We start from the raw sequence: 138,347 nt of genomic DNA, 5'->3' as shown, positions 1-138,347 counted from the left end.
CTTTTAGATGTATAGTCCCACCCCGGTTCCTCATTTAAGCTTAAGGGCTGTGTGCACATGTGACAGCATGCTTTCTCTTCTCTTTTTCTTCTATCTGCATAGCTTGAAGTGATTTTTCAAAGGTTAACTAAGCCCTCTATTCTAAGCAAACTTGATCTTTGCATTATTATAGAGAGCAGAAAAACACAGCATTGTTGCTCCATCTTCATATTGTTCAACTTGTATGAGGCCAGGAAAGAGTGTGCCTTTGTCAAGTTGCGTGTTCTAGCTATTCCAGCTAAAAGAGCTATGCCACAAGTGCATCTCACTGAGGACAAACAGCTGGAAAGCAATATTATTTTAAAGATAGTAGAGGTGATTTCTCCACCTCCACCACCACCAGTGTTAGTTGTGAGGGGTTGGAAAAGGGCATCAAAAGCTAGAGGAGTTTAACGAGAAATAGAGTGCAAGAGGGAGAGACGCCATCCTTCTTCAGGATTTCAACAAAGGTAAGGATCATCAAGTGGAGGCTAATGGACCCAATCTGGCCCGAGTGCTGTTTTGTATCCCAGCCTACCCATTACCATCCACAGAGGCAAAGAAAGGGTATGGATAAGCAGCATCTATGGCAATGACAGCACATCATATTGAGTGTGTGGTGTAGGCCTTCAAATGCCACCCCCATTGTCATGTTAATCTGATTCTCAAGCAAAGCTACTTGCTCACCAAGGTCTTTAGGCATATCTAAATGGCAGACTTAGGCACCCCTCTTCCCTTTTAAAGTGGTGAGCCTTTCATGAAGACTGTCTAATCTGCAGCCTTGTGATACATGCCAAAGCCATGTAGACATCTCCTCCAAGAGGTGGACAAAAAGGCAACAGAATTTTGGAAGCAGCTGTGGGTGGGGCACCATGTTGCCCTGCCCTGCATGTTTCTGCTGTTGCAGCGTCTGCTGTTAAAGGAGCAATGTTGAAGCAGAATAATGCCACGCAATTTCAGTCCCATTTTACAGGTGATAATTTTTGACACAGTGCAATTACTCTAGGATTAGTCAAACAAGGTCTCGGCGTGAAAACACAAAAGAGTGCAGAAACTTCCCAAGATAAATGTTTTGTACCAGTTTTGAGATATTCTCTGTAGCTGGAATCCTGCACCCTCTGGAGCTTGTCCTTGAATATTAATAACAACAACAACAACTGCACTTATATACCGCTCTTCTAGACAGATTAGTGCCCCACCCAGAGCAGTGAAGAAGTTAGTATTATTATTATCCCCACAATACAACACAACTGGGGAGCTGGGGCTGAGAGGAGTGGCTTACCCAAGGCCACCTACTAAGCTCATGGCAGTAGTGGGATTCAAACCAGTAGAGTGCTGATTCACAGCCGAACCACTTAACCACTGTGCTACAGCAGTTCTCAGGATTAAACAAAAGTTTATAATCTTTATGGAATTTTCAGACTATGTGGAAATAAACCCTCTCCTTCCCTGTATGAACTGAATTGCCTATGGAGATCTCAATGATCCCCACAATCTTTGATATACAGTCGTGGCTAGCAAGGCAAGTTTGCATAATCCTACCCTAAACCCTATGCAGAAGTTTTCTGCAATGTGCCCATAGCGAATATAAAAGAAAACTCATAAGGGAGCTGATGTCCCTGCTCTTGCATCTACTCACTGCAAAGAATTCAGGAAGAGAAGCAAAAGACAGCAGGAGGAAGCTTATGGCTGTGCCTGACTGCAGGTTTGGGGTGTGGAAAGGGAGAAATGTATGGGATTGGTAAAGCATAATCACCCCCATTAAACTGTTTGCCTTTCCTCTTCCTTCAGCTGTGTGTCCTCCACTTCCGGCATGAGACCGTACAAAGGGTTGTTTGATACCAATCTCTTCTCCTCTTCCTTCATCTTGTTGTACTCCTTTTTCTTGTACCTCCTGCAGCCATAGACAGCCAGGCCAATCAGAATGGCCAAGCAAGTTGTGGCACCGACAGTGACCCCAGCGGCTTCTCCGTCTGATAGGCTTCCACTAGCCATCTTCATATTGTACATATCAGTAGGGCTGCCTGGCTTCCACAACTTACTCTGGGAATCTTTGACCCAGGTCTGATCACTATTGCCATTCACAACTAGGACAGTGTCAATAGCAGTAAGACTTACAGTAGGTTTGCGAGTGAAGGGTGGGAGTCTGGCCTGGGGTAATGGTCCTTCTGTGAAGAGGCCTGCTTTGACACAGTATTCCACTTGGCATCCGTCACTGATCACAGCCAGATGCTGACTAAATCCAGCTGGGCATCTTTTGGGGTATGGGTCATTATCTGTTCCATTGTGGGACCCCACCAAGGGGTTTCCTACCTGGCAGCTGAAGAACCCTCCAAAGGGCACAGAATACCTCTGTCCTCTTTCATCTCTGCTGACACAGAGTTTGAGCTGGTCGAAGAGCTTCAGCTGGAAGAAAGTGGAAGGACAGGACTGGGCATTAGTCATGGGGTTGGTGATCTTGGCACTAAAGAGCCCCCCAAAGAGGTATCCTGTTTTTTCAGGGACCTGGCTTCTTGCTGCACACCAGTATGCACTAAATTGCACTTTGGAGACTGTGAAAATATCCTTGCAAACCATCTTGCAAAATATCTTCCATACAAGGCAGTCCTGGTGGCAGTCCAAGTGGCTGTACCCTTCTACACGTTGCTGGGAGCTCAGTCTTACTGGTGCATAACCCACAGGGCAAGAGAATGCTCCAGTGAGGGGGTTCCTCTGTTCCAGGCTTTGGCAGAGCACAGCAGCATCAGGGCCCTCTAGCTGGGCACACTCCTGATAGGCACCTCCAAAAGTGAAATTGTTTGCTGTCCCTTCACAGGTTCCATCATCAGTGTTGGCGTGGAAGTTGAAGTTTGGTGAGGCTGCATTGGTGCAGCCAGGGTAAGTATTGAAAGTGTAATAGCGAAAGATAGCAGACTTCACAATCCAGGACAATCTTTTCACTAAGGGGGTGGGTAATTCTGGCAGATGGTTTGGAGTGATGAAAAATTGCAAAGGCAAACCTGAACGGTCAATTGCTACCAACTGGTTGGTGATGCTCTCTTGCCAAGCTTTCAGGGTAATCCCAGGATAAAAGGGCAATCCCCCAATGCTCTCCACCCTGGAGTTGGTGCGGTTGCTTTGGTACTGCTTGATTAAAAAATCATCTGTGCCAGCTGCAATACTGCTGTTGAAATTGACAACGTCGCGAAAAGAGACCCCAGCTGCAGCTGTGATAGAACTTCGCATGGACCAGCTGTCTTTCAGAAAGGTGGATTTGATTTGGTCCTCCTGGACAAGGCTGGCACCAGCATCCACACTGGTAATAACATGTGTACCATAGTTCAACACCAAGATTTCTGCTAAGTAGTCAGCCATTCGAGTCTGGTTTTTCTCCACATGGTTAGCAATGGTAATAACCTGTTGGCGGAAGCCTTCATCTAACATTGCTGCAGGGTCAAATTTTACAGTGTAGATCAAATTTCTGACCTGAACCCTGGTAGTTACAGCCTGGTCTCTCACTTGGTGAGTCTTCATCCTGCGGAAGTCACTGGAGAACTTGCCATTGATGTAGGACGATGACAGCTCTGAATTGATGGAAACAGAGGTGGCACTCTGGTAGTCCAGCCAAGATTCTATGATCTCTGAGTTAAATTCCAGATAACTTTGTTTACGGGCGATGGTGAAGACCTCATTGGGAATTACATAAGCCCCATCTTCTGTAGTTCTGCACAAAGAATAATTTAGGTTGATCACTCTCCCTGCGTCAAGATTTCTCAAGTTATCCCAGCCACCTCCAGGAAGAACTTCCAGAGTAGGGAGTTTTAGAGTTTGCTTACATTCCTGGAAACCAACAGCAAAAGGACTCCTTATCATTGGCTCCTGGGCCCAGATTGCCCAAACCATGAGAGTCAAGAACAGAAGGATCCCCATGAAATCACTCATGGCTAGAACAGTGTTGAGGACAAATAATCAGCTGAGTGGTGTGAACATGCTTCATCTGCTAGTAACTCATTACGTACTTCCTCATTTTTATGCTAAATCTGGAAATTGAAATGGACAATGAATGTATTGCTTTCACTTCCTGCTTCTCCTGAATAGAGAGACTTTGAGGCTGACTTTTATATGGGCAATTCATTTTTGCCAGAAAGCACATGAAATTATGGGATATTTGTAATAATCTATTTCTTTACATGTTGAGAACAGAAGCAAGCAATGCTACATGCATAAGAACATATATCCCAAAGCAACAGCAGTATTGCTAAAACCCACAAACCCAAACCTTTTTATGGTTCCACATCGTGTGCTCATTCTGGGCCAACCAATTTCAACTCTTCCTAAACCATGCAAAAAATTTATTACAAAAAAAAAAGTGTATCCCACCTCTCGACCATATGCTCAGACCCTACACAACTGTTTCTCTGATGGAAGGGATTTTCATCAGCACGGTGGACCTTTCATACTTTCTCCCTTCCAGTGAAGCTCCAAATACTCCCCAGAATGCTGCTCCTGGGGACAGGAAACCCCCAGAAACACCATGAGGACTAGCGCGTTGAAGGTCTGCAGTAGAAGAGGAGAATCAACAAAAAATTGCTACCCTTTCCATTTATTTAAAACCTTGGAATGCATCTCAGCTTCCAACACGGCTAACAAATGTAATTAAAGCAATATACCCACCCAAACCCATTTAAAACTCCTTACTTAGTGAAGACATTTCTATCACAATATAAACAGTAACCCTGGATGAAATATAACCAAATAGATCAGGAGCAGGAGGAAAACAAACAAATCCAAAAAATACCCACCCAACAGATCAAAGTAGACGCCCACAGATGAAACAAATCAACCCAAGGCCTGTATGAAGAAGAATGGTTTGACCTATTGTTTCAAACTTAATTGGGTAGGCAATGGGTGGATAACTGTAAAGAAGGAAATCTACAATCTAGGTACCACTAAAGAAAAGGCCCTGTTTCTAGAGGACATCCTCTGAAGGTGGGGATGCATGAGGAAAGACCAGGGTTGCAAACTGTCAAGTAGGGCCTGGCAATCTCCTGGAATTACAACTGATCTCCGTACTACAGAGTTCAGTTACCCTGAATAAAATGGCTGCTTTGCAGGGTACAATCTATAGCACTATATGCCCTGCTGAGGCTCCTCCTTTCCCTAAGCCCTGCCCTCAAATCTCCAGAAACTTCCCAACACAGAACTGAGAAATCTAATTCTCCTGTAGAAAACTGCTTCTTTGGAGGGTGGTATTATACCCTGCTGAGGTCCTTTTCCTCCCCAAACCATGTTCTCCCCAGACTCCATCTCCAGGAATATCCCAACCTAGAATTAGGAACCCTAGGAAGGAGCCTAGTGGGAAATTAGCAGGAAGGTTTATGTAGGAGTTAGCAACCCCAGACCAGATAGGGCTTTAAGGGCAATCGTCAGCACTTTGAATTGGGCCCAGAAGTGAATATATAAGTTCCTTTAGAGTTGGGGAAGTATAGTCACACTAACAATCTTGCAGCACTGCTCTATACTAGCTGAAGCTTCCAAACAGTATTTGAAGGTGTTCCTATGTAAGTCACAATGAAGTAATCCAGTCTGGATGTGACTGGAGTATGGGTGGTGTTGTGTACTGGACTGAGTTGGCCGAGCAAGGCCTCTAAGGTATTTACTGTATTGATTGTAATGCACTATACTGTGTTGAGCTTAAGGTTCAGTCAAGGCTCCCAATGCCTGCATTCTCATTGGTCCATAATCCCTGCAATATCACTGGTTACTTTCTCAAGGCAGCAGCCAATTGGTCCTCTATAATAAAGACCAATCAGTGGCCTGCCTACTTCATACATTGTATATAGTTTATGCAAATAATGGTATTGTAAAGTATGTGTTCTCATTGGCTATCAGTTATTCTTGGGGTGGAGCTGCTGTATATATATTGAGGGCTTCTGTTCAGTCTGTGTTCTGTGTTCCTGCTGAATAAAGAGCTGTTTATCTACATGGTATCTGGACCCACTATTTAACAGGTGGTATGACGAATCCCCCCCCTTCACTCCCCCACTCTGAGGCAAATTTCCCCACCAAAATCCAAGTTTGCCTGCTTTGGCTGGGCAGCACCAAGTAGCATGTCCCTATTTGTGCTTTTAAAGTTCTTTTGTGTCCCACCCTGATAAGCAGTTATAATTTTGGCTTTTTAGCCCAGTTCAGAAACTTGATGGGGGCAAAGCAGGAGCTCTCTTCCTTTGTGTGGGAAATGGCATTGGAGATTGTATAACTGTTGGAAATGGCACTGGAGATTGTTCAAAATAAGCAAACAACTTTATTGCACAGGCAGAGATGCAATAAGAACTGTCAGGGAATTAATCTTATTCACCTAAGAAGATATAACCCTTCTTAACTTGGCTTGAATGGGAGTCTTCACTTACAACCCAATCACTCTTTTCCAACCTCTAACTCCTTAGTTCTATCATAGCTGTGTAAACAGGTTTCATCTTGTGCTGGATTTTATATTTAGAATTCTTTTAAAAAATTTCCCAAACCAATGATGTTACAGTTAGGACAAAAGATTTTTTTCTCCTCTCTCCAGAGGAGAACCTGTCTGACCTTCCCTGTCAGATTCTCATACAGTCTCTTAAAATCCTGTCAGCAATCAACTCTCATCCTGAAAGCTGGTTCTGACTGATCAATCAGAAAGGAAGGAAACAACCTCTCGACCAAGCTTGTATTCTAGACAATTGTTAACTCTTTCTCTTCCAGCTCTCTGAGTGCTGCACTTAGGGAAAACTTCTTTAAAGTCCATTCCATCACAGATGGTAATAAAATGCCTTGTAAATCTAGAAATATACGCTAACATGGGAATTAGCATCTGGCATCTTCCCATGTCTTGCCATTCATAAAACATGGAGTGGATAGCTTCATCTAGACATGGAACTGCCAATTACCTAATGTGGACCCTTCATGGACAAACATGGCACTCACAAGCACTGGATCCATGCCTCGTACCAGCAAATTGGTGATCTGTGACCTGTGTTGGGAGGGCGAGGAGGGACACTGGGAGGCATTCGCTTTTTAATCCTTGAATTATACACTTTAGTTGCAGCACAAATCCTCCCCAGTCTCCGCTCGTTCATGGAGAAGCTTCATTCTGATTTGGCTGATGGAGACACTAAGGCACAAGAGGCAGTCTTGTGCTCAACTGGAAAACGAGCATTGCTCAAAGCTCTAGATTCTTGGTTTGCAGCCCTACCCTTCTTCCTTTTGTATGTGCAGCGGCAGCAAAATCTGTGACCATCTGAATAAGCAGAAAATAGTCCTGAGCTGGAAGTAAATAAGAGAAAACCCTAATAAAATTTGGCCCACCAACCACAAAGGCACAACAGCAGCTGCAGCTCCTTTTACAATTGTAGCTTCTTTATTAGGACATGACCTGGTCATAGCCCTGAAGCATAAATGGCCATGTGCAGGCGCAAAGCAACTCACCACAGTGTTGGAGTCAAACAAGCAGAGACATCAAGGTGAGCCAGTGAGGCCTTGACTTTGCGTGTCAACAAGGATGATCATGGTAAGTCCAATTAGTGGTTGCTTTTGCACTTATATTCTGGACGTGTCTGCTGCTCCCCAGAAAATGACTCCACTTCTTGTATCTCCCCTTGTCAAACAATTACTCAACTCACCACTGTTCAAGGCTCCGGCCTGGCAGTCTTCAGGGCTTCTTTACACATTAGTCACAATCCAGCAGTATTTCAGGGGTCTTGTATGCTTGAATTTTGTATTGGATTGTGGCTATTACATAGGCATGCAATGTCTCCATGTAATATATTAATGCAAGAAGCAGAAGTTTTTCAACTACACATATCAGAGTGAAATCTGCTTCAAGGAGTTGGAATGGACATAGCTCTCTGCTGAACATGTGCATGGTGGAAAGCAAGATTTGGTTCCAAGTGATGTTGGAATCAGCCTCAAGTCCTTCTTTGAACCTTGCTCCAATCAAAGTCACTAAAAGTTCAATCCTAAGAACACTTTCCTGGGAGTAAGTGACCCGTTGAATAGACCCAAGTAGGATCCTAGATAGACCTGCTTAAGATTGCTTTCTAACATGCAATTTTAAGCAGCATTACACCCTTCTAAATCCATGGAGGTCAATGGGTTTAGAAGGATTGGGGTTCTATTGTAAATCTATCTGTGCTTTGAAATCCAGCTCTTAGTACAGCAGTAGGCAACTCCAGCACATGTGCCAAACTTCAGCATAGCAGATCATTTTGCTCCACGTGCAAGGATCGTTCTCTGGCTGTGCAAGTCACTGAGGTGCTGGCAATGCTACTGGGTCCCACCAGAGTTTCAGAAGGGAGTAGGCATGGTTCATGCCCATTATTGCCCTCCTGGGTCCATGCAGTTGCCAGCCAGATCCAAGGCAAGCCCCTGAAGTGCTGGCAGCATTGCTGGGGTTCACCTTGCTCCAACTATATCTGACTAAGTACAAACCTGCCCTTTGTCTACTGGCATACAAGCATCTTCTCAGGGAGACATGGCATCTTTTTGGCACTCAGGTCAAAAAGATTGCCTAGTCCAGTTTTAGAACAACCTCGGCAGCTTTCCCACATTCCATTCATCTAGCACCACTTTACCAGGCAGGGGGGGGGGCATCCATGAAGTATGTCGCAGGCAGTAGGTGGGGTAGCAAAGTCTTAAAACAAAATGCAAATTGTGACCAGGCTCTGTGTGTGTTGAAAGAATTTTTAAAATGTGACAAACATTATAAACCTTCTTAAGGCTTCAATTCTACTTCCCAATTTCACATGACCTCCACCAACTCTATGAGGCTGTGTACAAAGGTGGAATTGAGCGTATTGTCAGCAGAAATGAAATTGCACATGTTCTAATCCTGTATGGAAGTTGCCAGTTAAGGCTAGGATTGTAATAAGAATGGCTGAACTTCAGCTCAGTTGTGAGTGGTTGCAGGCTCTGGCCTAACCTAAAATGTCCTTGCTAAGCTGATCAACAACACCTGCAAGTGATTTGACCTTGAAGGCTGTCTCAGAGAGTCTCTGTCTGACCTCCCTAGAAGTTCTCACAGCAGTAATGCTAATTAGCAGCTTCACCCAGATTGGCTCCCAAGTTGCCGGGTGATGCTCTGAATTTTAGGATAAGATGATTTCTCAATACACTCAACATCCCTTTACTATTCTTTTCATCCAACATGCCCCTATGCCATATTGACTAGACATTCCGGGGTGAGGGGGGGACAGCATTCTACTGGATGGGTGAGATGAACAACTAATGTATGCCAACCAGAGATGCTTAAAGGTAGTAAGCTCTTAAGTTTTAGATAGCTGCCTAGTAACAGTGAGGTTTATTTGTTTTCTGTCTGTTGCCTGTGTCTGAGTGCTTTATGCTTTGCAACACTCCTTAAATCTAATAATATATATTTTAATTAAGCTGAGTCTGGAATTCATGACTTGAACATGGGTACACCCCGGAACAAACCCAGAGATTGGAAAGCTGAGGCCTTGGGAAGGGAGAGCTTTCAGTCTCAGACTAAAAAGATGTGTCCTGCCTGCCGACTGCTGGTGTATGTTTTCAGTCCCCAGAGTAGAAGGATTCGGGCGGCTATCAGAGCAGGTCCCGTGAGTCTGAGCTATCTCCTACTAGAAATGTGCATACATTGGAAAAGTGAGGGTGGGAGATGAAAGATCTGAATGGAAAGTGAGGCATGGGTGGTCTCATATGTCATCATTTTAGCCTGAATTCATATGCAATCTTTGTTTGATTATAGTTGCATATTTCATTGGACAATAAAGGGTTTGTGCAAACTTCATAATCATTGTTACCATTTCAAGTCTTAAATAAAAAACATTTTTTGTCACTCTGTGACATTTCTTCTTTTCCGAATCTGACTTCTTCTTTTCAGAAGAGATTCAACTGAGAAAGAGACTAAAGGGGAAATTTGTGTATGAGTAATCCTCACAGGTGAGAATTAAAGACTTTATAAACACAGACAAAAATACACCAGGCAAATAGCAAAAGTCCAGTCTAGTTGAAGGGCTGGGAACTTGTTGAAGAGTGGACCCTTGCCCTCAAAATTTACACAGAACTAAACTGCACATTCTTCTATCATAATTGGGACTGCAAGATATAATTGTGATCAAGCTATGTAGTAATGTGTATAAGCAGCCACTGGAATAAATTCTGTTTTACAATTTTTAATTTTTCTTCCTACGTTAGTGCAGACAGAGCAGAAGCTTGAGACTAAAGTGGGTTGTGACATTCTCATAATTGAGTCATGAGACCACAAGGGAGGAGGATGAACCCAATGAACTGGGGAAGGAAGTGTGATGTTGAACCTTGGTTTGTCTCTGCATACTGTGTGATGTGGCCATGAAATGCTGCCTGTTGATGAGGAGTGGGATATATTTATAAATACAAAACATGAACAAATATCTGAATCTGTTCGTTATTAACTGGCATGAAATTCCTGCGATTTATGTCAGGGACCAGAAAACTTGTGTGGGGTTACTTTGGAAGTGGTTCCCAAAAAGCAGAGTAAATTTAGAAGTGGGTTTTACTTTAAAAAAAAGTTTCAGAACCACTGCAATACAGTCCTTCTAGATATTGCAGAATGTCACTGTTATGGATTACATATGATCAAGCTGTTCAAGACTAAAGCATTCCCTGTGTTCATAATATAACAAGCAATCAAGACCAAGTTACCAGTTAAATGAACTGCTGTATCTAATATCAGTGGCATTGATCCAGGGGAAGTTGCACTGAAGATGATATTGTGCATGAATGATGTGCGGTTAAGAGCAGCAGGACTTTAATCTGGAGAGCCGGGTTTGATTCCCCACTCCTCCACTTGAAGCCAGCTGGGTGACCTTGGGCTAGTCACGGCTCTGTGGAGCTCTCTCAGCCCTACTCACCTCACAGGGTGATTGTTGCGGGGATAATAATGACATACTTTGTAAACTGCTCTGAGTGAGTGTTAAGTTGTCCTGAAGGGTGGAATATATATCGAAGATGATGAAGATGATATACTGTGGGTTGAATTATATATTAAATGTAATTTTGTGATTCTTTTCCTCAATAGATTTTCTTAACTAAATGAAGAATATGGACCCGCAGTTTTAAAGATGGGGATGCAGCAAGAGAGCAAGTATTAAACCCTCTCCCTTCACTATTTTCTCATGGAAAAGAGCCACCTTCAAATTACTTTTATCTGGTAAAATGTTTTGCTTTTGCTTTTTTGGCAGTACCCTGGGACCTTTTGGGGGGATCTCCCAAGTCCTGAGGAGGGAAATTGGTGCAAATTATTGCAATAATATCAATTAGTATTGGCACCTTTTTAACAACAAAAAGAACTGCCCACATGTTTTCCACAATTGGGGGCAAAAAAATGCTTTGAAAAGGTTATTTTTAGTAGAAAACAAGAAAGAGAGCCTCCAAAACTTGCAGGAGGCCATCTCCCCTCCCACACACACCCCACTTCTTCTTTTCCTTCCCTGAAAGCCTCCATAACCTCTCCCATTTTCCTGCTTCCTTCTTTCTGTTTTCTTCAAAGCAAGCTTGCTTTTCAGTTCTAGCTGTTGCAAGGTTCTCTTTTTCCATTTCTCCACACAGTATTATTATGCGCAAAAGTTTGCGCCTCTGTGGTTTGTTCTCCCTTTTCTGACCAACTACAATAAAAAAATTTAAAATAAAGATCCTGGAGTCCTCTTTTGGAATTGAAGCAAAACAGATGGTTTAATTAAGCCAGTGGATGAGCCTTTTTCTTACACAAAAGTAGACGGTCTCCTTGTGTGCAAAAGCTCATCAAAATTACAATAGAAGCGCAGAGCAATTAATACTTTCAGATAATCATAACAATATTACAATATTCTAATATTTGTTATCTTATTGGCTCGTAAGGTATCTAGGGTCAGTTCTGATTTGAAGATGCAATTCTGGGTTGGCCCCTCTACTTGGGGGAATTCCAAATCTTGCAACCCCCTTATCTTGTCCTCAATTTGGAAGGACACCTGCTAACCTCTCACCTACTTTCTTCTGGGCATAATACTTTCAATGGCTCCAATGAGTCTCAGAGCCTTGCTACAAGTGACATTTTACACATGAAGGATAAAGGATAATTTTCGCAAGTCTTTCTGGGAACTGAAGTTCCTCTCCCCCACCCCTTTTCCTTTCGTTCCTTCCCCTCGCTGCCTGAAGAGACAGAGAAAGCCTGCGGCAACAGCAACTTTTGCAAATCGTTTCTCCAGTCACAAGCCTGCTCTCAATGATCTTTGTGGCAGGCAGCTGCAACTTTCTCAGTTTTCTCCGGAGCATTCCCCCCCCCCCCCAGCAAGATGATTTGTAAAAGCTGATGTTGCCGTAGGCTCTCTCTGTCTCTTCAGGCAGCGAGGGGAAGGAACAGAAGGAAAAGGGGTGGGGGAGAGGAACTTGTTCCCAGAAAGACTTGCGAAAATTATCCTTTATCCTTCACGTGTAAAATGTCACTTGTAGCAAGGCTCTCAATCTGGCAGCCTTGGTACCCTCTGATAACTGAAGTCTGTGGGTAGGAAGGGATGTTTTTCCCATCTGTGCCCTTTCCCCCAGTTTCTTCTCAGCCTTAAAGAAATAAGGCCACAGGTGGCCAAAACCAGCTTGCTGCATCAAATCAGTTTTCTACAAAAGGCTCTCTGGCACTGATTCCTATTGGAATCTTATAGAATAATATAACATATGCCTAATATTTCATAAGTGCAGCTCTACAAGCAGTATATTATTAGTCCTCAGTTCTTGCAGAGTTTCAGCATACTTCTCTTGGTCTTCTTGTTTCAAGTGTCATATTCTTACAGGTTGCATTACAAATACTACATTGGCTCCTGAGTGTAGAAAAAAGTGCAAGGCATATAAGTGATATATAAAAGTAGTATATAAAATCCCTTTCTTCAAATCTATATCCATCAGTATCATGCCTACTCTCTATTCATCTTTTGGCCCCATTCCTTGCACAAGGAAACTTACATGGTTAGTGCTATTCAGTTGGTTCACAAATGATCTGGAATTGAGGGTTAAGCAATAAGTGGCCAAGTGTACCAAATTGTCATGATGCAAACCAAATTGGGGAAAGTACCAGAAGAATCTCTCTAAACTGGGTGAGTGGGCAATAAATTTATTGTAAAGTATTATAAAATTATAAAAGTATGCATAATGTGAACAGAATGGATAGAGGGAACTTTATTCCCCTTTCCCTTAATACTGGAGCTTGGAAGCATGTGGTGATGTTGATGAGCAATAGATTCATATAGACATACAGTATCTGAAAGGATTACTTTGATCTTACTTCCAAAGCTGGTGAGGTGGCTTATCTCTGCTGTTTATTGGCTCATTGCCCAAAGAAATATTATTTCTCACTTCTGCTTGTTGGTGCTAGGATGTCATGGACTCCTACTGAAGTCAGAGGTAAAAATTCCCTGGTGATATACGCTGAATATGCAATGCTTTTTTTTTAAAGTGTTGGTACTAAGATTTCATTGATTTCCACCTATTCTCTCCTCAGGACTTGGGAGAGCCCCACCCCCTCCAAAGGTGCTGGTACTCAGTACCAGGGAGTACTGCCACAAAAAAAGCTCTGTGGATATATGTTACTCTTAGTATTAATTTGGCAGCTCACTACTCAAATTGCAAACAGTTTTGATGTTTTGTGCATATTTGTGCAAACATAAACATATTTATCATTAAGAAGATGGCATTGAAAGAACTATTTTCAGAATAAAAGGATATATTTGAAAGTGTTGTTCTTAAATAACAAATTACAGATAGGAATAGCCATTTTAGCCTGCTGTGGACTAAACAACAAAGAATTTTGTGGTAATTGAAAGATTAAGAGATTTATTTAATATGGCACAAACTTTCATGAGCTAGAGTATCCCACTATGCCAAGACACAAGTATGTTACATCGCATTGAAGAGCATGGATGAAAACAAGATCCTGTCAAAACAATCCAGTCAGCTCTTATTATAGTTTTTATTTTTAATTTGTGCTCTACAATGTAATTCAGCACACGTATTTCGTGGCATTCTGGGTCTCCTGACATCTTGTAATGATCTCACCCTCATTTCTTTCTCTTGTTTGTATCTCTCTGTACAATCAAGTGAAAGCATCTACAGTGCTTTTGAATGTCTCTCCATCTATTATTATGTTAAAGAAGGAAATGCAGTTTCAAATGCACTCTCATCAAACTTGCAAATTAATTGATAGTTAAGTAGAAAGGTGGATTTACAATCACATTCCAGCCTTCCTGAGTTTTTTGTGATAAATGTAAAGCAATACTTGAAGTGTATTTTTGCATTCAGTCAAAAGGTTGCAAACAAGTTAATGTACTTTAATTTGTATTGTGTGATGCAAATAAGCTCCTTGGGAGTTGTCTCAGAATTCAGTTCTCTCATTCACATTGTTTAGCATTTTTTTCTTTGGTTGTTGTGGATTTTCTGGGCTGTATTGCCGTGGTCTTGGCATTGTAGTTCCTGACGTTTCGCCAGCAGCTGTGACTGGCATCTTCAGAGGTGTAGCACCGAAAGACAGGGATCTCTCAGTGTCAAACTGAGAGCCAAGCTACAAGTGACGCCTTACACAGGTTGGACACTTGTCAGCTTCCCTCAAGTTTTGATGGGAAATGTAGGCGTCCTGGTTTTACAGCTTGGCTCTCCATTACAGCTGCATGTATAAAACAATTAAAATAAAATCTATAGATACATGAACAGGAAAGAGGGTCAGTAAGAATTAGAGAATGAATGCCAGACAAAACATAAACATCTTCATCTGCTGGCAGGTGGAAGACAATGGTAGAAAGGGACAGACAAATCTCCCTGGAGAGGGAATTCCATAATTTTGGTGCCGTGAACAAGATCAACCTTTTTTGGGTAGCCACCCATCTAGTCTCAGGTGGTGGGGGCAAGCAAAGCAGGGCCTCTGCTGATTAACATAGTGGTTGGGTAGGTTTATGTTCAACCATTAAATGAGATAATCAGTAGTATTGGAATTGGGCGTCATCAACAAAACCATAAAGACAAACATGTGAACAGAAGTCTTTTCATTTACCCAGACCAGAACAGAGCAACCACTGAAGTATCTGCAGTAAATGTATATGTAGAAGAAATAAATCCAGCACAGAGAAGGATGGAATGTTGCAGTCTTCTCAACTTCCTGGTGGGGACTGGAGTTCTCCTGCTCTTACAACTTATCTTCAAACTACAAAAATCAGTTTCCCTGGAGGAAATGGCAGCTTCAAAGGGTGGGCTCTGCTGAGAGCCCTCCCATTCCCAGACTCTACTCTCCCCAGGCTCTGCCCTCAAATTTCCAGGAACTTCCCAAGCTGGAGCTGGCAACTGCAGGGATCAGTGATGCTGGTTTGGATACATATCACGATTCCTTATTCTAGAAGCTGATTCAAATGTTCTTGGAGCCACATGGCACCCCTGAACATGACAAGGGACTTTGACAACACACTGCTTCAGCAACATGATCTAGCTCCCTTGTTAGTTCTTCTCAAAGTTTGGAAACAGGTTCTGTGGTTGTACTGTTTCAAATAAAGCCTTATGTTTTTCATATTGGATGTATTAACAAAAATGAAAGCAATACAGGGGAAAAATAAAATCACTTCCCCTCTCCCCCCATATTGTTGTGGTCTGAACAGGTTACATTCTTCCTCTTTGAGTTTGTATTCCTCCCCCTCCAATATTCTGACACAGACCCAGCTGTTACATGGCAAAATATTTCCCGCAGCTACAGGAAACAGGTGCTCCAGTCATGAGAAGAGGCAGTTAATGGCTGAAAATGTTGTGTTTAAAAAAAGAGGTTGGGTGCAGTGTGTGGGCCCCTCCTGCTGGACCATTAAAAAAGGAATTGGACTAGAGGAAATGGCTACAAACCAATTGTGCTGTCCTGTCACAGACTTCCACATATTGTCCCTCTATCAGTCAGGCGCTTGTACTGTTTGCCTCCCTCCCCTTTCTTCTCAATATGCTGACAAGAGGTCCCCCCCATCCCATGCTAGGAGATTTCTGCCTAGAAGTTTTTCTGATGAAAATGGCAAATTCTGTTGATTTGGTAATATAGATGATATTGCTAAATCAGGAGTTAGTATGATGCAAGGGATACCATGTTTGGCTTAGGGCCAAGCTACACATGACGAATGACACTTGAACAGCAAGTGTATTTCTCCCTGTTCACTTGCCCTCCACTCAATCCACTTGCCGTTCAAGTGTCATTCGTCACTTGTAGCTTGGCCCTTAGATATGAGACCCTAGTTGAAATCAGTGCTCAGCTATGGATTGTGTGTGAATGTTATGTGTCATCAAGTCACTTCTGACTTATGGCTACCTTATGAATGAATGCCCTCCAAAACATCCTATCATTGATAGCCTTGCTTGAGTCTTGCAATCTGGAGTCTGTGGCTTCCATTATTGAGTCAAAGCAATCCCATGCTGGGGGTTCCTCTTTTCCTACTGCCTCCCATGTTTCCTAGTATTATTGTCTTTTCCAGTGAGTCTTGCCTTCTCATGATGGGACCAAAGAACGATAGCCTGCTGCCTTCACTTTGCCAGCCAGTTTCCCATCATTGTGTGCACCTGCTGACACTTGCCTTCTTCAGGTCCATTGGTGTGTGTGTGTGTTCTGTTCTTCAGGGGAAACTTGTTGGATTAATAAGTTTTGGACTAGGAGAGGAGGACTAATGATTGGTAACGAATTTGCAGTTTATATTTAAATATGAATAAAGCCTCATTTCCCCAACCTCCCCCAAAAGAACTGAGTATTTGTGTGTGCATGTGTGCATGCAGCAATTCACAGTCACCTTGATGCCTTTCTCTAAGCATTCTTTGGGGTTCATAATTGCTGAACCCTGTTGTGTGTGTGCTCAAACTTGGTGGGTCAGTGATTTGGAGGGAGGACTGTGTTCTGTGTGATTTTGGTGCCATTAAGAGCAAAAACAGCCACCTCAGAGCCTCTTTTCCCCAACTTCCCCTTGAAAAGAAGAGCATGCTTGCACGCATGAGCAGCCAACATGCACCTTCAGAGATGCAAAAAAGGCCAAAACTCATGATAATGAAAAACCAAAATGGATTAAATATAAACTGGCACTGGCCCACCTGGAACAAACCAACAATGGAATGGAATTAGTTCAGAAGCCCTGGATCCAAAACTGAAATGGACATTTCCTTAGTGCACAGCTCTACCTAACAGTAGACTCTTGTCCAGTGTACAGGTTGCACTTAAAACAATCAGATGTCTTTTAATGCTGTCCATAGCTTTTCATGATCCACATAGTCAAAGACTTTGCTGTAATCTATAAAACAAACTAATTTTCGTCTTACATTCTCTGGTATACTCTAGTAACCACCATACATTTACAATATGATATCTAGTGCCTCTTCCTTTTCTGAATCCAGCTTGCACATCTGGCATTCAGGGCTGGCGCCACCGTTGCGGCGGTGAGGTGGGGGCTGCAGGCACTACAAGGCCAGAGGGGCGCTGGAGGGGGTGCTGGGGGCGGATCGTGCGCAGTGCCACCGCCAGCCAGCCTCACACTGCTACCAGCCAGCCCCACGCCACCACCACTGCCGCCAAACGCCCCCGGGCAGGCGCAGCAGCAGCAGGCCAGGGACGGCGGGAGGCGGGCGGACCATGGGCAGCCTCCTCACACCGCCCAGCCACCTGCTGGCCAATGCCCCCGGCAGCACTGTGTGATGATGTCATCACGCGATGATGTCATCGCACAGTCCAGGCACGCGTGCACGCGTGCAAGGATGGCCTCAGACACCGGTAACCCTGGCGCCAGGGCTGCTGGCATTTCTTTTTTCATATATGGTAAGAGTCTTTGTTGTAGAATTTTGAGCATCACTGCTTGCATGGGGAATTAATGTGATGGTCTGATATTTGCTGCAATCTTTGGCATCTCCTTTTCCAGAATAGGAATGTAGATTGAATGCTTCCCATCTGTGGGCCAGTGTTTTGTTTTCAGTATTGGTTGGCATATTTTTGTTAACCTTTTGATGGATTCAGTTTCTGTAGCTTGAAATAGTTCTATTAATATCCCATCAAATCTCTATTCCTCAGCTTCAGTCTATCCATTGTATTTGGGAGGGGGCAGAGGTGTTCCCATTTAACTGTGATTCAGATCCATAAACATTCAGCAAACAGGCTGGGACATCTAAACTATTCAACTGACTTGCAAAAGATTTAAATGCCTTTCTATTATACTACCACTTTGTAAAGTAGAAGGCTGTAGGAACAACAAGTACTCTGACTGTGCATTCATTCCAACAGAAACTAATCATAGTCCCTAACTGCTAATACCCAGTCTTTGTCTGAGGACATTTGCCTGGACAAACCCAAAATGTATAAAAATTGCTTCAATGGCCTCATGATTCATACAGGCTGGGTCTGAGTGCTTAGTCAAATTCTTGTTCTGAATCAGTAATCTGATTTAGAATAAGGTTTTGTTCCTGTTTATCTTCAACAGAGACTTCTAAATAATTGTTTAGATTTTGTTCTGGTTGACCTGTTTTTTTTTCATTAAGGGTTAAACCTGGGTTATTTCCTTGACTATGGCTGGCATCCAAAGATGCCAAGTATGAGCTGACAGTTCTTCTGTGGGTTCATTTCTTTGCTACTTCCTCCCTAGCTACATGTCCCCACACTGCACTGCATTCCATTTCATATGGTATCCCACACTTCTGGGGCACTTTGGGGAGTGTGATAGGCCATTGTAGGCAGAATGAGCTAGAAAAGCCACAGTGCCTGTGTTTTGAAGCTTTAAAAAAAACCAGCAGAACATGCTTTAAAATGTAAAGTTTGCTTTAAAATGTAAGTTTATAATAAGGACCCAACATCCTTCAACAAATAGTTGAGGCAAAGATTAATATGTATCAGTCATTTAGAAAAATAAGATTTGGAAATGTCTTGTTAGCTTTTCGTTTATACAGAGGATGAGAAGTATACATTATGGTTTAATTTATATCTCATCTCCTTCATAAGAATCCGTGTGTAGAAGTAACTGAAGAATTGGTGATTAAGGATATTGTATTGGATATATACTAATTTTCCTGCTAACAGACGGGGCATGTGAAATTTCTGCTGATTCCCCCATACATTGCAGACTCCTGATTTGCCCTTCATGTTGTTCCTGAGGGGCCCCAGACTCCCAGGAGCGGCACTTTGTGGAGATCAGTGGTACAGGAAGCAGGAAAGGTCTGTTCCACTGACAGAAGTGGCTTCTGTTCGTGGATCAAGCTCATGGGTGGAATGAGAAATATGCATATTCATTGATGGCAAAATCTAAGTGTTTTGATAATTAAAGTGTTATATACTCCAGAAAAGGGGTTAGTTCAGAGAAAAATCCCACATAAAGTGGTGCAAACAAGCCAAGCAGATTCCAAGTGTAACTGCAGTTGAACTCAAGAGTCAACTTGGAAGAAAAAAGAGTTAACTTGCTTCTGCACAGGGGCAATTCCCCATTTTGCTCTTATTGCCACTGTGAACATGCACTTGCAGTGGCAGTGGAGCCTCTGCACAGAGGTTGGGCAAATCCACACGTACCGGCATAGTGCTAAACAGGCGGTGTGAGAGTATCTTTCTGGCACGTTTTATGACGTCATCGCACCACCAGAGCGGCATCATGGTGCGATGATGTCAGAAAACGCGCCAGAAAGACGCTCTCAGCCATTTTCTCTGTTCTCCCTCTGTGCCCACCATGCCCCTCATAGGTTGTATGTTAAACCACAACAAAAACTCCATCAGCAGTGAGGTGATGGTGGCAGCAGGCACAGGGTGCGGGGGGAATGGTACAAAATGTTAGTAGGGAAATGCACAAATCTTCACCTATCCATCCATACTTCCCCCACACCTACTTTCATCCTGTCATCTTCCCAGACAATCATAGCAGGTTTGAGAAAGGCCTGCAGCAGAGCTATGGAAAACCCAGAAGGCAGCAGATACACGCTTTCAAACAGTTGAGTTACTCTCTGCAACAGCGCCATCTTCTGTCTTCTGTGTTTCTGAAAAAAAAAACCAAGTTGCCAGAGGACCAAGAAAGCAGGAAGTTCCAAGAATAATGATTTAAATGGAACAGCTACAAACTGTCCAACTGTATCTAGTTGGTACTGCTCACAATGCTTTGGTCTGTGTATGAGTTACTGCCATATCTGATCAATCAGTTAGGTCATCATTAGGGGTGTGCAAAATGAAACAAACGAACCAGAACAATGAACCAAAACTGTAAGGAGCCTCCCCCACCAAAAAGTGTTTGTGTTTCATTTTGGTTCTTACCTGTGCAGTGGCAGCACAGGCAGGCAGGCTCTGCAGCTCTGGGCTGGCAGCATCTTGTTTTCCTTAACAGCAGTCAATCAGATCCTAAGGGGAGAAACTGATCACTTAGCATTATACCAGTTCACTTTGTTAGTGGAAGGGGAATATGTATGGTGCAACAGCATTGTTTCCCTACCAATTGTGTCCTAGGAGTATGACCCCTCCCCGCCTATCAGCTTCAGAATATAGAGAAAGAAGAACCAATAAAGGCAGTGACATAGTCTCTCTCCCTGTTCCTGTGCTTATCTCATTGACTGATGGCTTAGAGCCCATGTGCTGGAGCCTCTTCACTTTCGGGTATGTCCATATTCATCCCCAACTCCTCCTCTCTGTTTTTATTTTCTTTCTGAAAACAGGGGAGGGGGTATTAAGTAAGGGGAAGCTCAGGAGGAGGGGAAAGAATCCCTCCCCCCACTATCTTTCCCCCAGAAGCTAAAATGACAAAACTAAGGCTATCGTATGTGGTCACATCATGAGAAGACAAAATTCTCTGGAAAAGTCAATAACGCTAGGAAAATTGGAAGGCAATAGGAAAAGAGGAAGGCCTAAAATGAGATCGTTTGACTCAATAAAATAAGCCACGTCCTCCAGTTTGCAGGATCTGAGCAAGTCTGTTAATGATAGGACGTCTTGGAGGTCTTTCCTTCATAGGGTCTAACGCTTAAGCTACTCTCCCACACACTCCAGCTCACCACAGGAGTTGGAGCCATCAGAGGTCTTTCTGTCAGTATCAGGCACATAACACACACACATCCTTCCCCCAGTTCAAATCTAGTGGCCTGGCCTCATCACCACCACATGATCATCATGGGATTGGGAGGAGGCCACTCTCTACTGCCGTTGTCTGGTCCACCAAATCTCCCAGGGAGCCAGAGCCTGACTCCTGACCCAACTGGCCAAGCAGATGGGGCCTCAGCACTCCAATGCCGGGGAGGGGTGGGGGGTTCTGTCCTGTTCCCAATCCTCTTAAGTTCTGTGGAGTGGAGAAATCAGATACTGTGCCATGTAAGAAGGGTAATGGTGGTGTGGCTTAGGCCATGCTACTCTTCCATCTGGTTAACTTTTGTACTTGGAGGAGTAACACTGCATGATCTGTGGGCATGAAGGGAAGAAATTGTATACTGTATACTTTTATACTGCCTGCCAAGAAGGATGGCTTTGCTGATGGATGTCATGATTCAGGAAGTAAAATAACAGCAAACAAAGTCACCACATGAATGTCTTGTGTTGTGTGTGTCTGTGTTTGGACCTTTGGACTAACATCTTTTGTTGCCCTGCAGGCCTGACACTGACAGAAAGACTTCTGATGGCTCCAACTCCTGTGGCGAGCTGGAGTGTGTGAGAGAGTGGTGTAAGCTTTAGACCTGGGTACTTTAGAGATGTGTGTCTGTCTTGCCTGCAGGAGTGGGCACGAGAGCCCTTTTTCATTGCTTCGTCCTGTGAAGTAGTACTTAGGAGGACTTGGTTTGAAACAAACTGCTCTTCTACATATTACTGTACCAACAGTGTTCAGCCCAGTCAGTAGACAGTTCAGTAGACAGCACTATCACATACATATCAGACAGGCAACACTGCAGCTGAGATGTAGCTAGACTTAGCAACCTTAGGTTGCAGGTGTACAGAGCCATTCCAGCACATCGTGAAGAACAACACTCACAGCAAACATAATGAGTGGCAGGCCACTTAAGAGGGCCCTGGAGTGCCCCAGTTGCTGAAGGGTACTAAGTAAGGAAGGGGTACAGAGAGGCAGGGGGGTGTCTGGTTTTCCCTCCATCTGTGCAGAGGCTGGTAGTGGAGCAGCCTGCAAGCACCCCCTGTGGGTTGCCAAGGAACAGTGAGTGGCCCCAGAATGGCCTTGCCACCACTGCCTGGTGCAACTGAGGCTGCTACTGCTGCTGTGCCTCCTGCACAGGTTCCATGGAGAGCGGGTGCAGCTGGGCATGGACCTGCTGCTTCCCCTGAATCTCTGGAATCTGTTGTGACTTTGTAGCAGCCAGAGGATCAGGGGGAGCACTCACTTGGTGTGATGTTTGATGCTGACATGGAGGAAGTCAAGCTGGAGGTCACCCCAGAGACACACAGGCTTCTGGAGGGGATGGAGGAGTGTATTCTTGCTGACGCACCTTTTCACATTCCTGTGAGGTCCTAAGGTGGGGAGGAATGGACCCTTTGGGCATGTGGAAGGAGTGCAGCTGTTCCTTGAGGACATAGACTTCAACTCCTCCCTCTCAGCAACCCCTCCTGGCCCTGCCAGTTTTGCTATGTCTTCCTGACCACCTCACAGGAGGCAGCTCAACAGGCACCTGCCAACATGAGTGAGCAAGGGGGCCAACACCACCTCTGCACTATGAAACTACTTCCAGTAAACAGACCCTTGCTATACCCAGTGCCAGCTCTCCAGAGTGAGGGTCATCTCTCCACTTCTGGCCTGAGGAGCCATTTGAAGCACCACCACCAAATGGTGCCTCTTCAGGGAGAGAGACATGATGCTGGTCAGGTGACTGCCCAGACACCAGCCACAGGAGGCAGATGCTCCAATTGGGATGAGAGGGGAATGCTCTTACCTGATCGACATGAATGGGCTATAGAAAAAATGAACAAAATGGACCTATGTAGCTGGTGTGAGGACAGACTGGGGAAACACACTCCAGCTCCCCCCAAAGGAGGTTAGTTTCAGTTATTTCTGTTACAGTTAATTGCACTAACCTTCTTGCACATATTCCACCTTGGTTCAAACATGTTGCACACCAGTTCATTAACTAAACCTGCACTGCCTGTCAAAGGCATCCTGTTCTACATGTTTTCTTTTATTAACATTTATTTCCCTCCTCACTGAAGATCAAATAAAGATCAGTTCCCCTGGACAAAGTGTCTGCTTTGAAAGGTGGAGACTCTGGTATTATACCCCACTGAGGTCCCTCCCCTACTCGAGGAATTTCCCAGGCAAGAGCTGATCTAGGGTAGTCTTGTTAGTTGCAGCCAAAATGGCAGAGTCTTGTAGCATCTAAAAGACTAATTAATTTAGGAGATTAGAGAGGGGTCAGATGGGAGGATTAAACTGCCTGTCTCTTCTTTACATGGACCTTGCACACCTGAAACTTACCTTTGAAAGATATTGGGAGATTGGTGATTTCTCAGCTAGTTTCACCCTAACTGAAACTCATTTAGCTTCATTTGAAATTGCTCAGATATTTTTCCAAAGCAGAAACCCTCTAGTTCAGGGGTCCCCAACATGGTGCCCACGGGCACAGCTGTGCCTGCCAACAGCTTTTCTGGTGCCCACCAAGTGTTTTTAGAAAATGTGTGGGGCTTCTGATTGGTCATTGGAGTATTGATTGGCTGTGCAGATTTTTAAACACATTGCTTTGGCAGAAACTGCTTCCATAGCACAAGGATCTTCACTGTGTGACTGAAGATAAGCTGTAGCAGCCATTTTGTGGCTGGCTTCATCTCCTCCAGCAGCCATTTTGTGGCAGCCATATTGTTGCTGCACCCACCACAGAGTCAGAATTCGAAATGTGCCTGCAGGCACAAAAAGGTTGGGGACCCCTGCTCTAGTTTTTCTCAAGTTTTGCTTTTGATGAAATCTGGCAATTACATTACTTTTTAGGTACATTTTAACCACCTAGAATTTTGCAGCTTTCATATTACAATCCTCCTCAGTTACTCCAGGCTAAACTCATTGCTTTGACCAGAGTACTTCTGCATAGGATTGCACTGTCAGTGTGCATGTGCATGCATGCATGTGCTACCACCAAAGATTCCTCCATGGCTGTCTCCTCTCTCTATTAGTGCCCCACCGCGGTTTCCTAAGATAAGACATGTCAACCACAGGTACCTAATGGTGGGATGCTTTCATTTCCAGCTGCTGGGGATGGCAATGAAGAGGCAGGTCAGGGACTTTCTTTTGCTCTCAGTTACCTGCTTCCTCACTACTTTTGCCACCTCTTCCTGTTTCATCTGTTGGGGAATGTTTAGTTTGGAGAAGAGGAGGTTGAGGGGGGACATGATTGCTCTCTTTAAATATTTGAAAGGCTGTCATTTGGAGGAGGGCAAGGAGCTGTTCCAGTTGGCAGCAGAGGGTAGGACCCGAAGCAATGGGCTTAAATTACATGCACAAAGGTACCAGCTGGATATTAGGAAAAACTTTTTCATGGTCAGAGTAGTTCAAAAGTGGAATCAGCTGCCTAGGGAGGTGGTGAGCTCCCCCTCACTGGCAGTTTTCAAGAAGAGGCTGGATGAATACTTGTCAGAGATGCTTTAGGCTGATCCTGCACTGGGCAGGGGGTTGGACTAGATGGTCTGTATGGACCCTTCCAACTCTATGATTCTATGGATCACCCTATTGCTACAACTTCATATTACAGGTGGACCAGGTTATATCCCTTTAGATGGCAAGTTGGCACTCACATGGTTGACTCATTCTCTCTACCAACCCCATCCAACCCCCAACCCATTTAGGCATAGAAAACAAGCTTGTCAAGGAGGAGAGCATAGAACACTTCTTCCTGATATCTAGTTTCTATCTGGAGGGAACTTTTTGTATGGGAGCAGGTTCAGTCATGTGTGTAGGACCCAGTCACAACATCAGTGAAGACTAGCCCCATTCCTGTGCTTCTGGACACAGATCAGGTGGAGTGTATAGAACAGAAAGGTCTGGTAGTTAAACAGACCACAGCAAAGATCTGATGTGGAATGAGGACTGTGCCAGTGCAGGTCTCCTCACAGAGTAATGACTGTGGGAGAGAAAAAATAGGTTGTCTGAATCTGTCCTTGATCTCACGAGGAAATGCTGCAGAAGACATATTAACAGGCATAGCCTCAGAGTGATGGATAATGTTTCCTTTAAAAATTATAACATTACTCAACTGTTCAGACAAATTTTAATTTCTCACTGCCTTTGAACTCATTCCAGGGTTCTGTTAGTTACATTCTGTTCTTCGTAATTCTTCTTTACAAGCTTTAGGAGAATTAGAGTTGTAAAAGACATTGTGTGCCACTGTGTTCTGTACTTTTGAAAATGAGCTGATCTTGAGGGCTAAGATTAAAACCAAAGGTTTATCAAAGCCATAGAACCAGTTGTTAAAGATGACCATGCAGGTGCACTGGAAGGAAAAATTGTGGCATCTTCAGTGACATAACTCCTCCAGAGTAAGGGTTTTATGTCTTTCAGCATAAAAATATTGTTAGCTTTGTGCTCATGAACTTTTCTACTTTTTCCTTGAAAATCTGTCATGAATATAACTTGCATTACATTCTCTTCCTCCTAATTCTAAACTCATTTCCCCCCTAAACAATCACAATGCTGCATCTCAACACCCCTTGCCTAACACCAATATGTTGGCTAACTCTGATCCTATGCATGTTTTCTCAGAAGTCAGTCTCATCTAGGTTTCCTGGGTCTTAGCATTACACAGGGAGGAAGCTGTCTTCTCTGCTCACGATCAGTTTACATGGATGTTGTCTTCTCATCTGCAGACTTCAGAATGACTTACATTTAGTTTCCAGGTGATCTCTTGTACATGTAGCTACCTTATAGTCTCTGACCTGCTTAAGCAATAGAGATGCATCACAAGCCTTCATATGAGGGACGCCAGCTCCAAGTTGAGAAATTCCTGGAGATTTTGGAGCTGGAGCCTGGAAAGGGTAGGGTTTGGGGAGGGGCCTCTGCAAGTTATAATGCCATAGAGTCCACCTTCCAAAGTAGCCATTTTCTCCAGGGGAAAGGATCTCCACAGCCTGGAGATCAGTTGTATTTTTGGGAGATCTCCAGCTACCACCTGGAGGTTGGCAACCTCACTTCATGCCATTCTCTGCTCCATCTTAAGCATACTATGTGGAAGTAACTGCTACTGAGATCACTTTACTGTAGTTCAAGCAATGTATTTGTACGTTATTCTGTTGATGAAGAGAAAAGAATGAGAGAACACAGAGAGAGTTTATTTTATACACACACACACACACACACACACACATACACCTTTGTAAAGTACTTTTACAAACCAGAGCAAGAAATCTACACTAAAGAAGTTCAAATTAATACTGCTAATATTTCCCAGAGGTTTCATGTAGATATTGAAAAGCATGGAAGACAAGATGGAACCTGTACTGTCTAGTTTGGCTCGTAGATGAAGGCCCAGACAAGGCTGAGGAATGGCCCTGACAGTGACATGCTGATTGGCAGATACATGAGCCACCTCTGCCCATGGTCTCTATTCTCATGTTTTCTTATGTGGAAGAGCTTTCTCTGTTGGGAAAGCAGGCCCATTGCTGTAAGTGGGGGATATGAGGTCAATGCCCCCTCAGAAATATTCCCTGCTCTGCTCTAAAATTCCAGCCCTTTTAATTGCATCACATTGCATTGTGCATTGTGCCAGCAATGTTTGACCAGGTAGTCTGGGAAGGAAGGGTAAAAGATGCTCCGGAATTGGTCAGTTAACCTCTTATTGATCAAACTGTGATTCTTCTCAGCTCTGGTCCTCTCACTTTTTCTCCCTGAGCCCTTTGCTTCTTTCCTGTTTGTTTCCTCTTCTATTCTCTGCACTGAAAATTAAGAGCATTAGGTAGCAAACAGGAGTGATATTTATCATCTGTTTGTAGTGCCTCAGGAGTTGGTGAAGCATTGGGTCACAGGCAAGAGCAGATAAATTAATGCTCAGTTTTGCTCAGCCTGCTATCTGATTTTAATCATCAGTTGCAAGTCACATTATTATAACTTGCCTGTGGGAAAGAATGCATGGCTCTGAGCATGTGCCAAATGACTTTTATTCATCTGTAAATAAACAGTCAGTCTCCAGTCTTTGCACCCAATCTGGAATTAGGAATAAAGAAGCATAATGCTCAGAAACTGTTAAAATGCCAGAAAATGTCATTACAGAAAAAGAAGTACTAGATCAAATGGCTGAGGTGGAATAATATTCAAGTAGTCATGCTGTCTCTTCAAAGTTCTTCTTCAGAAAGCTTAAGTCCCATTATAATGATTTTAAGAGTGTGTGTATCTTTAAATGCTTGCTGTGGTACAGATGAAGAATGGGGGGTGAAAGAGTGGGATGAGTGAGTGAGATAATTGGTTGATGACAGAATGTGGGCAGAGTGAACTGCAGTTTTTAGTTGCTGAGTGGAGAGAAAAGATTCAGTCTGGGCAAAGCAGGCAACCTGTGTGGAAGTCTGAGGGGGTTCTCATTCTAGTTCATTTAGGCAACCTGTGTCAAAGCCTGAACTGTGTGTGTCTTGTGAGCAGGGCCGGCGTGCCCATGGAGGCCAGGTAGGTGGTGGCCTCGGGCATGAGGGCACTGGAGGAGTGCCGGAGGACGTGTCAGGGGCAGAGGCACGCGCAGTGAAGCTGGCACGACTGGGCTTCAGCTACTGCTGCAGCCAGCCAGCCCCGTGCTGCCACCGCTGCCGCCACACACCCCAGCCGGGCGCAGCCTCTGTGCACCGCCCCAGCAGCAGCTCGCGGCTTCTGCGCCTAGCTGGGGCGTGTGGCAGCGGCGGTGGCATGGGGCTGGCTTGCGCGCTCCTCTGCTCCCACACGCCCTGGCCGGGCGCAGAAGCCACGAGCCGCTGCTGGGGCGGCACACAGAGCAGCCTCCGTGCACTGCCCCAGCAGCGGCTCGGGGCTTCTGCGCCTAGCTGGGGCGTGTGGCAGAGGCAGCGGCATGGGGCTGGCTGGCTGCAGCTACTGCTGCAGCCAGCCATGCCAGCTCTGCTGCATGCTCCTCTGCCCCCACACGCCTCAGCCGGGCACAGAAGCTGCGAGCAGCTGTTGGGGCGGTGTGCGGAGCACGGAGAAGCTTCCGCGCGCCGCCCCATCCATCTTGTGCTGCGTGATGACGTCATCATGCAGTCAGAGGTGTGCGCGCGCACAGCGCGTGTGCTCGTGGCTGCAGGCGCCAGAAACTCTGGCGCCGGCCCTGTCTGTGAGAGAACATTCTGTCTAAAGCAGGCAAACTGTGTGTGTGCCTAGAGTGAAAATCTATGTGTGAGGAATTGATATCTGAAGCAGGCAAACTGTGTGTGAGCCTGAGAGGGAAAGTTTGTGTATATCTGTGTGACTGAATCTATGAAGAGAAACTCAGTCAAACTGTGTGACTGAGTCTATGAAGAACTGTTAACTATCTTTGAAACCATCAAGCTTAATTAACAGTATGAAACTGATACGCTTCTTAACAAAATAAAAGTTTATTGGTTTGTTTCATCCCAGAGTATCTGTTATTCCCATATCCCATTCCTATCCTCAGGGCCACATAGACCCACAAAGGAACCTGACACTTGGGCACATTATTAAAGGGGAAATTTAAATCAACTATTTTGGAATATAATTCCTGGTGTCAGCAATCTACTCAGAGGGTGTAAGAGAAGGGTTAAAGGCAAAATCTAACTACGTGACAGAAAGGAGGTTGTAACACCCATGTTAGAAACATCTGGTTTGAAGAAAATCCAGAAGAGCAGCTACTGGTGCAGGGCTTTTAGTATAAATCAACCTGGTTCTGAGTAGTGATCATCTAAAGCAAGTAGACAATGGCCGTTTCCACAGTGCCAAATATACCACAAATTTTGCAGAATGAATTTCTTACCTGAGATCTGCTTCGTCGCACCTCATCACGCTCCCAGAAGTTCACACTGCTCATCAGAAATCACGTGACTGTGGGCAGTACGTGTTTGTATCACAGTTGGCGTCAGGGCTGTACCGCCCACTTTCTCCACCTTTTTTTTAGCGCCATATCACAAATTCAAATATAGGAACATTCTGAGCCTCGTCAATCATCCCAGCCCATTCAAGCCCCTTCACAGCCTTCCACCTTATTTCACCTGTTGGGGGAAGGGAGGGGCATGGAGGGGCAAAGCAAAGCACTGCAGCAGGAGGCTCGGCCAGCGCCAGAATGCCTGCACAGCCCCCGCCGCTCACTTGCTCACTTGCTGCTTTGGAGCCTTTTCAAAGGGCCACAAAGAAAGCATTGGGCAGCGGAGGAGGAGGCATTGTGAAAGGCAGGCCCTGCCCGATGACATGGCAGGGTGGAGAGGGACCTTCCCAAGTGTTTATCGCTCCCGGGAGCAGCAGCCTGGCCAGCGAGCTGTTTTGGAGCTTTTTCAAAGGGCCGCAAAGAAAGCATTGGGTGGCAGAGGAGGAGGTGTTGTGAAAGGCAAGAGAGGGGAGAGCTGGGAAGGGCAGAGTTAAGTGGACTCTTTCAAGGCTTCAATCATCATTTTCACTACTAGCTCCTCTTCCTTATCTGAGACAACGCAATTGCACAAATCACTTCCCTTTCTAAAAAAAAAAAATATTGGTTGGCTGTTGGTTCAAAGCAACATTGCAATAGCACAATTTTCATTTTAAAAAGGGGGGAGACATCACTGGGAGCTTGCAAGGGTTCTGGACAAGAAAAAGGGGATGGGCTAAGTGGGAAGTCTCTGAAGAAGTGTTTCAAATAGTTGCTAATCGTCTCCTGTTATTCCCACGGACAGCTGAAAAAGCATAATGAAGCGGAATAAACTGAACTCCACGACTGCAGGATACTACAGGTATTCATGGGGTTTCGTGGAAGAATAGCGAAATAATGTACGAGTTTTGCGCTACAATAAGGCTGTGTGGTAACAGCCAGTGTTTACTGTGGTGCTATCTGTTCTAACTCAGATTCTTTGTTGTATTATTTGTTTGCACAGCCAATGGTATAGCAGATGGATACTCTTCATTTTTGTCTCTCTCATTACCTCTTGCTTTGTGGCTTAGCATATCGGTTAGTTTATAAAATTTGCTTCCCTCATCAGCCAGTAGCTTTACTTTTCCCATTGCCCTTCACTTTACTTTTCTATTTTCTCAGCTATTTTGCAAAGAATTTACATTAAAAGGTGAAAGATATTTCCATAAAGAAACTAACAGCTGCATGATATAGGCTTTGTACCCCAGTTTTGGTGTGAAATTATTTAGCAAGACAGATAACTACAAATTTAACTTAGAAAGAAGTCTTTAAAAAAACAGTGCAAACCTCAGAGAGACAGCATCAGTCCCACAGAATTTTAAGAATGATCCAAATTACACAGGAATATTTATTCTACATGGTTAGGACAGGGTGTGAATTTGTGCGTTAATAAGGACTCCCAACTGAATTTGGGGGGGGGGGAAGGAATACAATTTTTTTATTATGTGATAATACAGTAGCTAAGAAGAATGTTTGCTATGTTGTGATTAAATTAAGCATCTGTTAGTAGAAGGCCCTCTGGTATCTGGAAGTAAGAGACTAAACAATTTGTTGATAAACTGGCCAGAAGTGTATTCTTGATGATACCTCAATATAAACATCTGGAAGACTCAGAAGCAGCTTACTGAAAGTAACTATCAGAACAGAAACTGCTGCCTGAGACAACGTACAAAGATAGTCAGGAGTAAGGTGAACAGGAAGGCACTGCTATTTATTTATTTGATTTGATTTCTATTCCGCTCTCCCCACATGCAAGATCAGAGTGGATCGCAACATTTTAAAACGTACAATAAATTTTGTTTAAGCTTACATGTGAATAAGCTTGTTTAGGACAACATGTGGTCAGAGACAACTACAGGAAGATGGCTGACGCGGCTTTTTAACTTGCTTATTGCAAGCAACAGAAATGGTTTTTCTTTTAAAATGTATCATCTGGTCAATGGGAGCTCAGAGCAATGCGGTAGGAAAGGGAGACAGACAGAGACCATCCTAACAAAGCAAGCTTGATGCCACACTCTTCAGTGCAGCAGGAGCAGAGCTAAGGAGCAGCCATGGGTGTCTGCTTACTCCTGGCCACCCTGAGACCAGATGTACTCCCTACATCTGAAGAGAAAAACAGATACGTTGTTGGTACCACTGATTTCTGTGAGTGAGGAAATATTTGGTTTGCATGCTTGTTACTTTAGTTGCTACGGTGTTTAATAAACCAGTTTGATTTACAGTTGTATGTGTGGTTTGTCTTGCATTTGCTAGAATCTTTAGGGCAAGAGGACCTATTCAGCAACAGTGTAACTAATAGCATGCTGGAGCTGTTGGGTGCTAGACTGAGCTTCCTGTCTTTTCTGCCAGTGCTGCAGGTGCTGGCTCAAACACGGTGCTACCTTGTGGTCCTTTGGGTGAATGTCAGATTGCCAGATGCCTCTACCCTGCTCCCCTTCTTTTCAATGCACAGTGTATTTCAAACATTAACATTTATATGTACTTACTGCTTATCATCGCTCCTAATCTTGTTTCTTTGTAACTCTTAATGCTTTTGATTCACTACCAGACTGTATGACTTGCTAATCCTTCCTGTAAAGTTTTGGGAAGGATATTAGTTAATTAGGAGGAATTGGGCCTTGGGGATTTTCTCATCATTAACATGTGCTAACTATTCTGAGCAATAATGTGTTTTAAATTACAGTTCTAATAAGTAGGAAGCTTCTGTGTGGGGGACTGTTCAGGTGCTCAGCATAAGGATTCACTTGTCTGCTGTCTTCAGGGATCACACGGATGCATCTGCTGAATCCTGGGCCGATTCCAGACGACTAACCTTAAATCGCTCCATGCCGCCCTCTTCCGGATCGCGACGGGGAAAATGCGAAATATCGCGTTTCCTCGCGCGAGTTTTGCGCGACGACGCGCAAAACTCGCGCGAGGAAACGCGATATTTCGCATTTTCCCCGTCGCGATCCGGAAGAGGGCGGCATGGAGCGATTTAAGGTTAGTCGTCTGGAATCGGCCCTGCTCATTCAAACAGCAAATTCAGGGTAAACTGCACCAGCCCAAATGGACAATCCAAAGGGGTGTCCACTGCATGCAAACCACATGCTCTTCAGGCCCAAACCTTCCACTTTATCATGGGTGATGGGCTGAAAATACAGCAAAGGGAAGTCAGTGCAAAAGAGCAAACCCCTAAACATAAGTAGCCCAATAGGTTTAAAATTATACAAAGTATTACAAAAGTTCCCAAAGGTTTGTCAAGCATCTCAGTATATTTCACGATCCAGATCAGTGGAGATGGGTTTACTTCATGCTGAGCCATTAAGTATAATATTCCTTACAGTTCTTCTCTTTGACAAGTAAACGACTGCTTCTCCCCTCCGATGTGCTAAACAAGGCATGTAAAGCCACCATCTGCCTAAGCCTTTTGTGGTAATTCTTCCTGGACTGTGTGCTCAAAGGGATCATGAAAGTGGGCGTGTGCGGTACTAGAACTCTCTCCTCCACTTAGATGACTATTTAGGAGAGCACTGACAAGCACTGGAAAGTGAGTAGAGGTGCCAGCCTCCTGTTGGAGGTGGGGAATCCCCCGCCGCCAGCTATGCCTGCCCCCCACTGTTCACTGGGCCAGCAGGGGGAAAAGGTGTGGGAAGGCTAGCTGAAGCATGCATAGAAATGGTGTGCACACATTTTGAGGGGCTTCCAATAATATTGGTGGAGCCGACTCTTTAGGTATTGGCCCCAAACATAGCAAAATTACTATATTTTGAGGGTCTGTTACTTCTGGTTTGAACCAGAAGTGATGTCATCAGAAACCCAACAGAGCACACACACACAAAAGAAGAGAAGTGCCTCTCCCGACAGGAGACTCCTGATCCCCAGTTTCTAGGTAAGGGAACCTGGCCACCCTGAAAGTAACACACTCACAAATTATATATGTGATATATAACTTCAGGCATACAAAAATGGTCAAGCTTCCTCCTCAGCTTGACCTTATCTGTCCTGACAGGAAACATACATGATGTCCCATTTTATGAGGCCATTTGCCACATTCACAAACAAAGGTAAGCATATTTCAGACCAAGGACTTCACAGAGCTTAAATTTACTTAACTTTATGTTGGTCTGTGGTCACAATCTTTGTTGTTCCCATAGTAAACGTGTAACATATGAAGGGCAGACAAATATCCCTAAGCACTCAGTGTTAAGCACACAAGAACATACCAGAGACCTGCATTGGGGCAGAGAATGTGCCTGAGCATCTACCCAAAGGATTACAAATCTGCCCTTTACATTTTATATGTTCACAGTTGGTAAAACTGGTGAAGCTGTGGCAAACACAATTGTTGTACAAAATATGAAGAAGCTCAGAGGGGTCTTCCAGAATGTGTAGGGGGATCATAATGGTACCCAAAGCTGTATGAAATGCCAAGATAACCACTTGGGACATATATATTAAAGTCTTAAGCTACTTCCACATTGCATTCCCTGTGAAACTGCAGCATTCCCCAATCCCCCACCCAAGAGTTTTGCACAGAATAAATTTTAGCAAAGTCTTCCCCCCCAGCCCTTGCTTTCCTGAGAACCACACACCTGTATCATTAAGCAGAGGGTGTTCTCCTTTAATCGCTGCAGTCTGGTGCACAGAGCTGGGATGGAATCCCATTGAATATGATGGGACTTTGGGTCAAGATCAGGCTGGACAAAGCTTTTCTGGCTGGTTGTTGCACTTCCACAGTTTGCCTATCAGGTGTTTTCACTATCTCCCTCTCCTTCCTGTGTGTGCTCTTCAGCAGAAACAACAGTCTGGGTTTGATGGGAAATTGCTGATGTGAAATAGAAGGTGAGGAAAACTGAATGATTTTTCTCCTCTCCTAAGAGACTCTCTTGTATTGTTTTTTTTTCCTTTGTCAGATGCCTTAATTTGCTTCTTTGGAAAACCTCTGCCTTCAGCACTGAGCAAAGACTATTCCCAGCTTCCAGCGGTTGCAGCCATTAAAACAGAATGAATGGCCTAAGACTGCAGAATGCAGCTATGATTTATCATCATTACCACTGCCTGTTATCTTTATATCAGGTCTGGGAAAGAAGGGAGAATAGTTGAGGAAGGTGCATGAATGCACTACCAACTCTGTGAGGAAGTTAGAAGGGGAACTGAATTCCCAACAGCATTGATCCCACAGCAACTAACCCATGTAGAAAAGTCTATCTATAGACTTGTATCTTATATACCAATAGCCCAGTGGCCCCAATCTGCAGACACTTAAACCCATGGATTGGGGCCACTTGAGAACAAAACAGTTTCAGCAACCTTAGGGGATCTCCCAGAATTGTAGAAAAACCTGAAACCTGAGGGGGAGGGAATGGGAGGTTTAAATCTCCCCAAAAACACTTACACAATGAGCAGATCTTCACTAGGCAACTAGAGTAACAGAGGCCCGGGTGTAGCAGCAGTGAGCTGCCCAAGCACCACCAAGGTGAAAAAGAGAAAAGCCTCTACACCAAGCCTGCAAGATGGTAGGCAAAGAGTGGCTGGCTAATGGTGAGGGGGAGTGGAAAGGAAGCCCAGTGGGGATCCCTTCAACCCCTTCTGCAATACTCATTCCCCCTGCAATATATTCTAATTCTCAACATGGCTAAATCGGGGGGGGGGTACTTAAATCCAGATACTGGAGCCATGAATGACAAGACAGATCTTTCCAAACCTGAAAAACACCCCAGATTTACAGAAAAATCTGAAATCTAAAACACATATGGGGTGTGTGTGTGTAAACCCACCCAAATGATAAAAGGAGCACCTGTAGCTTTAAGAAAGCGATGCCCTTTAGGGCTGTTTCTAGGCTATCTCAACAGTATTGTCAAGCCTTGGTTTCTATCAGGAAAGGGCAGGGGGAGGGTGCTGGGTCCTTTCCAGGGCTGTCTTGGCCTCTGAGGAAGGACCCAGTAGGGCCAGGCCAGGCAGCACCCCCTGGGCTATTTTCTACCACATGACTTGCAAAACTCTCACAGAACTGACAGCTTGCTACTGTTCAACAACTGTCACCCCACGAAAGCTACTATGTTATAGTGTTTACAGTTTTGGATTAGCAAACTTAAGTGCAAATCCTGGAAGCTCTCTTGGTGACTTTGGGTCAGTTACACATTCTGAGCCAATCTACCTCACAGATTTGTTACAAGGAAAAAATGAAGGAGAATGATGTTAGCTGCTTTGGGTCCTCATTGTGGAGAAAGGTAGGTATAAGTGAAGTAAATAGATAATAAATAAAACTGACTTGGGGGGGGAGGTAAATTAGCAACAGCAACAACAATATTCAATTTATATACTGCTCTTCAGAACAACATAATGTCCACTTAGAGCAATTTACAAAGTGTGTTATTATTATCCTCAAAACAATCATTCTGTGAGGTGGGTGGGGCTGAGAGAGATGTGACAGACCCAAGGTCACCTAGCTGGCTTCAACCGGAGGAGGGGGGGAATCAAACCCTGCTTTCCAGATTAGAGTCCTGCCACTCTTAACCACTACACCAAACTGGTGTAGTAAAAGGTAGGGGGTGGAAAGGAACAAAGGAGGCAGGAATAAGTAAGGATATGGGGTTCCCAGGATGAGGGAAAGAGGAAAGGGATACAAGGGAAAGTGAGGTGTCCCCACTCAAGTCCCTGCTGGTTCCTTATCATGTGACTGGGCCATAGTTTTCTTGGGTAGAGGCTAGTGGGATGGGGGTATGGGAAGCTGAAGATGGGGATAGATTAAAGTAGGATGTCTGGTGGGAGAGAAGGAAGCAGAAAAAGGGGAGAGGCTATGGGGACTTTCCAAGTAGGGAAATAGTGGGGGAGGGGAAAATAAGATACTTCCTGCAAGTTATTACAGTTCCCTCACTCATAAGCTAGTAGCATAATAGCAAAATGGAACTTCCATATTCAGAAGCAGTTATCTCTGAGAACTGGCTGTGTAGGGCAAACAGGAGGTGATCAATACCTTTAAGCCATGCTGGGGAAGTCCCAGAGGCTGGCCATTGCTGAAAATGGTGTTTTTGAAGACCTTGGATTCATCAGCAAAGCAAATAATGTGCTTTTTATATTCTATCCTTTCTGGAAGCAACATAAGAACTGATGCAGCTTCATACGTGTGGATATGGAACAATATGCATCAGGCATGTTTCTTGAAGCAGAATACTTCGTTAAATGTAAGCTAGTACTGTGTGATTTTTAACTACTTAAAGCTACTGGAAGAGTATTAACAGGAAGGATGCAAGGTTGCTTTTCAGTTTGGTCCAACTGAGTAATTTAAGAACCTTTTACTTTAGCTGTTTAACGTGGACAGGGGTCTAAGGGGTTAGGTGCGGAAGCCACAGCAGTGCAAATAAGCGTTCGAATTTTGCTCGTTGGAACCTTTCATAGCCTAGTTCGTTCCCTGTACTCCGAGGAAACGGCCGCCGCCGCGATTGCTAAGCAAGCGAGCACGTTGCAGTGCCTACTATTGCTTGCTTGCGCCTTGCTTGCAGAGGGCACGCCCAAAAAATACATTCCACAGCTGTCTTTAGCTTATAGATGAAAGATCGAGACCGCAAATTTTTGGCACAAAGGTGGGGAAGCAGGAGCAACAAGCGATTTCATGCAGCAACTCTACCATCACAGCTCACCTGTAAAAAAACCCCTAAAACTAAAACTAAAGAAACTTCCAGAACTACAGTCTCCTTGTTCTACTGTTGAAACAGTGTAATTAGATCAGCATCAATATAATAAAATTTATCCTCCCTAAAATGTTTATGATTAAAAAGTTCCATAGTGACTCTGGTGGGACTCGAACCCACAACCTTTGAATTTCTTTTAACTTTTACTAGAAGTCCAATGCGCTATCCATTGCGCCACAGAGCCATAACCTTTAAGATTTTCTTACTACTTTTAAAATGACAGTTACCATTAATTTCTAGCTAACAACAAACGGTATTTCAAAAATTCATTGGTAAACAAAAAGAATATTTGCCATTTGGGTTGAAACTGCAGTAATATACGGAGTGAAGAAGAAAACAGGTTAAATTTACAGTTCACCCATGAAGTCTGAAAGGAAGAAATTAAAACATATCTACCAGAAGTGGGGTTCGAACCCACGCAGACATATGTCTATTGGATCTTAAGTCCAACGCCTTAACCACTCGGCCATTCTGGTGACTAAGAAAAAAGAGTGTACTCACTTTCATGAAGTTAATCCCTTGTTTTTAACCGTTCGGAATCTCATACATTAAAACTGACTAGACTGAGCGCGATCGGCTTATCTCAAGCCCAAATAACAGCACCATCTGTTCTAGCCACTAGTATCAGCTCCGCTGTGCTACAGTTTGCTTTAGTACGTTGCATTTATTAGTCCAGAACAGCTACCATATTCCGACTGTGTGCTAAAACTCCTCAAGGGGGATTAGAATGCCCCGGGTACCAACATGCAATGTATGCACGGAATCGCTGAGGAAATTGCACGAGTACGGAAGAGGGAATGGATTCACGGTCTTGGAGACGCTGTTTTTTTTTCTGCCTCCCTTATCTTATCCTTTTCTGTTGAGACATGCATTCGCATTCCTCCAGAGGAGAGTTAGAAAAGCCGCTGTTTCGATTTGAAGCACCGATCAACGCGATTTCCCAGAGTAGAGTCCTTCCTCTCGCGGTCTCTCCAGGCCACGAGATTGGGAAGGGGAAGCGAGAAGGACCGCAGCCTTCTTCTGCAAGCCTTCTTGCCGGTTGAGAACGAGAGAAAATCAACTCAAAAGAAAGGAAAGGCGCCTCCCCGCATAGGGTATGGAAACCCCCGACCCCACTTCTCTTTAGGCCGCAGATTGCCACCTCCCCTTTTATACACGATTCGTATTTACTCTTACAGGTACTTTGCGAGCTCCGGGTTAGGTGTTTTTTTTTCAAGTTCCTTTATTGACGTTCTTTAAAAGTTCATAATACAGAGATTGCAATAGATAATTCCATTTGTTCTCTTCTGGCTTACTGCACAGGGAGGTATCTGAGGTCCAGCCTTTCCTATTATTCAGTCCCCTTGATGAGATGCTTTTCTTTGACTCTCCTTCAAGGTATGGTGTTGAACAAGAGATTCCGAGGCAAAAGGATTCTCTGAATCTCTTGAATTGCAACAGGCGATCCATCCCACCCACTCACCTGGCAGGATTGTAAAAAGGACCAAGGACAACACTGAGAGGTGTAAGCTGCCTGCTTAAAGTTCGCGTGATAGACTTACTTAGACTTGCTGCGGTTGCTGCACTTTATTACCGATACAGGACAACAAAAATGAGCAATGCTTATCTTCAGCCCAGTTTCGTCATGTCTTTTATCTCCAGGCAACACTTTGGCAAAGATGTAACAAGTGGACTCTGTTATCAGTCTCGGTAAATATGTTTCAATTGGACAAATCCCGTGATTCGTTTGCTTTCTTGCATGCGTTCCCGCAAGATATCAGTGTAATAGGCTTGGATTTCTTGATTTTATAGGTTGTCGGTTCAAACCCACTAGCAATTTAGAATGGAACATGCCCAGGAACTCTTCCTTTAACCCTTTCAAACAGGAGTCTGGTGGCACTGTAAAGACTTAAGAACAGATGGTTGTTGTGGGTTTTCCGGGCTGTATTGCCGTGGTCTTGGCATTGTAGTTCCTGACATTTCGCCAGCAGCTGTGGCTGGCATCTTCAGAGGTGTAGCCAGAAGATGCCAGCCACAGCTGCTGGCGAAACGTCAGGAACTACAATGCCAAGACCACAGCAATACAGCCCGGAAAACCCATAACAACCATCGTTCTCCGGCCATGAAAGCCTTCGACAACACTTAAGAACAGAGTTCAGCATAAGTTTTTGTGAACCCACTTCATCAGATACCATGAGAGTTATGGCTCGGTTCATTGACACACAATACCTTTGCTTAACATTTTGTGAGCAATAAGAAAGATTGAGAAAGCACTGAGGTCCTGCTTTCTGCCTCTAACAGTTTTGTACCTACAATATATGACACTGCAGCTTGCTGCAATCACCTAGACATTTCAAAGCCTTATTGGAACCAGATCTGTGATTTCTGCTTTTACTGTCCGTGGCAAGGGTGGGCTGACTTCAATCTTCCATGGTCCACCTTAAGAAAAATTCCTTGTGGTCCTCCACTATTAAATCTACAAAGTATGTTTGCATAGTTAAGATCTCTGAAGACACAAGTAAGCTATTTTGAGTCATATGAATATGCACTTTTCTTTAAAACATAAGCGTCTTGCTGGATCAGCCCACAATCTCCTTTGTCACATCATTCTTTGCAAAAATTGCCGTCATAGTTGAAAACAGGTCAGGGTTCCACCAGTAGACCCCCCCTGTCTACTTTCTAGCCCTAATCCGGTGGGATTCGAGAGTTGCAATCGCTGTAGTCCTGCAACAGCGAGTTTTCAACTTCACAGGTCCAAGCTCTGTCTGGCCTGAATGACAGAAGAAATTCAGCCTGTCAGAAGAAAATATCTCTTAGATGGTTTTTGACAGAGTGGGTTTTTAAAAAAGTGAGGTATAGATAGGCGACTTTTGTTAAATTCCATATATATAAGCCCCCAATATGAAAGTATTCAACATCATAGATGCATAGCTTATCTGAATGTCATGCTGCTCTCAAATGTGACCATAAGATGGCAGTACTGCCAAAGATTGGAGCAGGGTTGAGGCCACAAGCTACCCAGCAAAGGATGTTTCATTCAGTTCCCCAAGTTGTAAATGGTTACCAAAATATTAACCAGCCACTTTGTAGGCAAGGCCAATCAACCTGCGTTTGCATTTCTTTTGAACTTGTATTTATGAATATATAGGAGAATATTTGATGGTAAGAGATCAGCAAAGTTTTAAAGGAATCATAACGCCATTTTAAATAGAGTAAAAAAACCGTAAACAAATAAATGGTTAAGTCCATTGATTTCAATAGACTTAGAAGAGTCTAAGGCTGCTTAGGATGCCCGTTGTTAGTGGCATTCTTTCAGGATAACAAATCATGGAGTTCAGGTTTTAGTCTGCTTGCAAGGAACTCAATCTGGCACAGATAGGGCTAACTCATTTTATCTTCTTAAGTATTCAGTGAGGTAGTTAAAATGGAGAAATGATGACTTACCTAAGCTTTTAGGCTTGAAAATGGGCTTTTTGGCTGGTCATCCTGACTATACTTTGTATTTTTAGCACCCTGGATGAAATTATAACAATACTATAATACAATAATTATGCATAGGTGCAGATTTGTGCACCTAATTTTCTTCACTAGGAAAGTACCAGAAGTACCACTTCAGAACTTGAAGTGAAAAATTCAAGTTGAGGCTAAAAACACAAAACTTCATTAAATAATGGACATAAACAGGGCTTTTTTCTGGGAAAAGAGGAGGTGGAACTCAGTGGGTTGCTAGTACAGGGGGCAACTCCTGGCAGGAGGTGGTGCCCCTGGTGCCACTTGTGCATGTGCAAAGTGCACACACACTTCTGGGACCAGACAATGATGTCACTTTGGGTCAGCTGAAACAAGGGGAGGAGTTTTTTAAAGTTTAAATCGCCCTCAGCGAAAATGGTCACATGACTGGTGGCGATCTAAACTCCTCTCTGTCTGGAGATCAGAGGGTGGGGCCACCAGCCATGTGACCATTTTCAAGAGGTGCCAGAATCCTGTTCTACCGCGTTCTGGCTGAAAAAAAGCCCTGGACATAAATAAAAATAAACTTGCCATCCTTTAATACTATCCCCACCCTGACCTAATTCTCACCAAGGTGGTAAACCTCTAGGCTGTACCATTTCACACAGCAGGTAGGAGCTGAAGTGCCTGAATATTCCATTAAAAACAACCCCTCCATCTACAAAGTAGTCTGTGAGGGCTGTGTGCTAGGCTACCATCACTTTTCCTGCCATTGTTTTCTATGTAGATTTTTTTGGTATGCCTTCTCCTCAACTAGAACTCTTCTGCTAGCATCATCCCCACCCACCCTCCACAAACATCTGGGTAGAGCCGGTTTTGCTCCTTCATACTCCTCCCATTGGCTTGCTGCCATGTTTGCCGGGAAGATGTTGTTGAATGCTGCTGCTATTTCTTACAGTTCAGATGTCACCCATATTTGACACTAAATGGTTTCAGAGTACTGTGAGGAGTGTGACCTGACTCATTCCATAATAATGTTAATGAAATATCCCTTTAAATGTGATTGTCAAAGCTTCAGGGTGTGGATTTTTACACCTGGAGCACCTGTATATACAAAACTTAATGCCATCCTATTTTAAAGGCTGCCTCATCTGTTTTAACCCAGACAATGGAGTCTTTTTCTTCATTGCAGAGGAGTTATTTGTGTTAGTCCGTAGTAGTAAAATCAAAAAGAGTCTAGTAGCACCTTTAAGACTAACCAACTTTATTGTAGCATTAGCTTTCGAGAATCACAGTTCTCTTTGTCAGATGCATGGAGGGCAAGAAGAAACTGGTCAGATATATAGGTGGAGAGGGGAGGGAGGAGTAGATGCCAACAGTAGCTTCTGATACGGAGATCAGTTTGTTTCTGTTAAGGAAGTCAGTTACTTCTGATAATGAAGTCACCAGCACAGGTACCAGGCCCTGCAACAGACCCACATGCCAGCTCTGCCCTCATATCTACCCAGGAACTACAATTACAGGACCCAATGACGTCAACTCTGGCTCTTACAACTGCTCATCCTGCAATGTGATATATGCCGTCATGTGCCAACAATGTCCACCTGCTCTGCACATTGGACAAACCAGCCAACCTCTGCGCAAAAGAATGGACACAAATCTGACATTAAAAATGGCAACATCCAGAAACCAGTGGGAGAACACTTCAATCTACCAGGACATTCCATCAAGGACTTAAAGGTCACTGTAGTTCAACAGAAACCTTTCAAAAACAAAATCCAGCAGGAAGCTGCTGAATTGGAATTCATATGTAAATTTGACTCAGTCAAGCTGGGATTGAATAGAGACTATGAATGGTGGTCTCATTATCAGAAGTAACTGACTTCCGTAACAGAAGCAAACTGATCTCCATATCAGAAGCTACTGTTTGCATCTACTCCGCCCTCCCCTCTCCACCTATATATCTGACCAGTTTCTTCTTGCCCTCCATGCATCTGATGAAGAGAACTGTGATTCTTGGAAGCTTATGCTACAATAAAGTTGGTTAGTCTTAAAGGTGCTACTGGACTCTTTTTCTTCTTCATTGTACTCTGTAGTTCGTCTCTGAAAGCATTTATAATCCGTCAACTACTAGGCAAGATAACTTGAAATATATGTATTTTTGCCAGGATTTGCAATGGGGAGAATATAGCAACGTGCTACTATTGTACCTGTAGTTTTTTAGGTTAATTATACTCTTTTAGAGCTAGCACATTACAAAAACAAGTCTGTCCTTATTTTCTGCCTCAGTTGCTTGTATTTTGCCAACTTTCAACTGTGTTATGGTTACGTAATATTTTTTCTTTCGAGCACAGCAGTTAAGTGTTATATTTAGCACCAGTGGCTCTCTCCCTACCCTAGTGATGTCAGTACACAAGTTTTGACTGACTCAAGTTCAATGCTACTACTTGATCAGGCACAGCTAAATATTTGAACATGTAAATTAAATCATCACAGAGAAGTAATCCAACAGACCGATACTTTTGAGTTTGTGAAACAGTAGGCATGTGTCTGAGTTAAGGAGGCATTTGAGCAGCGGTTGCCTAGGAAGCTTAGGGCACTGCAAAAGGAAATTTTGATATGAACAGCTTGTCTTATCCTGCAGCAGTAGGGCAGGACAGCCAGCCCTTGCCAAAATCTTTTAAATACACAACGGTCAGAAATAGAGGTCAACTTCTGTCACTACTGGCTCACCTACTCAGGGCATTATTTCAAGACCAACAGTGGCAGCCACTTTTAAGTTTTTTATCACTTCATGCAATTAGTACTGTACAAGCAGGAACTCGCAACGACTTGATGGGGGGCATCTAACTGCCCTCCCCCACTATTTCTTCTTTCCGTTGCCTTTCCCTGCCTCCTCTTTTCCTTCCCACCCACCAGCCAATCTAGCTTTATCTCCCGCCTCTTCCTGTCTTCAGTTTTCCCTTCTACCCTCCTCCTGGCAGCCTCTACTCAGGAAAACTATGGCCCAGTTTTGTGGTGCTGTGAAAAACCCTTTGCACTGTGAAAAAAACTAACTTTGCACAATTTGGGCAGACCTCACCTTGGGCACCACCTCCCCTGCCTTGCACAGGGTGGGCCAGGCTCAGCCTTTCTGTCACAGGGCTGGCCCCAGTCCAAGTGTATGGGCACACTGGCCCACCAGGAGGTGTCCTGGTGCTCTTAATGGCCAATCTGCCTCTGCCTGTGTGTTTAGACAAAGCATGTGTATCTGTCCCAAGGTCACCCAGTGCATTTCCACAGCAGAATGGTATTCAAGGTCCTAGTCTGAAACTAATGCTGACACCACACTAGTTTCTGTGGGGTTACTGCTGTTTAACAGTAGGAAGCAGATAGGTAAGTCATGGGCAAGTAAGTGGCCCAGTGGTTGTTGCTAGACCAGGCCCCACGAGTCCTCCCTCAAAGGACAAAACCACCCTTGAAATGGCCCTGCTCCCACCTATGCCTTTTACTGACAGAAACAGCCTGGAATGCTGGAAAAACTGTTGTGGTTGCTTACTAACAGCACTGAGGGCATCCATTTGTTAAGCGATAGGTGCTCCTTTTATCACTTTGTGGAGTATTTAACCCTCCAATGTTTTTGTTTCTTCAGATTTTTCTGCAAACCTGGGAAGGTTTTCAGGTTTGTAGAAAAATCCATCTTATCTGTTTATGGCTCCAATCTCCAGATTTAAGTATCCTCCAATTTGGCCAGCTTGATAATTAGATATATATTGGTGATGATAAATGGGGACATGCAAGAAACTTGTGGGGAGTGAACATCCCACCTCCTGCATTTCCTCCCTCCACTTTTTTTTCACCTTCACTGCTCTGCAGGGATCTGCACCAAGCCAGGCACAGCTCCCAGCCAGACACGTGTAGACACCACCTCCTGTTTGAGATTTTTTAAAAACCTCCAGCTTGTTTTTTTTTGAAGGTTTCAGATTTTTCTGCAAACTTATGCCAGTCTCCCACATCTGGAGAAAAATCTCCCTTCTGTCAGTGTGATCCCAATCCATGGATTTAAGTTTCCGCAGATGAGGCTAAACTTATTAGAATATACAAGAGCAGAACCCACAAAGACTGAAGGGGGCATCTCATTTCCTCCTCCCTCACCATGTCCTCTTTCCCTTCACTGCCCCCCATAGCCTCTTCCCCTTTCTCACCTTCCCACCCACCCGTTGTCTGCTTCCATCTTTACCTTTCCTCTTTTTCTCCCCCAGGAGCCTCCCTCCTCCTGGCAGCTTCCATATGCTCTCTCAACATCCTTCTCTACTTCAAACCCACTAGACAACTTACTTTTATCTGCCCCCATCTTCATCTCTATTATTTACTTAATGTATATAGTGCCTTTTCCACAACGAGGACCTAAAGCAGCTTACATCACCCCCTTGCCTCCATATTATCCTCACAACAACCCTAATGTAGGCTAGGCTGATAATGTGTGACTGGTTTAGTCACCCAGTGAACTTCTGCAGGAAAACTGTGATTCAAACTTGGGTTCCCTCCCATCCAAGAAAATTCCTAGTCATGTAATAGTCCACAGCACAGAAGTGATGATTCTACAGCTTCAGCCTTTGGTAAGTTGAAAGGAATGTGCTTCTGACATATAGCTTGATGGTTTTCAGTAGTAGGTAATAGTCCTTGGGGAAGGGCAAACAAGTGTAGTCCCACTGAGTGTAAGACTATATGAAAAATTTGGGTCAAAGCAGCAGCACTGGTAAAGCAGCAACCCAGCTGCCCTGTATTCAACATACATGTGATTGCCAGTTTGAAACTCAAGAGTAACCTTCCCATCAATGAATAGCAATGCAGCTACACAAGAATTCAGCTTTAGTTAACTATAAGAACAAAGTGGAACATCATTTAGCCCTAAAAATTGTTCAGGTTGAGCTCTGCCAATCCTGGATCTAAGGAAAGATGCTCAGCTTGCTTGATGAGCCATTAGGCACTAGAAGGGTCTAGATGGCAAACACCTGGTGCAAATAAATGCTCCAAGGTTTTTCTTCCAAGGCATGTTCAAGTTAAATATAGTACTTTACCCTGGTCTAGAGTTCCCAGTCTGAAAGCTAGTAACTGCAAGTATTTTTCCCAGCAGTGGCAGCTACTGACACACACCAATGGAACTGAAAGAACTTTGGATGAAATTGCCAGCTGGAACCAAGAATGAGGATATCCCATCCTTCCTCTCCTGCCCCCCCCCCCAGTGCATTCCTTTGGTAAGTCATATGGATTTCAGAAAAAGCCTTGGCAAACTCCCAAGGACAGCCTGCTTCAAGCCTCCCCAAAGCTACACAAAGTATCCGTGTATCCACAAAGGCTGGCAACCTTACATAACATCTATCTGTTAGAAGTTGAACCAGCAAAGTCAAAGACATTGCAAGAGAGAGAGATCAAAGGTGCAAGTTGTATGGAGTGCACAGTCTTCTACATGCCATCCAGCAGGAAGACAAATATACTAAGCCCTCTCAAGCCTGAGAGTTGAGCCGGGGACACACACACACACACACAGAGAGACCCCAACCTGGATATTTTCAGGTTTCATTATTTAATTTAGTTTTCTTGGAAAAAAGACAATAAGGCAAAAAAACCCCAAAAATAGAATTGCAGGGATTCTCTCTCTCTCAAAGCCTGCCATTAACCCATCCAAGGGAGTATCAGCCTCCTTCAGCTTCAAAGAACAGGCTTTAAACAGGGACCAAGCAGAAAATAATGCAGAGACTCCATCCAAAGGCCCTTCATTCCCAATCAGCAGCACTGCCCTTTGCTGATGAGAAGGCAGGGCTCATGGTCTTATTTCTCCCGGTCGGTAAGATGTCCCCATTTCACCAGGAAGCAGCCCTGGGCAGAACCATTGTCTCCTCTTACCTCTTCAGTGGCTAAAGTTCAAAAGTCAATGAACAGAAAGAAAATAAACACAGAAGGAAGGCACCTCATTGCTGATCCTTAGCCAAGGCCAGGGGCTGCCTTACAGTCCACACTCCCTTCTAAGTGTGAGCCTGGCTTGGGCAGCCTCTGGGCCCTTATCCATCTCTATACAGTGGCAGCACCCTTTCAGCCTTAGGATCCAGCTCCAGCAGATGTGACCAGAACTGTCCAAGACCTGCTGGGAGTTCCCACAATGTTCTTATTTTTTTAATGGTAGAGGGACACCTGGTTTATGCCTGCACAACCTTATGACTGATGCTACCAAGCTTCAGCTCCTGCATCAGATGGTATTTTTTTAAAAAAAGAGACAAGTCAAATAATTCTCCACTGCCACTTTCTTCAGAACGTCTCTTGGTCTTGGGGCAGTAGAGGGAGACCAAGTAGGGCACATATTACAAAATGGGGTCTGCAGGATGGAAGAGGAACAGGGAAAAAAATCAAAACAAAAATTAGATCTCTCTCTTTCTCTACATATATATAATATACATATAAACAGGTGTGCATTAAGCTAGAGGTTGCCAGGGGGTGTACGCTGAGGAAATCTTTAATCGTAGTGTCCCACCACAGTGCGCATGGGGAAGATACCAGGGCTTCGTGTAGTGTGGGTTCCAGAAGGGAGAAAAATTAAGGTTAGTTTCCTGCCCATGTGTGAATGTCTGAGTGAGCCCCCCAAAAGGGTTCCACTGGGACAAGAGCTAGCCTCTTATCCCATCTCCATTCTAGGACACCACTAGTTGCATTGCTCCCAGAGTGGACTGAAAGATGATAGCTCCTGGAGAGACATCCAATGCTTCAGAAGCCTCACTTGTGACACCTTGCCTAAAGACAGGCTACCTAATGGGTGGATGGATGAACCAGAACAACCTTTATGGCAGAACTACAGGATGTTCTTTCATTTCCTCCAAAATCCCCTTGGATCATACATTCATGGTCTTGACTACATGCTACTGAACTGTCTCTATCTGAAAGTAGAAAAGGGGGCCAAACTGTATACAGCACCATGTTTTTCCCCTCTTCCTCCCCAAAAGTGCAGGGTCGGGAGCTCAGCAATGGGGAAACTGAGGATGCAGTCCTCTACTCAGATATGTCCCTAGCCATCCAGGGATCCAGACACCAACTTCAATCAGCTAAGGCAACCCAGCCAATCACCACTGCTGGATTCTGCTTTGGGTGATTGATTCAAAACAAGTGATTGGTTAAGACAGACAGATTTGGTGAGGAAAGCACTAGGCAGGAAGTCACATGATCCCTTCCATCTTTCTTCCACTACCCATTTTTCCTCTTCTTCTTAATAGTCCAGCTGCTTCCAGCTCAGAAGATATCAGGGCACATGCTCCAGTCCTGTTTCTCTTTGCTCTCCCAGTAGCCTCCCCTGTATACGTGGGCCACCTCCTTGGTGTCTGGATCTTTCTTCCGCTCAAACCACAGTGCCTTATAAGGGTCGTAAAGAGTTCCTGCAAATAAAAGGACAGTAGAGAAGAAGAGTGCAAATGAGAAATTTAATTTTCATGAACAAGACTAGTATCTCTCCTTACCAATGTAGTACCAAGTGTTCTCCTTGGACAGGAGCTATAACTATATACAATGTGCTTTGCTTGCTAAAGGTCCCAGATTCAAACCCTCTTGTTCAGTTTCATGCAGCATGAGCACAGGGGGAGACCTTGGTTGGACTAGCTGGACTAATTATTTGACACCATGACACTTTTGCATGCTCATCGTTCACTTCAGGCGTGATTAGCAGAATTACTCTTACCATCCTCTGTGGCCTTCATGGCCTCAGCTTCACGTCTTTTGCGAGAGATGCGCTGCTTCTCCTCAAGGCGTTGCTTCTCTGCATTGGCCTCATCCCAGCGCCCATTCTCCATGAGACGTTGGTCAGGTCGAAGCCTGCTGTCCGTGGGAGCAGTACCATTTTCTTGAGCATTGAGCGTCAAAGCCAGCTCTGAGAAATAGTACATATTCTCAGCATTCTTCCTGAATTAAGAAAAAGAGGAGAAAGGAGTCAGGCAGCAGCAAGGCTCTGACATGCAGCCAAGTCCAAACTCTAGAACAGGAAGTTGGCATAGCTTTGCTCTTATGGCAGTAACTAGTAACAAAACACATTGTGAGGAAAAATGTAACGGGCTCTAGAAAAGGGAGGGTGGGTAGGCAGGCAGGCAGGCAGGCATTGTCTCCTCCTCCGTGACTGATCCCAGCCGAGTAAAGGCGGGGGGCAGACATTGCCACCTGCTCTGTGCCTGATTCCAGTGGGTTGAAGGGGGAGTGGGCATTGTCACCTGTTCCACTCCTGATCCCAGCTGGGTGAAAGCTAGGGGCGGGCATTGCCCCCTGCTCCGCGCCTGATCCCAGCTGGCTGAAGGCTGTGGGTGGGTATTGCCACCTGCTCTGCTCCTGATCCTAGCTGGGTGAAGAGGGGAGCGGGCATTGCCTCTTGATCCCAGCTTTATGAAGGCGGAGGGCGGGCACTGCCACCTGCTCCGCTCTTGATCCCGGCTGGGTGAAGAGGGGAGTGGGCATTGCCTCCTGCTCCGCGCCTGATCCCAGCTGACTGAAGACTGTGAGTGGGCATTGCCACCTGCTCTGCTCCTGATCCCAGCTTGGTGAAGGCGGGGGTGGGCATTGCTACCTGCTCAGCTCCTGATCCCAGCCGGGTGAAGGTGGGGGTGGGAATTGCCACCTGCTCCACTCCTGATCCCAGCTGGCTGAAGGCTGCAGGTGGGCACTGCCACCTGCTCAGCTCCTGATCCCAAGCTGGATGAAGGTGGGGAGCGGCAGGCATTGCTGCCTGCTTTGCGCCTGATCTTGTCCTGGGTTTCCCCCCACTGCGCACTTTTGGAGGGACAGGCTGCCTCTTCTGGGCTTCCCTCTGCAGCAGCGTCCTCAGGAGGCGCACGAGGGTAAGAAGTGAATTGTCTGGAACACAGTCAGCCTTTTATATAGTAGGGAGTGGGGGGTGGGGAGATGAGATCCTGCAAAACTCTAGTCCTACTGGTCTTGGTGTATGAACTACTCACAGTTGAGCATATTCTGCGACACCATGTGAGCAAAGAAACCCACATCCTGAGAATCTCAGTTGCCATTTAAAAATAAAGCAATTTTGTGGCGCTTGAGGCTGTCCAAGTGTTTTTCCAGAGGAAAAAGTAGCATCAGCAACCCCCTTGGGGGAGCCACGCTACCTTCCTTACTCACGGGAGTGGGTTCCTCTTCCACAGCATGACCCTGCTGTCTTCTGCTTCATGTACTCTCTGCCGGCTGTCGCTACCATTCTCCATGCTAGTTGTTGTCACCCTGAAACAGTCCATCTTCTCATCCCAAGTGCCTAGCAACACAAAGTGCACTTTCCCCAAGGAATCTAGTACCTCTCCAGTCACCTGGTACAGGAGATAGTTGAGTGGTCATTGAGAACAATCCTCATGATACTTTTCAGCAAGACTATTGACAAATCCTAGAAAGACTGTTTCAGCTTTCTCCAGGCTAATTCAAAAGCTGAAGAGCAACCCCCTCCATTCAAGTATGGCTCTGTCAACAGATCTGCTTTTCAGAGTGCCAAATCATGCAAGCAGTGTCCCAGCAACTGCAACACATTCAAAGAACACTCTACATAGGCACTGGTCCTATTGGGAAGGTCACTGCTGTGCATGTGGTCCCTTCAGCTTATGTTTGAGACACCTCTTGCCACCAAGCAGTGACCAGCCCTTTTCCCTTTCTGTCATACAAAACCCTTCACAACCAATGGAACAATCAGAGTACATGGCCTCTTACCTTTCTGGCCACATCTCTGGAGAAGTAGCTATAAGGAACAAACTTGAGAATACACTTTTCACTGGTCTTGTGATTCAGAATCTCAATCTCGCCAGACTGGAGGAAAAAGTTGTGAGGGGCAAAGTTAAGCAAGTGCTCTACCATTTATGCAACATGTTCAATATTGTGTTGTGTAGTTGCTGAACAGCTCACTAAGCAAATCAATAGCAGGTCCTGACTCCCAGCTCTGCTAAACATACATATAGTTCCTATGTGCCATATAACAGAGCTTTTCTATTTTTGACTCACCTGATCTATCCATAATTTGCCCACAATGATGTTGTGTACTGTGGTGGTGACCTTTTTCCATGTATAGTGATTGCCAGTTGCATGGAAGATACAGTGGATGGTACCTAGAAATAGGAAGGCAGTTCTCAGAACAGCTCTATACTGATAAAAAGGGCCCTTAGTAGGTTCTGGTGTAAAGTACCTAAATCCATTGAGACTTAGTATTGGAAGACTTGTGTTCAAATCCAAGCTCAGCTAATGGATTAACTGATCCACCCATTATTTTACTTCTAGAGAAGTGCCCATTTGATGCTTCTGAGAACTCTAAAGATTACACACATTCCAGAAAAGGGTACTAAAAGGATGAATGCACTGTATACACCAAGGATGCCTTATGCATACAGGACAAGTGTTCATTGATGGACAGAAAGTAGAATAGGGAGACCACTATCTTCCCAGAGGCTAGATACTGACCAGGACCCCCAGAATCCAGTCCAAGATGGAGATCACTAGTTGAACTCAGCTTGCTGAACTGCCGCATTAGTCTACCAGTCTGAAAAAGGAATCCAGAGGCAAAGACTCACCAAGCGGCATGATAGAGAGGTATTTGCCACGGAACTTGCTGGTAATTTTGATTTCCTGACGAAGGGTCCAGCCATGCTTGGATTCAGCATGATGGGCAGCAGCTGGAGGGTGGTGGCTCACCTAGAAGACATGACAGAAAGGAAGTTGAAGATTAGATATCTCAAAGAGGCCTTAAGCACACTCAGTTTGGAAGCAAGTTCCACCCAAATAATGGAACTTAAATCTAGCTCAAATTGAAATGTCAAAAGAACTACCCTGGAATCAAGAGTTGCTGCTTAGGGTCAAAAGAAGAATGCACTCTGTTCCTTACCTGCTCACAGAGGGAACGGTAGCCATTCTCCTCCAGCCGGTCTAGCTCAAAGGTCTCTCCTAAGAGGGGGTTGAATGGCTTGCTGGTGCGGAAGACTGTGGTTGAGTAAGATGATACAGTAAAGGCAGCCACATAACAGAGTTGCTCCAGGGAGCTCTCACACTTGGCTGCCCGGTCCAACAGTTCATGATATTCCAGGTCCTCTGTGAGGCGCTGCAGCATGGATAAGGGCTCATTGAAGTTAACCTGGGGGCAGAAACAGCAAGTTACAGCCAGAAGATCTTTCCAGAACTGCTCATGTTGACATGGTGTTAGACACATAAAACATGCTACGAGTTTGTATCAACTATCATGCCACAGAGCTTACTGCAGCCTGGATATGCTTGACCTTCCTTGTCTTAGGATAAAAGGGAGGCTGCCTTCCTAGACTTGAACTTGCTACCAAAGTTATAATGAGGAGACTCACTGGCATGGGGATCTTGGAGAGTTCCTTGCCAATGCAGTTCTTCATGATGCTCCACAAGTTGAGGCTATAATTTGGTTTGTAGGGGATTCGGGTTCTCTTCTCCTTCTTGGTGTCCTCCAGCTGGTGTTTATACTTGAAAAGAAATAAAAGACCAGTCCAGCCACGTGGGGAGGTTGCAGCTAATCACCAAATCTTGCAGTCTCTGAGCTTCTACTTTACTCTGCCCAAAATTCAACTGTTCTGCTATTCTTTATTACCCTCATCTATAAGGCCTTTTGGTGTGCAGAATCATAAATAAGATTTACACAGACCCATGAACAAAAAATATGGGTTAAAGCTAGTCCTATGGGATACGTCATATCTGTTCTTCTGATCAACCTGAAAAATCACTTTCTGTGGAAAGTGAATAAAAATGTTTAAGTATATCCATGACTGTGTGTCTCCATTCTGCCTCTTAAAAGGAGAGATGATACCCCCCCCCTTTTCAGTAAACCCTGTTTTAACATACTCCTCTGGGCATGTTGTGAGTCTTGCAGACAAGACATCATGAGAAGGAGTAAAAATTGCCCACTTTCATTAAGAAGCACTCATAATTCTTTCCCCCCAAACCCACTTGTATTGCCCTCTACATCCCATCCTGCATGCAGACATTCCCTGCTTTAACAGGCAAAAGAGCTGTACTTCATGCCACTAAGCCATTGATGTCACCCCAGAAGCTTCAAAAGACACAAAGGCAACAATTATCTTTTCTCTAGGGTATCCCAATATCACCTAATGAAAAAGCTGGTGTTTCCTTCCTGCCCCTCAAATCAAAGACGGGAATACCTGCTCGTCGAGACTGATGTCACTGCTAGCACCACTGATGTTGCTGCCAGTTCGTCTAAAGGAATTAGAGAGACAGCAAAGACATTCTGGAGAGGGGAAATTGGATTCTCCAACTGAGATATCTGTACTAACCAAAGAAATGGCTCAGGAAACAATGCTACCGCTCCCACCACCCATCTAAGGCCTGGCTGGCAACAAGTTTTGCATGAGGGCCACATAAAACAGTCAGGAGGGTTTGCCTTATCTCCCCACCTACTTTTCTCATTCTCTGTGTTTTCACCTGCCACAAATATGTGAGACCATTGCCAGTAGTCTCCTCACATATTCTGTCTCCTCTTGATAGCCTGTAAGTTCTAAGTATTCATATGTTCATAGCTCCTGTTCTTGATGGGGAAGGAGTGTGTGGAGAGAGAATTCCCTTCCCCACTCCTCACTGCAGAACTAGGAGTGATGGCATAGAAACAAGTGTGTGATAAGCAAAAGAAAGACAAGATGAGAAGGCAAGAAGGGCTGTAGCTCAGTGAGCAAGCACATACAGAAAGTTCCAGATTAAATGTGCAGCACCTATGGATTCAGTGCTAGGGCATGGAGCCAGCTAGAGGCAGACATACTTATGGGACATATACTATGCTCAATAGGCAAAAGGGGATCAAGAAACTCTATGTCCACCAAGCAAAGACTCAGCCAACTTCATGGGAGGGAAGGACAAGTCTCTTGTCTATAGCCCTAGTACTGGAAAAGACTTTTGTCTGAGATTCTAGAGGGGAACTGACAGCCAGAAACCATACTTTACTAGATGGACCAATGGACTAACTCCATGGAAGGTAGTTTCTCTCATCTTTTCCTCCCTGCTGGAGGCCAGAACTGCTTCCTTCCCAGTTGACAGATGCGCACACTTGGGAAGGAAGGGTACAATAGGCAACCTGTTCAGTTATGTGAGATTTTGACTGAAGCTTAACCATTTAGCAGCCTCTAGACTATGGCATATGAAAGATGAATCACAGTGCCAAAGCTCAGGGCTGAAGAGTTTTCAGGGAACCTGGGGAATCACTCACTTGTGTCCCATGTTTTCAGGCATTGTGATGTTCTCAGGAGCATCAAAGAACTCATTGTCATCATCTTCATCACTCAGATCCCCTTTAGATGGGAAACATCGATCTACAAGAGAAACAGGGTGGTATTTTCTTCCTTGGTTTTGATTATTTAGGACCCTCTGGGATTAAAAAATAGTAACAACATTTGATTTATATACCGCCCTTCAGCGGTATATAAATCAACGCTCACTCAAAGCAGTTTACAAAGTGTGTTATTATTACCCTCATGACAATCACCCTGTGAGGAGGGTGTGGCTGAGAAAGCTGTGACTAACCCAAGGCCACCCAGCTGGCTTCAAGTAGCGAGTGGCAAATCAAACCTTGTTCTCCAGATTAGAGTCCTGCTGCTCTTAACCACTACACCAAACTGGCTCTCAGCAGGGATCCCTCAGCAGAAGTTTTTTGTGGGGAAGATGTACGAAAAACCTTGGGAAAGAATTCTCCCAAAGAGGTGACCATCCTGATGGAGCATGGCTCAAGGAAGAGATGAAGTCCAAAGCCCTAGGCTCCCACCTTTATTGGAATCCATGCTGCCAGACGCGTTGGATGGTAGAACTGTGGCTCCACGGAAGGCTCTTTCTAGGTGGTTGTGCTGCTTGGCCAGCTGCTCCAAGGTCTCTTCCAAACGGATGCGCTGATCACGTTCATACTGAAGAGATTTCTGCCACTTTTTGCTGTGTGTCTGAGCCAGCATCAGGAAGTCCCGGCAAGCCTATGAGGAGCACCAAGAGACACCATTCACCACCCAAATCCAGGTAAAGCTCCACCAGCGTACCTTTTGTTGTTCCTGCTCTTTAGGTCTTTGTGGTCTCCAGATTCAACAGTGCCCTCTTGTAGCCTAAAGTGAACTGTTGGGAAATATGAGAGATGTGCCGTTATCTCCCTCACAATCCAGTGATCATTCAGCACCAGCCTCATCCTCAGAGAAAGCACCACTGTGTACACTCATTGAATAGAGATGATCACAGATGCAGGGTCAATGGGCATTAATTTTATTACTAATCCAAGTTAAAAGATTTCATAAACCAGCAGGCCAAACGTTGCAAGTACAAGCAGATCTATTTTTGCAAGTCTCACTGTGTGCCTCCCTACCATGGTTATTTTGGCACTTAAAATAGGGTGGGGAGGAGTTCTAAGTGGCATTTTAAAAACACTTTAAAATGGTGACAGCAAACCTGTGGCCACAAATTGTTTGCCATTACATTTAGTTTTGCACTAAAGTTCAGTGTCAACTATAAACTAGTTTCAACAGCTAGTTTTAACTGCATTTTTGCAGACATCACTTTTAACAGGATGGCTAGGGAAATGTGTGTAGTATTACTTCCTCTGCAGCTTGGAGGTCCTGGAAGGACAACCCAACAACCCCTTCCTTTAATAAAACAGGTAGCTGGGACATCTGACAGTCTGAAAGATGCACTATATAGCTGGCAATGACATTGCAACACAGCTTGGATATCAGTTTTTTCAAGAGAAAGATTACTTCTCCAGATGAAGCTAGTCTTCATTTCCACCTTTTTAACTTTCCCTTTGAAATCACCCTGAGACTTCCTGTATATCTGAACAGGTGAATAGGTACCTCTGAATAGGCCCTTGCTAACTAGGAAATTTCTGAACTACAGCTTCCATTCCATTCCTTGAGGAATTCAGTGTAACTTCAATCCTTCTGTAGTGTTATGATGTCATTATGATGTCATACTATATTCAAAGAACAGGCTTCCTTCAGTATGGGAGGGGTTTGGCTTAGGAGTCCAGTTCAGCGGTGTCATTTACTGCTGTTCTCCAGCTGATTCAAGATTGATGGTATCCTCGAGGCTGGGCAAAACAGGCCTTTGCTCTTTCAGAGTGACCTAGGTAACTCCTAGACTCTTTGTAATTCTAGGTATGGTACTTTGGTATGTTACTTAACATCAGTGCAGAATCAGGATGTTAAGAGTGCTATTCTACCCGTGTGTGTGTGTGTGTGTGTGATTCAAATGCACCTGAGCATTTTGAATAAATCTCTTAACAATCGCTTGTTTGTCCCTGGGCTGTACACCCTCTGCCCAAAACATAAAGCTTCCTCAGACACTTTAAAGATATAGTGCTTGACTGCAAAGCAGGCAATAAATAAGAATTTTAAGGAAGATGTACACAAATCTCAGTAATGTGCCCAGGAACCCCTGTCCACCTGTGAGTAAAGAAGGCATGATGAGCTCAGGGATGAAATCTGGTCAACCTGATCTCAACTGTGTTCAGATCTTCCCAGAACAGTTTTGGTAATGACAAGTGTGTGGGTTATCAAGAATGTTCTGAATCATGACACTGCCTTTAGGACACTAGTGACTACATAGTTAAGCTCAAGGACTAGGAGCAGAGCTACCTGATAAGAAGCCACATTCTACTGAATCAGACCACTGATCCATCAAGGTCAGCTACTGTCTACTCAGACTGGCAGTGGTTCTCCAGGGTCTTTCACATTACCTAGTGCCTGAGCCTTTTTAAATCAGATGCCATGGATTGGACCTGGATCCTTCTGAATGCCAAGCAGATGCTCTCCCACCAAACTACGGCCCCTCCTCAATCCTACATGTATACTCATAAGTTACTTAGTTTTACTGAATTCAGCAGGATTGTCTCCGTATAAATATGCACTTGATTGTGACTTAAGCACAACCTCCCTCAGACCTCTTCTAGGATTCTGATGGCTTATAGATGTCTTGAGCTCTGAGCAAGATGTACTCTTTAGCACCCCAATCTTAATTCCAGAAGGTCTAGTTTGACATCACACAATAATGTTGGTAACAAAACTACAGTTCTATTAAGAATGCTATGAACAAGCTCACCAAATCTCAGTATTACCCATCCTTAGTGTAATTCTTCTGAAAGCTGTTTCTCCATGGTGGTTAAGTGCTGGACATGGACTAGGTAGACAATTCTAACCATGAAGCCCACTAGGTTATCTTGAGGCAGTCGCTTTTTTCTTCCTAACAGGGTAGTTGCAATGGGGGAAGGGGAGGGATAACCCTGTTGCCATTTCCCTCTCTTCTTTGAAGGAAGTGTAGGATTTGAACATGAGGAATAAAGGAATGTTTCCCTTTCCTAACCCATTCTTTTTCTTCTGCTTTTCCCCAGTGCTCAATTGTTTAATGACTTGGATTTCCATCTTGCCCTTTCCCGAGGGGTCAGATATTCAGATTTTTAATGATATTCTTTTATTTGTCCTGTGTGACAAGTAGCTACAGGGAAGAAAGTAGCTACAGGGAATTCAATACAAATAGGAACTTGTGTGCAGCTTTTAAAAAGTCCTTCAATGTTTATATTTTACCTGCACATATAATGCCATACATAACTAGGAATTAAAAGAAGTTAATAAATGTCACCACCACCTAGCAAAATCAAGCTTTCTCTCTTCACAAAGACAGAAACATAGTTGTGAACCCAAAAGATCTAATCCAAGCCAACAATTTATGTCTCTAGAAACTGTATTGTTAACCCACCCAAAAAAGACACCTCTGCCTCAAAGAGCTTAGATCCAGATCATGTAACTTTGAACTGTATATTAGCCACAGAAGCCGCACAGATCTAGAGCATACATAGAAGTTGCCACTTCTCAGAGCATGTCTACAACCTGGCAGGCCCACAGCCAGCTTCTGGAGGCACACTTACATTGATCATGGCATTGGAAGTGATACGGAAGAGTGTGGCCCGCTCATTGACCTGCTTGATCTTCTCATTGCTCTCAGCAGGAAGCTTAAGGGTCTCCAGCTCACTGAGAGAGCGTTGCAATGCTGTTCCGTGCTTGGCAATCAGGTCATTGCAGGTGCTGAGGTCCTCCACCTTACTGGAGAGAGTACGCAGGGTATTCTGCAGTTCAGTCTTGTCTGTCTGAGAAACTGATTCTTCATCACCTGACTCATCTGTGAGGAGTAAGCAATAGCTGTAATACCTTCATAGCAAAAGAGGAATCCCAACTCTAAACTAAAGCAGTGGTGGGGGATAAAACCATAAATATATATAATAACCATAAATATATATATAATAATCAAAATTAAGATCACATTATGAATACACCTGATTCACTATGCAGGTAAAATAAAAAACAAAATTAAAATTCTTATTTATATGTCTCCTTTCATAGAGTGGAAAGGATATTGTCACCTCAATCTGATATGAAGCAATGCAATGGATGAGGTGATTCAGTAACTTCAATGGATGAGAATTAAATTCAACTGAAACAGATGAGAAGACAACTACATCCATACCGTATCATGCAGAGTTTTGGAGGCATGCTAAAATTACTGTTGTTTTTAGTGCCTTTGTTTTTCCTCCTGTTACATTTAACAATATAGGGAACGTACATGCAATATTGTCTTAAACATTTAAAAGTATTCTTTTAATAGAAGTATTTTCTATATACAGCTTTGAATTTGTTTGAATGTAACATTTAAACCATACTTGATTTTTCTCCTGATCTTTCAGTTCAAGTATTTGTGGCTCTTGGGACATAAAATTAACATGAGGTACTTTTAATAAATTGTTTACTAAATATGAGTAAAATTAAACATGCCAATTCGAATCATGCTATATTTAGGATATTCTCTGTTCCGGAAAGGTTTCCACTTCTAATTTATTCCGGGAAACCCATCTCGCTGTTCAGCAATCTCAACTAAGTGTTCTGTGCTCACGGTTGTTGCAGCTGTTGGAAGCAACGGTTTGACTTGGTAGTTTGTTCCTGTTTCTCAACTGTTCTAGAGAACTGAGGTAATTTCTTAGTCAAAGTTTAATCTCATAAAGTTTAACTATCCCCTCCAATAGTAAGCAGCAATGTATGAAAAAGAATGGAGAGTAGCTGACTTTATTCAAAGGAAATCTATGAAATTATAAATACTGTGGTGGGAAATTTCTCTTTCATAATACCAGAGTTCAAAGGTAACCAAAGAAGTTGAACAGCAAGAGTTGCAGAGGCAGGCAAACATAGGTACTTCTTCATACAATCATATATTTCATTCTGAACCTGGCCACAGTGTATGGATCAAAAAATCCACACAAGGGAGCCATTAATAAAAAGGGGGATTTCTCTACAAACTTGAAGGAAGTCCCAGATTTATAGAAGCGTCTGTAATCTTAAACACACACATGCATAGAGGGACTAAAAGTCCCCAAATAACAGAAATAAGATCTGAAGTTTTGAGCTCTTGGTAGCCATTTTAGGGGTTGTCAGGCAACCACAATGTTGCTGAGCCTTCCAAACACTGGTTTCCCTAAATCAAAGGCTGAGAAGCATGGGTCACTGGGAGGCCAATACAGCACTGGAAAGGGTCTTATCCCTCCTTTGTCATGTCCCCTGATCGCGGGTGGATTTGCTGGCACCAGGTTCAGTGGTGAACACTCAGTGGCTCACTACCATATGTGCATGACTCAGCTAGGTCCAGTGGCAGCCACTATGTGACTTGTGCAGGCAACCTGCTGTACTGCAACTCAACCAGGCCCAACAGCAGTCACCGAGTGACTCCCCTCAGCGACTTGCTGCCATGCAACCTGTGCAACTTGGCTGGGCCTAGCAGCAGCCACCATTTGCTTCACCTAGGCAACTTGATACTACACAACTTTTATGACATGGCCAGGCCTGGCAGCAGCGCTGTGTAACATAGCTGGGCCTGGTGGCGGCCAACAAGCCAGCTGCTACTATGCAATGTGCACAGATTGTCAGGACCAGGAGAGGCCACCAAGCAACTCACTTGGGCAACTTGCTACCCCACAATTTGGCTAGGCTGAGTGCTGCCCACTGAGCAATCTGGCCAACTAGATACTGTGCAATATGGCTGGGCCTGGCAGCTGTCACCAAGCAACTAACTACCACATAATTTACCTGGCCCCTGCAGCTGCCAGTAAATTACTTATGTGAGCAACTCACTCCTGCACAACTCAGCTGCAACTCTTTCAGGTGACTTGCCGCAGCACAACTTGCATGACTTAGCCAGGCCTGGATGCTGCCACCAAAGAACTCAATCAAGCAACTTGCTACTGCATAACTTCTGCAACTTAGCCTAACATTTCTTGGAGAGACACTGCGAGGAGAAGGAAGGAAAGATGAAGGCTGGAGGTGGAGGCAATAAAAAGTAGAAAAGAAAGAAGGAAAGAGGAAAAAGGGAGAAGCTACTGGGGAAGAGGAAAGTGTGGGGAAAGAGGGATACAGAAGAAAATGAAATCCCAACTCTGATAAGTCCTTGCAGGTCCCCTGCTTGTATATAACATAATTCATGTTATAAAAGAATTGGGCAAATTCAATCCCAAAAAATTGACTTCTCTCCTGATACTTCCTTAGGCTAATAGTGACAAGAACGGGGGCGGCTGAAAATGCAATGAGGCTAAAATACAGCTAATATTTGAATTCTGACACCTAAGAACTGCGGTCTGACAAAATGGATGCTACAGGGAGTGTTAGCCTCTGCTGCATGATGGTATTTTATTTTCAAAATACTGATTGAAATTCCCTGTTGTAAATTTTCCTAATGCCTCTTTTCCGATCTCCAGTCTTTACAACTGCAAGGAGAGACAATAAACTCTTCCAGCAATAATTGGTGGAGCATTTTCCACTTGTTCTCCTTTCTACAAACAGCAAGTATCTCTCTCACAGAAAGACAGACTAGGAAGGGAGAAGTCCGGAGAAGTTAGACTGGAAGAGGATTATTCTAAAAAACGTTTCTAATACTAACTGTTAATACACGAGTAGTACATTTCTCTAAGAAGCAATGACCGAGAACTTAGGACCCATAATCTCTTCAGCACAAGGCTGTATTCCATACAGTCACTTGACACTGCCCTTTGGTGTTCAGTTTACCTAATCAAATATATCAGCTACTGACAGACATTTGTACTCAGCAGCCATCAGATTTCAAAATGTGGCTCAGTTGACTGAGTACCGTGAAGGGCAGCTTTGGTATCAACTGCTGAAGTGTGTTTTTGGCCTGCCAAACAGAAACTCTAACACTGTCTGAGGAATCTGATGCTTAAAAAAAAAGTCCTTTTTTCAGAAGCCTCATATTGAAGTACAGTGTCCCCAGGCTGCTTGTTGCCTTGGCATGTCAGACATATGATTCAAAGGACAGTGAATAAACTGAGTATCAGGCATTTGGCAGAAAACTTTGCCCAAGGAGTTGGAACTCTAAATAGGACGGAATAGAACAAACCAGAAAACATATTCACACATATAAATACTGTTGCATGTTTAGAATAGAACAGACATTGCTACCCATAGAACTTTAATCCTGTATGTATTTAAGGCATGGGGTTTCAAAGTGCAAGAGGAAGCCTCGATTTTACAAATAGAAAGAGGGCAAGGGGCAGGGGGAAGAGAGAAAAATCCACATTAAACTGGTGAGGCCACAGCTACTTCCTAATCATACAGCTGCCATTAGCCAACACCCAAGCTGTCTGTTTCAAGAGAATGGGAAAACAGAGCGTATTTCCTTCCAAAATGTGCCACCCCATCCTCCCTCCTCCACACCTTGGTTCATACGTATTGCCCTAACTGTGCCCTTTACCTGATTCTGCTAGCATCTTCACTGCTTTGGCCTTGGCCAGTTCCAGGGCCGTGACCCAGCGCTGCCTCTCAACTTCTGAGCTGGCTTTCAAATGGTAGGTTTGTGCCCCTCCATTGGAAATGATAAAATTGCAGGAGTCCTCTACAGTGATGTTGGCTGTGGCCAGGTTGATGGTACCACGGCAGGTGTGCCGCATCTCTGCCTTGGATCTGTGAGCAGATAGGGGTAACCAAACAAGTGATCGGTGTTAAAGGTCTGATGAAAATGTTAGAAAAGGAGCTCCAAACTCCTAGGATAGACAATTAGCACCCGGCACCATCTCCCTCTTCCCAAACAATACAGAAAGACAAGCTAATAATAGCAAATCACCCAAAATTTCCACGTTGTCAATTTCCCGTCTCTACAGAGCCAGGGAGATCACTGCTTAGAAGATTTCCTCTTCACCTCTTAGAAAGGGAGGTGAAACTGACAGAGCCTTCTGGGAGACAAAGAGGAAATCAACAAACCTTGTGAGCAGGGATCTCACTGGCTCTGTAGAGAGGGGAAATTGACAAAGCCTTCCGATCTCTTTTAAAACTCAGCTTCCCAGCTAACATTGCGACTCCCTTCACATGCTCCTCGTGTAATTTGTCTCTTGTGGCTTGGCTCAAAGAGCATGAATTTCCTTTAGGAAATGTGATAGGATTGGGCCCAAAAAGACTGAGTAATTCTGGAGGGGCAACTGTGTTGCTGTAGCAAAATTACACAAGAGCTGAATAGCCCCTTAAAGACTAATACAAAATTTATTTCAGCATGAAGTCAGAGCTCTCTTTCTCAGATGCACAGAAGTGTACATCCATAGGCTTGGTGAAACACCCAGCAAGACAAGGCATTATAGAGGTATGCTGGTGGATCTTGGTTTACACCACCCTCTCTCTATATGTAACAGCCCCCCTCGAGAATTCAACCAGGCCTACAGATTCACAATTCTATGCATCTGAGGATACCAGCTCTGACTCACAAAGCTCATGCTGAAATAAATTTTGTTAGCCTTTAAGATGCTACTTGACTAATAAGGAGTGGATTTGACTCTTTAACCTTGGCATGGATTTGCTAACTGAAACTGGCTCTTGCTGTTGTTGGCATTTTAAAGGGACCCCCCCACCCAACTTTTAAACCTATTATTTGCCTTTTAAAGATTAATGGAGACCATGATCTTAGTCATGTCTGCTTTGGCCCCAAGCCCATGGCAGAGAAAAGACTTGAATTTAAGTTCAGACGATCAGGATCTGTCTAGACAAACAACCCAGTGTGTGGCAACACTAAGGCTGTATTACATCAAGCTACAGCTAACAGGAAGTTGCATGGCTAAATCATTCTCCATATACAAAATCGCCCTACATATGGAAAACCATGGATCAGAGAAGAGGTTCTAGCATAGCATTCTGCCTGACATGCTATTTCTCTATGTGCATCCCCCCCGCCCCGCACCATATGGGAGGAGGGGTAAGTTGTACCTGCAGTGTGAAACTATACAGTTTTGCCATGTCATGCCATGACTTAAAGAGCCTTTTATTCTACAAATTAGACCACATATGCTTCCCTATCTGGTCACCTAATTTCCAAGTTCTGCCCCTGCCATCACAAATGGCATAAAAATATTTTGGTTGTTTAATGTATATAGCTTGCCCAAAGTATGCCAAACATGAGTTATTCACAAAGTTATAAGTATTCTGTTCCTTACACTGAAAAATTATTAAACCAAAGTGTGAGAAAGCTATTTATCTCTAGCATTTCAAATGTTTGGCAATACTTTCAAAAATAATTGTTCCTGATTTTAGGCGACATCCATCTCCCTTCCCAGGCATATGAAAAATATGAAGGAATTTTCAAACTAGCACTGCTTCTTTTAAAAGCCCTTTCTGTTACTGTGAGGACAGCTGGCAGTATCTTGAACTTTGTAACACTGCCTGATAATTTCACCAAGCTAGACAAATCAGCCATATACAGAGAGTAGATGGGCCAGATTTTACATTCAGCATTGAGATTCAGCAAGACTTGCAGGAGTTTGAGGACATAAAATCCAGAACCAGGCATGGACTAATGGTCCCATAGGATGTGACAGGTCCCATTAAGAAATATACATCATGGAGGTTGTGTGTCCACCACAGAGCCAAGACAACACTCTTTTGTCTAAATGCTCGGTGATGTATTTACACACACATATATATATGTGTGAATATATGGAGATACTAAGGCTTCAATCTCTGGCAGGGATTTTTTTACAGTATGAAAGTACTGCCATTGCACGGGGAGAATTCAAATTTGATATATGTTTAGTCAAAGGAAATCTAATGACTTAAAAGGCTGAAAGCAAGGCATTTTTTCTTTTTCCGCTCAGAAACATGGGAAAGAATGAAGAAATGGGATTTATAGTTGCAAGAACTATAATCTCTGACTGAATACAGGAAGAGGAGAGAAGAGGCGTCTAAGAACACAGGTTTTAAAATAGGACAAATTTTGCAGCAGGACAGGATATGTACAACTCAAAGAAGATTTGGTTATCTGGTCAAATATTGGTTATAAACTTTCAAACTTCATTTATCTGCTTCAGGCAAGTTCCCTAGAGAGGAGGCGTAGAAATTTCCCAAATAAATTAAACTAGAAAATGAAACTTTAAATAAGATCACAACTTATAATAATTACAGAAACAAATTATTTAACTTCTTCTGAAACAACTGCGTTAATTTTTAATGTAGTGATTTATTATAGTTTTCAAAAATGTCATGTAAGCATTCTGAAAGTGCAAATGCTTCACTAAATGGTTTTTCCTTTGGTTTTTTATACAGGAATACCCAGGTCAGTCTATCTTCTTTTCCAAGCATTTTTGAACAGCAACTATTAAAAAACAAGAGTCTGTCTTTAAAGGCCAGTTACGCTAAATAGTCAGCAGGCCAATGTTCTTTGTCTAGAGTTGCCACTACAGCAGGTGGCCAGTAGGAACAGCTTTTGCTACTTTGCTAGGTATGCCCCTGATCGCTGCAGGGATAAGAGGGCAAACAGCACTCTCCTGTGGTCTTACTAACAAATGAAAATAAAAAGGTAAGCTACCACCTACAAAGAGGCATTATTGGCTTTATGGAATACCTGACAATATTTAAGCACTGTCAAAATTCAGAGGGTGAGCTGTCTGGTCAAACGGTTGGCATGCCAGCCCTTCTCTTCATCTGCTCCAACAATCCTAGATTGCCAGGAATGCTATCTTTATGCATGTACACATGTACAAAACATACTTGTGTTCATGCAGGCACAAGAGCTTGTGACAAACTCTACAGCTGAGCAGGAAATCTCATCTACAAGTCTCTAAAGTCCAAGTACAAACTTTGTCCTAACTGTTGAGGCAATCAGGATGTGGAGAGAAGGACCTCTGGACAGGCATGTCACACTTCATTCTAGTCCCTAGTTTTCTCAACACTCCTAAAGTCAATCTGTGCCTGGTGCCCTGCCAAGTTTGCTCAGACATCAAATATATTAGCAAGTGCATACTTTCTGCCTTCCTCTATGCTCACACAACAAACCCCCCAGCAACAGAAGACCAAGTTCCCTATATATTGACGTGGTACAAGGAAGAGCCATCTCCTTTCCACTGTAAGGCTGAATAACAATGCACAGTCAACAAGGAACATGCCCCAACTCTGGGATGGTACACAAGCTCCCCCAAGACTCACTAGAGATCTCATTGATAATTTACTCCCTTGGAGTCTGGAAGACATTAACTGGGCATTCTGGTCTCCCATCTGGCTGACTCTACCTAGGAAATATGAGCCTGGATTGCCAGCTATTCTTATCCTCTTGAGAGTCTTGTTACTTTATGAATAATACAGGCTATGCTTTAAGAATCTGTTTAACAGCAGCTACCTCTGCTCATTATGGGATGGCTTCCAGTAGCATACTGAATATATTCTCTTATGCTAAAATTTTAGGGTTGCTATATGGCTGGGATAACTGCATAGGACCAAATGCCCCCCTCCGAACTTCCAGATTATTTTTGAGACACACCTTGAGCACTAATAGAGAAGAGCCACCAGCTGAATCCGTGGGAGGAAGTGTTTGGACTGTTCTATCATCAGGGGCTTGCAGCCAGTAAAAAAAGGAAAATGGTCCCTGGCAAAGACAGATACTGATGGAGGCATTAATAAGGGATCATCCAACATGTGCATCTTTTCTATGTCAGTGGAAAGAGAACCAGCTAACTTCAAAACAGATAATCCACAGCTTCAGGGTACTTGGCAGCAAAGAAGGCTACAAGGACACTTGCTTTTTATATTTACAAGAAGCATAATTATTATTATCGGGATCATGCATACCTATAAAATTATAATATCCCCAATCTCCTGATAAAAGTTTAGCATTTTTATTCAGGAAATGGCCAAGCTGGCATTACTACTGCAGTGCTTCACTTACGCTACGCCACAGAACCCTCAGTGTATCCTTGAGATTGAGGGCCATGGGGTTAACTGGAACCCCATTCAAGGGGGCAGACAAACCTAATAAGGGAAGGCTCACTCCATGACCTTCACACAGCATGCAACACCAAAGAGCTGAACTGATTGTCCATCTAACAGATATGCACCATCAGTGACATCAAGCCTGTTAGAGAAAAAAAAACTGTTTAAAGTAGGTCTGACTCCTAAAACAGGGGAACAAAAATGTAGAACACTAAGAGTACTGTATGTCTACTCTGCAAATATTTTTGCAATTGCTAAATTGTTACAGCTTCCAACCAAGGAATCCTGGAAGCTGACAGAAAATTTGCAGTACTCTCATAAACTTCAGACACCAAACGTGCTATATAAACCCCACTGAAATTGGCTTAAATTTGTAGTGTAGAGATGACCAAAGTGAGACAATGACCATCTTTGAGGAACCAGTAATTTTGGGTAGAGGGGAAGATGAACCTGGTTATTTAGTACATAGGTGTAGTTTACTGTTCACCTATCAATCAGAAACTCAAATCATCAACCTAATACCCCTTCTTAAAACTTAAAGTGGCAACAGAGTATAGCTCTTTAAATATGGAAAAAACTAGACTGGAGAGACGGAAAAGAAATTAAACACACTTTAATAAAGGTGTTGTACCATCACATATTTAAGTAGTAAGCATTGCCTCCTTTGTATTCAAAGACTCCAGAACAGCTCAAAAGATCCAGACAAACAGGACTTTTTTAAAGACAGGAGCATAGCTCTTGAGCTTTGGTCTTGAATGCCACATGCCTTTTGTACTGCAGAACTGTATCTGCTTAGAAGCAATGATAGATTTTTGCTTGCTTGTCTCTGCATATTTGTAAAAAAGATTAAACAAACTCTCTCATTTGAAGACCCAGGCTGCAATCCTATGATACCTCTCTGAGCCCCTCTGAACAAGGTTCTTCCTGAAGAGTAAACATGGATACCAATCGGCTGCAGGTATCCATAGCTTTCCAGAACCTATCAAAAGCATTTATAGGGCAGAACAGTATTCATGCTTGAGCAGAAAGTAAAATTCCATGCTGTTTGGCTGGTATAATTGAATATTTGTAATTTGAAACTGAACAGATTGCAGAGCTCTGAAAACTGGAGGTAATAAAGATGGAAGATTGGGGGGGGGGGACACCAGTCAGATACAAGAAGCTTTCTCCTGGATCCTACCACCTGGCATAATGATCAAGTCCCTGGTTTGAAAGCCCACAATAATAAGCACAACATGTGACGCACTATCATTTACAACACTTGATCTCACAAGTGAGATTTCTGCCCTAATGGTTTCTTTTAACATATCAAAAACAGCATTTAACTAACTGTGTTTGATGGTTCCAATTCAGCTTTAACCTACTGGCCTTCCAAACATTCTAAGGGGGTAGAAAGAATGCAATTGGGGGAGGGGGCAGGGAACAGAGGTCTGAATCCAAGGCTTTCAATTCCAAGAATCCTATGTTGGCCCTCACTAGCTAGGATGTATATTCCAAAGAAACACTACAGAGAGCTCCTACCTTATTGCTACTCAGTTCAGTTTCTGTCATATTAAGAATCTTTAGTACTAGTGGCAGAGCTTTTTATAGACCAAGTAACCCCCAATGTCAACAGGATCTATGACATCCATTTTCGTTTAATGCCTCTAGTTCTACATGTGCATGGTGTCCTACATTTAGACCCTAGGTTTTTTAGAAAGCAGTCATCAACTGGCTTAAGACACCTCATTAGGCGGATCACAACCACAGAGCCAGCATGATTTAATTTTTAAAAAACGCATCTACTGTAACGCGCAGTACCAAAAGTACCAACATCTCAAGCGACATCAAAACAAGAGCTGGAATATCTTTCTCAGATTGGGACAATGGCTGCAAAGGACATCTGCTCCAGAAATGTCGCAGGTGCTGTGGAGGTTGATCTGATATGGCAAGTAAAAAAAAAGCCATAACGGGGTGGGAGGTCGAGTGGAAAGAAAAGCTACGTATAGACAGCCAAAGAACGGAAATAGACGAGTAAAATGAAGGTTTGAAAAAGTTGTGTTTAAAACGTCTAGAAGACAGGAAGACCCCTGAAGCGGCTCTATCTCAAGAGCCGCCACGTGGCAGGGAAGCGCCAGGAGGAAGAGGCGGCAGCGGCTGCTGTTCCTCGGTTTTTTGCTGCCGAACAGGGAGAAGAAAAATGAGGCCCGCCCAGCGCAGCCTCCGCTAACTGGGCCCAGAAATCCTGGGCGTCGCCCGAGCCAAGAATAGAAGGCGACGCTAAGTGCTGCCCTCCACCTTCGCGGAAGGGGCGTGGCCTCACCTGTAGTAGCTCAGGAGCCCGTTGCTCAGCACGAACCAACGCCGCTGGTACCCTTTGATATAATTGGTCCATTTGAAAAGCCAGCCTTCCCGCGCTGACCCGGAAGCGGAGCCAGTCGACACGGAAGCGGAAGAGGAGCTCCCCCCTGAAGCGCTTGCCACCCCCCCCGGGGGCTGGGCCCCCAGGGCCCAGTGTCCCTCCTTCTCCTCGGGTGGCGTTGCCGCCGCCGGGTCCGGGCGAGGGCAGAGGGGTCGTTGGGCCAGGCCCACAGCTACCCCCTGGACCAGAGGCGTTGGGGCCGGCCGTTCCGCCGGGCGCAGTCCCGGAGCCGGGTCCCACAGCTCGCAACTCCGACATCGCGCAGCAGCCGCCGCTCCGCCGCCCCGTGAGTCCCGACCGACTCTACCAACGGGAGCCGAGGAGCCACCGGAGGCCGAGCGCCGCCCTCCGCCTCGCCCTCCCCCCAACGGTACGCGTAGCGCCGTCACCCACCGGCCCTCCCCATTAGCAGCAACGCCCACTCCAGTGGCCGGAATCCCGTTCGGCACCGCCCCGGCCTGTGATTACTGGTGCAAAAATCCCCACAGGGCGGGACATGCCAATACATTGGTCGAACGCGCCCAGTCGTTTTCCTCCTACTGGCTTTTTTTTATTGCCCTTCGTATTGGTAATTTTTTCTGTCTTTTTCAAGAATTAGCCAATTAGAATGCTCATATCGGTGCTTAAGCGGACGTCATCACGGAACCGAGAAACTATTGGCTACTCACAAGTGACATTTTGGACTTAGCGGTCGTGGGTGCCTGTGGAGCTGAGACAGGAATCCTGAGGTCTGTGGCCGGACCTGGTGCGCGCTCACTGGGAAGTAAACCATGCTGACTCCCAGGCGCCCTCATTGGACTTCAGCTTCAAGTTCACGTTTTTGTACCAAATTGGGTAAATGTTCCGCTATCCCAATCGTAAACACACTTGTGAAATGTTCATTTCAGCGGGACTTGCTGTTGCGTTCTGTGGCTTAAATCCACAACCTGTGCTTTTGTTTTGACTTCTCCCCAGCAATAGTGGGCCACCGTATTCGTCTACAATGCGCAGGTCGAGAAACCATTCTCAGCCCGCAAATGAGCATTTAGGAAAAGGCAGGTTAGCCGTGATTCCTCCGCTTTTGACTCAAGGACCCGAATAAATGTTTTAAGAATTATCGGTCCTCCTGCTCTTTATTATTACTATAAAAAGCTGTTCAACGAAAACTGCCAATGTGAATTAAAGACAATGAAAAAGTGAGTAGCTATTTCACGGAGGATAGGATCGTGCTCAGGCAACATTTATTTTAAGATGGATAATGAGCGTGTACTGAGTCTGCACCTAGTCCTGTTAGCTTATTTACCAGTTTTGAGGTGCCAATGTGGTGGAGCAGTTAGTGAGCCAGACTAGGTTCTGGGGTTCAGCTCTCCACTTTATTATGAAGCATGCTGGGTAACCACAGGCTGTCACACACCAGAGAAACTAGGTTAGAGGTATCACTTACACAATGCAGTTTGGTCTTCTAGATCAACCACAGGCAGGGTAGTGGGCCTCTATCTACTCAGGGGACTCCTTAGGTATACTTTAAAGACCTTTATGTATCTGCTGATAAAGAGGCTCCTCATTTTCCCTAAATGGTTCTCCAGGACTGGATATATGTTCCATGGGTACACAACACTGAAAATCAATTGAAGAGGAAAGAGTTATAATCTCATGGAAGGAATCAGGAAATTTCAAATTGTTCCTTGCTCCATTTCCTTGTAGGGCCCCCAGCTCATTACTCCTAAATGAGCAGGGTTTTTTAAAAAAAAATTAACAGAAATGATCCAGCCATCCACCGAGAAGCCTTCCTCCAGTGGAAGAGCCACTTAATTTAGAGGAAGACAACTGAAACCTTCCTCCAAATTTGAGCAAAAGAAACATTTTAATAAATAAATTGATAGGATAGAGGTAGGATCTGCCTTAGTATATGCAACAAAAGATTTCTTAAGTGCCCCACCTATATTGAGGTTTAAGAAGGGCTGCTGATCTCAAGCCTTGCTTGGCAGTAAGTTTGGATAGGATTGCAGGCTTTTTGTTTTTAAAGTTTCCATTTTTAATACGTATCATTTGATGCGTTAACGTATTAGTAACATAGCAGTCTTGATAGATTTTTTAAAAGATATCCATTAAATCTTAAATTCCAAAGGGAAACATAAAACATTGCCAAGAAAACATAAGTATATATATTTCAGATTTATTAGTGCATCACATAATTTGCCCACTTCTCATTTAATATGGCCTGTAAGTAATTATGCTTTGTTTCAGCTTTGTTCTAGGTTACGTCAACATTTTAATCCTATTACATTGTGTATTAGATGTCCCATTTTATTGATTTACACTGTGTAATCCTCGTTGAGTTTGAGAAAAGTAGGCTATAAATAATGAAGCTACTCATTGTAACAGTACAGTATAGCAGATGGGTGGGGAGTTGCTATACAAATACGGGCTGAATTTAATCCTTCTCATGGACTACCCTTCTCATGTACATAATTAATCCTAAACCTTTTCAAAATTTTAAACATCTCGTTTATTGGTTAAGATTAAATATGCTTCCTTCCTTGTACTTTTAGAAATATTCCTACAGAAGATGACAGATATGCGCTTATTGGGAGTTGCGCTTATGCGCTTATTGTTGGGAGTTCAACAGCTAAAGCAGAGAATTAGGTGTTTACATCTTGGCCTGACTTAGAGTCTAGGTAGGACATGGAAAGATTTATATCGGCTCATCAATCCCATTAACAGTGGTCCGTGGTAAACCAGTGATTTTCACTTTGAATCCCACAGAGCTACTTTTACAATTACTGTCAACTAAAACAGCCACATGACTACTGTTTGCCACCCAAACACACCCATACAAGGATGTTAAATTTAGTATCTGTAACCTTTTAAATTACCAGAGTATCTCTGAGCATGCAGGGTTGTCTTTCATCATCACTTCTGAACTTCAGACGAACCTTGTCCAGTGGGAGTGGGGACTTGCAAGTCAGTTATGACATAAAATAATTGAACTGTTCAGGTTGAACTCTTAGTGTTGCAGGGTGATTAGAACCTCTCTCTGTGCTAAATTTTCTAGTTGCAAGGAATTTTGTTTTATATGCCAGCATTCAACAGCAACATGCCCCATTCTACCACTTCATTTAACTGCATATGGTGACCCAGCCTCATACATAGAATGCCTAAATAGCCACAGCCTTGATATCATCATGGACAAGTTGTGTTTTAAAATGTTTACCTTGGGTCCATATTAATGATGAAATTATCCCAGTTTCTACAGAGGTCTCTTCCACCCCTAACACGAGGCCTGCAGCTCAGGGAAGTTCACTTACCTGAACCAGTGTTGCCTGTTTCAAGTGAGAACCACCTGTCAACCTACAAATCCTACCAGGCAGTGACATTGGATACTTTCCTGGAATATAGGGTAGCTGCCACACAGGAGATCTGCACTCAAAAGAGCCACAGGTGGCATGCCAGAAAGCCACAGGCAACTGAGTAGCACTGTGATAAACAAATTAAATTGCCTGTGGGTTATTAAAGCAATTGCATATAACAGATTACACTGAAGATCTTTCACAACAGCCTCTACAGAATAAGTATTTTTGCTCAGTTGGGGCTGGACCTTTCTTGATTTCTGTTTCATTCGATGTGTTAAAGTAAGCTATGTGTTCTCAGGAATGCAAAACCACCATTAGCAGGGCTTTTTTTTCAGCAGGAACGCAGTGGAACGGAGTTCCGGAACCTCTTGAAAATGGTCACATGGCTGGTGGCCCCGCCCCCTGATCTCCAGACAGAGGGGAGTTTAGATTGCCCATGCGGCGCAGAGGGCAATCTAAACTCCCCTCTGTCTGGAGATCAGGGGGCGGGACCACCAGCCATGTGACCATTTTTTCCGAGGGCAACCACTGAGTTCCACCACCTCTTTTCCCTGAAAAAAGCCCTGACCATTAGTAACGAAACCTGAGACAATGACTTCTCCAGACCTTTTCAAGGAAGAAAGCCGGAAATTTGAACTGCTATTGGGCTTGCAACTGATAGTGATGCTGTCTTAAAACCTTGTTATTGCTCACTTTACCAGTCTTCCACTTTCTACAGCATTTAGAAAGAAAGAAAAATCTCATTACAGCATCCCTTGTTTTGGAAAAATCACCACAGCACATACATAAAACCTCTTTAGTTAATTATCCATTCTGTATATGAAATCCATGTATAGCTGATAGTAGTTGTGCTTTGTAAAGAACAATAAAACTCACTTCCATCATCATATTGCCTTGTTGATCTGAGCCTTCTGCAATAAAAAATTTTTATCTACATTTTGAAGACGTCCTCTCTACTGCTAATAATACATTAAGTAATATTGATCAATCTGTCACAAAGTGTATCTGGAACTAATAAGAACATCACAGCCCTTCTGTATCAGACCAATGGTCCATGTTGTTAACAATTTTTCCCCCACAGTGGTCAATCAGATACTCTCCAGAAGACCTCCAAAGCCGGGTTGAGTACAAAGCCTCTCTATTGCCCAGCAACTAGTATTTACATCTCTACTGTCTCCAGAGGTTCCATTCAGCCATCATGACTAGCAGCCATCATGACTAGCTGCTGTAGCAGAGAGGTTAAGTGGTCTAGCTGCAAATCAGCACTCTACTGGTTCGAATCCTGCTACTGCCATGAGCTTGGTAGGTGGCCTTGGGTAAGCCATTCCTCTCAGCCCCAGCTCCCCAGCTGTATTGTGGAGATAATAATAACACTAAATTGTTCACTGCACTGGGTGAGGCACTAATCTGTCTAGAACAGCGGTATATAAGCGCTATTATTATTATTGACAGATCTATCCTCCACAAATTAGCTAGTGGCCACGACCACAACCTGTGGCAATGAGCACTGCAACTTAATTTATGTGAAGTACTTGTATCCTGAATCTACCTCCAATCAATTTAATTGGATCTCCCTATATAAATTTTTTGCCTATATCACATAATTTTAAAAGCCTTGATCATGTCCCTTGTAAACCATTTCTTTACAAAACTGAAAAGCCCTCAAATTCTTTAGCATTTTCTCATAGGAAAAGTGATCCTACCCATGGATCATTTTGGTTGCCCTATTCAGTACCTTCTCCAGCTTTCATACACTTTCTAAGATAGGGTAACCAAAACTGTATGCAGTGTGCCTTATGTGGCTGCACATTGCTTTATACTTACCATGAACCTTATTTGCCTGACTGCCACACATACATCCAGTTTGGAGATCTTCTTTCAGCCCTCTTCACAATCCATTTTGGTTCCCACCGTTATCATCAAGAAGCTTGGCCATTTCGCTGCCCCAATTCAGATCACTTCTGAATGAATTAAGTAGTACAGTCTAATATTTTTGCAGCTATACTTGCTATTTCCTTTTATACCTGTTGCTCCATAATTGCTTTCTACCAGGATGTATGGCAAAAGCTCAGTTACTCCCAACTGATGCTATTTCTGCTGTAAGAAAAGCAATCTAAGATTCAAAAACTCTTCCCTAAGGAAGGTCTGCCAGCCACTTTTATAGATCCTGCATGTCTATGAATACAGAACACTATACCACTCTCCCCACAAGTATAGAATATTTTTTATTTACAATACCCTATAAAAATGTAAATTTAGAAATTTTCATCATAACCAACCAAAAAAAATAAAAGCACAATAATAATAATAATGGACCACTTGATCATGAGTACTGAAAAGGGGTAGAGGAAGGGGTCTGAGAAAGAGTGAGGAGCTATAGGACAGGAGGACAAGCAAGTTAGAAATGTGGATTCAAGAGAACAAGAGAGGTTGAAAGGAGAGGAGAATACTGTGGAGAGGCTGCTGATTAGTAACAGAAGTTTACTGGTTGTAGAATACCTACATGTGCAAATTGTTTTTTTAAGCAAGTAAAAGTTAAACCTCACCACATTCCCCCCCCCCCCACACACACACACACAAGCAAAAACAGCAGGACCAAGCAGTATATGGACGCTGAAATTAATTAGGATTATATCTATTCCAGGGGAATTAATTCCTGGTACCTTACTGGTTAGTCTACCAGGGTCCTTGGCAAGCTGGAGCTTGAAGCAAGGTGTCGTTTGAGACACAAAAGCTCAGGTAGAAAAGGAGTCTCGGGAAGACTAGACTAATGTGCAAAGATGATGTTGCTTCATCACAAGGTTCAGAAAGATGATAGTTTTGGAAATGAGTGCTGCCACACTGGGAAGCCTGGCACAGAAAACGGAGAGAAACAACTCAGTGGGCCAATCAGAGGGAATTCCCATAATTTAAAACAATCCAACAATTAGGAAACAGAAACATCTGGTCTCTCCATTTCCATAAAGAGCAACTCAGTTTACAACTATTGTTTTTGTTCTGTGTTCTTATTGACAGGAGGCAGTACTTTCCCTACTAGTCCATCAGTAGTGTGTGTTGGGGAGAACAGGGCCTGTGTAGAGAGGAGAAGCAGCACTGTCATGAAAATGCTGAGGGAAGGGAGGGAAGGGTGAATTCAACGCAGCAAGGACATGCAGAACTGCAAACTGGCAATGAGGGGCAGAAGGAAAGCACAGCCCCAGCCAAGCTCAGAGCAAGAGAGCAATCTTCTGTGCTGGACCAGAGAGACAGTCCCACAAGAACCGATTCCAAGAAGGCATGGCCTCCTCTTCGCCCACTCAAAACACTCTAGTAGTGTCAGCAACGATGGCCATCAGCAGTGACATTTTGAGACCCACTACCGTATTCCTTGAATCAACCTGAAAATGTAAACAACAATATCAGTCTGGCTGCAGTAGCATTAATTGTAAAGGTAAAAGCATGTCCCTTCCTTAGGCCTGAAAATAATATTTTTTTAACAATGAAGTCAACAGTCAATTAAAAGTCCTCAAGCTGGTTGACAATTTTTTTTAAAAAAGCACTGATACTAAGTTCTCCTTTGCATCAACTCCCTGTTTATAAAATAACAGCAGCGTACAGCATAATATAAGCAAACACACAGATAGGCGCTCTGAAGAGGTTAAAATCCGTAACAGTGGCCTCCAGTCTATGGGTCAGGACCATCAGGTGTGTCATGGAGTCCCACCAAGTCACAAGCCCCAACGAAGCTACCAAATTTGGGGGCTGCTTTGGGGGAGAGCCTGCTGCTGGTGCACATGTAAAGACAGCAAAGACACCATGCAGCCTGTCTCTTTGCACAAACACACACTGAGAGGCGCAGAGGTTGCTCAGCAGTGGAGAAGACTCCTCCATGGCTCTGACCCATGGCTTGTTTGGTAAATCTTCTGCTGCGCAGCTTCTGTTTCCTAACCCTGGCTCTCTTGGTCTCCTGCTCATAGTCCTGACCTCAACAACAGTGAAGTCATAACTTTGGCTCTTCCAGTGAGGTGACTGCTTTGTCACATGACTTCCTGTTGCAAGCTTGCAGCTCAGTAGATCCCCCGCTGCTATTGGGAGGTAAAAAGTTGGGGCCTGGGCCTGAAAAGTAGATCACTGACCCTAAGATTGACAGTATGGAACCCAAGAAAGACAGAGACAACAGGAAGTAGTAATGAAGATGAACATACATTGTTACACATACCTAGACCTTATTTCAGTCAGGGAAATGGTTAAGCAAATGGCTTAACAGAAAAAAGTTGCATGCAGTTTTATTTGGTATGTATATAATCAAGAAGGCACCCATACTGCTACCATTTCACAGAATGTGTAGAACAAAATTGCTCAGGAATAAAAAAATAAAAGAAATAGGTTTCTCAATCACTACTATGGAGTTATCATAGGTATGTTGACCAGATATTTTTATCTTCTTTACCCATTTCTGTTCCACTGGAGAAAGATACAGGATTCCATCCCCCCACCCTCCCTTTCAGTGTGTAACCTCAAAGCTTCAGACATCAATGCTGTCCATTCTGGTCATTACTAAGATTCTTGTAGATATTGCCACTCCTTGTTTCTCCAATTAAAGTAGGGATGGGATTCTGTACTTACTGCAACTTTGTCTCTAGCACATTCAGCTTCTGCTGATCAACATAGCGAGAGAAGAGAGATAAAAGATTAGAAGGGGTAGACACTGGTTTGGCCAAGGCTGCCTGAGGGATCCGAAGAAGCTCTCTGGTTGCCATGAACATCAGCTCCGTCCTACAGAAGACAAATTGGTGATGATTTATTTTAAAATTCCTCTCCTGCTTCTTCAGAAGCTCAAAGCAACTTACAGAATAGTAAAAGTACTATAGCAAGATTTGAGTCCAACAACACCTTAAAGACCAACAAGATTTTTCAGGGGATACACTTTTGAGAGTCAAAGCTCTCTTTGTCAGATCTGACAAAGCTTATACCCTGAAAATCTTGTTGGTCTTTAAGGTGCCACTGAACTCAAATTTTGCTGTTCAATTGCAGAACAACATGGCTACACACCTGAAACTGTAAAAGTACAATATTTCATAAAGCTATTCATGCCATTATAAAATGAACCATGTGCCGAAATACAAAGAAATTCACCCACAAAATCAAATAGCCAAATTCATAACTTCATACAAACCACACAGAAGAGTTCTTAAATGGTAGATCCAAGGTTCTAAAGGTCAAAAACCAGCATCTTGAATTATGCTTTGAAAGTAACAGGTAACCAATGCAATTACGTGTAACACTCTGTCCAGCTACCAGGTGAGCTGCTGAACTTTCCATGTTACTTTTAAGGGTAGCCCTACATGCCATGCAGCACATTAAAACCGTCTGTTCTAGAAGTTACAGAACCTTGGATTAATGGCCTGGATCCAGTGAATGATTGTTACTGGACATATAGATTACCAATGCTTAAGTCTACTTTGTACTGTTTTGGTGTTTAGCCCATGGGAGCCAGGGAGAGGAAGAGAGAGGAAAATGCTATTCTGCAACATGTTAATACAATAACACAGAAATTCAACATACATCAAAGAGTATTATTCTAATGGACAATGATGCCAGCTTGAATGGTTTAGTCATTTTCTGTAGACACATTTTTTTTAAAAAAGTAGATGAATAGGAAAAAAAATTTGAAAGGAGGTGAAATAAAAGCATATAAGCAGTTTAGACACATCACAATAGCCAGAGAAAGGGAGGTGGCGTGTTTCAATAGATTAGAAGATAGGGGACTTTTGTCACAACCTTAAACATTTTAAAAGACTACCCCCAAGGAGACAAGCAGTTATCCTCCCTTGCCACAAACAGGCAATGTTTTCAAGGCTGCCGCTACTTTTGGTTCATGCTACAAACCAGCAGAAATTGCTCAGGGAAATCTTCTGAGGAGACTTAATCAAATGCTGGTCAAGTGCCTGGCAAACAAAAAGTCAGGCACAAATCCATGGACTTCTAACTCTATTATTTTAAGTTACCATAAATGTCAATGCAGGATCCAAGACGAAGAAACTAGACTGAACAATCACTGACCCCCTTGCTCTGAATGTAGAATGAATACCCCAGCTTTAAAAGACAGCCATTTCCAGTCATAGCTCAGGATATGACAGATCTCTACATCAGCAAGGGCTTTTAAGATGCATGGAGGGGAAGAGGATTGCTGTATTAACATTTGTTCTCAACTTGATAGGAACAAGAACTTTTAACGTTACTTTTAATGTTAATGTAATGTAAAATATCCTTCCAAAGCCTTAATAGAGCACCAAAGTAGATTAATAGAGATTCCAAAGCAGAATCAGCACCAAAGCTAAGCACAGACTACAGCCACTGGCTAGCTGTCATTCACTGCAGACATGCAAGCTCAAAATATAATGGAAAGACTGTCTATGTGCAGCAGAACTCAAGGCAATTGAAGTAGGAGATCCAGTACAGCAGCCCATGCAGTGCAGTAGTCTGAATGCTGGGGCCTTGGACATGGGGAAATACACATTCAAAACACTTGCATGATGCCCTTGGGAGTCATCCCCTTCAGCTTAAATGGCCTCACAGGTTTGCTTAGGAGGCCAAAAACTCTCTGCGCTCCTTGAATGAAGGGCAGAACACATATGTAGCAAGGCATCTCTCACTATGAACCATCTTAATACTAGTTTGAAAACATGAGAGGGTGTTTTCACAAAACTAGAAGAAATTTCTCTGACATTTCTCTACCAAGCTAGCTCTTACCGACTGTTGTAGGCAGCAGTTTAAAAGCTAAATCTAATTCTTTGATCTGTCAAGAAACACATCTGAGAAGTAGGCACAGCTAGAGATAGGCTGTTCAGACTCACCACTGGTTGTCCTGGGTAAGCTCCAAAGCAGAATCAGCACTCTGCAATTCCTCCCCACGGCTCAAGACCAAGAACAACAGGGAGAGGCCAAACTGCAGAATGGGGGAGGGGGGGAGAGGGATCAACATTGTAACTTTGTGCACACTTACTCAGAAATCAGTTTTCACTGTTAATGAACCAAAGCTGATAAAGGTTACACAAAACAGTCAACAATGTAAGATGAAGACAGGATGAAAACAAGTCACTGATTTTTTCCTCAAAACTAAAGAAAAAGTGTAGAAACAGCTGCCTGGAAGCAAGATACTAACCCCAGAACCTGTTCAGATAAGGATGCAAGGATTCTACTCTACTCTGTGGTCTCCAAGCTCTATCCTAGCAATAAATGTGCATACTAATATGCCAACAACATAGCTTTGAGTTCTGGAAAAGAGTAAACCATTTGGGAAATCTTCCTTTGAGTATAAGGATATGCCCTCCATCCTCTCCCCTCCACTACTTTTTTCCTCTGGACCTCCCTATTCCCTGTCTACTACTCTCCCTATTTAAAATTATTTAATTAATGTGTGAAAGTATTCCTATTTTCCTGAACTTTTGACCTCTCATAATTACTGCTCCTTCTTTCCCCACCCTTTCTTCCAGGGTTCCCTTTTTAGATTATAGGCCTGGAAGCAGGACTTCTGTATATTAAATAAAAACCTTTTTTAAAAGACACTCTTTGTACAACTTCTAAACCACCACTACTACCCTTAATAATTTTATTATTTCCCTCTATGCTTGGACAGCAGGGAAATCTAGAATGGGGTTTTCTTGGGGGGGGGGGGACCCAGTCCCTGTAACAGCAAAACACCAGCACTGCTCTACATACCAGCACTAGAGATCTCATTAGCAATTTAGCCAATGAGATGACATTAGCCTATAAAACCTGAATGGCAATTACACCCCTAAATCAAAGCCTAACAGATGAGCCATGAAGATCAGGGAAACAGGAACCTTATTCTGGAGCACAGCGGTGAGGTGCAGATTGGCAGATGCTGGCACTGTTGCGCTCTGAGGTAGGTTCATTAGCTGCTGCAGGATGCCGGCAACAGTCCCCAGTGGAAGATGATAAAGAACGAGAGAGAAGGGCCTCAACAGGCATGGTAGCACCTAAGAGCAAATTAACAGTGGTATTGTTTACTCAGAGGTTAGAAATATGCAACATTCTGCAGCCGCCCTGGAGCAATTCCAGGGCCAACATGCTGATTCCTGAACTTTTCAAAGAATCAAAGGGCTCCAATTTTTTGTCAACTGGTGATCCATGATACTCAGCAGAAAGGAAAAGACATTATGCATGAAATGTGTGATCTGAGGAGACAACATGTCTCAATCTGGAAACTGTCCCAAGTTATTCTCACCAGCAAACACCAGTTAATCTGGTCACAAACCTCAAGAGATCTTCCATGATTTAATATTGGCTAGTCATTTTCACAATCCAGAAAGGAAGTATTTAATTGCTTGTTTGGCTTTGCGCTAAAATTGCGGCTTTGCGGCTGAAATTGAATCCCACAAAGACGGAGGTCCTGTATGTGGGTCGTGGGGAGATGGCTTTGGGACCCCGGCTTCCTACACTTGATGGGGCAGCACTTACACTGGCCCCGAGAGTTAGGAGCCTGGGGGTGATTCTGGATTCCTCCCTGAAGATGGAGGACCAGATCACTGCAGTTGCCAGGTCTTCCTTTTATTTTCTTCGGCAGGCCAGGCAGCTTGCCCCTTATTTGTCTCCCCGTGACTTGACTACAGTGGTCCAAGCAATGGTCACCTCTAGGTTGGATTACTGTAACACGCTCTACGCTGGGCTTCCCATGGGCCTGATCCGGCGGTTACAGCTGGTACAGAATGCAGCAGCGCGGGTCATTGCTGGAGCACCGGTGTGGGAGCATATTACACCGGTGCTACGCCAGCTGCATTGGCTGCTAGTGGAGTACCGAATCAGGTTCAAGGTTTTGGTGTTAACCTACAAAGCCCTACGCGGACTGGGACCGACGTATCTGAGGGACCGTCTCTCACCATATGAGCCCCGGAGGACTCTCCGCTCTGGTGGAAAACATCTTTTAAGTGTCCCTGGCCCTAGGGAGGCCCGCCTGGCGTCGACCAGGGCCAGGGCCTTTTCGGTCCTGGCCCCGACCTGGTGGAATGCTCTGTCTTGCGAGACAAGGGCCCGGCAAGATTTGCTTGCATTTCGCCGGGCCTGTAAGACAGAGCTATTCCACCAGGCATATGGCTGACGCCGGGCAGTGCCCCCCCCCCCGTGAAGGGGGGGTGTTAAACCATCGCCCCTATGCGATGGTTTATGAACCACTATGCAGCATGAATTATAATATTTAATGTTTTTAAATGTTTTTAATGATGTTTGTATTTGTTATCCGCCCTGAGCCTGCGAAAGCGGGGAGGGCGGAATATAAATATAATAAATTAAATTAAATTAAAAAACCTGACCTTTGACCATTTAAATAAAGAATTTTTAGAATTTGTCCTAAATTATCTGACCACTGCACATCTCTGCAAAGCTCTGCAGAAAAATAACTCTGCTCATGTGCCCTGAGGATACTATTTTTTTATGGCATTCACACACACACACGCCCTTTAACAGAACAACTGGCCAAATTCACCATTTTCATTTTGTCCTATCCTTTATACCATATCCATATAACTTTTTCTAATCAGTTTTCCTTTGACTTTACCACTAGTTGTTTCCCTCACACAAACAAGTTATGCACTTTCAACTCTATGCCTTTACTAGCTGAAGATACAATATTAAAATATTTACATATTACAAAATCTATTACAATGACAATATTTAGCATCAAGCACTTATGCAACTATGGGAATGAAATTCACCTTTGAAATTTATTATAAGAAAATGGTATTGTGCACTGTAAATATCATCCTAGTGGCCTTTCAAGGTCTAACACAGGAATCTAAAATCATTCTGACACACCACAGTGCATACTGGAGAAAATAAATTTTTACTGCCTTTGTTGAAAATGTGGAAATTTCTTTTTCTTTTTAAAAGAGAACATGACAAAGCACACACTTGGTCATATCATTTGAGATGACTCCTCAAAAGCCACACCTGTCTCTTCAGTTGTATTTACCTCATCCTGAGCATCTTTCTTTATTAGAAAGGGCAAGTTCCGGGCTGTTGCCATAAGTATGTCAGCTGCCTGCTCAGCGGACAGGAAGGGGAGGATCCGGGCAACAAGACGCTTTCCTTTCCGAATACACATGGTCTGCACAAAAGGGTCATCACTTGGCCTGCCAGACCAAAACGCACAATTTATTAGACAGAAATCATGGCACGTCCCTATAGTGGTACACACAGCAGGCATATGCATATAATCAATGAGCATCTAAACATGTGACAGGTCTAAAGTAATGTTTTTGTCCAAGTGCCATTAAACTGTTAATTCATTTTTTCTGAAGATAAACACCTAGGAACTCATACAAAGTCATTTAAAGTCTAATATGAAGATTTCAGTGGAACCAGTAACCACATTATAGTCAAATAATTATTTTGATTTTAAGTCAGTTTCAGTTTCTCATTATCTTAGTATAGGGGCTGCCCTCTGGGCCCAGTCCAGTTATTGAGGAGGAGTGTGCCAGCTGGTACAGTCAGTTTGCAGGCCAGAAGCAAGCAGAAAACAGTGAGGGAGCCAAGGTTGCAACCACAGCATTTACCAGTAGGTTGATAACAAATATGTATTATTTATTTATCACCCACCTTTCTCTCAACAGGCCTCAAAGTGGGAATAAAGACAGAAAATAAGAGTGAAGAAATATGAATGTGACACTATTTATTATAATTTTGTTTTTTGAACTAATAGTTTGCATCCTACTGAGCAACACTTCAGTTGAAGAAGCTTTCCTCCAGCCTGGCTCTCTTAAGGATCCTCAAATTGCAAGAAGTTCCTGCAGTCTAAGGTATGACGCATGCCACTGTTTTGGAAGTAATTCGTCAAGCAAAGCTCACTGTCATTTTCCCTCCAGAGACGTTTATTCTGACCAAGTTATAATACTTATCCTTTTGCAAACTCATTTCACAGATGTTATTTTCATGATGGAACAAAACAGAACACATCTCTCAATAAATGCAGCCCTCAAATTCTGAGTGTAACAACAGGAAATGGGGTGGCAATATGGAGAGTGTGTGCAGTTTTAATTTTTCATGCATGTTTTCAGTTAAATAGGAAACCACCCCTTTCAGACTGTTTTAAAAAGACATATAGAAGAAGCTGCTATCCATCACACAAGCAGAAGGATATGGTATAAAAGTAAACTGCTAGGTGAGGCTTTTTAGCGGGACCAAAGGCCTAGTTTCAGAGACCCTGTCACTACCCATCTGCCAAGTTCACCAGTTGTCCTGCAAGTCCTGCTCAGTAACATATTCACAAGCTGTTCTCTGCATCCAAGTGTAACAAGATGGCAAGCTTGCTAAAGAGTCTCAGATCCTCCAGTAAGAGGAAGCCAGCCTGAATAGAGAAGGAACATTCTCATAAGTAAGAAGTACTCTCCCCATACGAACCCCAGAGGACTCTTCGCTCTAGTGAGAAACATCTGCTAAAGGTCCCTGGCCCGAGGGAGGCCCGCCTGGCATCGACCAGGGCCAGGGCCTTTTCAGTCCTGGCCCCAGCCTGGTGGAACGATCAGTCTAATGAGATCAAGGCCCGGCACGATTTGTTATCTTTCCACCAGGCCTGCAAGATGAAGCTGTTCTGCCAGGCATATGGGTGGTGCTAGCTGGAGCCCCTCTGGCCAGTTGATGGTGGAATAGGCTCTCTCTACTACCAGTACCCCCACTTAGTAATCTCCTTTACTACTAAGATGCTCTGGAGATGGTTAAGGTTTGGTCAATTGGATTTTGTGCTGCTGTGTTCATGTTTATATGAATTTTAAATTGTGTAATTTTGGATGTTTTTATGGTTTTTTGGATGTATATAAATTGTCTTATTATATAAATTGTCATGTATTTTAACTTGTCTGTGTTGTAATCTGCCCTGAGCCTGCTGGTGTGGGGAGGACGGAATATAAATCGAAAATAAATAAATAAAATAAATAAGTAGAAAAAGCCAATTTTGGAACAGACTGCCCCCTACCCCCAGCCCAAGTTTGTGTTTCTCATAGAATTGTACAGAAGCCATAGCATCTTATCAGGCAGATTCTTACCTTTCCTGGTTGGGCATTTTCCCTCTCAGATTGTCATACATGTCACAGATCTTCTGCTTTCTCTCCTCCATCAAGGCCAGCCTATCACCCTCCAGACTTAAGAGGTAGCGCCGCTCGTAATCCTCCACATCCAGGAGAAGGCTGTACGTCTATTTAGCAAGATAAAGTTTTGTGTCCATACATATAAACCCATGCTACACACTATTCCAAAAATGACTGAATTGTCTCTCTCTCTTCTACAGGCATAATCATTAGAAAACACTGTTTATTCTGCTGAACCCACTGGCTTGGATCCGGTGGTAATATCTACTGATAAAGGGATTTCCACCTTCAGAGTGCAACTTTCTCACCTCCTGTTTCCAACTACAGCCCCAAATGCTCCCCTCCCCCATACCATTCCAGGGAGGGAGGAAAGGCAGCAAGGGATAACCTGATCTCATCAGATCTTGGAAGCTAAGCAAGGTCGGTACTTGGATGGGTGGCCACTTGCAGAAGGCGGCACTGGCAAACCACCTTTGTCTCACTTGCCTTGAAAACCCCTTGCTGGAGAGTCGCCCTAAGTCAACTGACACTTGAGAGCATGCGCACGCGCACACACACACACATCCTGTTCCTGGGGGACAGGGACCCAACAGGAAGGCAATGGGAGGAATCAGTGGTCTACAGTAGGAGGGGAGAATGGGTAAAAATTGTCTCCTCTTCCATCAGTGGAAATCCTCCTCTGGATGCTACCCAATGTCTCCAAAAAGTTAATACTTAGAAGAAAATATTCAAAGAGTTCTTAAAATAATCCTTGTTTTAGGATTAAGGGCACCTGCCATTTGTGCCTGCTGAGTCATACCATTAGTTGTTACCTGCTCCGAGCCCGTTCATGGGGAGAGTGGGCTAAAAGCCGAAGAAATCAAATCAAAATATCATTAACTATTCAGGATGCAGAAGTTATGTCATTCACTGGGGTATAGCTAAATATAGCTAAAGCATCAGAAGGAAACTATTTCAGTGGCTCCCTCTCTGCAATGTGTATCCTTTGCCTATGCTTTGCTAACACCCTAGAACTGATTTCAGTTAAAAGTGCTGCCATCGTAAGGCATGGAAATGGCAGATCTCCTTGAATAATGGCCGGATGTTTCTTCAAAGGAAGGAAGGAGTTGCACTGCAAGCTCACCTTTTCAATAGTAAAGAGAGTCTGACGCCTCTTATCACGAACCTGCTTCTCTTTTGTCTCCTAAGGAAAAAAGAAGGTAGGACAAATTTGCGCAGCTCAAAAAATAAAATAAAATCCTGCACTGCATTCTGGGCAAAGCAGATCTGAGAAAGGCAGAAAAAGACAACACCACAAGTGGACATGAAAGATGGTAGCAAAACAAAAACTTTGATAACAAAATGTTTGCGAGGGGCTGGGAAACACTATCCAAATAAACTTACATCTTCTTCACCTCTTAGTGTCACCACAGCATCAATCATTTTGCGGGGATTATTCACACTGGACACTGTGAGCTTGCCCAGGGAGCCTTCAAACTGCACTGGAAGCATAAAGAATTAACAATGTAGATAGAACTGCACAAGCCTAGTTCTCCAGCTTATCCTGCCATTGAATCCTAATCTTTCTACCCCGCCAATTTGGTTACAACTCCAAAAGCCAAATAGTGCAGCAATCTGGAGAAGCAGGGTGTGTTTAGATGCACCAGGACTTATTGCAATGCAGCTTTAAAAGCCCTGCTGCCCCCCTCAGGCCGGACTTACCCACCTTCTCCCCAAACCCCCCTGCAATGGCATACTGGGCAGAATTCCACAGTGGAAGAATGAACTTCCGTCTGCATATGGGGGAAGTCACATTTTCAAACACCTCCTCCCCCACATTAAAAGCCTCCAGTAAGCAGAAAGTTAGCACAACAAGGAAGAAATTCTCTCCATTGTGCTGTGTTTGTAGTTGCAATATGTAGTTTTTTATTTATTTATTTTTACAATGGGAGACTGTTCAAAAGTGGCATACCTTCACCTGCAGTGTGAAGCAGTCCAATTCATTCTGTTATCTCATTCTGGTCAATGTATATACCAGGTCTTTGTGCTCAGGGATGTAAGGCACTTACCTGGCTTGTAGGCATGTTCTAACTTGGCCACTTGTGGGGTGATTAGTTTGGTACGCTCCTTTTTAGGGCCATCACCATGCATCTCCTCTGCTGAAGATAATTTTTCCAGCTTCTGAAAATAATTCTAAGGCACAGAAATGTGGTTAGAAGCTCCACAGCAGTTTGGATCCTTAATCAGTCTGCTGTCCTCAAGACAGAGCAAAGTGCTACTACATGCCTTAAGTCAGTTTGGAGAAAGGAAATTTGTCAGGAACAGACCCCTCTTTTGTCTAGTTTCTTACTGAAGGATGCTGTTAGCATGGGGGACAGGATATCTGACAAGCCCAACCACTAGTGCCTGTGGATTCTGGTTTTTGTTTAGTAATGACCTGGGATCAGATGATTAGCACTAGCCTACTAAGGTACGCAAAGCACCAACCTGATAGTAGAAGTCATCCAAGTATGGATCAGTGCTCTGCAGTTGCATCATTTGGATCTTGGACACCCAGTCCTTCTCCCGCTGCAGCATGAGATTGGCATATGGGTCCTTCCGTATCTGCTCCTGATGGCTATTCCGCTGGCTCCCTCGGTCCCCTGCTGAGCCATTTAGACTCCGGTGCTGACTGAAAAAAAATCAATAATTGGTCTGGGACTTACAATAAATTCTTGACAGAATCAAGCTTTGAGAGCAAGGGGGAAAACGTAACAAATCTCAAAGCAAATCACTACAGCTACAGTTTTACAGGTCTTGAAACCAGCCTTGGATTAACCAAATATGCACTTGCCAATGTGGTACATTGTGAGAGGCTAAGTTTAACTTGAGTCAGTGAACATCAATCCAATGTCCTATCTTTAGGACAACTTGCCCTATGTTTAGACATATCACAAGGTCACTTGCTGCCATCTCCCAGCAAGGATCATGAGTGTCTAAAGGATTTTTCAGCATCAAAAAGATTAAGTTCCAATACCCTGGGATATGACTAATTGCAGAGCAAATGTGATTAACATGAACAAACCCTGTTCCAGAAACTATCATAAAAATAAATTAGCACGCTTGCTCTCCATCTCTTTTAAAAGCAACATTCTAGTCCTGAGCAAAGATCCAACATAAAAGTGGGCAAATTTCAATGAAGACTCAAACGCTAGAAGATTGCAAGGCAAGGCATTGGCCTTTACAGTATTCTGTGTGGCTCTATCCCTAAGAAAATAAGTGCCGGATTTTGGCGGGGGGGGGGGGCAGGGGAGGGTAAGACTAGCCATCTATGGTGTCCAGCATTCTGTTTCCACCAGGGGACAACCAGATACATCTGAGAAGCCCATAAACATGGAATAATGGTGAAAGCCATCAGCATCTAATCAAGTCATAGCTGACTTATGGCAACCCCTGCTGGGGTTTTCATGGCAAGAGACTAACATGTCAAGGTGGTTTGCCATTGCCTGCCTCTGCAGCCCTGGTCTTCACTGGAGGTCTCCCATCTAATTACTAACCAAGGCCAACCTTGTTTAGCTTCTGAGATCTGATGAGATTAGGCTCGCTTGGGCTATCCAGGTCAGGGTAGCCAAAGGTACACTACCCCTAAAAAAGGAGGTTCTAGTTTCAACAGCCCTAATGATAACCATTGACAATGCTAACTCTTTGAAATGGTATAAATCCTCTTAAAACCATCTAAGCTAGTGGCCACCATTCTGCTTTGTAACACTAAATTCCCATGGCTTACATGAAGAAATGGTTCCTTCCTCTGTGCTATTCCACCTTGCTGTTCCATCCAGTACAGACCCCAAACCCTTCATATAATCCGTTCCTGTGCACTAAAGTACATTACCATACCATTTTTGCCAATTACTATTTGAAAATCTAAATAATGCAAGGCAAATTGCAAAAATACTTTGTCAGCGCTTTGGGCATAGAAAACAGGTTCTCTTGATGGCAAAATTACACACTGTTAAGAGTACCTTGCTTCTTAGCATCCAAGACTCACATAAGTCTCCTTGCATTGTGAAAGTGCTTAAGGTTTTCTTCCCTACCTCAGAAGAAGCCCACAGATGCATCCAACACTCACTTCCTGTTCTGCTGCTGCCGCTGGTGCAAGAGTCGCCGGTGCTGAGGGTGAAGGTGGGTTGTATCGGGCCTGAACATTTGCGGCTGAGGCCTAAAGAATAAAGTTCTCTCTCAGGGAAAAGGCAAGCGAGGAGTGGGACCCACAAACTCAGTAACTTAGCTGTCTCGTTGAAAGATGCATGGAGCAAGTGGGATACCTTAAATTCTGCAAGTGGGCTCCAGGACATGGGGAGTGGTGTTGTGATGGTGGTGCAGGTGGAGGTGGTGCCCCAAAGAAGGCACGAAATCCACTGGCTGGAGGCATCATCTGCCCAACCCGGCCCTGAAGTAGCTTGGGGTTCATAGATGCAAGAGGGCTGCCAACAAGTCCAGAGATCCGGGCAAACTGGCTGGGAGACATTCTACCTGCCTGTAGGCATGAGACAGAAAAAGAAACATCACCGGTACATGAACTTAATCCACCTGAAATTGCAAAGCAGAGACAGGAACCGAAACAGATGCTGCACTGTTGATGCTTCTTTATTCCTGAATATTCGTTGACAGTGCAACAACCACATGCAGTCAAAAATGCAAAGGAAGAGCACATTACTGCATAGCCCACCCTGCAAGCAAAACAAAACCAAAACACCCAAGAAGGAGAACAGAGCAGTAGGCAGTTTTTACCTGTGCTCCTCCTAGCAGCTGTGCTCTTTGGAGGTGGGTGAGAACAGGAGTAACAGTGGGAGGGAATGGATGGCCCAGGAGGGAAGAGTTCTGACAAGAGAAAAATTGCACATGCTGATTCTAAGCCAACTGACCCAATAGGAACATTGCAAAGACCACGTCAGATGACAAAAGAAAGACAGGTGCATCAGGTAACACAGTATAAATAAATTAGTTAAATAAATAAAATTCTTATCAGATGGATCAGAAAGGCAGGGGGCACGGTTGGACGAGTGATAAAGAAAAATCCAGTATCATGGCAGACAATGTGTTCCCATGGTGGAGGGTCACACTAAGGATTTCTTTGGAATCATAAGCACATGCTGGAAGGCTGCTAATCACAAATCTTGCCACTATATTTAATAGTCAAGTGCTGGCCCCTCAGGAAGATACTGAAATGTGCTACTAGGGCTTTGCAAACCCTGCAGAAAAATACACTAGGAAAAAATTATATATGCACACTAATTTTGCAATATAAAAAAACTCAAGTAGCTTTGATATCAGAATTTGGATATCATGGGAATTTAAGACACATGCAAATTAAGAATCTGAGCTCTTAAATTCAGCAAATGTGCAGCCCCACAACAGAGCAAATAACATACATTCCAGGACTACTACTGCTTGGGAAAATGGGACTGTAGCCTTTCCTCCCACCCACCCCCCACCCCCATGTCATCTCTCCCAGCACTGCATTCCTGATCCAAATAGGCCCTGCAATCGGACTCCCCTATAGCTTCAACATGTCTGTGGAGAAAGCAAGGAGAGTTGGGGGAACCATGACCCAACTCATTGCCAATTTATTTATTTTTTATTTATTTGATTTGATTTATACCCTGCCCTCCCCACAAATGGGCTCAGTACACAATTGTATTGTGTACAGTGGCCCTAAGGCTAGATATTAGAAAATGAAACAAAAATGCAGAGGTACTCAAGTCAGGACTACCGTGACATTGCAGAGTTGGTTTGGAGACATCCTCTCACTGAAGGGACTTGGGTAACGCTGCTGAATGGGTACTCTGATATGAACAGGCTTTGGACACAGGATCTATGAAGCAAAGCAAAGAAAAACCCAAAACTGTAATGCAAGATCATGCCATGTGCCTTGAACAACCAATTACTTTTGTCAATCTTTCAAATACAAGATGTTTTTTTCAACATTAACAGTGCTAACTTACTGAGCCTGCACTTCACATAACATTTAAACATGTAAAACAGCAAAGACTGAAAAAACTGAAAACAGGAGCACTTCCTCAGAATGCACAATACGCACTGGACAGAAGTCAAGTTCTTGCCAGGGTTTATATACTACCATACAAAGAACAAACACTGACTGGAAAACATACAGTATCAAGAGCTAAAACAGTTTTCCCATTCTGCTAGATACAGACTGACGGAAGACAAGTAAGTTTTTTAGGGGAGTCATAACACCTAGAGCACAAAGAGTGAGTGAGTGACAGAGACAGATAGACAGAAGCACAACGTGCACACAAACACTCCAAGGGAGACAAAGTACTGACTGAAGAAAATGCTCACCTATGTAAAATCTAAGCTAAAGACCCTTGAGGGCCACCCATTATATTGCACAGCAGAGCACAAGTTCTCTCCTTCTCTTTCCACAGTGCCCCTCTTACTTTGCATTCCATAAGAACAAAAGGAGAAACAATACCTGCTGGTTAAAGTTGGGCATGGTGGGCTGCTTAGGGGGTGTCCCAATAGGAACAACTCTGACAGGAGGGCTGCCAATGACCGGCGACGATGATCGCCTGGGTAATGCACGTTCTGAGACATCCTGCTCCTCCTCTCGAGCCTGTGGAGGCCTCTGTGGTAGAGCATACTCCAGCACAGACACAGAGGGGACCTCCTGCACAGAAAAGAGAAAAAACATGCCCACTACTTACATTTTAAAATCACACATTTGCTGAAAAAGGCACAGACAAAACACAGATTAACAGAAACTGGTTGTCTGAGTGCTAGCAACATTTGTTCAAATCCTGCACATTAAAAGGTACCTCATGGGAACTACAGATCAGCAATAGAGTGAATATTCTCACTGAGATTTAAGATCATGCTTAGTAGCTGTAAGCAAATGGAGAGGCAGGCACAGCCCTGGACACTGCAGGCTAATTTGAGAGTAACGAAATCTTAATTCCCTGGCCAAGGCCGTCAACTCTTTTTTATGGAAAATAAAGACAGATCCAAGAAGATTAGTGATATCTCCTCCACAGCATGGAAGAGTGATTTCAGTTGATCAGATTTGCAAAAGCAGTGTGTGTGTGGCGGGGGGGGGGGGGGAGATTGCCAGTGGGTCCCTTCAGAACACCAGAAGCTTCTATGAAGCACAAAAGAATTCAGCATTCCAATTCTGCATTACTGTGTTGAGCTAGCAGCTCTCACTCAGTCCAAATACCAACAGTTCCAAAGTCTCCAAGGCAGGCCTCACATAAGTCTGCTGCATAGATCAAAAATTCCTCTAAGATCCCATCCTTTTCCCAACAGGGACAAGCCGGATGCTTCCAAAAAACTGGCAACAGTCCTCCCCCATCATTTATCCATCAGCAATTGGAATTTCAAGGCATACTGTCTTTGAACACGGCTCTAATCCCTTGGAAAGCCTTTATGGTTGTGGGAATTACTACCACCAAATTAATGCAATCATATTTCAGTGCAGTAGTCTTCAAACAGACAGCCACGATATTTTACAGCATCTTAATGAGCCACACTCTTTTACAAGAACAAAGACTTTTGGCCTTAAGACAAACTGGATTGCCTACAGTGACCAAATAAGTAGTTTCAGTTAGGTAGCCATGTTGCTCTGCAGTAGAACAGCAGGATTTGAGTCCAGTGGCATCTTAGAGACCAACAAGATTTTCAGGGTAGAGGTTTTCTTCAGATATCTGAAGAAAGGAGCTTTCACTCTCAAAAGCTTGTACCCTATCTTGTTGGTCTCTCAGGTGCCACTGGACTCAAATCCAAATACAAAGTAGTACTCAATAAGGCAGATTGTGCTGTGTAACAGCACTTTCCTCCAATAATAACAGTGTTCTTTTATACTACTCTTCTAGACAGATTAGTGCCCCATTCAGAACAGTGAACTCATGACAGTAATGGGTCTCGAACCAGCAGGGTGCTGAGTCGCTGCCAACCACTATGCTACACCAGCTCTCATGTACCTGACCCACCTTTGCAAAAAAGCAAGCTATGGCCAGTCCAATCACTTTCCTCTCAAGGAGGGCTTCTAATCCTTTTGCAATGCTTTCAGTGTTTCAGTACAGACACATTCCATTACCCCACAGCATGCTTTCCCCCATTTATGTCTTTCCCCAGAAGATTTATAGAGTCCTTATCTTCTGTAATAGCACACAGCCCTACATAAATAATTGAAGTAATGGAGGAAATGGTCAGTCAGTTGGAAAAGCTGAGTATTCTTTCAAGGGAACAGTAGGACAAAAGAGCACTGTACCTGAGTGAGAAGGGGTCCTGTAATGCGCCTGAGAACTGAAGGGCCATCCCAGATACTTGAGTTGAGGCCACCTGGCTGCTGCAATGAAAGACATGTAGGGTTAAAAGTACAGGAAGAATCCTCTTGCCTATAGAATCCACCAGGATCTGATTATCCCTTCTCTCTTTGACGCTATTACCACCTGCTACACACCTGTACCAGGGGCTGGGTTTGCACAGCCTGCATGATAGCTGGGTCTTCCAGCTCATTATCAATCACCAGCTTGCTCAACCTCTCTGCCAGGTTCTCTTCATGGTCTCCCAACAGGTCCATCTCATCAGTGACTCCCTGATCCCCTTGCTCTCCTGAGGATGCAGGTTTCTCTTCCAACTCTGCCAGTCGTTCATGTGCTTCCTGCCAGTCATCATCTACAAAGGAGCAGAAATGGTATTTGCTTGGCATTCTTGCCATAATGCTCATTCCTTGTTTCACAGGTACTGTACCTGCACACACCTCACGGACAAAAAAAAAGCTGAAATATCCCATGACTTCACAGACCATCTGGACTTCACAGCACTGGCGCAGTCCAGGATTGTGCCAAAGGGATAGTTCACAGGGAAGAAGCAAGGACACATCAGCCCATTACATGAGAACAGAACAGAAAATATGGAAAAGTACTGGAAATATGAATGGAAAACTGGAATATTATTTGTTAGACAAACTCACCAACTGCACCAGCTCCAAATGTGTCATCATTGAACTGGTCAATATCTTCATCTTCATCTGCCAAGGTCTGAAAGGCTTCCTCATCATCCAAAGGGCAATCCTCTAGAGACTTTTAAGGGGAAAAACAATATAAACATTTCAGTCTTCTAATACTTACTTCTATAAACAGAAAGTATAGCTACTTGCTTAATTTTTGTAGATACGTCTTCAACCTTGAAACAAATATTGTAAAGAATGTTGTGCTGGTCACAAACATTCATCTTCTGCTACACGTTCCCCATATTGCAAAGAATGTTCCCTTGTGCCTTCTGCAAAAGCTACAAAACTATGACACCGGACTAAAGGTATTCCTTGTGAGAAGAAAATAAGACCACACCAGCCTGGGAAAATTCATAAGTCTTGCAACTTTCTGCTGCAACTGAAAACGGCTTCCTGTGTTATGAATCAGGATTAACTACTCTCCCACAAGAGTAGCACCAATGTATTTCCACTTACATGATAAAAGTACATCTCATATTCATGCATCCATACAAGAGCAAACAGGCAAAATACACTTATTAGCATGCACTCCTTCAAAAGTAATCTATTGGCATGCTTTAACAAGTCCATTCCCCAAGTGATACCCATGGCATTCAAACGGCAAACCTGATTTAGAAGAAACCATCTTCTCACTAAATCAGGCCAGCAAATGTGTGGCTCTACAAGTTGTCAGCTATCCACCAACTATATATGGCTGGTGGTCCCCAAAGGCCTGAATAAGCTACTTGCTTTTGTACTTACCCAGAGTGCCAAAAACACAGGAATTGTCACATATCTGAAAGGTCAAAATACTCAACTGGTGGACTGTTTTTGGCTTGGCAAGTCAGAAGTGCTGTAGACATGGACCACGGGTTGCAACCCTTAGTGCACCACCAGCTAGTATGCTCCCAATTCAGTTGATTGCAACAAAATAAAGCTATATTGTAGGCAGACCAATAAAGTGGCTGGTTGATCACCAGGACATGAAAAATATATTCACAGGAACCAGCACAAAATGTATAACCTGCAAGATGACCAAGTGATTTTAATTTTCCCCAAACCTTCTGACTGTACAATAGAGGTACAGGGATTTCAAAAACTATAGTTCAGACAAGAAGCCTTTGAAAGGATGATGTTATGTCACATCACCACTGTTAATTTCACAACACCCACAGAATCTTAACAGTGCTATATTTTCCCATCCTTTTCTTTTCAGGCTGTTGCATCAACTTCCTAGCAAGCATAGGTCCACGTGAATGTTGTTAAATTTAAACAGGGCTGTTAACATGTAGGGGACATGTAGCAGAAGAAGGTTAGTGACCAGCACTTTCTATTCCTGTTTGCAAGAATGAGAAAAAGTAACTGTATGCTGTGGGGCAAATTTAGTTTGCAGTCTATGTTATCAGAAAAGTATGTGGATGTTAAGAGTATGTGTTATATGCATAAGCATGGCTACAGCTCACAGATCATTTACCTGGCAGTAATTTTGTTGGCTTTAAAGAATAAGTGGTTTAAGACCCCAAACCTGAATATTCCTTTTCCAAAAGACATTGTTCTCCCACATGCAAGAAGGATAATGAATCCTTCCTTGCATGTTTAGTAGCTTTAAAAGTTTTCCTGCTTTTTTGCTGTGTCAGAATGTGTCTGTTATAAGAAAAGCTTTAACTCATGAGTTGCATTTAGATTAAAATACAGGCCATAAACACAAGGAGCCTTTATTCAGTGCACCTTAAAAACGATATTGTCCAAGATGTGCTGGATACATAAAAGACAAGTGTGAAAAAGGATATGCACCAAACTGAAATTGAAGTAAGATTGGAAACAAACTAAGATTTTTTTTCTTGAATAGTTATGCCTCCCCTGGATGTTTATGTAACCCTTTAAAAGGGGCTGGGGAACCAAAATGGAAAGAGCACCTTACATTTCCTGGCCTAAAGGAGAGTATGTCAATTTCACTTATGACATCAAAAGAGGGGAATGGAAATCAATGAGGTTATTGATTAAATCTTCATCTTTCTAGAAAGGTGCCAAGATGACCAAATAGCTAGATGAAGGCTAGAAAGGTGAAAACTAGCTAGGGAGATCCTTTTGTTAGTTTTATTTTGCCCTGGTGAAGAAACACCCAGCCACCATCACTTTAAAAAAAGAAAGCTCACAACACGGCTCAGTTTGGTGTCTAACAGTGGTCTTGATTTGTATCCTTATTCATTTATATCATAGGAACTATCCACTCTGAGAGTCTCTATATGAGACTTCTTACACAAGAACATTCAAGTGAAGGGAGATGCAATGTTATCTGGGAAGCCAAGTTTTAAAAGACAGATTGGAAGGCTTTATTAATTTCAGCTCTCTAAAGCCCTCAAAGATCTCTCCTCAGAGAATTTATTATTTCCTCTTGCCTCCCCAATGCTCTGTCAGTTTCACTTCCCCTTCTGGGAGGGAAAGAGGAAATAGTCTCCACCAGCTCCAGAGAGGTGAAATTGACAAAGCCTTCCGACCTCCAGGCTAACATTACATCTCCCTTCACTTGAGCGTCCTTGTGTAAGAGGTCTTGTGTAGAGAGTCTATGAGACAGTTAAAAGCTATGATTAGTGATGATTACACCATTTGTTGAAAGAAGAGAATTTAATCACATTTTTCTATTGTTTACTGGGAAAATCAACTATCTTGCAATAGAAACTTGATCTCAGATGAACATGTGGATCCCCACAAGAAAATTATAACTGAGCATTTACTGAAAGCATAGGAAAGAAATTGGTAAGGCTTTAAAGTATGCTATTATAAAAGAAGCAATTCCCTTGGTCTATGTGACAGAAATATAGAAAGAATTAAGAGCTTATTTTCACTGTATTTCTAATCATGTTCTCAAAGCAGATCACACTGTTACAGTTCACATTATCTGATTCAAGACAATTAACACCCTTCAGTTTTGAGCACAGTTTTTCAAATTAGAACTAATCAGAAATAAGCAGGCAGTGAAAGAATGAAAAGAACTTTCTGGACCACTCTTGTATGGCAGAGTGTTTAATGGATATTCATTAATAACAAATATGAGTTACATGATCATTCGCTTTAGACTGATTCAGGAGCTACATCTGAACTGCCCAAGAGCCTTTGTGACTAACAAATCACAAAACTGGGAGGAAAGATGAAGCAGCATTTGAACCAACACTCTAATAAGGAGCTCTGGCCTCTCAAGCTCCCAGAACAACCCAGTGCATTAAACTAGCATTCTGTATAAGTATGCCCAAATTACTAGTGGAATGCAATCCACTACGGGTTGCCACCTCAATACAGTCCACATTTCCTATGCCTAATTTTAAACAATCACCTAGACTCCGTATCTTACTATAATCATAAGGCTCTGTTACACAGATCATAAGACTAACAGCCACCTTTGGAACTGATCAATGTTTCTTGTACTACACTGATCTGTCTGAGTGCAGCCTCCACAGGCAGACACTACACAGAAAACAAATTTAAAATGTCAAAATATTAATGTAATTGTTCCACTGTTGTTTCACTTTTCACATCATCTTAACAAAGTTGTTTCTGATGTTACTTTTTGTAGATAAAGAACAACTCTTGTAACATACAAGAACACCCTGCTTAAATATTCACAAGCCTGATACTTTTCCACAGGCAAGCCAGTTGCAACTCTCACTCACACAAAATGTTTCTGTATGCAGAGGCTCTGAATTCACTCATAAGTGTTACCCTTTGCTACACAGTCTCAGGGCCTTAACTGCTGGCTTTTATGGATTTACGTGGCTAGGCCAGAAACCCACGTCTATTGATCAAATCCTGGCATCTGACTAGCCTACTAACAAGCTCCATTTTTCCCATTACAACCAACGCACTTGTGACCACAGTCTCCATTCCTTCTACATGGGAAACTAATGCCCTCCAAAACATACTTAATTTCTGAGCTTATACACAACATAACCTGTTGTACAGTCTCAGGGCTACTATGTATGTTATTTGTTGTTTCCGTACGAAGTGGCCCTTAGGAAGAGAAATTTCTCACAGGCAGGAAAAACTGTCTCCTCCCCAAAGGGCATCAGATGAGAGCGGTTAAAACAGGACTCGCTGTAAAGGGCCAAGTTAGCTGTTTGGGAAGAATGTTTTAAGCTACAGAGCGTTACAGAAGCAACGGCGCTTCCGTTGATGCCAGCTAACAGGGCGACCTGCTCCGGGCTACTGTGTACCGATTAGAGCCACCTGAACTGGAAGGAGAAGCGGCCAAAAGGCGGTTTCTCTTTATGGCGAGGGATAGGAGGCCAGGGGCTGCCCGCTTTCCAGAGCCCAGACTGGTCGCCCCCCCCCCCAGGGGAGAGGCGCGGCCCCTCCGAGCACAGAGGACTTCCCGGGTCATTGTTCGCCACGCCTTCCGTCCTAGAGCGGCCTCTCTTGTTCGGCGCGTAACACCGGAAAGTTCGGAAAGGAACCGGAGAGCCAAGAGCTCCCAGAAGGGATCAAAGGTCACCGCAAGGGTGGTCCAGGGCACGTTGTCCCGCCCAGGCGACACAGACCCCGTTTTGCGGTAGACCCGGTACCGCCCCCGAACTATGTACCGGCGTAAATTTTCTCACCTGGTAGCGGAACATGGTGCGCGCGGGGCGCGGAGTCTCCCCCCACCGCCCGGGAGGCTCCGCGCGGACCCTGCTCCAGCTTTAGAGCCCCGCCCCCTTACTACGTGCCTTGCGTCTTGACGTAACCACATAAATTCGCCACCCAAGTTTCCTCTTGCGTCGTAAAATTCATCACGCATGCGCGCTGTTAGTCCGCTCATGTCCCGCTATTTCTTCGTTCTTCCGTCAGGGGAGTGGCTTCTTAAAGGGCCAGCGCACTGTGGCTCTTGAGGCGAAAAGGAGTTCCATACAAGGCGCGAAGCTTCGTCTCTTGCCTGTTTCGGAAAGAGCAGTTAACCGTTCCACTCGCTCGCGGCGATTCTTTCTGTTCCCGGAAAAGCAACGTCTGTAGTGCTTAAAATCAGGCTGGCTTTTAAGACGCGACAAGAGAGACGGCTGCAGTCAGGCTGCGCCCCACCGGGGGGCCTCAAGGGCCTTTGCCCGCCGCTCCACTATTGTCTGTAGAGACCGAGGCTGGGAAAGTACGGGGCTTTGGCGTGGGGGCTGAATTGAGCAGTATGAGAATCTCAGGGCCAAGCTGCAAGGGACGAATTACACTTGCTGGGCAAATGAATAGACTCACGTGTATTCCTCGCTGTTCACTTGCACTCCACTAGTGATCAAGTAGAGCGCAAGTGAACAGGGAGGAATACACCTACAGTCTGGTCATTTGCTGTTCAAGTGTCATTGGTCGCTTGTAGCTTGGCTCTCAGCCAAGTTTCTCTTCTAGCCTGAAGTTGAGAAAAGGGGCGGGAAGGCGAGCCTTGGGTGCCTGCTACGTACCTCTCCTGGCAGAAGCAGAAAAAAGTTACGCAAAATAAATGTATAACAATATTTTATATGCGTAATTTATATGAATCACAAAATGTGGGTTATCTTGCAGAATCCCCGTTTTTCCTTTTAGTATAGAACATACACAGCCTTCTACCCACATTGCTGCAGAGTTGGAGTGCCTTGGAAACCTGCTGTTCTCCAATAAGAATAACCTTGGCTGCTGGATTAGACCAATTTTTTATTTTATTTTTATTTATGTTTTTTATAGTCTGCTTTTCTCACTGAAACTCAAGGCAGATTATGAAATCTAACTACGATCAATGACTGGGACAATCAATAATACAATATGGTATGGATTGCAGAAATTTGAAAATAAGTGGAAATCTGATCTACAGAGCCAAAACAAAATATAAGCGATTTTACATGATATACTAAACCACAGAAACTACGTAGGAAGAGCGCACTTGCAGCAACAGACAGTACACAATAGCACAGTCTACTGCCCCATCTCTTTACCAGAGCATATTTCTGAACCATTTCTGTACAGCACAGCCCCTTTACTTGTGTACGAAAGCCTTCCTGAATATTTCGGTTTTGCGTTATTTGTGGAAAGCTAGGCGAGTGGGAGCTTTCCTGACTTCTTCAGACAGGTCATTTCATAAGATGAGGCCACCACAGAGAACTTCCATCTCATCCAGCATGATGTTTCACAGTGGCCAACCAGATGCCCCCAATCTGTCCCTTCCACACTGGTATTCAGAATTTTACTACTTCTGAGCAAGAAAGTTTTATTTAGTTGGGCTTAAGAGGGGAGCTAATTAAACTAGTTCCAGATTTCAGCACTCAAGCTTTTATGGAGGTGGGGGGGGGAGTGTAGTGATGGCAACCATCTTAACTAACATTAAAGAGAAGACATCACAAAGGATAGTTTATCAACAGGTTTGAGGTTAGATAACAAGATGCTGCTGATCTAGTTCTTAAAGTGACTGATACAGTGCACAAGAGGGGTGTTTTTCCTGCCAGTCCCAAATAGTTTTTGAAGGGCTTATAGGGGGTTTTATATCTCATGCTTTTCAGTTTACCAAAAGTTAAGGATTTGAACAAGCTAATTTCCCCATTCTATCCCCTGCCTTTATTGAAAACTCTGTCCTCAACATTCCATGTTTTTCAAAGAAAGTTCAAGGTGATATGAAAGGGGAACAATACATTTCCAAAGTTTCAAAAAATCAGAGGAAGGAAGGATGGAGGCAAAGCAGAACCTCAGCACCCTCCACTGCCAAGCAAGAACAATTCTTGTCTCCTTGACAAGTCAGGGTCGGTTCAGAGTTGCATATGACTCAGAGGGACTTATATAAAAGTTCATAAACTTACATAATTTTAGGCTTTCTACAGAGATTAATTTCCTTGGTTCTGGCCCTAGTTTTGGGTCTGATTACTGCACACTATTTGGTGCCTTTGATTGTCACTTCAGTTGTCTTAGGGTTTTCTCCAACTTTTTGGTGAGTGCTGTGGCCCTGATTTTTTTCCAGAACAATTTTGAATTGGCTTTCCGCCCCTTGCATAATTTTGTCTTGTTTTGCTTTGCTCTGCACTCTCCCATCCCTTTCCTGCCCACCTTGTGATGATTTGTCTCTACCCTTTCCCCCTTTCCCTCCCCCCCTTTCCTCCCAGGAGATAATTATATTAACCTTAGGGTACTATATTGAGATGAATAGGACCAACTCTTTTTAGTTCTTTTAAAGGTACTGTGCCGCAACCACTGTCCTACTTTTGATGTCTGCTTTTTGCTTGGTGTTAGCAATGGTGGTGGGAAAAGAGTGATTTTCTTTCCCCCACTTCCTTTTTAAAAAAAATTGGTGCTAATAGTTGTTGGGAATTTACAAGTGTCATTCTCTTCTGTCATGAAAGGGTTAATCTGTTTGCGTTTAGCTAAGCATAATTAGTTAGCTTGAGGCCAGTTAGATGTCGAGTAACTCTTCCCGCCAGGGCAAAGGGGAGTTGCATGCCTAATGAACAAATCTAGGATTGACTATTGGCTGACCAGGTTTATTGGGGGCAATTAACATTCTTTCCTTTGTCCAGGACGTCATTGCTCTCTAGTCAGTTGCACTGTTATCTCCAGCATGTAAGGATGTAGGAACTAAGTTTGCTCTTCTTTATTTTTTCTCCAATGTAACCCTTATTATTTTATCCTTTATGTAGTAAACATTATTTTAGAAGCTGAACACGCATGTCTCTGTGATTCTTTATCTGCTGTGCAATACTCTACTAATCATAATCATAACCCAGCAATAGTGCTATATCACTATGAAAGCAGGTTCATTTAACAGTTGCTAATAGTTTATATCTTAAAGTGATTTATTTCAACTTTGGATATAACTATCAAGTGTAGTATTTAATGTTGGTTCTTGTGTAAGTGCATGTTTTTCTTCAGCTTATGTTCCCTTCTGTGTTGGGCTAATGATGATTCTTGCACATGCACATTTATGTACTATGAGCAGTAAATTGCCATCCCTTTTTGCCAGCCCTTTAGCTAATCAACAGTGAGCATTAACTGAACTACCCAATCAAAACACTACACTGGTGGCTGTTATCTTTGAACATAGTAGAAGAAACATCTTTTCCACTCTAGATAGAAGCACTATTTATAACATTTTCCTTTTGCTTTTCTGCTTGGCTGAATTTGTCAGTTCAAAACAAAACAAGCCTGGTGATTTTCATGGGGTCACTTGGCAGCAAAAAGAGACCTTGGATCTCTTTGCTTTATGGTATGACGAGAAGGTGCTGGAGGCTCTGCCAACCTCGCACTGTGACATAGACATTTTTGGAAGAATAGCAGAGCAGATGGTAAGCCATTGACACAAATGTTTAGCCCTAGAATGAAGGACTAAGATGAAAACTCTATGGCAAGAGTAAAAACATGTGCTGGCACACAACCAATCCAGCAATTCTCCCACAACATGCCCCTACTACTGAGAACTTCACAGCATTCTTTGGAGAATGCTAGTGTTAAGTCTCAGAAGCTGACAAGAAGACTTTTCTTTCAAACAGTTGATGACGTTCAGAGAAGGATTGTGGAAGAAATGAGTGGGAGTCAGAAGAACTGTTTTCACACCATCTGCTGACCATCAGCTGAAACATATTTGTTGCTCAATGCCTGCTGAGTCTGGTGAGTTTTGCTGGGTACTTGTTTTCCCAAACTTGTACCCTATGGTGGACTTAACTTGAAAGGAGAAATTATTACTCTGTTTAATGTCCCTTCAGTCCATCACAAAATATTCCTAATGCTGTTGAAAATATTCCTGGTGAGGGAGATCAAGATGACACCATGATCATGGACTGCATCAAGACTGTTCAACTTGCCTTTATGGATGACCACTGCAGTTCCACAGAACTGTCCTTGTAGAGAATGCATAATCCTTGTTTTGTTCCTTTGTGTTGTCTCCCTCCCCCACGGCTCCAATACCCCAAAATTGCTGGTTACATTTACAGTTCTGCTGCAGTGGCAGACCTTGGTCACAATAGGGAAAATCTGTTAAAAATTCAATTATGCACTTGGGCACCTAAGAGGTTTTTTTAAAAAAATCCTGATAGCGATATACTGATGATGATTTATTCTTTGAGAAAATGCCTATTCTTGCACATGTGCACAGAATTGCCATGTGGGCGAACTTTCAGAGCCAAGCTACAAGTGATGAATTACACTTGCCTGGCAAGTGAACAGACTCACGTGTATTCCTACCTGTTCACTTGCCATTCACTTGCTCTCCACTTGATCAACTGGAGAGCAAGTGAATGGCAAGTAAACAGAGAGGAATACACTTGAGTCTGTTCACTTGCCAAGCAAGTGTAATTCGTCACTTGTAGCTTGGCTCTGAGTCAACTAGTAGTGCCTGGGAACAGTATCCTCTCCCCAATCCATGGGTTTATTTGAAGATTGCAAATCACTTTCAACAGTGGGGTTTAATAGAGGTTTAGCTTCCTGTGCTTTTTTGATTTAATGGGTTTTCTTGGATGTCTCTTGTTTGAAGTGGAAAATGGCAATTCTTATACATGCCCACAGAATCATCATTGGGGCAAAGAGTATCTTCAGGCTATAAGCAGTGGGTGGAATTGAAAGCCCCCTCCCTGAAGAAAAGGGGCTAATCACTAATCAGTGAGTCAGCAATTCCTGATGAGGGACTAGAGAATCCCTCCATGGCTGCAGCAATTAATGATGCCCAAAAGGCTTAATGTTTTTAGCCATTAAATTTTTAGAAATCATGAGGGCAAGGGCAGCTTCAGCGCAATGGGTCTGGACATGTGGTTTCAGAACCACATACTCATTTTTTGGGCTCTAACCTCAAGCAAAACCAAGTGTTCTTCATTTTAAGTTGTCTTACATCAACATTATTTTATGTTACCCAGGGCAATTACTTTTGCAGTTTTTTAGGCTGCCTATGCCAGTCAATGCTGAATCCCCACTCACCTCATGATCTGGCAATCTGCAGTGGCAGATTGGAGAATCACTAAACCACTGTCTCCATTTGTTGATTTAATGAAATTGTGTGTGTTCACTAAATTATCTAAGTAGGTGACTTATTCTTTTTTAAAGTTATTTTGCTGAAAATCTCCAAATGGCAGCTGTGATCTTTTTGTTTCAGGGAAGGAAGCAGCATCTCCTTCTCAGGCAACCTTGCCCAATAGCCAGGAAATAATGCTTTCAACTCTCCGTTGTGCTCACTGAACTACAATGTGTCTTCCTTCTTCATGAAGTATCTGTGTGTTTTGGGAGATGGTGTCCTCAACCATAAAGTCTACTGGTGGTGTGGTGTGCTTCCTGTAAACTCCTCCGACTGGGATGTGTCAGTGGGTATCCTAAGGCCCCAACCTGTTCTTTGATAGCAAAATATACATGGTTGAACATCCTGGGTATATCGTTTGTCTGTGTGTGTTTTACAGAAATGACATCCTGGTGTGGATTGGTGTGTTAGTTGAAGACGAAGGGAGGAGTAAAACCAACAGGCTGGCCTTTGGCCAAACAAAAATACTCATGCTAACATATATTGCAGGGTACATTAGAAGCTAAAAGGTAGGAAATAAACATGTTGTAAACCACCTGTGGGTAGAAAATCTGGGAGATTGTAAACTAACTACATTCTTTAATCATAACAAGGTTTTTTTTCTTGTTGAGTGTTATTGTGTGTTATTCAGCAGCAGAGACTTCAACCTTTGAAGAGGCTTGGAGTGTAGCTGAGTTGTCTCCAGCTGGTTAGTGAATGCGAGGAGCAGGAAGCACTGGGTTGCATTGCTCAGTGATGTTGCCAAGCACATTCTGATACTGTGTGCAACTGATAGAATGCCTTTCCAAATGCCACTACAGAGAGAAGTTGGCACAAGAAGAGTGTCATGAGTAAAAAGAGGATCACTTCAGCCCTACTGAAGGATGCCAGAGAAGACCACAAGAGTTCAAGGAAAAGATGCAGCAGGATATGGAAGCAATACTTGTAGCGGCCAGTGCCATTGAATCTGTGGGTGAGTTACTGGCTGGGAAAAAAGCCAAAAACCATTGCAAAAAACCCCCAAAACCCATTCTGAGGAACCTACTTCTGGCAACCAGAATGCTATTGTGTACAATGTCCCCAGATGTGAGAAGCATTCTTGTATGAAATACAAAAGGAATCTCTACAGCCCGTAGGGCATCTTTAAAGTGCTGGAGTGCAACAGTCACTTTGCCTTTTTTGGGTTGTTGTTCCACAAATTTCACTTATCTGTTCCATTAATAAAAGCTACTGGAAAATGAAAAAGCATTGTATTTCAACTTAGGGTAGAGGGAATGATTACCCACAGTGTTGCTGCCAGTATGAAAACTGACAATTTGTTTTTAAATTCCCACCCCATAACATTAACCCATGCACAATTATTTGTTTATATCTCAGAATACCAAATAAATATTTGTCACCTATAGAAAGCAATCCTTCAAGAAAAAGCATAAATATGATAACTGAACTATTTACAAAACTAGAGTCAACTCCTGCTGCATTTCAATTGAGCCATATCTGTTTTAGCTCTGCAACAATTTTGTCCAGCGTCTGTTTTCTCCACTCTCTCTTGCTTCTTGATGGATTTTACTGTTGGAGGGAGGAACACATAATTACATTTGCTTAATAAATGCAATAATGATTATACAATCCTAAATAGGGAGTGTACTTACAGGCACTCATGCAGCTGTTCTGAAGAGACTCTAATCCCTCTTGTAGTGTCTCCAATGACACCTCCCTTTTTGGGGGCATAACCTTTCGAAGTTCTTCCTGGAAAGTAGATGTTGCTGCTGGTGGGTGGTCCAAAATAACAAAAAATGTAACCGCGAGTTGACCAGTGAGTCTCTATTGGGTGTGTATTGCAGTGCTGCAATAGGTGTTTCCCTTTATAGGAGAGGGAATTTACTTGCCACTGGTGAGGGAGAAGCCTCCTGGAGCCCTGATGAAGGTTGTCCCATCTCCTCCTCATTCTCTTCTTCCACTAATAGCTTCCCACTATTCACGCTCCTCTGCCATGTTGATGCCATTTGTAGAAAAGGTAATGCATTCAGTAACATGGTGGGGAGAAACTCCTATGGGGGACATCAAGGCAGTGGGCATAGTATTCATAGTACAAAAGGTAACATTGCTTTGGTAATGGCAGGGATGGGTGTAGGAATCAAGCAAATTACTCAGGGTACATGGAAGTAATGCTGGCTACCGAAAACAGTAGTGTCTTTGTTGGTGGGAATCACCTTACCGATTATGAAAAATGAATGTTGATGTGCATGGAAGTGTTTGCAAGCATAGGGGGCCTCCTATAGAAATGAAGCCTTCACTATACTGTGGAGCTTGTGTAAACTACAAACAACTTATTAGTAAAGATTGGCGAGCAATTATGGTCCATGTAAATACAGGCAGGCATACAATTCATTTCCTACCAGTACAACTTACCCTACATTGCAGGGTCATTGTAAACCACAAAAAAAAATTTCTTAACAGTGGAAAATATTTAAGGTATATGGAAATTGTGGCAAACGTAGGAGGCATTTTAAACCTATGTAGCCTGTCCTATGTTTCAGGGTCATGTCATACTAAAAAAAATTACAAGCAAGTGGAGAGTTGCAAAATAATAGCTCATACAGCACATGTCCAGCTCCAGAAGCTTGCAAGCTTCTTCACCATCTCCACAGAGATGGAGAAGAATTGAAGAGACATGGGGAAAGTGCTGCTCACATAGAGGGGCTGGGCCATGCTTCAAAGAACTTTATTTGTGAATGATAAGTGCTTAATGCACATACGATTAGTGAAAAGCATAGGAGGTGTTACTCAAATGCTGCGTACTTCACATTCAAAGGCCATTGCATACAGTCCAAATATGGGTGAATAACGTTGGGAAATATTTAAGGAACTTATTTGGGAAGGACACTTTTGATAACAAACACATCAACATTGAAATTATAAAGTGAGACATACCTTTTGGCAATGATAGTCAAGGCCTTTTTAAAAAATTACCTTCATGGCATTGGCTCTTCCACCTCATTCTCTAGGTGCCCTCCCAGAGCCTCAGGAGAAGCTGTAAGTGGGGTGGCCTACCCCTCTCCTTGCGGATGCCCTGCCATGTTTTGAGGGCATTCATAAAGGTACTCTTAATCCTTTTGAACTTTGAGTAGCATAACTCCACTGTCTTGGCATCCCTGCCGCTCTCGAGTTGACAGAAACATCACAGTAAATTGTGATGTTGTCACAGTGGATGCTGGCCATGCGTCTCTCAGAATAGCTATTCTTCAAATTAATGGTCAACATTTTGTCAACCTCTTTCTGCTACCAGATAATCCCTCTCCCTCTGGGTGGCATTTTCAAACTCATAAAAGGGTACAGTGGTGTCTGTTTTCAAACCAGCTTATCCTATGCTTTCCCACCCTCCAGCAGTTCCCCCTCCCCTCAAATTCTGTAGACTTTCATTTTAGAAAATTAAAAGTGGTGCACCCCTACTGAAGCCTGCACTAACAGTGGATTGGCAATCGACCTTTCTGAGATCCCCCCCCCCGGCTTGGTTTTTTTCCTTTAGCAGCCAAAAAGGGGGGAGGGAGGTGGATACTGTAAGTGGATAAGCCACACTTTACAATGTGTAATCTAGTGATCTTTAATTAGGAACCATAAAAGTGTATCATGGTTTCTTAAAAGAAAAAATATTGGCTTTACTGAAAAAACAAAACAGTCATAGTCTGGTGTTGAAAACCATTTCAAAATCCAACTAATGTAACCCCTTCCCACATCCACTTCATTGTCCTAGGTTTCTCCACATGAAGCCTGCAATGGCTTCTCTAAAAATCTTCCCGTCTTTTAAGTGGCTCCAGTCATTCCTGTTGTACTTCTCCCCGTCACTGGGCACCATAAGCAGATCAGGTGCTTAGCAGCCCACCGATACACCATGTCCCTTTTCTTCACAAAAGTATAACACATGCAGTTAATGGCCAGTTGTGGCAACCATAAAAGAACCATGAAGAGATTACTTGGTACTAAAAAGTAGTTTATTACATAGAAATATGGCAAGTATAGTAACTTTTCATTATAGTTTTCTACATAGTACTCATTGCAAAGGCAATGAGTACTCCAGCCAAGGGCAATTTTAACATTCGTATTACAAACCTATCTGACCCAAGATCCGCTTTTAAGCCTCCTGCATAAAAACAGAAGATTTTTCTTCCATTCTTTAATAGTGATTAGTTTCTTTTGTGAAATAAGGAGATAATGAGACCAAAAAGCTCCTACCAAAGCCAATCCTAACCTGGTCCCATTATATCTTTATCTCACAAAATATCCTCCAGGGAACAATCCAGAATGTCTTGCTCATGATGTCCTCCATTTTACATTAGAGTCTCTCTATACAAGGCATCTGACACATGAAGAACCTGTGTCAGGAGATGCAATGTTAGTCTGAAAGGGTAATTTTAAAAGACAGAGCCAGCAGCAGGGCAAAGTTTTTGCTATACACTGTGTGAAGGGGCTGTTAAATGCCAGACGGGAAGCTTCAGTCCATTATAACCTCTTCAGATCCAAGCGGAACTCTGGAAGGCAGCTCCTGCCCATTTCCATTCCTCCCTGTCCTCTAGTTGTGAGCCCACACAGTTTTAGACTGAAGAGGTGAAACTGACAGATCCTTTGGGAGGTGAAGATGAAATTTTAAAAAAACCCTCTGAGGAGCTATTGCCACTGGCTCAGTCTTTTAAAACTACGCTTCCTGGCTAACTGTCATGTTTGACTGTACCCATTCATCCATGCCACTGTTACGTCTGATGTTTATTGTTCTGAGTTGCCTAAGTATTGTACCTGATCTCATGTTGTAACTAGTGAGTACCTTAGCATTTGAAAATCACTTTAGTTTCTCCTCTCCGCAGCATAGTCAGGCAGCTGGCAAAGCGGCGGACAATCTTTCCCATGGATATTTTCTGGACTGTCCTTGGGTGTCTGAAACGTTGCAGTTCTCAGTATCTTGTCTGCCTAGTGTGTGAACTCTGAAAATGTTTCCCAGACTGCCTCTGAACTTGTGGTTTAGCGGGGAGGGGGTTGTTTGAGTATATAGCCTTGTAACTGCCTTAATACTTATTCCTTTCAAAGAGAAGTTGCCATGCTCATATGCATTTTACTTCATGTACTCCTATGGACCTGTGCATATGGAAAAGAACTGATTTCCTGAATAAAAGTCATTTAGCTAAGGACCTGTGTCTTGCTGAAATGATCCAGGGATCTACCTGCCATATCCTGTCATCCTTAGGCTGACACTAACATCTCCTTACACTTGACGAACACGGGCCAAGGCATCTCGTGTAGAGAGACACTCGGAATAATCTCAACTAGAGATGGGCACGGAATGGGAGGCGGCCATGGACCACCGGTTTGTGGTCCATGGACTTTCACGGACCACAAACTTTTAAACGGACCGGCCCGGTTTGAGAACTGGTTCGAGAACTGGTTCGATTCAGAAAGGCCTTGTTTTTCTCACAGATTTTCACTTGAGTAGACTTTCCCCACCAAAGGTTCTCATGTAACACTCCTCAATTATCACTTTTCCAAAGACTTAGACAAACAACAACTTCCCCTCCCCTATTCTGACTGACCCTTACCTGCCCTTGGTGGAAGGAGGGAGATTTTGAACCAGGGTGCAAAATGATGCAGTTCCCAGTGAAAGCCCACACCCTCCAACACAGACAAAGGGAGTCCATCCAGGGCTATCATCTCAGCCAGTACACAAGTTCCTGCCTCCTGAGCCTTCCCCCTGAATCTTTTGCTTGGTAGCGACGAGCCCGAGGGAACAAGTTCCTGAAGGGTAGCCTGCCTAGAAGTTCCACTCCCACCCACAGCACTCTCAGGGGTGTGAGCCTTCTTACTAGGGGTGGACTCCCATTCCACTTGCCTTTCTCCCTGCTCAGCAGCCCTCTTGACCCCACTGTTTGATGGTTTTTCTTGAGACAGCAGGCTCGGATGATGTCTCTGCAGATGCCTGCGGAGGACACTGAACGACAAGTGTTTGGGGTCCACACCCCTACGCACCATGGCATTGCAGACCTGGCAACGCACCAAACAGGGGTCATTTGGGAGGGTTCGGAAGTGCTGCCAAAGTGTGGGATTAAAGCGGCAACCAGGAATCTGTGGCTCAGGAGGAGGACAAAGCCTTAATGGTTGAGGTGTGGGGCTGGGCTGGGGGTGGTGGTGGAGTGCAGGCAGGGGAAGCCACAGGAGGTTGGGATGGGAAAGAGCTGGATGTTTCTGCTGGACCCTCCGGTGCCCCCTGAGATCGCACCACAGAGAGTGTTAGCAGCTGATCTTCCACGGGCAACGTTAAGAGCTCTCCTGACTGCTCTTCGATCCCCAAAAGCGAAGCTGTAGAACGAGGTGCTGCCTCTGAGGTCTCCCTGTCCCTGGTACCACTGGTACTGGGCACCGATGGGCACCCAAGACAACTTTTGCAATTCTTCCCACCATGACCACTCTTATTCCTCTTTCCAACCCTCATGGTGCTATGGGAAAAGATCTCTACAAACAAGTAGGAATTTTAAATGAAGCACAGAGCCCCAAAAGCTTGGAGCAGGGTAGGGCAGAGCCAAGTGGCACCCAGCTGGACCCCAGAAGAGAGGGAAGAATGCACCACAAAAGACACTCTAGAGGCGTTGAAAGAAGTCAAGCAGAGATCCCCCAAAGCGTGCTGCCGGTCATCAGAGAGTGGGTGTTTCACAGAGGCCAGTAGCAGCCCTCCCTTGCACCTCAAAAAGCCAGGCAGGAAAGCTCCCCCAAAGTCACCCACTATTTAGGGAGAGAAAGGCTTTGAAAGAAGTGAAGCAGAGATCCCCCAAAGTGTGCTGCCGGTCGCCAGAGGGTGGGTGTTTCACAGAGGCCAGTAGCAGCCCTCCCTTGCACCTCAAAAGCCAGGCAGGAAAGCTCCCCCCAAATCACCCACTATTTAGAGAGAGAAAGGCGTTGAAAGAAGTCAAGCAGAGAGCACCCAAAGCGTGCTGCCGGTCGCCAGAGGGTGGGTGTGTTATGATCTTTACTTTCCTTGGGGTAGATTTTTCTTTTAATCTATCCCTTAACCCTCTGGGTAGTCTGCTGCCACCAGGAATATTTTATTCCAAGATATTTTATTTAAATTTTCCCTTTGGTAATGTTCCCAAAGCGTCAGGCTCCTTCGTGGTTCTATGTGGCCCTGAGGATAGGAATGGAATATAGCAATGACAGCTACACTGGGATATAATAAAACAAAATAAACTTTTATTTAGTTAAGAAGCGTATTGGTTTCATAAAAGTAGTTCTCGGTTCTTAAAGTTACTTCATTTACTCTCATTCACACAGATCTCTTCCAAGGCTTCACACACAGTTAGCCTCTTTTTCTCTAACTCAATATTTGTCTCACAGAAATGCTTAAAACTCCTCAGGCAGCACACAGCTAGCCTCTCTGACTCTTATTCACAGAAATATTAAACCTGCTCAGGCAGCACACAGCTGGCCTCCCTTTCCCTGACTGAGTGTCCTTTCACAAACATGCTCAGTTCAGGTTCCACACAGGTTATATTTCTCTCATAAACACTTCAGTATACTCAGGCAGCACACAGCTAGCCTCTCTTTCTCTGACTCTCATTCACAGAAATATTAAACCTGCTCAGGCAGCACACAGCTGGCCTCCCTTTCCCCGACTGAGTGTCCTTTCACAAACATGCTCAGTTCAGGTTCCACACAGGTTATATTTCTCTCATAAACACTTCAGTATACTCAGGCAGCACACAGCTAGCCTGCTTTCTTCTGGCTGAAACTTTTCTCTCCCTACTGTCAGTCTCAAACTGCATTCACTCCACCCACACTCTCAGTCATCAACCAATCACATCACTCACTCTTCCCTCTCTCACCCCCCAGTCTTCACCTAGCTCAAACCAAGCATTTAAAGACACATGCACCCATTTCTTGAAATCATTACAGGGTGTTTCACAGAGGCCAGTAGCAGCCCGCCCTTGCACCTCAAAAAGCCAGGCAGGAAAGCTCCCCCAAAGTCACCCACTATTTAGGGAGAGAAAGGCGTTGAAAGAAGTCAAGCAGAGAGCACCCAAAACATACTGCCAGTCGTCAGAGAGTGGGTGTTTCACAGAGGCCAGTAGCAGTCTCCTCTTGCACCTCAGCAGCCAAGAAAGAAAGTGGGGGAAAGAAGGAAAGAACTCAAGCAGACAGCACCCAAAACTGCCTTGCACCCACTGCGGGTCTGCGAGTGGGTGGGGTCAGAGCACAATAGAATCTACCAGCAACCCAGAAATAAGGGGGGGGGGGTTGAGCCCCAGAACCCAAGGATTTGAAAGTGGAAAGAAATCAGAGTAACCCGATAGTACGGTAAAAGGATTTTTTTTAAAAGTGCTCTCAAGAAAACCAGAATTGAAAGGCGAAAAAAATTATACAGGAATGGAGAATAGAGTAAGCTCTCTTGCAAACGAAGCCCCAAAGCCCTTCCTAAGGCACAAGCTGCGCTCTCGCAAAAAAAAACCCTTCCCCACTCAAGCAGTTGCTAAGCTAACTCGCGTCCCCGCGCCAGCAAAATGAAGCGGGGCTTCGCGCACTTTGTCTTTTATACAGAAACACTAGGCGCTCTGTTTGGCTGACAGAGCTGCCAATCAAGGTTTCCTGGACTGGGATTGGTGTGTTCCAAATGGGGAAGGTGGCTTCACACCATTGCCTAGGAAATTGTTTGAGCGGGGATGGCAGGAATCCTGGCATAACGGGCCAACGGACATAATGCCCCAAAGTTTGGCACTTTTGTGAAAAGAACACGCGCCCACGGCCTGCGTGTTCGCGAACGACGAACTAGGTAAATTCGTGGGGAAATTAGGTCTGTTATGCAATCCGTGCCCACCTCTAATCTCAACGGGCAGGATCAGTAGGGTCAAGTAGTGCAACAGAGTCAGAACATGCTCCAACTGCCACCTACTGGACAAGAAACTAATCACTGCTTCTAAATCTGTAAACCAGGGGTGTTGAACTCATTTGTTATGACAACCAGACTTGATATAAATGTTGCTTTTTTAGACTAGGCCATGCATAGCATAAAATTTAATGCCAGGTACCAGAGAAAGCAAAATAAACATCCCACTGTGAAAACAGGCTAATTAAAAACAAGGTTTAACCAAAGTGTTTTATACAAGATCTCCTACACAAGCATACAAAATAACAATTTAAAAACAAATGAACAAAATATTACAATTAAATATAAAATGTTCGATATTCAATATTTACAACAGCCACACACACACACAAATCCATACAGATTTTAGGCAAATAATTTGCAAATTCTAACTTCAGCGTTAAACTGCCTTCAATCTTGAACTTCTGTAGTTAGAACTTAGCAGGGCCGGATCTACGGTTGCCAGCACCCAGGGCAACCATAGTCAGGCTCTACGTGAGCACGCATAGCGTGCACATGATCCTGGCACTGTGTGATGACATCACTCCCGTGACGTCATCATACTGGGGCGCCCCCCCACCCCTGTGGCAAGCCGGCTGTCCTGACGCGCCGCGGAGCTAGTGGCAGCACGAGTGGCTCGGAGGCTGTCTGCGCCATTCACCTGCCCCGCAGGACAAGGGGCGGCCGGCTTGCCGCGCGCCCCTTGTCCTGGGGAAAGGCGAACGGCGCGGGCGGCCTCCCAGCCACCCACGCTGCCTTTTGCCTTTCCCCAGGACAAGGGGCGGCTGGCTTGCCGCATGCCTCTTATCCTGGGGAAAGGCGAACGGCGCGGGCGGCCTCCCAGCCACCTGTGCTGCCTTTTGCCTTTCCCGCAAGCTGGCCACCCCTTGTCCTGCGGGAAAGGCAAAAGGCAGCACGGGTGGCTGGGAGGCCGCCTGCGCTGTTCGCCTTTCCCCAGGCATGTTCCCGGGGGTGACAGCGCGCCCCTGGGGCTGGCAACTGCGCCTGGCGCCCCCTCTTTGGCGACGCTGGGGGCAGACTACCCCCCCTGCCTCCCCCATTGATCCGGCCCTGGAACTTAGGTTATAAAGTGCCTTCAGTTCTAAACCTGTACTATTTAGAACTTCTGTTCTGTTGTCAGTTAACAGGTAACCCCGGGTTATTCCTCCATTTCAACTGAAAGCCTTTATCAAAACCATGATTCCATTCAGCAGAGATAGCTTATTCAAAGGCACAACAATATCAACTGAAATTCATATACACTCCTAAACCGTATTAGCCATTAATACCATTTTCCATAGGATGAAGTCCTTCAATCTTTCCTTCTGGCAACAAACAGGCAACCCAGGCAAGCGCACAGTGGGATTTGATGTCACTTCCAGAAGTGACATCATTGCACTGTGCATGGGAGTGCTCCTGCGCTTCACGATTGCTGATTTTGGCCCCCAAATGAAGCACAGAAGCACTTCAGTAAACGATGTCATCACATTGGTGTCAGGAACAACCTCACAAAGTGCACTCACAAAGATCATTGTGCCAGTGAGTACCAGGTCCCCTTCCCCCACCTGGAAGGTCCCACACTGGGATGGTATGGAGACCTGGCAACCCTGGGTGGAAAGAGGTGTCCCTATACCAGAGCTGATGTAGTGGTCTAGGAGCAGGACTAGGCCTTGGGTGCCTGGGTTCAAATCCATGCACATTCAGGAAGGTCAGCCAACAATGTGTGGGTCAGCTGAGCAGCAACTGAGGTGCAGAGGAGAGGCTCCCTTCTCACCTGCCAGCCTAGAGGCAGCCAGAGAGCCAGCCCTGCTTGCCATATTCCCCTCCACATGGGTACCTACAGCCACCACTAGGACAGAGGCCAACATCCAGCCTGGTGGCAATGCAGCCCAGTGCCTCCTGAACAACATGTTACACTAGCAGCAGCAACCTTGCACAATGCCCAGTGAAACAATGCAGTGGCCAGCCACTAGGACAGAGGCCAACTTCCAGCCTGGTGGCAATGCAGCCCAGTGCCTCCTGAACAACATGTTACACTAGCAGCAGCAACCTTGGACAATGCCCAGTGAAACAATGCAGTGGCCAGCCAGAGCCAGGTGCCACAACTTCTGCATCCCCCAGACTAGCAGACGGTGGAGGAGCCAACGGGTCATACCCTGGAGCAGCCCCCAGCCTCCTACCTTTTTCACCAGTTGCTTGCAGGCTGGATAAGAGCTCTGCAGGGGCCAGATCTATCCCACTGGCTGTATGTTTGGCACCCTAGCTGTAAACCTTCCTCTTATTTTGCCAATATTCCTGCCATTCTTACCCAAGTCTATTTAGATAAATCTTTGATATCTTCGAAGGCAAATACAGACCTATATGGGAATAGGCAATACCCTGGACCCAGACCAGGGTATTGCCCAGGGCAATGCAGCATTGCCCAGGGCAATGCTGATTGCCACTCTGGGGTCAGGAGGGAATTTTCCTCCAGGCTATATTGGCCTGGAGGCTTTTTACCTTCCTCTGGTGCATAGAGCAGGGGTTACTGGGGGAGATGGGGGGGAGGAATAACTGTAAATTTCCTGCATTGTGCAGGGGATTAGACTAGATGATCATTGAGATCTCGTTTAGGTCTATGTTTCTATGTTTATAGGTCAGTGCCTGTTCTAGGCTTCTGGGTTTGCAGGTTTCCTTGTGAGCCAGGATTTACCCTGCAAGTATTCACTGAGCAGGGTCTGGAGCTGTATCTAGTACTCAAGGCTTTGGCTTTGTGAAGTGGTTGATCCAGCAAAGGCTATCTTCCCAAGTCTTTGGCATTATCTGCATGAGCAATTTACTCCTTTCTTTTGAGTGTTCGCTCCTCAAGGATCAGATTCATTTTGGCCATCTACCTTTCTGCATGCTTCTTTTAATCCTGGTTTGAGTGCCATCTTTTTTTGTCTGCACTCCCATGAAATAAAGAGGGTTATAACATCATAATGTTATAACATCATTATACTTGCTTTTTAAAAACAAAATTCCCCAATACACGACAACCATGCTCCAAGACATTTTTGTTTAGGATTTATGACTACCCACACATGGTTCAAACTGGAGACCCCCTCCCTGGGCTGACCCAGAGCTGGGAGGCAGACACCAGGGGGCCAACTGACACAATGCAATAATGATATTACGACATTATAAAATCATTAAGTTTTATTCACAAAAAAGATGTTTCTTGTTAAAGGAGGGGGACAAGGGGAAGTGGGAGGGAGGAACTGAGAGGAGGATGGAGAGACCGCTCAGTGATAAGCAGCCTGCAAAAGGCGGGGGGGGGGAGGGCAGAAAAGAGGACAGAAGGGGAAAATCCTGAAATTCTGCATGATTGAAAAAGCTGACTCAAAACCATGTTGAGAAAAGCATCAGGAAACAAACTCAGCAGAAAATTTAAAGAAAATTTTTGAAAACACTGAATTGAAATCTGAAAAAGGAGTTAAGCATGTGGAATTCAGAAGAAAACCCGACGAGGTATGGAATGAGAACAAGCGAAAATTGTCTGTACAGAAAAGGCTTTGGTTTAAGAAGCCTGAGAGGAAATCCAGCTGCACTGCTGGCAGGTGCTGGAGTTCTTGAGGTTGTTCTGCACTCTGGCCAGGATCCTGAAAGAAACTATACCCAGTACACTGCTCTAGCTCTACCAATGGGCTGCGTGTATCCAGTCTGGGGCTTCACCTCCTCTGTGCCATCTTGGCCCAGGCCTTCTGCCATTAGTGATCCTGCAAACTGGGAGACTACAGACTTGGTTCGAGTGCTGCTTGGTACAGGCGTGGTAACAGTCTCAAGGGCTGACAGTGAAGTTTCCTTCACAGGCTCTGGTAGGGTATCCTCTGGCACTGCTGAGACATCCACAGATGCCCCTGCAATGCTGGGCCCTTCCTGGTCCCTCTGGTCCACCATAGTCACTGATCCTGGCTCCTTGGGCTCCTCCTCTGATTTTGCAGTCAATGAGCGAGTCAGAAGGAATCTTAACAATGCCATACTTGCATCTGACGAAGAGAACTGTGATTATCGAAAGCTTATGCTACAGTAAAGTTGGTTAGTCTTAAAGGTGCTACTGGACTCTTTTCTATTTTGCTACTACAGACTAACACAGCTAACTCCTCTAGATACTTGGAGCGGTTTTCAAAAACAGATTGGAAGCAAGTGAATTTCTTTCAAAACTGGGAGAATACATTCCCTACTTTGAGTAAATACCTTTTTCTGGGGTGATATTCTGGTCTCAGAGAACATTGAAGATTTTCCTCAAGAGCAATTCCAAGCTGAGATTACTTGGGACAACACTGCTCTTCCTTAGAGTCATTAAGCTGGTGGCAGCTTCAGGCCTGGATATGGGACTTAAACAGCCTTAGTAGCCCTGGTGGATGACCTGCACCAAAAGATGGATGAGGGCATTTGATCCTGGTCTTAGTGGCTTTTAGTACCATTGTGAGCAAAATGAGCAAGGGACACACAAGTTTATTGTTACGGTCTGTGAACAGCATAAGCAGAACATTAAAACGATTTTTGCTTGCTTGCTTGCTTGCTTGCTTGCTTATATTCTGCCCTCCCCACACCAGCAGGCTCAGGGCGGATTACAACCATATACAATTAAAACATATTAAATAATTGATACCAGTTAAAACCATAAAACAGTCAAAGTTACACAGTTAAAAATACATATATATATACATAATCATAATGACACAGCAACCAACTGACTGACCTTCACCCATCTCTACAGCATCATACTGGGGACTGTTTGCTAGATGGAGGTACTGCTAGTAGGGAGGGCATATTCTGCAATCTACCGGCCAGGGGGCTCCACCTAGCACAGCCCATATGCCTGGCAGAACAGCTCCATCTTGCAGGCCTGGCGAAAGGATAACAAATCCTGCCGGGCTCGGGTCTTGTTAGACAAGAGCGTTCCACCAGGCTGGGGCCAGGACTGAGAAGGCCCTGGCCCTGGTTGATGCCAGGCAGGTGTCCCTGGGGCCAGGGATCCTTAGCAAATGTTTATCACTAGAGCGAAGAGCCCTCTGGGGTTCATATGGGGAGAGGTGGTCCCGCAGATATGCCAGTCCCAGTCCGCATAGGGCTTTATAGGTTAATACCAAAACCTTGAACCTGACTCAGTACTCCACCGGTAACTAGTGCAGCTGACGCAATACCAGCATTATATGCTCACGCATTGGTATTCCTGTGATGACCTGCACTGCCTCATTCTGCACCAGCTGTAACCGCCGGATCAGGTCCCAAGAAAACCCTGCATACAGTGTGTTACAGTAGTCTAACCTAGAGGTGACCATTGCCTGGACCACTGTAGTTACTCAAAGGTATTTACTCAAGCCTTTGACAATACACTGTAGTTAAGTCGCGGGATGAAAGATAAAGGGCAAGTTGCTTGGTCTTTTGAAGGTGGAAAAAAGAGGACCTAGCAACTGCAGAGACCTGGGCCTCCATTGTCAAGGAGGAATCCAAGATCACCCCCAGACTCTTAACTCTTGGAGCCAGCGTGAGCACTACCCCCATTGAGTGCGGGGAGCCGGGGTCCCAAATCCACATTTCCATGGCTCAAGTACAGGATCTCCATCTTCACAGGGTTTCGCTTCAGCTGACTTTGCCTCAACCATCCAGTCACAGCTTCAAAAGCACACTCCAGGACATCCGGGGCCGATCCAGGCCGGCCATCCATCAACAGATATAGCTGGGTGTCATCTGCCCAAGCCCGAAACTTCGCACCAACTGGGCGAGGAGATGCATATAGACATTAAACAATAATGAGGAGAGTATCGCCTCTTGTGGCACACCACATATTAGTGGGTGGCGGGATGATAGCTTCTCCCCTAGCACCACCCTCTGTCCCCAACCATGAAGAAAAGAGACTAGCCACTGTAGTGCTGTCCCTTGAATCCCCACATCGGCGAGGCGGAGGGTCAACAGATCATAATCAACCGTATCAAACGCTGCTGAAAGATCTAACAAAATCAGCAGTGCCGATCCACCCTGATCCAGATGTCTGCAAAGATTGTCCATGAGGGCAACCAGCAGTGTCTCCACCCCATGTCCTGGGCGAAAACCAGACTGGAAGAGATCTTGGGCCGAGGTCTCCTTCAGGAAATTCTGTAGTTGTTTTTCCACCGCCCGCTCAATCACCTTTCCCAGAAATGGAAGGTTTGAGACTGGGCAGGAACTGAGCGGGTCAGCAGGATCTAACGAAGATTTCTTTAAAAGGGGCCTTACCACTGCCTCCTCTGGTTTTCCCCAGAGCTCAGGGACAGGTTGACAATGACCTCCAGGGAATCCCATAATCCATCAACACTGGCTTTCACCAGCCATGACAGACACGGGTCCAGGAGGCATGTGGTAAGCTTCACTCCCTGCAGTATCCTGTCCACCTCTTCCCCAGAAAGAGGACTGAAATGATCGAATATTACAAACTTTCCTCAGCACTCCACACCAGTCCCACACAATCAATGCCAGAGATCTCTGGAATGGGAAGCGGCCTGAAGGACAAAGCCTCTCGGATAAAGATTGCCACCCCTCCCCCCCCGACACCCTGTCCACGACTGATGAAGGACCGAGTCTCCTGGGGGGGGGGTCAGTTCACCCAAGGCGACTGTCTCGCCATCCCTCACCCAGGTCTCAGTCACGCATACCAGGTCCATATTAGCTGCTGCAAAAGTATCATGCAGAGTGCTGGTCTTATTGTTTATGGACCTGGCATTGCACAACATCAGTGTCGGAGGGGGATTTAACTTCCTAGCTCCAACACCTGTGTGTCTTGGGATGGGACGTAGGTTAGAAGGGCACTGAGCCTTTCCATATCTCCGTGGCCTTCTCCACGTTGACTGAGTCCCACTGCCATATCTTCCTTGTCTCCAGAGGACTGGGATCCCTGGCCCTATCCCGGTTGCCCTCCCTACATCCACCATCATTACATCGCAATATCCTCCTAGCAGCAGATGGTAGCACCAACTCTGATCTAATGAGCTTCTTATGGAGCAACCTAAGTGAATTCCACCTTATGTAATACCATCTCTAATGTGTAATACCATTTTATAGAATCAGGGTTTAATACAATTTCCATGGTCTAATTTAACGCATTTCCCAATTAATAACCCCGCCCCCCACCTATTCATTTCAATCTCCTGATCCTGACAATTACCATCTAATTTGATAAATTCCAATTTGCAGCAAAACTCTTTTTTTCATTTATTTTCATGAGAAGCTCTCTCGAGATTATCTATTAATTAGGGCCACAACTAAACTGACTCATTGGCATAGTCAGCAATCATATTGATACTGGGGGCAATATAAATTTCATAAGCATTATAGGTAATCAATGTTATCAACAAATGAATTAACATCCACCTTCCAAAAATAAATAACCTAATCCTATCCCCTGGTATACATATAATACATATAATTTAATTCCTATAATTAAATCAGGTTATTAAAAGTTTAATTTATGTTATAGAGAATCCATAACAGCCCAATGGTTCACCAATGTTCTTAAAGTGCCCCAGGCACAGAGGAGGGCGGGGCCGAGCAGCTGGCTCACTCACCACAGCAGGCAGGAGCTTGTGCTTCTTGGCTCCCTCCCTCCCTCTCTGGCCATTTAAAAGTTCAAATGGAATTAAACATAAAAGGCGGCAATAAATAGATATACAAATATAAAAGAAAAAGTAAAACATGCCATAGGTTAATTATTTACAGAATTAGAGCACGTTCAGACTGCCATATGCAATTTACGGTACTTATAGACCTGGGCACAAAATCTTGCTATCTGGCATTTTGTCTGATGATTCCTGTCAGAATTTTCCTATGTTGTGGACAATTGAAAAAAATATGCTCCATTAAATCAATTTCTCTTAAGTGACAGGAGCAAAGCCTGAGAGAGTAAGGAGTTGCTTTGAACTTTCCTTCCAAAACAGCAGATGGCAAAGTCGCGCTTCTAGCTAAGGTAAATGCCTTTCTGGGACTGTTGGATTTGAGAAAAAAGATAAGCTGCAGGAGCGGTGATATATCTGATATTATCAGAGGAGATGAAACCTGGTGCTCTGAGCAGGTCCATTTGTCTTTCAATGTCTGTCACTCTCTGCTTGACAAGTGATTTTGCCTGATCAATTCCAATGGCCCCCAAAGACCATTTGGGGGCGGGCTAGTGCTGCTTTCTTCCAAGGCACCCTTGCTTCTGGAGGGCTTGTGCCTGGAAGGATTTGCATCTTCAGCAGCTCATTCAGAACACTCACCTTGAAGCGCAGCTGTTTCTCCAGGTTCTTCCCACTTTCTCCTTTCCCTTCCCTTTGTTTTCTTCTGTCATTGTCCCATCCTAACTCTGTCCCAGTCCCCAAAAAGAAACGTATCATTTTTCCTCAGCTCCTTCGTAGTTTGTTGGATGACAGGCAGGACAAAGGCGGGGAAACACCTCAGGGCTCTATCCCCACACACAAACACACATGTTCAGAGAGGACAGCAGGCGGCGAGCAGCAGCAGAGAGGGGAGTCTCCTACACTTCCCAGGTAAACTTGCGCCGACCTACCTCATGAAATGCATCTCCTGTGGTTCGGCTCAGAGAGTATGGGAGGAGTTGAGAAGTATGACCGGAATGAAATCTGATTGGACAATAACAGTGCTCTAGGGGTGGAGTGAACTGCAGTTTTTAGTTACTGAGCAGAAAAAAAAAAAGAGGCATTCCGGTTTAGACAGTCAAGCTGTGTGCAGCCTGAGAGTGTCTATATATTGCTGAGAGAGAACATTGATTCTGATGTAGACACACAAGCTGTGTGCAGCCTGAGAGTGTCCATGTATTTCTGAGAGTAATACAAGCTGTGTGGAAGCCTGAATTCTGTGTGTCTGAGAGAAAACATTCTGTCTAAAGCAGGCAAACTCTGTGTGTGCACCTGAGAGATAAAGTCTATGTATATTTGAGTGAGAGATTGATCTATCCAAAGGAGGCAAACTGTGTGTGCACCTGAGAGAGAAAGTTATATATATATATCTGTGTGACTGAGTCTATGTAAAGAAACTTTAAGAACCGATAACTATCTTTGAAATCATCAAGCTTGAGTAATAGTGTGAAACTGATACGCTTCTTGCTTCATCCCAGAGTATTGTCATTACTATATATCCCATTCCTATCCTCAGGACCACATAGTCCTACGAAGGATCTTGACAGTTGGGCACCTTATTAAAGGGGAAATTTAAATTAACTATTTTGGAATATAATTCCTGGTGGCAGCAATCTACCCAGAGGTAGTAAAAAGAGGGTTAAAGACAAAATCTAACTACATGACAGAAAGGAGGTCCTGACAGGCTCCTTTAAATACAGTTTCAGCTGGTACGGAACACTGCCTCCTTCTTCATAGAGAGCACAGGGATGTTGTTTCAGTTCTGCAGCAATTGCAGTGGTTAACTTCTGTGCTTAGTTTAAGATACTTGTTTGAGCTTTTAAAATCTTTTCATGACCTGGAACTTGTTTACTTACAAGTTCCTAGCTCTCCATATCTAATCTGTCCCATCAAGATTTGAATCAGGTGGTATTAGGGTTGCTAGGTCCCTATACGTTCCCAGTGGGCACTTGTTAATTGTTGTGCTCCCAGATCTTGAGTCATGACTAGAGATGGGCACGAACAGAAAAAAACCCTGAACATGATGTTCGTTGTTCATTGCCGTCCACGAACAGGGACTCACAACCACGAACATGGCCCTGTTCACAAATATGTTCATGGTTGGCTGTTCGTGGGGGCCAGCAGGCTTTCCTCCACCCATCATCCAAGTTTGGTCAAGATCCCTACTGCATCACTCCCAGAAACCTGACCTGAGCAGGCACCAGGAAAGGTACCAATAATAAATAATAGCTTGGCCCCAGAGCCTGGCAAGAAGCCTGGAACTTGAAGGGGTAGATCCCTACCACACCACTCCCAGAAACCTTACCTGAGCAGGCAGCAGGAAAGGTACTACTAATAAATAATAGCTTGGCCCAGAGCCTGGCAGCAGCCCTGGAACATGAAGGGTAGATCCCTATCCCACCACACACAAAGAAAATTCAAGCTCCAACAAAAAGAGTCCAGTAGCACCTTTAAGACTAACCAATTTTATTGTAGCATAAGCTTTCGAGAATCAAGTTCTCTTCGTCAGATGCATGGTACAGAAACTGGTCAAATATAGAAGGTGGCGGGGAGGAGGGGAGGAGAGAGAAGATGCAACCCCCGCTAATTGCATCTTCTCTCTCCTCCCCTCCCCCCCCTCCTCTTCTATATTTGACCAGTTTCTGTACCATGCATCTGACGAAGAGAACTTGATTCTCGAAAGCTTATGCTATAATAAAATTGGTTAGTCTTAAAGGTGCTATTGGACTCTTTTTGATTTTGCTACCACAGACTAACACGGCTAACTCCTCTGCATCAAGCTCCAATACACTCTATCAAAATGCCAACAGCAACTGTCTCTCCTTCTCCACTGTCTGCAAACTAAGCCAGAGCTGGGAGCGCCCCTCTCCCTTGGTCTTTGCAGACCTGCCTATCAAGATAAATTGGGCTTAGATTGGGGTTTTTAGGGCAACAGCAGAAGTTCAGACAATCCCTGCCTAAGTTGCCAAGGGAATTGATTGCAGGTGCCAGACTGTCTGGCTTGACGAACAGCAAGGAACAGCAATGAATGAGGCTTGCAACAACCACCTGTTTGTTTAGAATGGGGCCTCACAAACAGCTTGTTCGCGAACAACAAATTGGGCTGTTTGTGGCTTTTTTTGTTCGTATTGCTGCTCGTGCCCATCTCTAGTCATGACATCACCTCTGGGAAGTGACATCATCATGCTAGCCATGGGCATGCTCTTGCACTTTGTGTGGGGCGAATTCAGCATGCTTGTGGCCAAAATTGGCCCCAGCAAAGCATAGGAGCATGCCCATGGCTGGTGTGATGACATCACTTCAAGAAGTGATATTATCATGCCCCACCAGGACTGCGCCCAGTACATGTTTTCTCAGGTTGCCTGCCAGTTGCAGGCGGTCTCTGGGGGGCTTGCCACCTCCTGCCAATCACCAGTGATAGTGGGCAATGGGCAAATCCCCAGGAGATTGCCCACCACTAGCAGTCAATTGGGAAGCCTAGGTGGCATGGATCATATTAAATCAATGTATGAGGTCAAGTCACCATCAGCAAAGAACATTAGGGACTTTTTGATGGTAGCCCTGATAGCATAGCTTCCTGGAGCTTTAGCAAAACTATTAGAAAAAGACTGTAAAATCTTTGTATTTATACAGGTATTTGTGAATGTCGATTCGTTTGTGAACTGAGCATGTTATAGTTTTTAGGAGTTCCTACTTTTTTGTAACTTTGTTTTGATTTGATTAAGGCTATAAACCATCCAAAAATATAAAATGAGACAGGACAGAAATAAATACAGAAAGGTGTGTTTTCTAGTGCCAGTGATTCAAAATGGGCACCACAGTTGAGTAAAAGTAGCAATATCACTAGAAGACAGTGAGGAGCAAGAGAAGATAAATGATGCATCACAGGCCGAATCCACACTTCCTTTTTGTTTCCGCACCTTTTTCGCAACCATGACGCTGTTCAAGCAGATACTCACACGCTATCTCATTCCACATGTTCCCCGCCATCACCGTGCCAGAACTGCACCTCCTTTCCATACCACGTGATAATGGCAGAAATCTGTTTTTGCCCAGCCCTTTTTTTTTTTTAAAAAGGGGCTTTCATAGCGCATTTGCAAAATAAAGAAAGGTCGGTATACCGCAAAACCTACTTTGTGAGCAACAGGGTTTCCGGAGAATGTTTTAAAGTGACAAATTATTTTCAAATTTGCCCGCTATAACAACCAGCCAATTGTTAGAAAGTGGTCTGTGATGAGCAAAAAATGGGCCAATCAAAGTTGAGGGAGAGGGGACCTTGCCATTTCATAAAAGTCGGAATATCAGTATAGTGCAAAATTAACTTTTTTTTTAAAAAAAAAGGGAATTGCGGTGCACCGTCAACACTGATGATGGAGGAGGGAACCGCCCACTATAACGCTTTACTCAGTGGCGTGTGGAGAACTGATTGAGCCACGAAGACGCACTCGGAGGGTAAATGTGATGATGCACAGCATGGTAGCAGAATGAACCCAACTGCCATGACTGCACAAGATAAGTGGAAGGTGAGTGCATGTGGATTTGGCCACAGCCTCTGACAATTCACTCCATTAATTTGCTTCAATAATATTTTCATTCATTTGATATATTTCTTGCATATATTATTATAAGTAGATTCTGTTAAAAAGTGCAGGGGCCTTATATTCTTTGCCAGTTTGGTGCAGTGGTTAAGAACGCCATACTGTAATCTGGAGAAACGGGTTTGATTCCCCACTCCTCCACTTGAAGCCAGCTGGGTGACCTTGGGCTAGTCATGGCTCTCTGGAGCTCTCTCAGCCCCACCCACCTCACAGGGTGTTTTGTTGTGGGGATTAGGGTGTGCAATTCGGTATTCTGATTAGGTTAAAAATACTGAATCAGGGCCGTTTCGGTTTTTTTCAGTATTACCAAAACTTTTTCTGAATACCAAAAATTTTTGGTAATACTGAAATAGATTGCCGAAACGATTCGGCCATTTTTTTCAAAGAGAAAACCTTCTCCCAGCTTTCTGGGAGTCTGGGGGGGCCATTTTCTGTCCAAATCACACCAAACTTGGTGAAGACCTTCTCCTAACTCTCCTCTAACTACCCTCCAAGTTTCAGAAATATTGGACTTTGGGGGACCATGTTATGCCCCCCCAAATAAGGTGCCCCCATCCTCCTACACTCTCCATGGTTCTCTATGGGGAAAAACAAGTCATCTTTCTAGGTGGCTTGGGGTGGCATTTTGCAAGCAAAATGCAACCAACTTTCAGGGGACCTTCTCCAACGTGTCCTCCCACCCTCCACCATGTTTCAGGCAAATTTCACTTTGGCCATTTTACGGTCTCCCAAAGAAGGTGCCCCTATCCACCTCCACTCCACTATTCCCTATGGGGGAAATAAGAGAGGCTTGTTTGGCTAGGGGCGGCATTTTGCATGCAAAATACCCCCAAACTTCAGAGGACCTCCTCCTACCTGTCCTCCCTCCCTCCACCAAGGCTCAAGCAGATCTCACTTTGGGGGGGGCATTTTATGGCCTCCCAAAAATGCTGCTCTTAGCCCCCCCCTTTCTCCATTATTTCCCATGGGGGAAATAAGACAGGCTTGTCTGGCTAGGGGTGGCATTTTGCATGCAGGGGCCCATCTCCCAACCTTCAGGGGCCCATCTCCCACCTGTCCTCCCACCCTCTACCAAGGCCCAAGCTGATCCCACTTTGGGGGGCCATTTTATGCCCCCCCAAAAGTAGTTCTCCTGCCACACCACTTTGTCTTTCTACTGGGGAAGACTTCCACACCACAGAAACACATGGGATTGGGGCTGCCAATGGACACAGCCACAGCCCACCTGCACCCAAACTGCTAAATACCACACACACCCTCCCCAAAACCTAACCTCCCCTGTCCTGTGGCCAGCCACTTTCTATTGATTCCTGTTATGGGAAAATCTTCCACAGCAGGAACCCACAGAATGTGGCATCTATGGCCACAGGAACAGTCCCCCTTTTAAATCTCCCCCCCCACACAGCCCCACACTGACCCAAAGAAACCCTCCCCAACATTCCCACACCGGCCACTACCCCAGGAGCAGGCTGGCCAGCTATCCCCCATTGTTCCCTGTGATGGGAACTTTTAAACTCTCTTTCCCAGGGCAATTATGCACAGCCCAGGGGTGCCACAATGGTGGGCACACTCCTGAGTGCAAGCTTGTCCCTGTGAAAGAGCACCTGAACCACAGACACCCTCCCCCAAATTCCCCCACCACCTACAGAGATGGCTGGCTGGCCAGCCCCATTGTTCCCTATGATGGGAACCAACGGCGGCACAAAAAATAAAACACAAACACACACTGAATAAAGTTTTTTAAAAAATATTTTCTCACTTTCAAAGTACAAGTAGGCAAAGAATTGTGACACATTACACCAGCAGTCCCTCACACAGAAAAATAACACAACTCACTTAACATCAGAGAATCACAAAAACACAATACCTGTCAAAATCACTTTATTTCTTTAACAGCTGTAGGTTACACAGCAGGGGGGCACAGCAAAGGGCATGCCAGCAGTATCTTACACAAAAATAACACATCTCACATCACATTAAAGAATCACAAAAACACAATTCCTGTCAAAAACACTTTATTTCTTGAACAGCTTTAGGTTGCACAGCAGGGGGGCACACCAAAGGGCATGCCAGCAGTATCTTAGGAAAAAAAATAACACAACTCATTTCACATTAAATAATCACTGAAATCACAATTGCTGTCAAAAACACTTTATTTCTTTAACTGCCTTAGGTTACACAGTAGGAGGGCACAACAGGGCATGAAAGTAGTCTAGTACACAAAATAACACAACTCACATCACCGTTTTTGACAGCAATTGTGTTTGGGTGATTCTCTGATGTGAAGTGAGTTGTGTTATTTTTTTTCTAAGATACTGCTGGCATGCCCTTTGGTGTGCCCCCCTGCTGTGCAACCTATAGCTGTTAAAGAAATAAAGTGTTTTTGACAGGAATTGTGTTTTTGTGATTCTCTGATGTTAAGTGAGTTGTGTTATATTTCTGTGTGAGGGACTGCTGGTGTAATGTGTCACAATGCTTTGCCTACTTATACTTTGAAAGTGAGAAAAGATGACTTGTTTTTCCCCATAGAGAACCATGGAGAGTGTAGGAGGATGGGGGCACCTTGTTTGGGGGGGCATAACATGGTCCCCCAAAGTCCAATATTTCTGAAACTTGGAGGGTAGTTAGAGGAGATTTAGGGGAAGGTCTCCACCAATTTTGGTGTGATGTGGACAGAAAATGCCCCCCCAGACTCCCGGAAAGCCAGGAGAAGGTTTTCTCATTGAAAACAATGGCCGAATCAAGCCGAAACGCGAATACCGAATCAGCTTGCTGTTTTGGTATTCCCTGAATACCGAAACAGTTTCCTGATTCAGTTAAAACCAAATCAGGTTTAACGAAACAGGCAGGCCTTGCATACCCCTAGTGGGGATAATAATGACATACTTTGTGAACTGCTCTGTGTGGGCATTAAGTTGTCCTGAAGGGTGGTATATAAATCGAATGTTGTTGTTGTTATTAGACTTAACTACCAGTGCTTCCAACCTTTTTTTTATTAAAATGTACTACACTTACACTGTAGTTTCTTCAGCGTATAAATTTTCACCTTTTACTAAAATATGCCACACTTTTCAAGAAAGGAAGTACCCTCGAGGCACCATAAAAAAAACAAAAATAAATAAAATGACAATGGAGCAAACAAGATTTTTTTAAAATCAGCAGAAAGAAATAAAATTCTGTCAGGCTCACCCTGTCTCTTGGATTGCCAACATCCAGGTGGGATCTGGGGATCTCTTGGAATTATAACTGATCTCCATACTACAGGGATCAGTTCCACTGGAGAAAATGGCTGCTTTGGAAGGTGGATTGTGTGGCATTATATCATTCTGAGATCCCGCCCCTACTCAAGCCCCATGCTGCTACCCCAAATCTCCAGAAGGGGATAGTGACATGATATCATAGAGTCCACCCTCCAAAGCAGCCATTGTCAACCATAACTACACCCTTTCTGCAAAGAACAGGTGAGCCTGAAAATTGTCTTCACTTATTGGATACTTGATCATTACTTGCTAAAAATTAGTGATACAGAAGTCTTTGAAGTAAGAAAGCATTCACTGCTTATCCACACCATTTGAACAGAAGGGCAGTGAATTTTCCACACCTTTCCTCTTGCATATGATAAATATGTGACTGCACTGACTGCATTAAAGTATTTTTTGTGCCCAATGTGAATGTGGTAACTAATTGCTATAAATTCCACCAGCATAAACATAAGCCCAGGGAAACAACAGTACTGTGTATTGGTACCCTCAGAGAGCTGATTGTATTGTATGATTGTGATAATATGACAGACTAGCAACAAAGCCCGGGCTTTGGAAAGGGGAGGGTGGGCAGGTGGACATTCCCTTCTCTTCCATCACTGATCCCAGCTGGATGAAGGCAGGTGGGTGGGCATGGCTACATGCTCTGCACCTGATCCTGGCCGGGTGAATGGGGGGCAGGCATTGCCTCCTGCTCTGCACCTGATCCTGGCTGGGTGAAGGCAGGGAATGGGCATTGCTACCTGCTTCACTCCTGATCCCAGCTGGGTAAAGGCAGAGGATGGGCATTGCCACTGGCTCCACTCCTGATCCCTGCTGGGTGAAGGGCAGGTGGGAATTGCTACCTGCTCCACTCCTGACCCCAGCTGGTTGAAAGGCAAGTGGGCCTTGCCAACTGCTTCGCTCCTGATCCCAGCTGGGTGAAGACTAGGCAGACATTGCCACCTGCGTCACTCCTGATCCCAGCTGGGTGAAGGAGAGGGTGAAAATTGCCACCGGCTCTGCTCCTGATCCCAGCTGGGTGAAGGCGGGGGATGGGAATTGCCACCTGCTCCACTACTGATCCCAGCTGGGTGAAGGGCAGGTGGGCATTGCCACCCACTCCACTCCTGTTCCCAGCTATGTGAAGGAGGGGGTGAGCATTGCCACCTGCTTCGCTCCTGATCCCAGCTGGGTGAAGGTGGAGGGTGGGCATTACCACTGCTCTGCTCCTGATCCCAGCTGGGTAAAAGTGGAGTGCGGGCATTGCCACCTGCTCCACTACTGATCCCAGCTGGGTGAAGGGCAGGCAGGCATTGCCACCCACTCTGCTCCTGATCCCAGCTGGGTGAAGGCAGAGGACAGGCATTGCCACCTACTCTGCTCCTGATCTCAGCAGGGGGAAGGCAGGGATGGGCATTGCCACCTGCTCTACTCCTGATCCCAGCTGGGGGAAGGCGGGGGATGGACATTGCCACCTGCTCAGCTCTTGAACCCAGCTGGGGGAAGGCGGGGAATGGGCATTGACACCTGCTCTGCTCCTGATCCCTACAAACAACAGGAGCTGCTCCGGAAATACAATTGCTCACATACAAACCAGCTATCCAGAGTAAACAATATATACAAAATATCAAGCTTTTAATAATTCATATAAAGTGTAAAAAAGTGCTTCAGTGCTAACAATCAATAATCAACGTGTAACCTTGTAGTCTGACGCCGTCAGACTGTCCTGAGCTAACCAACATGGTGGGGTGCTTGAAGAGAAACGTTATGAATTAATATGCCTATGAAGAAGTGAGTGGACGAAATGGGGCGGAGATTCTATGCTGGCAAAACCCGTAGGCATGGCTTGACGTGGTTTGTCTTACTACAAGGCTACACGTTGATTTCTGTAGGCGTACGCTACAAAGACTACCATCCATAGTACTATTGATAATAGTGGTGCATTCTAGAGACTGTGGGATATTGATATTACACTGTGGCATGTTTATTTGAATGTGAACTTAAACGTGGATTGTTGCAAGCGTATGCTGTGGAGACTGATACCTAAAATTCTCTTGATATATCACTGAATGCCTGCGTGCATTCCGGAAAGTATATTAAACTGTCTTTGTACTTTTCCACCAGTTGGATATGTTAACAATTGGACTAATTGATGTTATTGACTGTTAGCACTGAAGGACTTTTTTGCACTTTATATGAATTATTAAAAGCTTGATATTTTGTATATATTGTCTACTCCTGATCCCAGCTGGGTGAAGGGCAGGTGGGAATTGCCACCTACTCTGCTCCTGATCCCAGCTGGGTGAAGGCGGGGGATGGGCTTTGCCACCTGCTCTACTCCTGATCCCAGCTGGGTGAAGGCAAGGGATGGGCATTACCACCTGCTCTGCTCCTGATCCCAGAAGGGGTGTGTGTGGCAAACCCCGTCAAAATCTGGTGGAGGAGGAAGGACAAGCCCACGGGGAATACAGTAAAACAATACTTTACAACATGTTAAATTTTTAAAGCGCCAGTGCTATATAATTCATACATTCATACATATCTATGTAACTCTCTTAGGATCAAAATCAAAAAGAGTCCAGTAGCACCTTTAAGACTAACCAATTTTATTATAGCATAAGCTTTCGAGAATCAAGTTCTCTTCGTCAGATGCCTGATCAAAACTGGGCAGATACAGAAGAGGAGGGGGAAAGAGAGGGAAGGAGGGGAGCATAAATCACAAGAAGGCAGAATGCAATTAGCATAGAGGCAATCAAAACATTCCTTTGCTTGGAAATGTAAACATTTCCTTTTGGTGTGCAGTCAGTTTGTAGCAGTGAAGGTATCCAATTCCTATGTAGTATAAGCCTTCGGTAACCACAGCTCTCCCTGCCAGTTGCATCTGACAAAGAGAACTGTGGTCCCCGAAAGCTCACACCAGGCGTCACTGGGCTCCCCCAGATCACGCCTCTGTAAAGAGAATCTGTTACCTATCTGCCCCTATATCTACCCAGGGAATACAATTACAGGACCCAATGGCATCAACTACACTGTCTCTGGCTCTTACAGCTGCTCATCCTCCAATCTGATATATGCCCTCATGTGCCAACAATGTCCCTCTGCTCTGTACATTGGACAAACCAGCCAACCTCTACGCAAAAGAATAAATGGACACAAATCTGACATTAGAAATGGAAACGTCCAAAAACCAGTGGGAGAACACTTCAATCTACCAGGACATTCCACCAAAGACTTAAAGGTCGCTGTGATTCAACAGAAACCTTTCAAAAACAAAATCCAACGGGAGGCTGCTGAATTGGAATTCATATGCAAATTTGACTCTGTCAAGCGGGGACTGAATAGAGACTATGAATGGTTATCACATTACCACAGGTAACAGATTCTCTTTACAGAGGCGTGATCTGGGGGAGCCCAGTGACGCCTGGTGTGAGCTTTCGAGGACCACAGTTCTCTTTGTCAGATGCAACTGGCAGGGAGAGCTGTGGTTACCGAAGGCTTATACTACATAGGAATTGGATACCTTCACTGCTACAAACTGACTGCACACCAAAAGGAAATGTTTACATTTCCAAGCAAAGGAATGTTTTGATTGCCTCTATGCTAATTGCATTCTGCCTTCTTGTGATTTATGCTCCCCTCCTTCCCTCTCTTTCCCCCTCCTCTTCTGTATCTGCCCAGTTTTGATCAGGCATCTGACGAAGAGAACTTGATTCTCGAAAGCTTATGCTATAATAAAATTGGTTAGTCTTAAAGGTGCTACTGGACTCTTTTTGATTTTGCTACTACAGACTAACACGGCTAACTCCTCTGGATCTTAGGATCAAGAATACATATATAATACAAAAAGTGCATTCATGAGTAATATAACATGTCCGGGTGTAATAAAGTCAGTAGGAATTCAAATCCTTGTGTTGGTCTCTTATACTCACATTAGCCCTAGGAGGAAACAACACCAATTCAATTCTCTCTCATCCTGGATAGTGAATGGAGTTACATTCTCTTGCGTACTGGCCAATACAAACTGTACCTTTTAAATACCCATAGATTGATTGAGAACACTCCTTCTTAAAGGTGCCACACACAATTCCCACGCCACATTAAACGATCACCAATTCACAAAAACCACTTACAAAAAACAACTTAAAGACAATTCATTGTTCAACCCTTTTGGCTTGACAGTATCAAGTTTATGGATCCAGAAGGCTTCCTGGCGGAGAAGCCAAGTTTGTAGAGAGCCACTGCTATTTCCATGGATGACTTCCAATATCATCACCTTGAGAGCATTCTCCGGATGTCCCTGCTCTCTGAAGTGTTGTGTAAGGGGGGCTTCCTGAATGTTATTGCGGATACGTGACATGTGTTCTAGTACTCTTACCTTAACGGGTCTTGAAGTGCACCCAACATATATCAATTCGCATGGGCACTCCAAAGCATAGATGACCCCCTTAGTCTGGCAATTGGCAAAAAGAGACCAACTGGATTGGGCGGCTATCTATTCCAACGCGTCTTGGAATAGACAGCCGCCCAATCCGGTTGAAATAATGCGAAAGTCTTCAAGTACATGCAACCAGAGGCAGAGCTCCTGTAGAAGAGGACACGAAATCTGCGGTGCTTAGCCAGCCCCAGATCGAGCCTGAGGAGGATTCCTACATCCATCCCACCTGTGTGTCCACTCTATGCATGGAAAAGCTTTAAGAAAGAAAGGAAGAGACCAACACAAGGATTTGAATTCCTACTGACTTTATTACACCCGGACATGTTATATTACTCATGAATGCACTTTTTGTATTATATATGTATTCTTGTTCCTAAGAGAGTTACATAGATATGTATGAATGTATGAATTATATAGCACTGGCACTTTAAAAATTTAACATGTTGTAAAGTATTGTTTTACTGTATTCCCCGTGGGCTTGTCCTTCCTCCTCCACCCCTTCTGAACCCAGCTGGGTGAAGGCTGGGAATGGGCATTGCCACCTGCTCCACTCCTGATCCCAGCTGGGTGAAGGGCAGGCGGGCAATGCCACCTGCTCTGCTCTTGATCCCAGCTGTGTGAAGGTGGGGGCAGGCATTACCTCCTGTTCCACATCTGATCTTGGCCTGGGATTCTTTTCATGGTGCACACTCTGGAGATCGGCTGTGTCATCTGGGCTTCCCTCCACAGCAGCGCCCTCTGGTGGCACACCAGGGAAGGAAGTGAGTTGTCTTGAATGCGCTTAGCCTTTTATATAGTAGGATGAGATTACTAGAGTTCAACTTAATGAGAAAATAAATATGCCTTGCATAAGAGAACAGTTGCTTCTAGAATCAGACCTCTTATTGGAAAAAGCCATAAGTAACTCTACCCACATGGCAAAAGCCAAAACAATAAGCCTGGATACAGGTGCTCAGTGCAAAGTGTAAATGCAGAGCAAACCCTCAATGCAGACCCATCATTACAGGAAGAAAGTGAGTGAGCAACCATAGGCCCTGCAAAAATATGTTTCCATTGTGGCTGTATACATCATCTTGCATGTTATGCAAAAACAGTCCAGCACAGCTATTGCAGAAACCACTCCAAAGAACGAATACATGCAATTCAAGTGCTAGATGTTACTGTTTTGAGTGTAAATGGAATCAGTCCCATATATGTTGCAGAAAAAAATACGGGTCCTTTTGAGGCATTTGTTGCAGCTGCAGAAAAGTCTCAGACTATTGAACTAACTTTGAAAACTGGTTCAGCAGTCCCTATATTACTTGATTCAATCTACGAACATTACTTTAAAAATGTGCTATTTACTAAACCAAAATTACACTTGGTATGGTATTTAAAAAAACAAATTCCTCTTTGTGGCCGTCTGCCTGTAGAGGTGAGTTTTGGTGTATGTTGTATACCTGCAGAGTTTTACATTGTCCATAATGGCACTCCTATCATTGGCAGGGATTTATTTACAGCGTTAAACCTAAAAGTAGTTGATGGACACATTGAACTTTCTCAACCAAGCATTACTTCATTGCAAACAGCTGTTTCAGCTGTGATTGAGGATCATGCTGAAAAGAAACTCAGTTGCACACAGGGATTTGTTCACGAGAAAATGCAACGGCAGGTCCCATTCTTCATCAGAGAGGTTGTAGAGCTTAAAAAACTAATTCAGAAATACATCTGCCATGATCTGGCTGTGCCAGGAAGGCCTAGCAAGTTCTCAGAAGCCTGTTAGCAGTGGGAGTAGGCCTGCCTACAATTCCCAGGAGTCCCTGGGCCATTTTAGTGCCCTTTTTGGCCAATCAGAACACAGGGGGCTAGTGCTATATAAGTCTGGGAGGGAAAAAGCCTGTGTTCTTTCTCCCAGGGAGCAGGCCAGAGGACGTCTCTGCTAGGGAGAGAGGCCCTCATCCAGGTAGGGTGAGAAGGCAGGCCTGGCAGATAGAGGGACAGTGAGTTCAGTTGTGCTAGGGCCTTTTGTTTATTTTGCTTTCACCCACCAGGCACCTTGTTTGTTTGTTGTTTGATTAAGTGACCTCCTTGTAAATAAACTATTTTGTTTGTTGTTACTCTGCCGGATCCTCACGCCTGTTTATTGGCCAAGCTATGGAGGTCAGAAGGGTTGGGAGCGTACTCTAGGCCTTCCCAAGGGACCCTAAATCCCAGAGTGGTGGCAGCTTAAGGTGGCTCACCCCACCTGAGGCATGACAACATCCCTGAAGAAATTGATGCATCTGAGTAGGTTTCATCTATAGTGGTAAAAGAAGGTTAGAGGTGTTCGCCTTTGTGTCGATTTAAGAGAACCAAACAAAGCCATTGCGATTGCCAGTCCTCCACTTCCACACCTAGAAGGAGTATTTGTAGAACTCTATGAAGCAAAAATGTTCTTTACTCTTCATTTGCGGAGGGAATATCAACATGATGTACTACATAGAGACAGCAGAGACCTTACAGCATTTATTACACATGATGGACCCATATGGACTTGCTTCTGTTTTCAGCACTTTCCAAAAAACAGATGTCCTTAGTCCTCTAGACCCAACATGGAGTTCAATGTTATTTGGAGGCTATTGCTGCATTTGGAAACATTCCTGAAGATCATGAAAATAACATGCAATCTGTACTAAAGTACTTCAAGTGCTGTAGGTTGAAAGCTCAACTTGGCAAAATGCAAATTCAGGCAAACAGAACTCTCCTTCTTGGGGTATGCAGTTTCATCAGCTAGCCTGAACCCTGATCCAGTTTTTGCTATAGCAGTTTCACAATTACCTACTCCAAACTTTCCTGTCTTACCTTGGGCTTTCTCCCATGGTATGCAAAATGTATTCCAAACTATGCTTCTGTCATTGTACCATTGAGAGAGCTATGGGGAATCTCAAGTTAGATCAGGACAGTTGATGCACAGACTAGCTTTGATGCTGGGAAAGGCTTACTTGTCCGTAGCCTATCTCTTACCCTGTTTAATCCTGCACTGCCCACAATTGTGACAACTGATGCGTGCAAAAACCCTGATAGCCCAGGTGATAAATTTAAGGACAGATTAGAATAACAGTTTACATGTACAGAACGTGGTTGTGGGTGTCCAGTTTTTAAATCTATACTGCCATGTGCTTTAGCATCCAACATATTGGGGACCAGGTTATCAAATGTTGCAAGGATGGAAATGTCTTTGCCTTCCACACTTGCAATGGGGGAAGCTCCAATATTTTGAAGGAAGTGCTTAGCTTCCCTGCCCTTGCTTAATATGGCTGTAGGAAGAACATTCCCATAGACACTCTTCCTTCAGCCACTCTGGATTTTCCCTTTGAGCTAGACCAAAGGGTTTTTTAATTTTAGTTTTGCTCTATGTAAAAGGAGAAACGCACAGGAGATCTACAAGTCATGCTTTGAATGAGCATGACATCATATGGAAGCTCCCCCCTGCAGAAAACACAACAAAACAAGGACATCCAGCTGGCCACAGACAATGTCCCTAGGTTGAAGTATTCATGGAAGCCAAGTGCTCCATGTGGAATGCCAATTGACTATCCCTGTTGTATTCCATTGGGATCACTCTTCAGTTTGTGATTCTAATAGAGGGGCCTTCTGTTTCCTAATTGTTGACTAAATGTTATCTTTTTTTCTGGGAAACCACTCTTCATCACTCGGATGAATGCTTCCTTTAAGTCCTTGTTTCTCATGCTGTAAATCAGAGGGTTCAACAAAGGAGTAACAAAGGTGTAGACCACAGATACTATTCGACCTTCATCTGGGGAGTAGCTGGAGCTTGGGCGTAAGTATATGAAACTGCAGCAGCCATACTGTAAGAGGACGACCATCAAATGGGATGAGCACGTAGAGAAGGCTCGTTGGCGGCCTTCTGCAGAGCTGATGTGCAAGATGGCCACCACAATGAAGGTGTATGAGATGCAGATTAGAAGGAAGGGTATGGTTAGGACTATGACACTAACTACAAATAGAGCTGTCTGGTGGACATGTGTGTCACTACAAGCCAATCTCAAGATGGCTGGAATGTCACAGAAAAAGTGATTAATTTCATTACTACCACAGAACGGCAGGCGGAAGATAAGAATGGTCAACTGTAGGGACAACATGAAGCCCAGCAGCAAAGATGCAGCTACAAGGCCTGTACAGACCTTTTTGTTCATGATAAGCATGTAGTGTAGTGGATGGCAAATTGCCACATATCGATCATAAGCCATGATGGCCAACAAAACACAGTCAGCCCCTCCCAAGAAGACAAAGAAGAACATCTGGGTTCCGCAACCACTTAAGGAGATTGTGGCATTTTTCTGGGACAGAAGGTTGACTAGGGCCGTGGGAGCAATGACAGAAGAGTAACAGATCTCCAGAGCAGCCAGAATGGCCAAGAAAAAATACATGGGGGTATGGAGGAAGTGGCTAGCATGAACAATGAGCACCACAGTGACATTTCCAAGGAGGCTGAGTATGTATAGGAACAGGAAGAACAGGAAAATGACCAACTGTGTCTCAGGCACAGTTGAGAAGGGACGGAAATGGAACTCAGTTTGGTTTCCATACCCCATGGAGCTTGCAAATAGAACCTGAAAAACAATTAAAAACAGAGAAAATTAATTATTTATATTATAACCTGGTATCCTAGCTAAAAGGGCCTATAAACATCATTTCCGTAGTTGAAAGCTGTGTAAAACATTAAGAAGTTTCCAAGCTTTCTCTGGAGGACTGGACTGCTCAATACTCCAGAGAAACTGCATATGAAGCCATAGCAAAAGATACACAAGGGGCTCCTTGGCAGTTTCAAAGCATAGACAATAAATCTTGTCACCTTGTCAATGCTTCCAAACTGAATGAAAAAGAGAATGATCCTACAACAAAATCATGCAGCTAAAAGGAATTGCCTGGTGTAGGAAGTAATGCAGCAACGCCTATATAAATATATGCAGAATTGCCTGATCCATCATATCCTGGATCCCATCTGGATCTGAGGTCCTATGTTTTTAATAACTTTTTGTCAAGGAAATATTTAGGAATTACAGAGTCTCCTGTCACTACCACACTTGGACATTGGTTGACGGGATGGGGGTGTCACCACTTTAGCAAGCTCCAGAGGAAAGGAAGTGTGCATGTGTAATCCCTACGAGCTTACTTGTTTGGTTCAGTAGGGCAGAGTAAGTAGCTAGAGCCAGGTGGCTGAGGAAGAAGCTGGTTGTTGGGGAGCTTGATAACCTTTAATGTGCTCTTATCACCTTGAATAAAGTAATCGGAAATGTTGTATATGAATAATATGACTAAAAGTGGTGTATGTGTATTGTGTTCAGTTGGTATTATTACTGGGATTGTATTGCTCTTGCAGGGCTGTCATTCCCCAAGAAGAGGACAGAAGCCTGGATTCCAATTGCTTCATAATTGGAAGGATTGTGGCAAAGGACTCTTATCACTTGGTGGAATCCAACAAACTGAACTTGCTTACCTTGAGTGGTTTTCAAAGACATTGTTGGCAGAAAGTTTTTGGATTTTTTGTAGTATTTATGAGTTTGGTTAAGGAAGAGACAAAAATAGTTGTATTCCTCTAATTGTTAGGTGAAAAAGAAAAAAAAATCTTAATTAAAATTGTGTGTAAGTTCCTTCCTAAATTAGCCCCATAGAACCCATACAATAGAGGTTACATATGCATAGAGCTTGACACAGTTAAGGTTGCCAGAAAGGTTTAACAAAAATACTGGACACACTTGATAAAAATGTGTTGAGCAGCACACATACATATACAATATTTTTTAAAAATGCCGTGTCCCTTTAATCGAGGCTTATGTGGACAAATGAGCTGTTAAAGCATTTAATGGCATGGAGGTAAATAAAACTCTAGTAAGCCTCCATTAATGGAATGGGACATTTTCCTCCAAGCATTTGGCAATCCTAACCAAGATCAATCCAAGTCTGGCATGCTAAACTATACTATACCGCATTCTCTCCCCCCATATAACACATACAAATATATGCAGGGTTTTCAAGGTTTAAAATGTTTGTACATGAGGCAGAAATTCAACAGACAAAGCTAGCAATAGATTGTTTTCTTTATACTGCTGTTTTATATCTTCTCAAAAGCAAAACCATTTAGTTCCCAGTCATATTACGGACTCCAGGAAAGTGGACAAGTAATAAAATGTAAATATATATTTAAGTGTTGCACATGCCTTGAGCACATTTTAAATGGACGCTGCTTGGGGTTGCCAACTTCCAGGCGGAACCTGGAATTCTGGAATTACAACTGATCTCCAGGCTATGCAGAGCAGTTTCTCTGGAGAAGAGAAGGGGCTCTGGCTCAGTGGCAGAGGATCTGCTTGGCATACAGAAAGTCCCAGTTTCAATCTCTAGCACCTCCGTTTGTTTGTTTGTTTGTTTGTTTGTTTGTTTGTTTGTTTGTTTGTTTGTTTGTTTGTTTATACATACCTCTCCTTCCTCACCAATAGGGACACAAAGCAACTTACATCATTCTCCATTTTATCCTCACAGCAACAACCCTTCAAGGGAGGTAAGGCTGAGAGGTATGATTGGCCCAAGGTCATCCAGCAAGCTTCCATGGCAGAGTGTGGAATTGAACCTGGGTCTCCCAGATCCTAGCCCAACACTATAACCACTACACCACACTGGCTAAAAGGATTTGATAGTAGGTGATATGAAAGACTTCTGTCTGAGACCCTGGAGTGCCGCTGCCAGTTTGAATAGACAATACTGACCTTGATGGACCAATAGTCTGATTCAGTATAATGCAGCTTTATATGTACATAAGTACAAGACAGCAGCTTCAGAGGCCAGACTCTTGGGTATACCATAGATTCTAGGTGAAATTTCTCTCAAATTGCCCCCACCACAGGCACAGCCCTCAAATCTCCAGGAATTTCCCAGGCCAGAGTTGGCAGCCATAACTCTGCTGACCCTTCTTCACAGCCATTAAATGTTTGAGCATTGAAAGTATTCAGCTAGATTCTCACAACATGCCAGAAGAGCACTAGAGTTAAAAGGCTTTGAGATGGCACATGCACTTTAGCACTGCTTCTCCATTCTCATGAGCTTCCAAAAGTTGTAACTATCATGCAAAGATTATGTGTGGCATCAACATGAGGAAAGGAGAACCATGGAATAGAACAAACTCCATCCATTTGGTAATGGATTACCAAAGTTAATAGAAAGTTAATTACCAAAGTGTTGATAGAGTGAACTCTATCAACATAAGAGAAGACTTGTGCAGATTTACATGGAAGTAATTCTTACTGAATTCAATGGACTTATTCTAGGGTTGCCAGCTCCAAGTTGGGAAATTCCTGGAGATCTGGGGGGTGAAACCTGGAGAAACCTGGAGAAAGTGGGATTTGGGGAGGGAAAAGACCTTGGCATGGCATAATTCCATAGAGTTCACCCCCCA

General features: G+C 44.1%; 4 protein-coding genes, 1 long non-coding RNA gene and 2 other non-coding genes across 8 annotated transcripts; 1 reads left to right on the top strand and 6 right to left on the bottom strand.

The window, feature by feature from the left end:
- Positions 1 to 1,719: 1,719 nt before the first annotated feature.
- Positions 1,720 to 3,939, bottom strand: LOC129325032 (macrophage-expressed gene 1 protein-like). Its single transcript, XM_054972527.1, has one exon. The coding sequence runs from the start codon at positions 3,937 to 3,939 to the stop codon at positions 1,780 to 1,782; it is 2,160 nt and encodes a 719-aa protein (XP_054828502.1). The 3' UTR covers positions 1,720 to 1,779.
- A 32,848-nt stretch (positions 3,940 to 36,787) lies between these two features.
- On the bottom strand, positions 36,788 to 36,876 carry TRNAR-UCU (transfer RNA arginine (anticodon UCU)). Its single transcript is given in 2 exon segments — positions 36,788 to 36,823; positions 36,840 to 36,876. It is a non-coding gene; the product is annotated as a tRNA-Arg (tRNA).
- Positions 36,877 to 37,085: 209 nt separating this feature from the next.
- On the bottom strand, positions 37,086 to 37,168 carry TRNAL-UAA (transfer RNA leucine (anticodon UAA)). Its single transcript has one exon. It is a non-coding gene; the product is annotated as a tRNA-Leu (tRNA).
- Positions 37,169 to 37,695: 527 nt separating this feature from the next.
- Positions 37,696 to 45,334, top strand: LOC129324084 (uncharacterized). The gene is made up of 3 exons (XR_008596512.1): positions 37,696 to 37,786; positions 38,070 to 38,381; positions 45,235 to 45,334. It is a non-coding gene; the product is annotated as an uncharacterized LOC129324084 (long non-coding RNA).
- Positions 45,335 to 45,674: 340 nt separating this feature from the next.
- OSBP (oxysterol binding protein) lies at positions 45,675 to 68,129 on the bottom strand. Its single transcript, XM_054971078.1, is given in 15 exon segments — positions 45,675 to 47,521; positions 47,821 to 48,041; positions 49,257 to 49,438; positions 49,830 to 49,925; positions 50,118 to 50,221; positions 50,681 to 50,801; positions 50,992 to 51,237; positions 51,458 to 51,589; positions 52,283 to 52,337; positions 53,338 to 53,440; positions 53,890 to 54,088; positions 57,022 to 57,272; positions 60,900 to 61,108; positions 67,689 to 67,858; positions 67,860 to 68,129. Coding segments are annotated over 15 exon segments (2,418 nt in total). The 5' UTR covers positions 68,046 to 68,129; the 3' UTR covers positions 45,675 to 47,378.
- A 5,233-nt stretch (positions 68,130 to 73,362) lies between these two features.
- On the bottom strand, positions 73,363 to 96,849 carry PATL1 (PAT1 homolog 1, processing body mRNA decay factor). Of its 2 annotated transcripts, none has more exons than XM_054972562.1 (19): positions 96,763 to 96,849; positions 92,153 to 92,261; positions 91,640 to 91,854; positions 91,448 to 91,525; positions 89,654 to 89,848; positions 88,931 to 89,032; positions 87,949 to 88,038; positions 87,483 to 87,694; positions 87,287 to 87,376; positions 85,666 to 85,849; positions 85,248 to 85,371; positions 84,583 to 84,680; positions 84,323 to 84,382; positions 83,158 to 83,306; positions 81,090 to 81,249; positions 78,946 to 79,101; positions 77,956 to 78,047; positions 75,725 to 75,874; positions 73,363 to 74,496 (listed from the first exon to the last, which is right to left on the bottom strand). In XM_054972562.1, the coding sequence occupies exons 1-19, from the start codon at positions 96,775 to 96,777 to the stop codon at positions 74,475 to 74,477; spliced, it is 2,301 nt and encodes a 766-aa protein (XP_054828537.1). In that variant the 5' UTR covers positions 96,778 to 96,849; the 3' UTR covers positions 73,363 to 74,474. The 2 variants fall into 2 exon arrangements, with proteins under 2 accessions (XP_054828537.1, XP_054828538.1); XM_054972563.1 differs by having other exon boundaries at positions 91,448 to 91,522.
- Positions 96,850 to 134,514: 37,665 nt separating this feature from the next.
- On the bottom strand, positions 134,515 to 135,492 carry LOC129323489 (olfactory receptor 10V1-like). The gene has a single exon (XM_054970027.1). It carries the CDS (start codon positions 135,490 to 135,492, stop codon positions 134,515 to 134,517), a length of 978 nt encoding a protein of 325 aa, XP_054826002.1.
- Between the last annotated feature and the right edge of the window lie 2,855 nt (positions 135,493 to 138,347).

The sequence above is a fragment of the Eublepharis macularius genome, chromosome 2 (assembly GCF_028583425.1).
Source record: "Eublepharis macularius isolate TG4126 chromosome 2, MPM_Emac_v1.0, whole genome shotgun sequence".
Classification (NCBI taxonomy): Eukaryota; Metazoa; Chordata; class Lepidosauria; order Squamata; family Eublepharidae; genus Eublepharis; species Eublepharis macularius.
The sequence above is the reverse complement of the archived record's forward strand: the minus strand, read 5'-3'. Positions and strand labels throughout refer to the sequence as shown.

Coding starts and splice junctions, on each gene's coding strand:
- LOC129325032 (XM_054972527.1), bottom strand. CDS start 3,939: ATGAGTGATTTCATGGGGATCCTTCTGTTCTTGACTCTCATGGTTTGG.
- PATL1 (XM_054972562.1), bottom strand. Junction 91,855..92,152: donor ATTTGGAGCTGGTGCAGTTG/GTGAGTTTGTCT, acceptor GCTCCTTTGTAG/ATGATGACTGGCAGGAAGCA. Junction 83,307..84,322: donor CTCTCTTTACTATTGAAAAG/GTGAGCTTGCAG, acceptor CTTGCTAAATAG/ACGTACAGCCTTCTCCTGGA.
- LOC129323489 (XM_054970027.1), bottom strand. CDS start 135,492: ATGGGGTATGGAAACCAAACTGAGTTCCATTTCCGTCCCTTCTCAACT.